Genomic DNA, 144179 nt, shown 5'->3' on the forward strand with positions numbered 1-144179 from the left:
CACAAAATGGATGCTACCAGCACAGACACTGGGCTGCCCTCCTGCTGCTGACTCAAACTCGCAGTGGAGGAAGCCCAACAATAGGCATCCTGTCACAGGGAGGTGCCACCACCTTCCAGACAGGATTTAGTGTATTGGGGTTGGGTGGGTGCACTTCTAGAGTGCTTTGAAATCCTGCACTGGGGGAGCAGTAGGCTCCTCTGTGCATATGCCAGCTCAAACTGGTTCAGGGGCTACCTGTCCCTGCTCTGGCATAAAACTGGACAAAGGGAAGTGGGTGTAACCACCCCCTACCCTCACCCTCCCAGAGGAGCGGTCCTAGAGCTAGTCCCTCCCCTATCTTCAGTATAAGATAGCAAACCTTGCCATTGCAAAACAGATAGCCCTGGACGATGCTCTACAAAGAAGAATCCTGGCCCTTCAACATTCCACTACCTTTGGAAAACAGAAGAATCTCCCTTGGAGTCAAGGAGTGACTCCCCTGCTTGGCAGGCACCAGAAACTCTAATCAACAGTTGCAAACTTTCCCACTCCTGCCAGAGTTCGAAGTCCCTGCAGCCCCAGAAGTAGATTTCCTTACTTCTCGAAGGCCATTGTGAGTCCCCAGCAAAGCTGAGGCAAGTGGACCCCACGAGTGATGAGGAACTACAATACATGGGAGCGGTACACTATTGTCAAATGCAACCCCTTCACGACATTCTATGATTTTGTGCTTTGGAACATTTGTGGCTCAAGCCTCCAGCAGATTGTGCAGCAAAAATCGGACATCTACCCCATCCTGAGTGACCGTGGGCTCCTGTGAAGCATTTCCTCAAGAGGCATCTTTGCAATCCCTTGCCCATTGACTTGTGGGTCCCCCGAAGACTTTCTTATCAACTGCACCAAGCCTGCCCTCCCTTATCCTCACTGGGTGAGTCCCTCAGACCTTGCTGGTCTGCACCATTGACTAAATTCACTTTCCACGAGACTTGCTGTTGCCAAGGCTTGTTGGCTCCAATCTGGTTGCAAACACTGCAGTCAGCTGCAGACTTTGTGGGACACTCCCAATCTAGCTGCTGGTCATCGGCGATCCTTCCTGGACCTTGTGAGCGGAGAGTCAAAACACCCTTGATCACCTGAAATCACCCGACTTCCGTGGGCAACCAGCTTCCTGGCCCCCGGTCACTGGCAAGTGACTGTGAACACTGTCCCTTCAATTTTCAGGTCATCTGCATCTCGAATCCACCCTTGGATTCCACCGGACACTTCTTCAGTTGACGCAAGCAGCAAGTCTTCTTTGGCCTCCATAGAAAACAGCAACGCGACCCGACACCAAAAGACACCTATGCACCCGGCTTCCCTGGGTGAGGTAACTCATGCACTCCAGTGCCCTGGTGTGTGTTCGCCCTCGAATTACTTACCTTGTAAGTGGCTTGCTTGTAGACTTCCTCGAAGTACCCTAAAACTTTAAAAATCAAACTCTGACTTGCTCCATTATAATCAATAGGGAACCCACGGCTGTGTTCACACACTGCATGCATCTCCCGTGGGTCTGTAACTTACCTGCTTTCAGTGCAGCAGTGAAGCCCCAGCGATTCTACAGGCCCTAGGCATTGTCATTTTGCAAGTCGACTTTCTTAATCCTCTTTTTTAGTATATGGTCTGGTACGCCCCTAGGGCCCCAGCCATATTTGTGCTTAACTTATTGTGAAATGTTGATATTTGAATGTGTTCCTGGCTTCTTATCTCATAATGAGATTAGTAGAGTGTGTCTAGAAATAAATACATATATATTTGATATATATACCTTTGTGGCGTCCTTTCATTTGGTAATTCAAGAGATTATAGGGTAAAACAAGCTGCTTTACATTCCTCTGAGACTTAGCCTGAAGGCTGCTCTCCACAGCTACCACTAGGATAGCTTTCTTTAAAAAGTTGTCTTAAACCTATCTAACATAGGAGTCGAATTGGACTGGTGCAAGGTGGCCACTATAACTAGTGACCAGCATATGCCAGGCCAACTTCTCACACCCTCTTTCTGCACCTCAATTGCCTCTTTCTGCACCTCTCTTGCTTCTTTCTGTACTTCTTTTGCTTCTTTCTGTACCTCCCTTGCTTCTTTCCGAATCCCTCTTGCCTCTTTCTGCAATTCTATTGCCTCTTTCTGGACCCCTGTTGCTTCTTTCTGTACTTCTCCTGCTTCGTTCTGTATCTCTCTTCCTTCTTTCTATACCCCTCTTACCTCTTTTTGCACCTCTGTTGCTTCTTTCTACTCTTCTCTTGCTTGTTTCTACACACCTGTTTCCTCCGTCTGCACTCATCTTCCCTCTTCCTGTACCTCTAGTGCCTCTTTCTGCACCTCTCTTCCTTCTTTCTGCACTTCTCTTGCTTCTTTCTGTGCCTTTCTTGATTCTTTATACTCTTCTCAAGCTTCTTTCTACACACCTGTTGCTTCTTTCTGCACTCGTCTTCCCTCTTATTGGACCTCTACTGCCTCTTTCTGCACCTCTCTTCCTTCTTTCTGCACTTCTCTTGCTTCTTTATGTACCTTTCTTGTTTCTTTTTATACTCTTCTTCCATTTTTCTGCACCTCTGTTGCTCCTTTCTAAAATTCTCTTGCCTCTTTCTGAACCCCTCTTGCCTGTTTCTACACCTCACTGACTCTTTCTGCACCTCTCTTGATTCTTTCTGTATCTCTCTTGCCTCTTTCTGTACCCCCTTGCCTCTTACTGCACTGCTCTTGCTTCTTTCTACATCTCTGTTGCTTATTTCAGCAATTCTCTTGCCTCTTTCTGTACTTTTCTTACCTCTTTCTGCAACTCTTGTGCCTCTTTTTGCACCTCTCTTGATTTTTCTGCACCTCTTGTGCCTCTTTCTGTACCCCTCTTACCTCTTGTTCACCCCTCATCCCTCTTTCTGCATCTCCTTTGCTTCTTTCTGCACCATGTGCCTTCTTTCTGTACTTCTCCTGCCTGTTTATGTACCTCTCTTGCCTCTTTCTGTACCTCTCTTGCTTCTAGCTGCACCTCTCTTGCCTCTTTCCATATACCTCTTGCCTCTTATTGCACACCTCTTTCTGTACCTCTTTTGCTTCTTTCTGTACTTTTCTTGACTCTTTCTGAACCCATTTGTCTCTATCTACACCCCTGTTGATTCTTTTTGCACTGCTCTTGCTTCTTTCTGTACCTCTCTTTCAAATTTCTGCACCCCTGTTTCTTCTATCTGTACCCCTCTTCCCTCTTTTTTCACTACTTTTGCACCTGTCTGAAACCCTTTTTCCTCTTTATGTACCTCTTCTGCCTGTTTCTGTAGCTCTCTTAACTCTTTCTGTAGTTCTCTTTCCTCCTTATACACCTCTGTTGCTTCTTTCTGCACTTGTCCTGCCTTTTTCTGCAACCCTCTAGCCTCTTTCCCCACCTCTGTTGCTTCTTTCTGCACTTCACTTGCTTCTTTCTGTACCTGTTGCTTCATTCTGCACTTCTCCTACCTCTTTCTGCACCCCTCTTCTCTCTTTATGATCATCTCTTTCTTCTTTCTACTCTTCTCTTGCTTCTTTCTACACACCTGTTGCCTCTTTCTGCACCCGTTTTCCCTCTTTCTGCAACTCAATTGCCTCTTTCTGTACCTCTCTTTCTTCTTTCTGCACTTCTTTTGCTTCTTTCTGTACCTCTCTTGCTTCTTTCTGAATCCCTCTTGCCTCTTTCTGTACCTTTCTTCCTTCTTTGTGTACCTCTCTTGCCTCTTTCTGCAATTCTATTGCTTCCTTCTGGACCCCTGTTGCTTCTTTCTGCACTTCTCCTGCTTCTTTCTGTATCTATTTTGCTTCTTTCTTCCCCCCTCTTGCCTCTTTTTGCACCTCTGTTGCTTTTCCTACTCTTCTCTTGCTTCTTTCTGCATACCTGTTTCCTCTTTCTGCACTCATCTTCCCTCTTCCTGTACCTAAAGTGCCCCTTTCTGCACCTCTCTTCCTTCTTTCTGCACTTCTCTTGCTTCTTTCTGTGCCTTTCTTGATTCTCTTGCTTCTTTTTACAACTCTCTTGCATCTATCTGCACCTTTGTTGCTTCTTTCTACTCTTCTCCTGCTTCTTTCTACACACCTGTTGCCTCTTTCTGCACTCGTTTTCCCTCTTTCTGCACCTCGATTGCCTCTTTCTGTACCTCTCTTGCTTCTTTCTGCACTTCTTTTGCTTCTTTCTGTACCTCTCTTGCGTCTTTCTGAATCCCTCTTGCCTCTTTCTGCACCCTTCTTCCTTCTTTGTGCACCTCTCTTGACTCTTTCTGCAATTCTATTGCCTCCTTCTGGACCCCTGTTGCTTCTTTCTGCACTTCTCCTGCTTCTTTCTGTATCTCTCTTGCTTCTTTCTACACCTGTCTTGCCTCTTTTTGCACCTCTGTTGCTTCTTTCTACTCTTCTCAAGCCTCTTTCTGCACACCTGTTGCCTCTTTCTTCACTCATCTTTCCTCTTATTGCACCTCTATTGCCTCTTTCTGCACCTCTCTTCCTTCTTTCTGCACTTCTCTTGCTTCTTTCTGTACCTTTCTTGCTTCTTTTTATACCCTTCTTCCCTTTTTCTGCACCTCTGTTGCTCCTTTCTGAAATTCTCTTGCCCTTTTTCTGAACCCCTCTTGCCTGTTTTTACACCTCAATTGACTCTTTCTGCACCTCTCTTGACTCTTTCTGTATCTCTCTTGCCTCTTTCTGCACCCCTCTTGCCTGTTATTGCACTTCTCTTGCCTCTTTCTGCACTTTTCTTACCTGTTTCTGCAACTCTTGGGCCTCTTTTTGCACTTCTCTTTATCTGTCTGCACCTCTCTTGCCTCTTTCTGTATCCTTCTTGCCTCTTTGTTCATCCCTCATCCAGTACCTCTCTTGATTCTTTCTGTACCTCCCTTACCTCTTTTAGCACACCTCTTGCCTCTTTCTGCCTCCCACTTACCTCTTTCTGCACCCTTCTTCCTTCTTTGTGCACCTCTTAATTTTTTCTGCACCTCTCTTGTTTTTTTCTTCCGTTCTCTTACCTCTTTCTGCAACTCTTTTGCTTCTTTCTTTATTTCTCTTGACTCTTTCTGATCCCTCTTGCCTCTATCTACACCTCTGTTGGTTATTTTTGCACTGCTCTTGCTTCTTTCTGCACCTCTCTTTCAATTTTCTGCACCCCTGTTGCCTCTATCTGTACCCCTCTTCCCTCTTTCTGCACTTCTTTTGCATCTGCCTGAAACCCTTTTTCCTCTTTCGGCATATCTTGTGCCTGTTTCTGTAGCTCTCTTGACTCTTTCTGTAGTTCTCTTTCCTCCTTATGCACCTCTGTTGCTTCTTTCTGTATTTGTCCTGCCTCTTTCTGCACCCTTCTATGAGAAGTTGGCCTGATATATTCTGTCCACTAGTTATAGTGGGCACCCTGTATCAGTCCAAACAACCCCCTATTGGTTATAGGTTAAAGACAACCTTTATTGAAAGCTATCCTAGTGGTAGCTATGGAGAGCAGCCTTCAGGCTAAGTCTTGAAGGAATGTAAAGCAGCTTGTTTTACCTGTCTATAATCTCTCGAGTCACTAAATGAAAGATATCCACACCAGGTATATATATAAAATATATGTATTTATAGCTAAACACACCCTCCTAGTCTCTTTAAGAGACTAGAGGTCAAAACACATAAGTTACACTTCAATAATTACAGTAAAATAGCACAAATACACGTCAGGCCCTATGTGCGAACCAAACCATATACTAAAATAGTGGTATTAGAACCACGACTTAACTAGACACAAGGCCTAGAGCCTGTAGAATTGCTGAGACCCCAAGGAACCACCCAAGGTAGTGACACAGGGGACCCACGGGGGCCGTGTGCAGTGTGTGAACACACCCGCGAGCTCCCGTTAGCTTCTATGGGGAAAGTTGCGGTTAGATTTTTAAAGATAAGGGACACTTAGAAATGAGTCAGGACCAAACCCTTTTGGACTTAGGACATTCTAGGGCTAGCACCCACGGGAGCACCGGAGTACTCGTGTTACCTCACCCAGGGAAGCCGGGTGCATAGGTGTCTTTTGGTGTCGGGTTGCATCGTCGATTTCAATGGGAGGTGGCGAAGAAGTACTGCTGCCGTGAAGATGCGAAGTGTCCGAAGAGATCCAAGCCTGGATCCAAGATGAGAAGAACCTGAAAGCAAAGGGGACAGAGTCTGGGTCACTAGCCAGTGACCAGGAAGGCGATGGGCAGATGCCCACCGATGTCGGGTGATTTCAGGTGAAAGAGGTGAAGATTGACTCTTCAGCCACGAGGACCAGGAGGTGTTGAGGACAACCAGGAGTGGGATTCGAGCTGTCCCATAAAGGATGTTGAGTGCTGCAGCATCGGTGCCTGGATTGGATACAACAAGCCTTAGCAACAGCAACCCACGCAGAAACAAGAAAGATGCTTCGGTGCAGACTAGCAAGGTCTTTGGGACTCACCACTTGATAGGGAGTCAGGGCACGTCGAAAGCAACCAGGAAAGCCCAAGTAAATTTAACGTTACCCCCTCAGGGACCCACCAGTCAACGGACCAATGATTGTGAAGGGACCTCAAGACAAAACACAAAATGGCAGCCCACGGGTCACTCAGAATGACCAGCCTGACAATCTTCGGAAGATTCAGTGCTCTAGGTAGGGGCTATAAGTCCAAGCACAACTTCAAGAGATGTCGAAAAGTCAATGCACTTGCAGAAATGCACAGTGACCCTTAGTTCCGGTTCCACGCTACTCATGAGGGCTGCAGGTCTCAGCTTTGCAGGAGACTCGGGTCAGCCTCTGAGATGTCTGAAAATCTTATTCCTGGGCTGCAAATACTTCAGAGTCCAGCAGAAGCTTCAATAATGCAGACCAGCAAATTGCTTCGTTGGTGCCTGCCAAGCAGGGGAGTCACTCCTTGACCCCAAGGGGGATTTCTTCAGTTATCTGGTCTTGAGCAGAGCATCGAAGGACCAGGATTCAGCTTCAGAGTTTTGTCCAGGGTAATCTAAAGTATTAAGGACTGGGGTCCCATACTTATACTAAGGTAGGGGGTTGGACATACTCTGGGGACCCACCTAGGGGAGGGTTTGGAAAGAGGGGTGGCTACACCCATTTCCTTTGTCCAGTTTCATGCCAGAGCAGGGGCTGGAAGCCCCTGAACTGGTTTGATCTTGACTATGTACAGGGACACCAAATGTGCCCCCAGTGCAGGACTTCAAAGCACTCAGAGAGTGCTCCCACCCAGCCCCAACACACATGCACCTGTCTGGGAGGTGGTTACACCTCCCTGTGACAGGAAACCTATTGTCCAGGCCTCCCCTGCCGGAGTTTCGGTCAGCAGCAGGAGGCCAGACCCGTGTCTGTGGCTGCAGCATCCATTTTGTGATGCCAGGGCACAATTAAGTTTCTACCGGGTATACCAGTGCTGTCATGTCTCTCCCTCTAGAAGGGTGGGATCATACTCCCACACCAGTTACTGGTGTGGGGGTATGATTCCAAAGTGTTTGACACCAAACACAACATGTTTCTGTGCATCCAGTCCAAAGTTAGCATTTACCGTTTGGTTATAATGCACTTAAGAGTATATGGTCAGGCTGCACTACAAAAAACATCAGAGAAGGGTCTCTGAACGCTGCAGAGGAGCTCTGCTCATGCAGGGGCACCCTCTCACATAAAAACCAAGCACTCTGCCTTCAGGATTGATAAGGCTTGCCATAGGAGTGACTTATAGGTTTATATGTGTATATATATATATATATATATATATAAATATATATATATATATATATATATATATATATATATATATATATATATATATATATATATATATATATATATATATAGTGATATAGGTAACCTATATCACAGTAAGGGGTGCATGCACCACCTTACCTAGGCTGCAGTATCAGACCTGTAGTGTCATTTTGGGTGGCTTTCCAGGGGTGGCATAATACATGCTTCAGCCCCTGGTAGGCCTCTGGGGTACCGTTGCCCTGGGTACATAGTATACCATATACTAGGGACTCACAAGGGTACCCCAGAATCCAATCCGGAGCATACCTAAAGTACATGCAATCAATTTAGAGAGAAAGCAGCTAGGCTGGGGCCCTGAATAGCAGGGTCCCAGCTAGACTAAAGTAAAAAAACTGTGAAACACCAGCAAAAAGTGGGGTTAAACATGTGAAGCAGATCCTACTCTCCTACACTTTGTTGCTTCTTTCTGTACTTCTCTTGCCTCTTTCTGAACTTTTCTTGCCTGTTTCTGTACCTCATGTGCCTCTTTCTGCACCTCAGTTGTCTCTTTCTGCACCCCACTTGCCTCTTTCAGCACCCCTTTTGCCTCTTTCTGTACCCCTCATCCCTCTGTCTACATCTTGCTTGCCTCTTTCTGTACCCCTGTTCCCTCTTTCCGTACCTCTCCTGCCTGTTTCTGCACCTCTCTTGCCTCTTTCTACACATCTCTTGATTCTTTCTGCACTTCTCCTGCCTCTTTCTGCACACATCTCTTGCCTGTTTCTGCACACCTCATGCCTCTTTCTGCACCTCTATTGCTTCTTTCTGCACTTTTCTTGCTTCTTTCTCCACCTCTCTTCCTTCTTTCTGCATCCCTAGTGCCTCTATCTGCATCCATATTCCTTCTTTGTGCACCTCATTTGCCTCTTTCTGCATATCTCTTGCCTTTTTCTGCACCTCTCTTGCCTCTGTCTGAACTCCTGTTTCCACTTTCTGCACCTCTTGTGCCTGTTTCTGCAACTCTCTTGCCTCTTTCTTCAGTTCTCTTGCCTCCTTCTGTACCTCTGTTGCTTCTTTCTGCACTTTTCTTGCCTCTTTCTGCACCCCTCTAACCTCTTTCTGCACTCCTGTTGCTTCTTTCTGCACTTTGCTTGCTTCTTTCTATACATCTTTTGCTTCTTTCTTCACCCCCTTACATTTTTTACAGCCTTTACCCTCTTTCTTTATCTCTCTTGCCTCTTTCTGTACATCTCTTGCCTCTTTGTGCACACTTGTTGCTAATTTCTGCACTTCTCTTGCTTCTTTATGCACCTCTCTTGCTTCTTTCTGCACCCTTCATCCTTCTTTGTGCAGCTTTCTTGCCTCTTTCTGCACCTCTCTTGCCTGTTTCTGCACTTATCTTGGTTCTTTCTGTACCTTTCTTGCTTCTTTCTGCACCCTTCTTCCCTTTTTCTGCACCTCTGTTGCTTCTTTCCTCTTTTACTGCACCCCTCTTGCCTCTTTGAGATGTCATCAGTGATGTCACTAACCATGTCATGAGTGATGTAATATGTGACATCATCAGCAGTACATGTCGGGGTGAGAGTTAACTATAACAGCTGAATTTCTCTGGTTTTGGTCAAGTGAAATGTCAGCCTAACTTTAACGTCCTTCACACCTGCAGTTTATATGTATATTATCTCTCTCTCTCTCTTTCTCTCTCTCTCTCTCTCTCTCTCTCTGTACAAAAAAAAACCTTCAGTGATGCACCAGTGAAAATGTTTAAATTCCTTACTTGCTGTACGGAATATGTGGTGTATGTGTTGGAGTGCTCTTGTGGGTTGCAGTATGTGGGCAGTACCAAATTACAGGCCCACAAACGCATACTGCAGCACATGACCAACAGTGACCAAATGTATCCAACTGCAAGACACTTTAAAGAAGTACATTTTAATGACCTCAAGCACCTAACCTACTTTGTTATTGATTCCATTCACACGCCGTCACACGCCGAAACGCCGGCGAGACTCCACCCCAGCCTCGTCTCTCCGGTGTCTCTCAGGCTTCTTGCGGCTCCCAGATACAGGTCCCTGGTCCCTGGTCCGAATTCCAGCCGAACACGACGTTGACGAACTGACCTCGGGGGCAGGGAGGGAGCTGAGTGGAGCTTGCTTTAGGCGCTTTAGGCGCTTAGAGGTGCGGGCGTAGGTGAAGCCCTGGGGTCGCGGCCGTCTCTCTGCGGCTGGTGCGGATTGCTTCTCCTGGGGGGGAAGCCGCTTGCCATGCTCCTCACTCCTCCCTCAGTTGCTTCATTCTCTTAACTGGTTAACAACCCTGCTCTGGGAGCTCATTGTTGTTGCATTTTAAATCTTGAACTGTTCTAAGTCTGCATTGGAGTCTCTCTACCCCAGTGGATTGAGTCGTTCTGTTGACTGGACTTGGTGTTTCTTTGGAGTATTAACGTCGGTGGGACTGCGAGGACCAGCAGCCCCCGCTCATTCTCACTCTCAGCTGTGCCTCTTCCTGCCCGCCCGCCTGCCCGCCCGGACCAAGGGCGGGCCCGTTTAAGCTCGGAGGAGACCAGACCGGACCAGATCCGGCCAACCCTCTTTTATCTGCTTCCCCGGGACCCAATCTGTAAGTACTTTCTCTACAAGGATTATTTACCTACATTATCATGGCCCGGAGGGAGAGCAGAAGCACAGCGGTCAATGGAAACCCAACTGGGACTTTGGACAACTTTATCATTAGAGCTAACTCTGTAATAGATCTGGGGATCACGCTGATGGAGCGGCGGGTCTCACAAGATTTAGCCATCGCTAGAAGGTCATCCATGGGGTATATTGCTAATGCACGGACACCTGAACCCCATGGACAAACTAGCGGTAATGGTGCCCCTGTGATCTCTGAAACCATGTGTATTTCATCGGCTGCCCAAGATCTGGATTATACTACCTCGGGGGAGCAGTCCATGGTTTCGGATTTATTAGTGTCATCATCCCACATGCTACCTACGGTGGTTAGTCCTGCTAAGACTTTTAATACCAGGCAATTACGGGAGAGACGCCAAGGGGTGATTCCAAAGCGTAAACAAGGGCAGGTTTATGCCAATGGTGGTAAGAAAGGGAAGACGTCCAAAATATTGTATAATACCGAAGCCGCAGCCAATGTTAGGGAGCAGGCTGTTACTAACCCCCCGGATACCTTAGCCGCACCGGTAGAACATTTAACATGTACGTGAATTCAGGTGTGCAATACGTTTGTCATAAGTAGGACTGTTAGCACTCTAGTTGTTCTTTAGAACACTCTGGGAAGCTGCAGTAGAACACAAAACAATCAACTGACAGTCTCTGCCCTTGTTGGATGTACATGTTTTACTGAGAATGTCAGAATTCATTCTCACATGACTGAGAAAGATAATATGAATTTACAGAAAATATGCTCTCAGTTTAGCTTATAGATCACCTTTCAAACCTCTGTGGGAAAAGCATGAGAAAATAGTTTTCTCTCAAACATGATTCATGATATCACAGCAGAAGACTTTTTCACATGGTAAAATCACCTTAGAACACACCACAATTCCTAAAATGAGTATGGTACCCTCAACAAATGATTTATGATGTAACTAAAGTCTTAAAACCTTCTATTAACTGCATTGCTTTTTAATGAGGTGCTATCATGTATATTGGTCCCAAGATGGCTGTCAACACTTCTTGGATGAAGTACCATTATGCCAATGGTGGTAAGAAAGGGAAGACGTCCAAAATATTGTATAATACCGAAGCCGCAGCCAATGTTAGGGAGCAGGCTGTTACTAACCCCCCGGATACCTTAGCCGCACCGGTAGAACATTTAACATGTACGTGAGTGGTATCCCAGTGTGAGGGCAATAGTGTGGGGGTAAGGGCGATGATGGAGGACCCCATTTTGGTTAAAATGGGTGACTTATTTATACTCCTCCTTTGCCCAGTTGAAGATAGATTGATAAAGATTGAACTGCAGCTTAATAAGATTGAGCTTGTATCACTGGAAATTGTAGATTCCCTAAAAAAGGAAACCATGCCTAGGGATATTGTACCATCAAATGGCTTTCGGGGGGGGAATGTTGTCATAGAACCTATACCCTCTTCAATTCCTACCATAGTTTTACTGGCCCTAGTTGCTCCTTCACCTAAGATACCAGTGGTAGCAGCAACTAAGAACTCAAGGGAGTGCAAACCGGTTCAGCCCAAAGAGGGAGCCGGGGCTTTAATAGTTCAGGCCCATATGGGTGAAACAATCATTGACCTGCCCCCGGAAGCGAACCCATATTTGGTTGTTTTAACAGGGGTCCCTGAATTGAGTAAGCCAGGTCAAGAATCATTTATGGCCTTAAAGAATAAAGTTGCTGACTGGCTTAATAAATTCAGACCACTACCCCCGCACATTTCCAGTAAAATACTTATGGTACGGAGGGTGTCCAGGGTGGGACATTTGGCTAAGGATATTAGGGGTGACTGTGTCCTTGTTAATTTTAGGGACCCTAGGACTGTGGAGTATATTTGTAATTGTAAACATCATAGTCCAGGAGCTACCTTACAATCTCTCCCATTGTCCTATTTTTATCCCCCCAATCATTTCTCAACTTTTGCAGATGAGTGGACCCAAGTACAGCGAAGAGGGAAGGGAATGACCAATAGGGGTTGGCAAGTTCACCCCCCTGTTTTGAGTCAAATTCCTATTCAAAATAGGTTTAGCGGACTGGAGGCTGTTGATTGACAACAGGCGTATGGGGGAGTACCCTTGGGAACGTTTTCCCCCTCATGCTGTAGTGGAGTAGTTCACTGTGTATGTCTTGAATCGCCAAACGTAGTTTCAGCGATTCTGGGGGGTAATATAGAGAAAGGACGGGGTCCCGTTGTGGTAACTACCGAGAGGGCCGGGGGCACTATCAATATAGCGAGGGAGGAACCGGGGAGGGCAGAGTTGGGTTCCAAGAATCTAAGGTTTAATAAAGGTCAGGAGTACTCGCCATGTTCCATTGTCAGTTGGAACATCGCTGGTTTAGCTGCTAAAGGCGATAATCCGGGTTGGGCTGAGTTTATTAGCTCTCATGACATTATATACTTCCAAGAAACCTGGTGCAAGGAAAGTGTCAGCTATCCCGGCCATGTCTCATTTAATCTACCAGCCCTGGCCTCGTTATCCGGTAGACCGAAAGGAGGGCTCCTGGTTTTGGTTTCCGTTAACATCCCAATCGAAGTTAAAAGATACCTGATCGTTGGTGTCCATTCCCAGATCTTGTGGTTATCGGACAATCAGGGCTCTAATACTATTTTAATACATTTTTATAATAACGTCTTCGATAGCACGAGGCATAAAGCCGTGAATGATTTAGGGGCTGCCCTAGACGATTTAATTACAGGGGACAATATTGATTTACATTGTATTTGGGTAGGGGATTTTAATATACCCACTTGTCTTAAGAACACTCTGGGACATTCTGTCTTTGGGCTATACTTGGGCTACATCTGGGTGATATTTGGGCTACATTTGGGCTCTTTTGTCTCTGGGGGCCATCTTGGGAGATTTATTTGTTATGAAGTTTCCTAATTTCCTCATTTACTGCAGTCTCCTCAGTAGGAAATACTTTCAGTTTTTTACTTTGGTTCCATCAAGAAGACATTCAGATGTGTCACACATTTGCCATACATTCTGAATGTTAGCACTCTAGTTGCTCATTAGATCACTGTAGTAAAGCTACTGCTCACCAGGGAAGTCTGCTGCTGGTATTCAAAGTGCATGTTTCAGTCTGCATCTCAGAATTTTTTTATGAAATAGAAGAGGATTTGAGAACTCAAAATGTGCCCTAATTTTTCTTTCTGCAGCACTAATCATAATTTCTATGGCAAATTGAACCCCCTCATTTTGTTCCTTTGTAAGTTAAATGTTTTAAGTGTTACCACTTTATTCCAATCAAGATGGCTTCAGGTGTGCCATACTTTTGTCATAAGTAAGACTGTTCGCGCTCTAGTTGTTCGGTAGAACACTCTGGGACATTCTGTCATTGGGCTATACTTGGGCTACATCTGGGTGATATTTGTGCTACATTTGTGCTCTCTTGTCTCTTGTGGCCATTTTGGGAGACTTATTTTTTATGAAGCTTCCTAATTTCCTCATTTACTACAGTCTCCTCAGTAGGAAATACTTTCAGTTTTTTACTTTGATTCCATCAAGAAGGTATTCAGATGTGTCACACATTTGCCATAAATTCAGAATGTTAGCACTCTAGTTGCTTATTAGATCACTGTAGTAAAGCTACTGCTCACCAGGGAAGACTGCTGCTGGTATTGAAAGTGCATGTTTCAGTCTGCCTGTCACAATTTTTTAATGAAATAGAAGAGGATTTGAGAGCACACTCAAAATGTGCCCTAATTTTTCTTTCTGCAGCACTGATCATACTTTCTATGGCAAAATGAACCCTCTCATTTTGTTCCTTTTTAAATTAAATGTTTTAAGAGTTACCACTTTATTCCAATCAAGATGGCTTCAGGTGTGCAATACGTTTGTCATAAGTAGGACTGTTAGCACTCTAGTTGTTCTTTAGAACACTCTGGGAAGCTGCAGTAGAACACAAAACAATCAACTGACAGTCTCTGCCCTTGTTGGATGTACATGTTTTACTGAGAATGTCAGAATTCATTCTCACATGACTGAGAAAGATAATATGAATTTACAGAAAATATGCTCTCAGTTTAGCTTATAGATCACCTTTCAAACCTCTGTGGGAAAAGCATGAGAAAATAGTTTTCTCTCAAACATGATTCATGATATCACAGCAGAAGACTTTTTCACATGGTAAAATCACCTTAGAACACACCACAATTCCTAAAATGAGTATGGTACCCTCAACAAATGATTTATGATGTAACTAAAGTCTTAAAACCTTCTATTAACTGCATTGCTTTTTAATGAGGTGCTATCATGTATATTGGTCCCAAGATGGCTGTCAACACTTCTTGGATGAAGTACTGACAGCCAATCAGATCTCACGATGAGATGTGTGGTTAGGCTCCGCCCAGATATATCTATCTTTTTAACTCTAACTTTCTCAGGAACTACTGAACGGATTTACACCATTTAAGCAAAAGGCACAAGTCTGAACTGAGGACTACCTCTTTGCCAAATTTGGTGTATTTCCATTCAGCAGTTCGGGCTGTAGCTGCGTCAACAGGATAGGAGCGGACCGGAGCTGGCCAAAAGTTTGGAAAATTCACGATGATTCGTCAATTGGCGTCAACATTATTCCAAGTAGAATGTTGCAGATTTCCTCTGGTACATAGGTCCTAATTTAACTACCTACTGACGACTGCCAGTAGGTAATATATATATCCTACTGGCGGCCACCAGTAGGTATAGTTAGGACCTTGTTTCTATTCAAAAAGTGTTTTTTCTTTTGCCAATATCTTTGGCGCTGTTTGATGAATCTTCACAAAATGTTCAAAACTAATGGTTTACTCAGGTCAGCTCATGTTATTGAAAGTTTTTGGGTGATTCGTCAAGCGGGCGCCAAAAAAAAAGGGGGTCCCAAAACGTGTTTTCCCCATGTTAATTTCTATAGGAAATTTTGGAACAGGCTATAGCCCTAACTGCTGAATGGAATTTCACCAAATTTGGCAAAAAGGTAGCTTTTGGCTCAGAAAAAGCCCTTTTTCAAATAGTGTAAATCCGTTCGGTAGTTGCTGAAAAATAATTTTAAAAAATGTATATATCTGAGCACCGAGGAGTAGTCGCGACTCCTCCCGAGCACGAACTGACTTCTGATTGGCTGCCAACACTCCAAAGCAGAATGTGTTAGCAGCCATCTTGTGACTCTGTAACTGAGCCACAAGAAAAAGGGAAAACAAGTGAACAATGAAGAAAAGGGGGCAGGGTAGAAACACGGCCCAGGCCCAAAAAAAGCATGTTTTAAAAAATGATTTCAGCCGAATTCACGCTGGATGCGTGAATCCAGACAAAATTATAACAAAATAACAAGTGCTCTAAAGCCCTCGGGTGGGCCGGGACAATACTTAATAATGGTGTGGGGGCCTGTGGGAGAGGCTCCTGCCCCCCCCACACTGCCTCCACCTCCCCGGGGCATTCCTAATTATGTGCAGGGTACCTCGCGGGCCAACCCAAAGCCCCGGAGACAGCCGGCTCCCCGGGGCTCAAATATATCTCAAAAAGTGTGTGGGGGTCTCCTGCCCTTCACTGCCCGAGGACCACCACCTCCCCAGGGCATACACTAATTTAAATGTGGGGGTCCAAAGCAGACCCCCGGCTCCGGGAACAACCACCTCACCAGGGCTTTGAAAATGTAGGGAGGTGAGCCACGCAGCACCCCTCTTGGAGTCCTTGATGGCCCTGGGGACCACCACCCCCCAGGCCGGCTCCTGCAATGTCCCGGGGTGCCCACCCCGGGGACATTGCCATTTGCTTTGTTAAAGAAAGAGCAGAAAACCTGTTCTCGCTTCAGCAAAGCATAGCAGATTGCATGTTTGCAGCTCCCTTTGCAAAAGTGGCCCAGGAAAGGGGGGTCACGCAGACCTCCTTCCCTATAAATCTATTTGAAAAAAGGAGACCATGCACAATGAGATGGGGTTCCCGGGGCCAAAATCGGCCTATAAACATATATTAAAAAAAAGCCGGCATCTCGCTGGAGGCCCGACCCCTCCCTGCACCACTCTGCAAACGCGCCCCCTGCTGTGTTCTAAGTTGGGGATTTAAGTCCCCTTGAATACTGAGGGTCCCTGGGAGCCAACTAGCCCACAAGGTACCGCCAGTAAGTGCCACACAGCTGGATTGCAGAGAGGCGCCCCTTTTTACTCCACTCTGCAAATGCCTCTCTTGGCGCACTGCTGGTGAGGCGATGAGGTCCTCTTGTGTCCTGAGGACCTCAGGACTAAAGTGGACTTTCTCCCCAGTGCAGCAGTGCGTGTAAAAAGAGGGTATGACCTCAGACCACTCTCAGCAATCCCGGTGTGTGGCGCTTACTGGAGGTACTTGGTGGGCTTGTTGGCGAACCAGGTACCCTCAGTAATGAAGGGGACTTAATACCCCAACTTAGAATGCGCCAGGAGGCGCATTTGCAGAGTGCTGGGGAAAGGGGGTGTGGCCTTTGTCCACCTCTCAGCAATCCTACTGTGTGGGGCTTACTGGAGGTAAGAGGTAGGCTAATTGGCCCCTAGAGGACCCCCAGGAGTGAACGGGGCTTCAATCCCCATCCAAGAGCGCGCCAGGGAGCGCGTTTTCAGAGTGGTGGGCAAAGGGAGTGTGAACTATGAGAACTTAGCCATCCTGTTGTGTGGGACTTACTGGAGGTAATAGGAGGGGTAGGTGGCCCACAAGGATGTCCTTGGGGGCCAACTACCCCTCTTGTTACCTCCAGTAAGTCCTACACAGTCGGATTGCTAAGATGTCTTCAGAGGCCATGTACCCCTTTCTCCACCACTCTGCAAACACGCCTCCTGGCAGACCACGAGAAGGGGGATGAAGTCCAATTTACTCCTGAGGGACTTTGGGGGCCAAGAAGCCCTCCTGGTACCTCCTGTAAGTACTACGCTGCGGAATTCCTGAGCGCTGGTCAGAGGCCCAGCACCCTTTCTCCACCACTCTTCAAATGCAATTACTAGTTAAAGAAGTGTTTGCATAGTAATAGGTTTTACATTCACGAGTATTAGTGCTATTGGCATTGTAAATGTAAAAGTTTTTTACTAATGTTTTTTGGAGTGGAGTGGATGTACGTTGTGTGTAGTGGAATTATGTGGTATGTTGTGCAGTGAAATTATGTGGATAGAAAGTATGTGGTATTTTAGTGTATCGGAATTATATAGACTGGGATTATGTGTTATAGAGAGTAATCATGTGGTATGGTAGTCTGTGTTGTGGAGAGGTAACGTCAGGTTTAGTCTTCCTCGTTTCCATTGAAGCTCAACTATGAACTCAGTGAGACAAAAAAGAAGGAATCACTGAGGAGCACTTGTGGACCTAGTCAGAGGTATGAGTAGGGCAACTGGAATTATGCGACTGTTTGGCTGCACTGACTTTCGCACAGTTATACATTTTCTGCATTAGCCACATAATTCATCATCTGCTCCCTATTCTGCACATTTGAACAAAAAAAACCTTGTTTCTAGCTTTGAACGGCTCAAATGTTACCAAAAATACAGCGACAAGTGTTGCATCGTGGTGGAAACCCCTTTGCAAACATATAACCCACATTTGTAAAGCGCAAACATTCAGCCGTAAGGGTCTCTAGGCGCTGGGGGCCGTCGGGAAGATTAAGCAAGCTATTGCCCAGAGTCACATGGTGCTGGGCTAATCTGCTGCCGGACCCCAAGGATTGAACCATGATCCCCAGGTTCTGGAGTCAGTGGCCCTGGCCGCGGCACCACACCTCTTCCACTAGAATGGTCACCTGTTACTAATTGCTAAATGTGGGTGTTAAATTGGTACCATGGGTGTGCAAGCCACTCTTGCTTCCTTCTGCACCTCTCTTGCCTCTTTCTGCATTTCTGTAGCTTTTTTCTGTACATTTCTTTCTTTTTCTGCACTTCTCTTGCCTCTTTCTGCAAATCTCTTCTACTTTCTGCACCTCTCTTCCCTATTTCCGTACGTCTGTTGCCTCTTTCTGCACCTCATGTGCTTCTTTCTGTACCCCTCTTGCCTCTTTCTGCACCTTTCTTCTCTCTTTCTGCACCTCTCTTGCCTTTTTCCATACCCTCTTATGAATTTCTGCACCCTTTTGCCTCTTTCTGCACCTTTGTTCATTCTTTCTGCACATCTTTTGTTTCTTTCTGCACTTATCTTGCTTCTTTCTGCACCAAACATTCCTCTTTCTGCACCTCTATTGCCTCTTTCTAAAGTTCTGTTGCCTCCTTCTGCACTTCACTGGCCTCTGTCTGTAACTCTCTTGCTTCTTTCTGCACCCTTTGAGCCTCTTTCAGAACACCTCTGTTGCTTCTTTCTGCAGTTTTCTTCCTCTTTCTGCACCCTCCTGCCTCTTTCTGTGCCCTTCTTGCCTAGTTCTGCACCTCTCCTACCCCTTTCTGCACCCCTTTTGCCCTTTTCCACCTCTGTTGGTTCTTTCTGCACCTCCTTCGCTTTGTTCTGCACTTCACTTGCCTCTTTCTGTACCCAACTTGCCTCTTTCTGCACCTCTGTTGGTTCTTTTTTGCACTGCTCTGGCTTCTTCCTACACCTCTGTTCCAAATTAAAGTATCTCTCTTGCTTAAGTCTGCCCACCTGTTCCCTCTTTCTGCCCCCCTTTTGTCTGTTTCTTCAACTCTCTTGCCTCTTTCTGCAGTTCTCTTGCCTCCTTCTGTACCTCACCTGCCTCTTTTTGCACATCTGTTGGTTCTTTTCCACTGCTCCTGCTTCTTTATGCATCTCTCTTGCAAATTTCTGCACCCCACTTGCCTCTTTCCTGCAACCCTTTTACCTGTTTCTGCACCTCTCTTGCCTCTATCCGCACCTCTGTTCCCTCTTTCTATACCTCTTTTGCCTGTTTCTGCAACTCACTTGCCTGTTTCTGTAGTTCTCTTGTCTCCTTCTGCACCTCTGACGCTTCTTTCTGTACTTCTCTTGCCTCTTTCTGCACCCCTGTAGCTTCATGCTGTACTTTCCATGCTTCTTTCTGCCCCTGTCTTGCTTCTTTCTGCATTCCTGTTGTCTCTTCCCGCACTCATCTTCCCTCTTTCTGTACCTTTCTTGCCTGTTTCTGCATCTCACTTGCCTTTGTGCACGTTTCTTGCTTCTTACTACACCTCTGTGTAGGAGTATAGGATCTGCTTCACATGTTTACCCCCATTTCTTGCTGGTGTGTCACTGTTTTTCGACTTTAGTCTGGCTGGGACCCTGCTAATCAGGGCCCCAACCTAGCTTATTCCTCTCTAAATTGATTGCATGTACTTTAGGTACACTCCAGATTGGATTCTGGGGTACCCTTGTAAGTCCCTAGTATATGGTATACTATGTACCCAGGGCATTGGTACCCCAGAGGCCTACCAGGGACTGAAGCATGTATTATGCAACCCCTGGAAATCCGTGCAAAATTACACCACAGGCCTGCTACTGCAGCCTGGGTAAGGTGGTGCATGCACCTCTTACTGAGGTATAGGTTCACTATACCTCACCTATCACTGCGCATAGTAACCTATCAGTCCCCCTATGGCAGGCCTTATCAATCCTGAAGGCAGGGTGCTTAAAGAGACTTTGGCATTCAGGGATACAGGAGCAAGTGTCACAATGGTGACAAAAGATCTTGTGGATCCTAGGCAGATTATACTTGGTGAAATGTACCAATTGACCAATGCTAGCAATGTCAGAACAGACCATTTTCTGGCAGTTGTTAACTTCTCCTGGGGAGGGGTTACTGGCCTTAAGAAGTTTGTGGTAAGTGCAGACCTACCAGTACAGTGATTGTTTGGCAATGATCTAGAAACTTCAGCCTGGGCTGGAGTGGCGCTCAGGACACATGCAGAAATGTTAGGGAGCCCTGCTCATGCCTTTGCTGTGACTAGGTCACAGGCCAACATGTCTAACACTGGACAGGCCCTGGATTCTGGAATAATGGACCAGGTGCCTTCCAAGAGGAGGAGCAGTAGGGTTAAGGCAGTGCCTTACCACCTGACTCAGAATGCAGATCAGTCTCCTCAGGTAGATGATCTTGAGCCTGAAGAAAGAACTGACCAGGTTGAGTTATTGGGGACAGGGGGCCCTTCCAGGTCTGATCTGAGCCAGGAGCAGAAAATCTGCCCCTCTCTTGAACCCTTCAGAAAGCAGGCTGCTGATGAGGCTGCTGGGAATGCTAGTGGCACCCATGACATTTATTGGGATGATGGACTCCTTTACTCAGAGAGTAGAGACCCCAAGCCTGGTGCATCCAGGAGGTTGGTTATAGCTCTGAAGTTTAGGGGCTTCCTATTGACACTAGCCCATGATATTCCCCTAGCAGGACACCTGGGGCAGAACAAGACTTGGGACGGAATTCTCCCTCACTTTCACTGGCCCCACATATCTGAAGACACTAAGGAGTTTTGTTGCTCCGGTGTGACCAGCCAAGGCAGTGGCAAGGCAGGTGGAACCACAAAGGCCTCCCTGATACCACTACCTGTGGTGGGGGTTCCCTTTAAGAGGGTAGGGATCGACATTGTTGGTCCCATGGATCCTTAGACAGCATCTGGGCACAGGCTTATGCTGGTGGTTTTGGACCATGCCACCAGGTACCCAGAAGCCATTCTTCCCAGGACCACTACAGCCCCAGTGGTGGCAAGAGCTCTCTTAGGTGTATTCTCAAGAGTAGGCTTTCCTAAGGAGGTAGTATCTGACAGAGATGAAAATTTTATGTCAAGTTACTTAACTGCTATGTGGAAGGAGTGTGAAGTGAATTAGAAATTCCCCACACCTTATCACCCACAATGCAATTGTTTAGTTGAAAGATTCAACAAAACCTTAAATTGCATGATCAAAGATCTCCCAGAAAAGCTTAGGCGCAGATGGGACATCCTTTTGCCCTGCCTTTTGTTTGCCTACAGGGAGGTGCACAAAAGGGGGTTGGTTACAGCACCTTTTGAACTTTTGTTTGGCCATCCTGCTAGGGGTCCTTTGTGTCTAGTGACTGAGGGATGGGAGTTACCTCTCGAACTCCCTAAACAGGACGTAGTGGACTATGTACTTGGTCTCCACTCCAGGATGGCTGAGTACATGAAAAAGGCAACCAAAAACCTTGAGGCTAGACAGGAATTACAAAACGCCTGGCATGACCAAAAGGCTGTGCTGACTGTTTACCAGCCAGGGCAGAAAGTGTGGGTGTTGGAGCCTGTGGCCCCAGCAGCCCTCAGGACAAATGGAGTGTCCCCAATACAATTGTTGAACAGAAAGGGGAGGTAACTTACTTGGTAGACCTTGGAACCCCTACGAATCCCCACAGGGTACTTCATTTCAACAGAGTAAAACCATATGTTGACAGGGCAGACATGGGCTTACTCATGGCCACTGATGAAGGACAGGAGGAAGAGAGTGACCCACTCCCTGACCTGCTTTCTCAGAACCCTGATGATGGATCAGTTGATGGTATAGCCTTGGCAGGCAGCCTCACTGTCCAGCAGCAAACTGACTGAAGAAAGCTTCTCAGCCAGTACAGACACATGTTATCTCTGACTCCAAGTCACACCACCTGGTGCACTCATGAAGTGGACACTGGGGACAGTCTGTCTGTGAAGAATAAGATCTACAGGCAACCTGACCATGTCAGGGACTGTATAAGGACAGAAGTCCAAAAGCTGAACTCTGAGGCTGGCCAGGCAGATAACAATGATCTGGAAATGGAAAATCCAGTTCCCCTACACAGTGATGGAGAGGACCAAAATGGACCCCTCTTTGTCCCTCCAGGTAGAGTTGGTGGTGGGCCAAGAAGGTCAAGATCTCCCTCAGTGGAGTCTAACAATTCTAACTCATCTAAAGGACCTCAAACTCCTCTCATAGGAGCTAAACTTCTCAGGAGAGAAGGGAGAGACTCTTCAAGTATGAGGAAGCTCAGCTTGAAATCAGAAGAAAGCAGGTAGCACTAGATAAGGAGGCCCTAGAGCTCTACAGAGCTAGAAAAAAGTTGGGACTAGAGTCCCATGGTGGCAGCAACATCCCTAGAGATAGGGAGAGGTCTCATGACCATAGAAATCTGAATAAGATTGTCCCTCCCTACAAGAGTGGGGATGACATCCACAAATGGATAACTGCACTGGAAAGGGCCTGTAAAGTACAAAGGGTCCCCCAGGAGCAGTGGGCAGCAATCTTATGGCTCTCCTTTGCAGACAAAGGTAGAGATAAACTCCTCACTGTTAGAGAAGAGGAGTCAGATGATTAAAACAGTCTGAAGAGTGCCTTAATTGATGAGTTTGGCCTAACCACTGAGCAATACAGGTTAAAGTTCAGGGATACCCAAAAGGCACAGACTCAGGACTGGGTAGACTTTGTAGATTGTGCTACTAAGGCTCTGGAAGGTTGCTTACTTGGCAGTAAAGTGCATGACTATCAAGGATTGTACAATTTGATTATGAGGGAGCAGATCCTTAATAATTTTCAGAATCAGCTGTTGCTCCAGTACCTGGTAGACTCAGATATGACCACTCCCCAAGAATTGGAAAAGAAGGCAGACAAGTGGGTCAGAACCAGGGTGAGGCAGAAGGTACAGAACGAAAGTGGTGAACCCAAGAAGCAAGATCCTAAAAACTCTGATAAGGGTGGGGAGAAGGGTAAAGACTAGAAGTCTTCACAAGGCCCCCAAAAATCTTCTTCAGGTGCAGATTCACAGGCTAACAAGGGAAAAGGCCAAATGAAAACTTGGTGCAAAATCTGTAAACAGAGAACTCACCAAGTCCAAAGAATCTACTCCAGCCACCATTGCGCCTAAGGCAACTGTTCCCCCTAGTACAGCTACAATAGGTGGCGGCAATGTTCAGAATAAGGGCATAGTAGGGTTGACCCTGGGTTCTGAGATGGACTCTGGCCTAGTCAGAGTTCCAACTCAGGCTGTGTTAGTCTGTGATGGGGGCATGGATATGTCCCACTTTGTGAGTCCCAGTAATCTGGGCAAATACAGACAACAGCCTTTAATAAATGGAGTAGAGGCTTGGGCATTCAGGGACACAGGAGCAAGTATCACAATGGTGACACAAGATCTTGTGGTTCCTGGGCAGATTATACTTGGTGAAATGTACCAAGTGACCAATGCTAGCAATGTCAGAACAGGCCATTCTCTGGTAGTTGTTAACTTCTCCTTGGGAGGGGTAACTGGCCTTAAGAAGGTGGAGGTAAGTGCAGAGCTACCAGTACAGTGCTTGCTTGGCAATGATCTAGAGACTTCAGCTTGGGCTGAAGTGGAGCTCAGGACACATGCAGAAATGTTAGGGATCCCTGCTCATGTCTTTGCTGTGACTAGGTCACAAGCCAAAATGTCTAAATCTGGACAGGCCCTGGATCCTGGAATAATGGACCAGGTGCCTCCCAAGAGGAGGAGCCGTAGGGTTAAGACAGTGCCTTCCCTCCTGTGAAAGTTGGTCTGATATATGCTGTCCACTAGTTATATTGGGCACCCTGTATCAGTCCAAACAACCGCTTATGGTGATAGGTTAACGATAACCTTTATTGAAAGCTATCCTAGTGGTAGCTATGGAGAGCAGCTTTCAGGCTAAGTCTTGAAGGAATGTAAAGCAGCTTGCTTTACCAGTCTATAATCTCTTGAATGACCAAATGAAAGGACAACCACACCAGGTATATATTTAAAATATATGTATTTAAGATAAAACACACCCCTCTAGTCTCTTTATGAGGCTAGAGTCCAAAGTACTTTAGTTACAAGTCAGTATTCAACAGTAAAAGCACAAATACACGTTTGTGCCCTAGGGGCATATCAAACCATATACCAATAAAGTGGTATAAGAACCACGACTGAACTAGACACAAGGCCTAGAGCCTGTAGAAGTGCTTGGACCACAAGGAACCACCCAAGGTAGTGACACAGGGGACCCACGGGGGATGCGATCAGTGTGAGAACACAGCTGCGAATCGCTGTTAACTTCTATGGGAAAAGTTGCGGTTAGAAATTAAGAGTTTAAGGACACTAAGGGAATGACTGCAAGCAAACCATTTTGGACTTAGAGGTGTCTAGGGCCAACACCCACGGGAGCACTGGAGTACTCGAGTTACCTTACCCAGGGAATCCGGGAGCATAGGTGTCAAATGGTGTCAGGTCGCTGCGTCGTTTTCAATGGAAGCTGGCAAAGAAGTGCTGCTGCCGTGAGGAGGAGAAGTGTCCAAAGAGATCCAAGCCTGGATCAAGGATGGAAGGAACCTGAAAGCAGAGGGGACAGAGTCTGGGTCACTTACCATTGACCAGGGACACTATAGTCCAATGTCCACAGATGTCGGGTGCTTCAGGTGAGTTGACAGGTGTCTTGACTCTTCAGCCACAAGGTCCAGGAGGCATTGATGACAACCAGGAGCTGGATTCAAGCTGTGCCACAAAGTTTGTCAAATGCTGTGGTGTCAGCGATCAGAATGGAACCAACAAGCCTTGGCAACAGCAAGTCAAGTGGAAATAGAAGAAAGACGTCGGTGCAGACCAGCAAGGTCTGGGGGACTCACCCAGTGAGGGTAATTTAGGGCATGTCTGGAGCAACCAAGAAAACCCAAGCCAAAAAGGAGTTGTCTTCGTGGGGACCCACAAGCCAATGGGCTAGCGATCGCGAAGGAGCCTCAAGCAGTCGCACTGGAAACTGGCCCACGGGTTACTCGTGGAGTGGAGGCCAGATATCTTCAGTTCAGTAGGTGCCCAAGCCTGGGGCTACTCGGAACCTAAAGCACAACTTCGTGGATGACCAGGAAAATGATGTACCTGAAAAAGCTCATGGTGTCCAGGGGTCATGGTTCCACATCACCCACTATAACCATGGGCCTCAACTTTGCTGTGGACTCAGGGTCACCTCGGGGAAGTCTGAAAATCCACCTCTGGTGATGCAAAGACTTTGGCGTCTGGCGGGAGCTTCAGAGTTGCAGACCGGACAGTTGCTTCTTTGGTGCCTGCCAAGCAGGGAAGTCACTTCTTGACCCCAAGGGGGATTTCTTCAGTCTTCTAGCAAAAATAGAAAGTCGAAGGTCCAGGATATATGTTGTAAATTGAAACAACGATGTGATTAAGCATTTACTAAAGACATTAATTCCCCTGTTATAGATCGTGTTTTCTCTGTTATGTTGACCGAAGCTTGGACTCCATTTTGTATTGTCATGCTTCCACGTGTTCCCCACGAGAAGAGTCCAACCTCTGTGTTAGTTGCTCTTGTAATCTGCCCAGTAACAGTCTATAAATAGCTCCTTTGTCCATCTGGCGCATGCCCAGACTTGACCACATCTGTTATCAGTTAGCCTTGCTTGACCATGTTTTCGCGGGCTCAAGGAGTGCGTTAGCTCCGCCCACATATTGATTCAGTATCGAAAATGACCATAAATGGTAATGTTCTTCGTCTTCATGTTGTATCCACCCACTTATGAGCCCCTCTACTGTGTATAAAAGGGGACCATGTACGAAGGTTCTTTGTGCTACTCTATGCAATACTGAAGAGTGTTGTGTGGATTGTAGGACCACCCTTAAGGGTTAATAAATGCTGTCTTTGTACTTTGCAGTTTCCGTGCCAACTTCCTTATAGATTCCATTACAGGAGAGCGAACCCTTGTGTCCTGCGGGCCTAGCTGGGGCCAGTATTCATCAATTGGCGCCCGTCACGTGGGGCTCATCGGCGACTCGGATGCTCGAAGGACTGGTCGCGACGAAGGTGAGGAATTGGGCCGGGGACGTGATCACTGCCAGCGGCGTCTTAGCCCTGGCATCCCAAGGTTTTTCTTCCTTCCCTTCCGAGCTGACCGTCTGGGTGGCGCCGGTCCTCGACTGAGACCTCTTCTGTCGGTCTTGCCGTGAAAGCCGTTTGGGCGATTGTGGAGCTTGGCAGTTGGAATCTGGACTCTTGATTGGTAAGAACCGGTGTACGGTACTTGCTCCGAGTTTTTGAAGCCTGATCTGGCTATTTGAGCTTGATTTGTGATGACTAGTCATATTTTGAATTTGTCTTTGTGAATATATATATGCGTTGCAACACATATAGGCAGGTAATGTGGAGAGATTTCTCCGGAGCTGTGTAACTTTGAACGGCGCAACGATTAAGTGCCATTTTTCTATAATATTGCATATTTTGCATTATTTCTGAGCATGCCTGCTTTCAGCGCACTCCGTAAGTGGTGCTGCTGTTTCGGAAACCGGTTGAACCTCGAGGAATCTGCTCCAGCTCCCCCAGAGGGGACTCCTAATAGGGATATGTATGTGAAGCATGGTCTCTCTTCCATAATGTACAGCACAGTATGGAGGAAATATACAAAGAAGGATCCTGAGTTGCGATGGCCTTTGTATGGATCGTTTGATATACCTAAGATTGAGTATGTGGAACAGTGTATGTGTAAGCGGCGTGCTCGTCAGGATATGTTTGAGTGTGTGCGGTTGTGGGTGAAGGAGGTGCGTGAGCGAGAGAAGCGTGAGAAAGCGCTGTTTGATAAAGAACAACGGAAGAATGATCATGTGCGAGCACAGGAAGCGAAGCGACGGGAGGACAGAGAGCAGACGGACAGGCAAGAGAAGGAGCGTAGGCTACAAGTTTCGGGTCAATACGTTGTTCGGCAGCCACTTTATCCTGTCCTTAATAATTTTGATGATGATTTTTCTTTACTAGATCGCTCTCCGCCCCCTTATGTCGGCGCATCTGCTCCGAGGCCGCAAGATTCTGGCCCGGGTCCGGGTAAGGTAGATACGCGGTCCATGTTATCAGCCGAACAAATGGCTGCGCTTCGGCAAATTTCCTTCCGTGCACTTAACGGCAAGATATCCATAGAGGAATTATTTCATACTTGGGAGGCGTGGCAGGAGAGAGATAAAGTGTATTTTCTGGGTCATTTCGCGGATGAAGTGATTGATGCTTTCCGGAAACGTTCTGGTGTTTTTGAGCCCGACGAAGTATCATCGGATGCTAAAGCATTGCGTAATGGTGTTTTCTCTTTTTCTAAGGCTCCAGATACGGCTCGGCGGCTGTTCGCCTTGCGGGACGAGGTGCTGGTCTATAAAGAGAAAGCGCGCCAGCGAGCAGGGGAGGAGAAGCAGTCGGATTCGTGCACAACAGAGGGCCACTCATCCACCTCCCAGTCAGATAAGGATGACATAGTGCATGCTAAACCAATGCGAAAGGCGGCGCCTTTGTATGTTCCTCCTAAAGGAGCGGGGACTAGCTCGGACATTACCTCCGCCGATGCTAAGGGATATTTTGTGTATAATTGGGTTTACACTCCATGGCATAGGGCTGATGTTATGGCATTGAAGAATGCGCTGCCCGACCCCCGCAAGAATCCAGCGGCCTTCTATGAAGAAGTCGAGGGGGCCTTGAATTCTTGCGTTATGACTTTAGCTGATATAGATTTGTTCTTTGGGCTTATTCTACCACCAGATATGTGGCGATCTGTGCGAAAGGTAGATGATGTTGCCACTTTTAAGGCTCGATGGTCTGAATTGGAGGATGAGGATAGGGAGAGGAAGCCCGCGCAGAAACCGCCCCAGAATATTTTAGATCTCCCTTCTGCTATTGTGACTAAGTTGAAGACAATTATCCCCCCTAAAAAGATTGACTGGAATATGTTAGCTGCATGTAAACAGAAAGTTGATGAGTCAGTTGCGGACTTCTTTACGCGCTTTGAGGAGACGTTTCATGATTTTAGTGGGCAGTCGCTTACCGACGATACGGGACGCCACCTCTTTGCGGATAAATATGTAGCTAATCTGCTGCCGGCAGTTGCGGCCCGTCTAAAAGCGAGTGAAAGTTCTTGGTCCTCCGCTACACCGACGGCCCTCCTGACTATCGCCCAGTATTATGAGCGTCAGGAGCAAGAAGCAAAGGGCCAGGAGGAAAAGAAATCGAAAGATTTGAAAACAAAGGTGATGTTGGCGCAAGTCTATGGCCCGCCTCGGCGGGGTAGTAGTAGAGGTAGGGGAGGATCTTATGGTCCTCCCACGGGCCGGTCTGATTTGAATAGGAATCAATGTGCGTATTGTAAGCAATCGGGTCATTGGGCTAGGGACTGCCCGGTGTTGCATGCATCGCGCCAGGGGCATACCCACGGTGGCCCGCGAGGTAGAGGGGGTTTCTCGAACTTTCGAGGGAATTCTAACGAACAGGCTCGTTTTGAGTCTGCTGGGCAGCACCGAGATAGATCAAATGTTTTCGATCGCCAGCATCAGTGTCAAGCGTCAGGGATTGACCGGTCGGGGTACCATGACTCTCAGCATGCATAGGATAGCGTTGGATGGGGGTTAGAATCAGTTGAGGTGCCAGTCGATCAGAAGGGCCCTTATGTATCGGCTGAGGTTTTGGGCTCTACTGATCAGTTCCTAGTGGATACTGGAGCGACACGTAGTGCGCTATCTAAGCAATTGGTTCCGGGGGCTCCCCCATCCGGCTTAATGGTCACATCGGTAGGGTTTGACGGTACACTCTCCCGAAGCCCTCTTTCACAGCCCCTCATGTTTAAGGTTGATTCTTTTTCTGCACCCTGTCCGTTTCTGCTTGCCCCGTACACACCGGACAATATTATGGGTCTTGATATGTTAAAGCATTTTAGGGCTACTATCCGCTGCTCCCCTGCTGGTGTGCGGGTAATATTGAATGATAATTACCCCCGATCTGAACGGATGTGTACGATGTCAGAGGATGCGCTGTTAGCTACCCTCCCTCATGCTTTGTGGGCAACTTCGGATACTGATGTGGGACAAATGGTGATTCCGCCGGTCCACATTAGCGTCCAGGAGGGGGCGGTGTTACCACGCCTCCCACAGTACCGTATTTCCCAGGAGGGTGAGGAGGCTCTCATACAGATAGTGCAGGATTTGATAACGGTTGGGGTAGTCGAGGAAGTCCCCTACAACATTTGTAACAGTCCGATTCTTCCCATACTGAAAAAGGATACGGATGCCAGAGTTTATCGGTTTATAATTGATTTGAGAGAAGTGAACAAGATCATGATACCTCAATACCCAGTGGTTTCCGATATCACGACGTTGCTTACCTTGGTCCCGCCTACGGCGACCATGTTCTCAGTGATTGATTTGAAAAATGCCTTCTTTTCCATTCCCATTCACCCTGATAGCCGATATCTTTTTGGGTTTACATTGAATAATAGATCTTATCGTTTCTGTAGGATTCCCCAGGGCTATACAGAAAGCCCTAGCATTTACAGTCAGGCTTTGAAAAGACAATTGGATTCCTTTGTTCTGCTCGAGGGGGTCGCCCTCATTCAATATGTTGATGACATCTTACTGGCGGCTGACACCCTGGAGTTATGTGAAAAAAGTACGTTATCCTTACTTTCCTTTCTAGCGTCCCGCAATCATAAGGTATCTAGGAAGAAATTGCAATTCTGTAGACCAAAGGTGACTTATCTGGGTCACCTTTTGTCTAAGGAGGGACGTGCACTCACACCGGATCGTATCCAAGTAATTTTGGATACACCGAGACCATCCACACAGAAGGATGTGCGTGCATTTTTGGGCCTTGTTTCTTTTTGTAGACAGTGGATATTGGGGTTTTCGCACATAGCTAAGCCATTGTTAGCCCTCTTGACAAAGGACACGCCTATCCCAATCCCTTGGTCAGATGAGTGTGATACTGCTTTTCAGCAACTACGACAGGCCCTTTGTTCAGCACCAGTGTTAGGGACCCCTGATTATGCAAAACCCTTTTCGCTGTATGTGCATGAGAAAGATGGATGTGCATTGTCAGTTTTAGTGCAGATGCACGGCGATAAGCAGCGCCCATGTGCATATTTTTCGGCTGTACTTGATCCTGTCGCCCGAGCATTACCAGGGTGTTTTCGCTCGGTTGCGGCGACAGCTGTGTCAATACGCCAAAGCAAGGGAATTGTGTTATCTCATAAGCTGTTGGTATTAGTCCCCCATGCTGTCGATGCCCTGCTTAATCAAACAAAGACGCAGCATTTGACCAGTGCCCGTTTAACGGGATATGAGTTGACGCTTTTGGCTCCTCATATTACGTTGAAAAGGTGCGTAACGTTAAACCCGGCAACATTGTTGCCATACCCCGAAACCCAGCCTGAGGCGCAAAAGCGCATGATTGTATTCTCGTGACTGAGGAACAAACAAAGGGTCGTATTGATCTCCAGGATACGCCCTTTCCAGATGTAGATGGGGAACTGTGGGTGGATGGATCCTGTCTGAAGCTACCAGTTGGTACGACTTCAGCAGCATATGCAATTACCACATTACGAACGATAGTGGAGACAGCACGCATACCACAGAAATCAGCTCAAGCAGCGGAACTGATAGCATTAACACGAGCATGTGAGCTCAGTACAGGATTATGTGTGAATGTTTATACAGATAGCCGCTATGCCTTCGGAGTAGCGCATGACTTCGGCCTACTCTGGAAGGAGAGAGGGTTTTTAACGTCACATGGAGTACAGATAATGCATGGAGAGTTAGTTCATAATCTTTTAACTGCATTGACATACCCAAAGAAAATTGCCATCGTTAAGTGTAGCGCCCATAGGAAAGTGGTTGATAAAGTTGGAGAAGGGAATGCGTTAGCGGATCGAGTAGCACGGGAGACTGCGATGCAGCCCGGTACTACTGCCATGTATGTAGTGAAGTCACAGGTGGAGAGATGGCATGATGCGAAGGAGGAAGTGCGGGAAATGCAAAGGACCGCTTCTGACAAAGAGCGGGAACAATGGGCTAGCGAGGGAGAACTGGATGACGAGGGTTGCTGGAGAAATAAGCAGATGGATAGATGGAAATTACCCACGGCCTTTGTACAACCTATGGTTCAGATGGCACATGGGCTAGCACATGTTGGAGCTTCCGCAATTGTGAAATTGCTTACCCAAGTCTGGGAGCATCCAGAGATTGCTAGCACAGCAAAGAGGGTGGTGCAGACCTGTATGATCTGCCTGAGGTATAACCCAGGAAAAGGTACTCGAACTCCAGCAGGAGGATTTGTGACACCCACTGCACCCTTTGAGGTTCTGCAGATGGATTACATCCAGCTTGAGCGCTGTAATAATCTGAAGTATGTTCTAGTAGTGGTCTGCGCTTTCAGCAAATGGGTTGAAGCGTACCCTACGAAAGACAATACTGCAATGACTACTGCGAAGCTGCTGCTAAAGGAGTTTTTCCCCCGATATGGCGTTTGTAGACTTCTGTGGAGTGATAATGGCCCTCACTTTGTAGCGGATGTTATAAAGTATGTCTTGAAGGGTCTAGGCATCACTCAGAAGTTCCACGCCGTGTTTCACCCTCAGTCTGCAGGCCTAGTTGAGAAGTATAATGGTACACTGAAGCTTAAGATCGCCAAAATTCAAGCTTCGACGTCTTTGACTTGGCCAGACGCTCTGCCACTGGCGTTATTGTCAATTAGATCAGTACCGCACTCTCGAACTGGCCTTACGCCATATGAGATCGTCTTTGGACGCCCAATGAATATTTGGGGTCCACCAAGACCTAAGGCTGTGTATGATGTACCTTGTGTAATGATGAGCGATTATCTGGCACAGTTAACGGATAACTTGGTTTCTATCCATCAACAGGTCCGAGAGGCGCTCCCTGATCGGTCTACCGGCGAAGGACATGGTCTCCGGCCTGGTGACCATGTTATGGTGAAAGTCTTCGACAGAACGAACAGTTTGGAGCCGAGATGGGTGGGCCCTGAGCAGGTCCTCCTCGCAACGAGGACGGCTGTGCGAGTCTCCAACAGAAAGAATTGGATCCACTCCCTGCACTGTAGGAAGGTGCCGCCCGGATTGGTGGAACCTGCCGTGCTGACCGATCAACGAGACATTTTGGCTGCAGAGACAGGCCGTGCTGCGGAGCCAAACGCCACTGAGGAGCTCTTTCCGGACCACGCGACTCCTGGAGGAAGACGATATCATCTTCGACCACGGAAGTGAGTTTTCCAGTACCGGGACATACTGTCAGAACGGCCCTTGGGTTAGTGAAACGGAGAGCCGATGAGGCAAGGGGGGGGGATCAGCCCTGCATTAGTGTAGCGACACCCGTCTTGGCCCGCTGGTGAAGAAATCAACCGCTGCCCAAGGGGAAGAGTTCTGACAGACTTTTAGTTTCAGGAAGATATTGGGTTTTATTTTTACTTTGATATGGAGAAAAAGAAAATCCTTTGTGCATTAGGGTTCATGTTGACAGTAGCCATTGTTGGGATAACCACATGGTTCGTGGAGGATGTAACTCCCGCTCGGAAGATTCTTGTGTTGACAACTCCGGTGCCTGAGGAGCACTACTTTTATACATTACCGTATCAAGAGTTGAAGCATCGACAATCTTACTTGAATAACACATTCATCCAGATGCTGCATCATACCCACGTTGCTACGAATGCTACGAACTGTTGGATATGTGGGATGATGCCAGCTCATCAGAAGAAAGGAGGAACGCCATTTATACCACTTCCTTTCTCTCATAATGGCTCTTGTAGAGCATGGTATACTTTGCTTTTTGCCACTCGGAAACCGACAGTGGGACGATTGCTTTTCAGACTCAATAGAGAATGCCATCAAGACAAAAATGGGTATCCACAAGCGAATGGGACAATTTGGGAGTGGGAAGAGTACCGACCAGACAATGAATCCATTCCCTACATCTTCACGAACACAAGAGACACTGTGGGAAAAGATAAATTTGTGATTCAAGTAGCACAAGCTCAAGCGGACCTGTGTGTCCAGAGTGTGGGTTTCATCCCTGTTGGTGTCAGTGATTGCATTACTGTTTTGAATATTGATGGGTTGAACAATAGTACCTTCTTAGCCTCCCATAATACGTACTTTGTGTGTGGAAATAAAGGTTATTACCGTCTGCCGGCTGGGTGGTCTGGGGTATGCTATGTATCATTTCTATTACCTCCTGTATTCTTAGCTCCCGCATCTTACCATAAGGATTTGAAATTATTAAATAACGTGACTGTAAATAGGTATAAACGTACTCTATCAATTGACGATGTAGATCAGACTGACACCAGTCTGCAACAGTATATTGATTTTAACTTAGGACTGTTTTTCTTTGTTGGAGCCGCCCTGAACAGTAGGAAGATCCGAAGATTAACAAGAGTGGTAGAAGCTGTGACAAATCAGACTGCTGCTGCTCTTGGGAATCTTACGGAGGAATTGCAGATTACTAGAATTGTTGCATTGCAGAATCGTATGGTATTAGACGTTATGCTAGCTGACAGAGGAGGAGCATGTAAAATTATTGGAAGTAGCTGTTGTGTGTTTATCCCTGATCATACGCCATCAGTTTATAATGCCATCAATAAACTGCATAAAATTGCAGCTGAGATCCATACAGAAAACGGCACTTGGTCCTTTTCTGGATGGTTTTGGGCGTTAATTACTGCCTGGGGATGGAAGGTTCTAACTGGTCTCTGTATTATTGTAGCGGTTCTGTTCTCATGCTGTATTTGTATTCAATGTGGTCCCTTGCTCTGCTCATTATGTGTAACATTCTGTATCCCTGATAAGAAAGCTATTGCTGATGTTGCCCACCAAAAACGTTTAGCTAAAGAAGTTGAAGGAATGATGACAATTGACATACATGATGATTATCCTAACAAACCGGATGTCTTCAGTAAATGCTGAAAGGGTCGTCTGTTGTAAATTGAAACAACGATGTGATTAAGCATTTACTAAAGACATTAATTCCCCTGTTATAGATCGTGTTTTCTCTGTTATGTTGACCGAAGCTTGGACTCCATTTTGTATTGTCATGCTTCCACGTGTTCCCCACGAGAAGAGTCCAACCTCTGTGTTAGTTGCTCTTGTAATCTGCCCAGTAACAGTCTATAAATAGCTCCTTTGTCCATCTGGCGCATGCCCAGACTTGACCACATCTGTTATCAGTTAGCCTTGCTTGACCATGTTTTCGCGGGCTCAAGGAGTGCGTTAGCTCCGCCCACATATTGATTCAGTATCGAAAATGACCATAAATGGTAATGTTCTTCGTCTTCATGTTGTATCCACCCACTTATGAGCCCCTCTACTGTGTATAAAAGGGGACCATGTACGAAGGTTCTTTGTGCTACTCTATGCAATACTGAAGAGTGTTGTGTGGATTGTAGGACCACCCTTAAGGGTTAATAAATGCTGTCTTTGTACTTTGCAGTTTCCGTGCCAACTTCCTTATAGATTCCATTACAGGAGAGCGAACCCTTGTGTCCTGCGGGCCTAGCTGGGGCCAGTATTCATCATATATGTTGCAGAGTTTCATCCAGGGTAATCTAAAGTCTCAAGGACTGGGTTCCTATACTTATACTAAGATAGGAGGTTGGACATACTCTGGGTACCCACCTATGGGAGGGTTTGGAAAGAGGGGTGGTTACACCCATTTCCTTTGTCCAGTTTTGCAACAGAGCTGGGGCAGGTAGCCCCTGCAACAGGTTTGAACTGGATTATGCTCACGGACACCAAGTGTGCCCCCAGTGCAGGACTTCAAAGCGCCAGAGAGTGCTCCCGCCCAGCCCCAATACACATCTGCCTGTCTGTGGAGGTGGTTACACCTCCCTGTGACAGGAAACCTATTGTCCAGGCCTCCCCTGCCAGAGTTTCAGTCAGCAGCAGGAGGCCAGACCTGTGTCTTTGGCAGTGGCATCCATTTTGTGATGCCAGGGCTTTAGAAAGTCTTTACCGGGTAGACCAGTGTGTACATGTCTCCCCCTCTAGAAGGGTGGAATGCTACCCCCGCCACCATAACTGGTGAGGGGGTAGTATTCCAAAGTGTCTGACACCAAACACGACATGTTTCCCTGCAGCCAGTCCACAGTCAGCATTTACCGCAAGGTTATAATGCACTTAAGAGTATATGGTCAGGCTGCACCACAAACAGCATCAGAGGAGGTACTCCGAATGCTGCAGAGGGGCTCTGCTCATGCAGGGGCACCCTCTCACATAAAAACCATGCACTCTGCCTTCAGGATTGCCAAGGCCTGCCATAGGAATGACTTATAGGTTTTATATGTGTGTGCAATAGTAGTGATATAGGTAGCCTATACCATAGTAAGGGGTGCATGCACCACCTTACTCAGGCTGCAGTAGCAGACCTGGGGTGTCATTTTGGAGTGCTTCCCAGGGATGGCATAATACATGCTTCAGCCCCTGGTATGCCTCTGAGGTACCTATGACCTGGGTATATAGTATACCATATACTAGGGACTGATAAGGCATTCCAGAATCCAATTAGAAATGTACCTAATGTACATGGAAACCATTTTGGAGAGGTACCAGCTAGGCTGGAGTCCTGATTAGCAGGGCCACAGCCAGGCTAAGGTCGAAAAACAGTGAAACACCACCAAAAAGTGGGGGTACCCATTTGAAGCAGATCCTACTTTCCTGCACCTCTCTTGCCTCTTTCTGGACCTCTCTTGCCTCTTTTGTCACCTCTCTTGCTTAGTTCTGCACTTCTCTGGCATCCTTTTGCACCTCTGAGTTAGAGGTAGTTTTAATCCCCCTGCCCTAATATGTACTAGGGCCTTACTAGGGAGGTCATGCCAATCACTGGGGTACCCCAACCCATAGTGTACCCTAGTGTTGTAGGTGTTTTCTCTGTATTCTAAGTGTCTTTCAGCATAGCACTGGCTCCAGGCCTTGTTAGTCAGGGTCAGTTACCACCAGTATCAGTCAGCAAAAAGTTGGGGGCACAGGGCGACTTTGCAACAAGGCCTCTTTCTGTACCTCTGCTGGTTCTTTCTGCATATTTCTTGCTTCTTTCTGTACTTTTCTTTCTCTTTCTGCACTTCTGTTGCCTCTTTCTGCATTTCTCTTGCTTTTTTCTGCACCTTTCTTCCCTTTCTGCACATGTCCTACCTCTGTAGGCATAGTTAGAAATTAGAATTTTAAAAAACTTTGAAATTCACTGAAAACCCATAGGTTTCAGGGACAATATAGTTAGAAATTAGCATTTAAAAAACCTTTGAAATTCACTGAAAAAAACATAGGTTTCAGGGACGTTATAGTTAGAAATTAGCATTTAAAAAACCTTTGAAATTCACTGAAAAAAACATAGGTTTCAGGGACGTTATAGTTAGAAATTATCATTTAAAAAACCTTAGAAATTCACTGAAAAAAACACAGCTTTCAGGGACATAATAGTTAGTTGGACATTTCACTTGTACAAAACCAGAGAAATTCAGCTGTTATAGTAAGTTGAGTTAAGTATAACACGCGCCCCCGCAATGCACTGCTGATGACATCACATATTACTTCACTCATGACAAGATCAGTGACATCACTGATGACATCACTGATGACATCTCAAATGACATCAAAAGATATTTTTAGCATTGTGCTTATGAATAAAACTTCCTTTTTTACATAATAAACATCATTGAAAGTTGAAGTGTAGATTCTTTTAGTGACTGTTGTCGCCTGCCCTAAGCATTTCGGGACCCAACGTCCCTCCGTCAGGGGCCACTGAAACATTAAAGAAATAAACCAGATCTTACATGATATGTCAGGAAATGCTTCTGTCGTGGTCTAGGCTACAGAGAGTGCCACTAACCTGTAAGCCGGGTACAGCAGGAACGATGCTAGATAATCCCCTCCTCTAAGAGGTGACACCTGCGCGCAGATTGTCTTTTATGGCACAGATGGCACCCCTACTGGGGAAAGGGAAAAAAGGCACAAAGGAAACAAAAACAGTGTTGCCTCCAGCACTCAGACCGGCATGAAGATAATGGTGACGACCCTTCTCTTCTGGGTTCTGTCCCTATGCCCTGCAATGAAAACACAACATACATTCATTAGGATTTAATGCCATGCACTTCCTAGCCCCCTCCCCGTACTGTTACCTACGTTCGTTCACTTACACATATAGAGGCAGGGCGGATGCTTGGAGAAACAGGTGAGTCACAAAATAAAGAAACCTATTTAGGTTTAAGCACTGGCACTCAGTCTTGTATATATATATATATTCACTTAAAAAACCATAGGTTTCACAGATGTTATAGTTAGCTGGACATTTCCCTCGTAAAAAAACAATGAAATTCCTCCGTTATAGTTAGTGCAGGCAACTATAACTCACGCGACCGCAATCCTCTGCTGATGACGTCAGATATTACATCACTGTAATTAGACACCTATTTACCCATGTCTTCTTCCATTAATCTTTAGCTATACATATATTACAAATATTTATTTTTCAGAAAGACACATATGTCATCAGTGATGTAATATCTGACGTCATCAGCAGAGCATTGCGGTCGCGTGAGTTATAGTTGCCTGCACTAACTATAACGGGGAAATTTCATTGGTTTTTTACGAGGGAAATGTCCAGCTAACTATAACATGTGTGAAACCTATGGTTTTTTAAGTGAATTTGCAAGGTTTTTTAAATGCTAATTCCTAACTATAACGTGTGTGAAACCTATGGTTTTTTAAGTGAATTTGTACGTTTTTTAAATGCTAAGTTATGTATTTATTAATATTTTTTTTTTCAGGTTTTTCACCGTGCCCGTGCGCGCTCTGTGTGCGCTCGGTGCGCTTCGCGCACTGAAGTACTGGGTATTTTAGACCCAGCGGTGCAGGGGCACACACCCTATGACTTCGGGGTTTCACCCTGTTCCGGACCTACAGAAACACAGAGTCTTCTGGGTGAAGTCAAAGAATCGTTTATTGGCTGCAGACCAATGACAGGTATCCTAGAAGTACAACAGCGTGTATGTTCTTAGGAGACTGCTGAAAATCATAGGAACGGACTACATCTTAAATAGGCCTTTTTCGGCCTCAAGCATACATTCCTGAGTTTTATGAAACGGCAATATAACAGTGTACATTACAAAGAAAAGGCAGAGTCATGATGACCATCCCACATTCCAGTTCGGCCAACTCACAATGATTTACACAATAAGGTTGCGATCCCACGTTAGATGTAAGCAGACCCCCCAATAAACATGAGCATCTCCTGTTTTGGGAAACAAGTCATAAAGCAGGAACAAGCAGGTGTGGAAGAGATTAGCCGGGGGTTTGTGTAGGATGAGAAGGGTTTTATGATGGGTCGAGCCCTGATGCTAATCACAGGTGGATGGAGGAAGGGGAGCTCGTGAGACCAGTTTGACCCGGGGCAGCAGAGCCAGCTGCCCAGGTCACCGAGAAGTCACGAGAGAGCACATGTACTGAGAGGCCCGTATTTGCTCCATTATAGCCTATGTGAGGGCAATGACAAGATGGCCACTGCTTCCAAAATGGAACCCGCGTAGTGCAGCAAGATCACGTGTACGCAGTGCATTCAGGGCTAGAACGACGAGTAAAGCACTCGTACATGCCGCATTTACCATTTGCGGTTCGCTAATACCAAGATAGACAGGGGTAGGGCCTTGTCCCCCACGCGGTTCCGAAGATTAAAGTACGACAGACCCTCCTTTTGCCCTTACATAGGCAATTACTATACTCATCTTAATCCGAGTCTAGGTCAATGTCTGCAAAGTCATGGAGATGTTGCTGTAGCATCTTCCTATTACTTAGCTCGTCTCTCGATACAGGTTTCCTTACACATAAGGTAGCACAGAGGCCACACATCGCAGGAGCACACTGTATGCACAGACAGAACAGGAAAAGAATGGCTAAGATCATTCCAATGACCATCAGAACTTTCCAACCCCAGGCAGATATCAGTTCCCAGAACCATCCCATCAATGACCAATCTCCCTTATCCACGTGTATGGATTCAGATATTTTGTGGAGTTTGGAGATGGCTTGATACACTGTTGGAGCATTGTCTGGTATGAAAATGCAGCAACTGGATTGGATGACCTTGCATACCCCACCGCGGTCTGCAAGAATAACGTCTAGGACCATGCGGTTCTGTAAAGTCATAAGGCGGTCCGCTTGGAGCTCAGCCGTCAGATTACTAAGGGCACCAGCCGTTACATTTATAGTGGATTCAACCACACGTGTCAGTTGTCTTAGGTTCCTACTATTGACCATAGGTCCCCAAAACGGCAGGAAACCCAAGAAGAAGTCTCCTGCTTCCTGACCGGCAGTGTCATCCTTACTAATCACGCCTCTCACGACTCTCGTCTTGTGATAATCAGAGGCGGCAGTGAATGTAGGCGGTAGCAGATTCGCAATATAACATGTGCCCGAGAAATCAGGGGGCAACCATGTATATGCTCGGTCATTACAGATGAAATAGGTACCCTTGGCAGCTAGAAAGGCAGGGGAAAACTGTGACGGGAAAGTGTACGTTTCAGTACAGTCACTTCTACCCAGTTGAGCCCTAGGGTTCTGACCATTACCCTGTAAGCAGAACCGACCCATGTGGGGTACAACCCAGATTGGAGATGAGATTTGTCGCTGTCTTTCACCCAGACTAATACTATACCCCGTCGCGTTCCATCCTACATAAGGTCTCAGCTCTTTTTTAGGAATGGATGAGTATGCATCAATATCTCTACTCATATCGGCAACTCCTTTCATCAAAGCCTTATTATTGGTGATGGGTCTGATGGAACGCGGTTGGCGGGGGGAGTACGTCTCCAGAGCATAGAGAAACATGGTCTGGAATGCCCATGACGATCCATTTGAGCTATACGGTAGCACCAGGTAGGGAATACCCTTGTTAATGGTATGTGGCATTAACCCACAGACCCAGCAATTAGTCGTATTCACTACTAACTGGTGCTGGTGCAAGAGCTGGATAAACGAGTTATTTACGAACTCCGATCGTCTGGTCTGTTCGTGCTCAGGCAGGGGGTGAAAAGAGTGAGAGGAGGCAGTAGAAAGAGGGGTAGGCTGTTCGGTAGGTGCAATAGGCTTTTGAGCGGAGAAGAACACAAGTCCTACAATAAACATCATATTACTACACAGTATAAAAAGGCACAAAAGGACAAAACATTTACTTTTTACAATTCCACACATCCTGGCTTTAAAGCTCATTTCCTCGATCGGTCTCTCCATCTTAAAAAACTCCATCCTCTACTCGGGCCGCTCGCGGTGGGTGAGTTTCTTCTGCTGAGGAGTACGCCTGTCAGTCCAGGGAAGCGCCCTAGACCAACCAGAACCGTCGACCTAACGTCTTCGGCCTGTACCCGAAAGTCTTGACACCGCGACCCTGTGGCAGAACCCGGATGGTGGTTCGAAAAACAAAAAATCAAGAAAGTCTTTCAGATGGGAGAGTAAAAAATGTCAAAAAGGAAATAGTGAGGAAATCTTTATTTGTCCATGGGCCTAGGTCTCAAATTATAACGTAGACGGCCAGGTGCCGTTTGGTCTCGAAACAAAAGTTCAGGCTCAGTGGTGTCCAGTCGATTCGATGGTGGCACAGCTTCCTGTAGAATATTGTCACTCTCTTGGTCTGAAACTGTGTCTCTTAGGCGTGCATCACTGAATGGTGTGAAACGGAGTACAGTGTCTGTCTCAGAGTCGGCGATACCCTCTTTGACCCACTGGTCATATGGCAGAGGCAAGGGGACTACCTTGCAGTGAGTACCATGAATCCAGTGCTTCTTCCCTTTCACTCGCACTGCTGATCTTGTTGAAAGAAGAACAAGATGAGGGCCAAGCCAGCGGGGCTCGTCGTTGCTCTTGCGCTGGAAGTTCCGGACTAGCACCCACGTACCAGGGTTGATAGGGTGTCCAGGAGTTTCAGAAGCTTGAGGAAGAGTATCATGTACCTGTTGGTGCAAAACACGTAGTTTAACAGTCAAATCATACAGGTAATCGAGCAGCACTGGATGCTCTATCTCACTGAACTTCGTGGGCCTTGGCACACCCCATACATTAGCCGGGCGGCCAAAGACCACCTCGTAGGGACTAAGTCCCACTCGTGAGTGTATTGTCATTCTGGTGGACAGGAGTGCTAGAGGCAGGGCATCAGGCCATTTAAGACCAGTGCTCGTCTGAATTTTAGCCAATTTGAGCTTTAAGGCTCCATTGTAGCGCTCTACCAATCCAGCTGATTGGGGGTGATTTGCAGCGTGGAACTTCTGCTGGATGCCTAAACCTTCACACACATTCTTCATCACTTTACCCACGAACTCACTCCCATTATCACACCATACCACTCTCGGCATTCCAAACCTGGGGAAGAACTCTTTCACAAGGACTTTGGCTGTGGACAGGGCAGTGTTATCTTTTAGAGGATAAGCCTCTAACCATTTTGAGAAAGCACAAACAACCACTAGTACATATTTCAGGTTGTTGCACCTTTCCATGTGAATAAAGTCCAGCTGCAAAACTTCGAATGGACATGATGGGGGCGCAAAGTGACCGGCCGGAGTTGGGGTTCCCCTACCAGCGTTGTACTTCAAACATACCATACAATTCTTGACCACATTCTCTGCACACTTGGGAATCCCAGCATTCTGCCATACTGGAGCCAACAACTTGCATATACCTTTCGTACTGATGTGTGCCATTCCATGCGCCATAGTAACTACTGGAAGCACATACGCGTCAGGCAACAACCATCGCCTATGTTCTGTCAGATCAGTCCAGCAACCATTCTTATCCAACTTACCCATACTCTCTCTCCACTTGCTTAACTCTTCCTCTGTGGCTTCAGCTTGAAGCGACTTCAAACTCTCTATGGTGTTCTCACACATTCCCACATCATTAACCCATCTTGCGGGGCCTGCAACATACATTCTAGTCTTCACATTCTGTGCGGTTTTTCTTGCGGTCTCATCAGCAAACGCATTCCCACGACCAACATCATCTGTGACTTTCCTGTGCGCACTGCATTTCATGATCGCAACTTGCAACGGTAGGGTCAGTGACTCAAGGAGATCATTCACCAACTTGCCATTCTGAATTTTAGCTCCATGTGACGTCAGGAACCCACGCTCTTTCCACAAACGCCCAAAATTATGAGCCACGCCAAAGGCGTACTGGCTATCTGTGTATATATTCACTCTCATTCCTTCGGACAACACACATGCTCTCGTGAGGGCGATTAATTCTGCTGCTTGGGCCGAATTATGTGGCACTCGTGCAGTTTCCACAACCGTATGTAAAGTCGTGATAGCATATGCAGCAGTCGTGTCACCATTAGGGAGCTTAAAGCATGAACCATCTACCCACAAAGTACCATCACACTCAGTCAGGGGAGTATCTTTCAGATCCACTCTTCCTTTCGTTTCTTCTTCCGTTCTGAACAGACAGTCATGTTGCTCAATCTCATCTGAGTCTGCCGGAATTGGCAACAATGTAGCTGGATTCAGTGTATTGCATCGTTTTATGTGTATGTGATTCGCTAACAGTGTAAGTTCGTAACCCGATAGGCGTGCACTAGTCAAGTGTTGTGTCTTGGTTCTATTCAATAATGTGTCTACAGCATGTGGAACCATAACGATCAATGTGTTGTCCATTACCAGACCAGCAGATTGTCGGATAGACATCGCTGCAGCAGCTGTCGCTCTCAGACAGCTTGGCAATGCCCTCGCTACAGGGTCCAAGGTTGATGAAAAATATGCGCATGGGCGCGGTCTGTCGCCAAAGGACTGTGTTAACACTGACAACGCACAACCATCTTTCTCGTGAACATACAATGTAAAAGGTTTGCTGTAGTCAGGAGTACCCAACACAGGAGCCGAACACAATGCATTACGCAATTCCACAAAACTTTTCTGGCACTCTTCAGACCATGGGATAGGATTCGGTGTGTCTTTGCATGTTAAGGCTAACAAAGGTTTTGCCAGCAAGGAGAAACTAGGGATCCAATGCCTACAGTATGAGGTAATGCCCAAGAAAGCACGTACTTCTCTCTGTGTCTTTGGCACACTCAACTGTGCAATGGCTTGAATTCTCTCTGGGGTCAGTCTCCTTCCCTCCTTCGATAAGAGATGACCTAAGTAGGTCACTTCTTGTCGACAATATTGCAGCTTAGAGAAGGACACCTTGTGATGAAAAACGGATAAATGGTGCAACAATGATAATGTGGCTTCTTTACAGATCTCCTCAGTATCCGCGGCGATTAGTAAATCGTCCACATACTGAATCAGGATAGCGCCACTAGGTAAAACAAGTGCATCAAGCTGTGCTTTCAAAGCTTGACTATATATTGATGGATTTTCACAGTAGCCCTGGGGAGCGCGTTTGAAGCGGAAGCTTCGGCCTCCCAGACTAAACCCGAAAATGTCTCTGCTCTCCTCTGCAATTGGGATGCTAAAGAAAGCATTCTTTAAATCGATCACAGAAAACCATTCAGCAGAGGCTGGAATCATCGTTAACAAGGCAGTTATATCAGGGACAACTGGAAACTGTGGCACAACAATCTTATTAACCTCTCTGAGATCAATCACGAATCTGTAAACAGGAGGCTGTGAAGGGTCCGTTCGTTTTAAGACAGGTAAAATCGGGCTATTGCAAACGTTGCCTCTTGTTTCTTCAATCACACCCTTATCAATGAAGTCGTGGACAATGTCTAACAATGCTTTCTGGCCTTCATTAGAGATCTTGTACTGGGGAATACGTGGCAGTTTGACATTAGCCTTTAAAGTCACCACATATGGCGGTATCTCCAAGAGACCCACATCATTGGGACCAGTAGCCCAAAGGGCATCCGGAAGGGATGACAATTCAGGCGGCATTGTATTTTTGGACAAGTACATTGGGGAAATTACTTTCTTGCCTAATGTAAGTTGTACTCCCGAAGGAGAACAATACAATGTAGCATGCAATCTTTTCAACAAATCCAGTCCCAGCAAATTCTCACCACAACCTGTCGTCAGAATCAGAGGTGCTTTCAGCTCGCAAGGTCCAACAGAAAGTGATATGGGACTAGAAATCGGGTTCCTAACAGGGGCGCCAGAAAAACCTACGGAAACATTTATGTCGCCAGACAAAGGTGCGCCAGGGAGTTTGGAATGCATAATTGAACTCTTTGCAGCACCAGTGTCTAGCAGAAAAGGCTCCGTTACATTCGCTGTAGTCACCTCAACATACGGTCCACTCTGATCCACTGGCACTGAAACAACTCCCTCTCTCTGTCTATGGCTGTCCTAGTAATCAGCATGTTCTGCATCACCGTCCTCTGCATAATAATCATTAGTGTAATACTGGGCCGTATTACCAGTCGCGTTAGCTTGCTGATCAAAGCTATTAATGGTATTCTGAGGCGGCAGAGGACGCGCATTTTGGGGAACACTTCCACGCCCTCTACCTCTAGGAGCTTGCTGACCACCTCTACCTCTCGCGCCATACATATTACCATTCCGCTGCATTAATTTAGGGCAACTATATTTAAAATGACCTTCCTCTTTGCAGTATGAACATTGGTTGGGACCTACAGGGACACGCGGTTGATAATACCCATTCATTTGCTGATTGTTCTGAAATTGTTGGGGTTGGTGATAGACACCTTGGGGTTGCCTATAATTATTCTGACCTCCACGTGGCGGATAGGCCTGCTGCAAAAGGACCTTTGTCTTTAATTCCTTCGTTTTCTTCTCTGTTCTATCTTTCTCGTCTTTATCTCTGTTTTCATAATACTGTGCGGTAGCCTGTATTTGCGCTGAAGAGGAAACAGCCCAAGAACTCTCTGAATCTTTCAGCTTTTTACACAGGTCAGGGAGTAAATTCTGCACAAACTTATCCACAAACAACCGTTGGCCACCCTCAGTACTCATATCCTGCCCACTGTGATCAATGAACGTTTCCTCAAACCTAGTAAAGAAGTCTGACACTGTCTCATCCTTTTTCTGCTTGCATGCAGATAACTTGTCCCAATTTACGCGCATTGCTGGCATTAGTGTCTTCATATACGTGATGATTCTACCAGGGAGTTCAGCCACTAAAGGCTCAGGTTTCGCGCCACCAGTTTGTCTTGCATCGGCAGCAATAATGTTAGCCCATGTATCCCCTAGCTCTTGGTCATGATCCGCATTACGGATTGACCCCCATAGGGGCTGTGGAACAACATTACCAAACAACATGTCTATGTCAGCCAGATTCATAATACATGATCCTGCCGTTTGTGACAATTCTTTATAATAACCTGCCGGATTTTTACGGGGATCAGGTAAGGACTGTTTAAGCGCTAACACCTCAGAACGCTTCCATGGAACATGCACCCAAACACGCTGGAAATGTGCTGCCACAGCGGGGTTAGCACCGACAGCTGCAACCGCTTCCTTCCATACCGGGGGCACTTCTCTCATGGGGTATTGTCGCACTTTTTCCTTTCCCCCCACCGGGACATCCTGTTCGAACAATGACTGTTGACATCCATCATTCCTGAAGGACAGTACAACCGCAACTGCTTTATCTATATCGCGGTCTACAATCATACCAGCTCCAAAATCGGACCTTACTCTACACAATTCTCGTGGCCTCGGATTTCTACCACTATCCTCCAATTCCTCACAGAGAATTTCGCACATCTTCTCAAACACATATCTCTGCTTCGGGGCATCCCACTGATGGAAGACATTAACAATTGATTCCACATCATACAATGAAGGGAAAACGACCCATCTGCGCGCCATGCTGTCTATTACGTTCTTCTCATCAAGGGTAGGCAACTGACTACGCAATTGCTTACGCTGCAAACCAGGAGTCACACCAGACAACTCAAAGAGAGGCGACATTAATGAAGTAACCACATTAGCTAAACGCTGTCGCGCTGAAGGAGAAGCTGAGGCAGAAACAGGGGGGAAAACAGAGGGAAGAAAAGAGGACGTAGAAACAGGTACCGAAGTGGTGCAAGGAAAAGTGTTGGGAGAGGCCGCTGGTGAATTAGGCAAGGTTACAGGAAGCGCGGGGGCAGTTGGAAGCACAACTGGCGGCCCTTGAGAGGGCTGCGTTACATTAATAAGAGCCGGTTGTGCGGCAACTGGTGGTTGCGGCAAAGCCTGCAATACATTAACTGGAGGTGGCATATTCACAAGCTGAGGGGGCGCCATAGCATTTTGCGCATATGGGGGTGGCGAACTCAACAAGTTTGACATTAGGGGATCTTTCTCCTTGTCTTCGGACCCATTTTGCTTAGAGTGTGGTAAAGCCGGGTAACATTTGTCAATCCCTAACTTACGCTGCCTGTGCAATTGCTCGCTCATCTGCTCCTCCTCATTGTCTCTAAATTGTACAGCTGCTTGCATTACTGACATACCTTTCTCTCTTTTATTCTTTTTCGCTAGCTTAATTTCTTTCTGTTTGGCTTCCTTCCGCCATAAGCGGAAAGAGTCAAACATCGCCGGCCGGGCTTTCTTCTTAAACAATTTAATTTCCAAATTATCTAGAATATCGGTATTGAAACTACCATTTTGGGGCCATTTTAAAACACCGTCTTTCCTAGTGTAGTGGATCCACACTTCGTTATATGAAATAGGGCCTACGCCATGTTTTACATAGAGCTCATAAGTTGGAGTTCCAACCGGAGGAACCGGACATGATTCTTCCAGCCGGAAATCTTTTCCACAACCCAAACAGAATAATCTACCAAATATTCTAGAACCAGGCATCTTCGCTCACTAGTCTAGATCCAAACGTCAAAGGATTATCGATTACGATAGTCTCGTGAATACACGAGTCCTCTGGCTTTGGGGTTTGCAAACACCAAATCACCAATTACCAAATCAAACCAAACGATCCCGAGGGATACCAAAACAAATGGGAGACGCTCCACTTATACTTAACTGAATATTACTGATCGATGACGTCACCAGAAGACTCTCTCGATTGTTTCGCTCTCTCAAACTCGTCAAGGGTCCAAAACAGGTCGATTAATCAGGGCAGCAGTCCTTCGTAGCCGTCGGGACGCGGAGAACCTCGCAGAAAAGACTTTCGGACCACGTCGACATGCAGGGGTCGATGAAGTGGCGGCCTTCCTCCGGAATTTCCACACGAAGCTCCTCACGAACCTCTGGCTTGGACTGGTACCGCTGAAATCGGCCCGAGTTGGGCGCCAAACTGAAGTACTGGGTATTTTAGACCCAGCGGTGCAGGGGCACACACCCTATGACTTCGGGGTTTCACCCTGTTCCGGACCTACAGAAACACAGAGTCTTCTGGGTGAAGTCAAAGAATCGTTTATTGGCTGCAGACCAATGACAGGTATCCTAGAAGTACAACAGCGTGAATGTTCTCAGGAGACTGCTGAAAATCATAGGAACGGACTACATCTTAAATAGGCCTTTTTCGGCCTCAAGCATAAATTCCTGAGTTTTATGAAACGGCAATATAACAGTGTACATTACAAAGAAAAGGCAGAGTCATGATGACCATCCCACATTCCAGTTCGGCCAACTCACAATGATTTACACAATAAGGTTGCGATCCCACGTTAGATGGAAGCAGACCCCCCAATAAACATGAGCATCTCCTGTTTTGGGAAACAAGTCATAAAGCAGGAACAAGCAGGTGTGGAATTGATTAGCCGGGGGTTTGTGTAGGATGAGAAGGGTTTTATGATGGGTCGAGCCCTGATGCTAATCACAGGTGGATGGAGGAAGGGGAGCTCGTGAGACCAGTTTGACCCGGGGCAGCAGAGCCAGCTGCCCAGGTCACCGAGAAGTCACGAGAGAGCACATGTACTGAGAGGCCCGTATTTGCTCCATTATAGCCTATGTGAGGGCAATGACAAGATGGCCACTGCTTCCAAAATGGAACCCGCGTAGTGCAGCAAGATCACGTGTACGCAGTGCATTCAGGGCTAGAACGACGAGTAAAGCACTCGTACATGCCGCATTTACCATTTGCGGTTCGCTAATACCAAGATAGACAGGGGTAGGGCCTTGTCCCCCACGCGGTTCCGAAGATTAAAGTACGACAGCACCAAGCGCCCACGATGCGTTGTGCGTGCCGTGTGCGCACGGTGCGCGCACCCCGTGCTTTTTCGAAAAAAGAAAAAAAAATGTTTCACCCTTGGGGGTCCTTCAGTGACCCCCTGACAAAGGCTAGGGGGTCAGGAACTGTCCACCGTGCCCCCTTTTCACGTTCTCCACCTTTGTTTTTCACTGCCTCAGACTGCGAGAGACAAAATGGCGGCCGACACTTCCTGATTTCGACCGATTTGAATGTTTACTGACATCTAACAACCAATCAGAATTGCGCTCGCGCACGGCTGCGTGCGCGTACGGTATATTTACCGTACGCGCACAGTGCGCGCCTATAGATATGTATGTACTTTTAACTGCAATTTTCTCAGGAACTACTGAACAGATTGACTCCAGATATCCAAAAGACACATCCCTGACCGGAGGACTACCTCTCTGCCAAATTTCAAGTAATTCTGTTCAGCCATTCGGGCTGTACCTTGGACTAAAGGTCCCTAAGGAAAAATTAATGGGGAAAATGCATTTTGGGACCCCCCTTTTTTCTCAGCCCCCGCTTGACGAATCACCCCGAGACTTTCAGGGTAGGAGCGGAGCGGAGCGCCCCACCTATTTTGAAAATTTCACAAGGATTTGTCAACCGGCGCCAAAGTTATTCAAAATAGAATTTTCAGATTTCCTATGGAAACATGGTCCTAACTATAACTATCTACTGGCGACCGCCAGTAGATAATATATTGAAAAATGATGCTTATCCGTCCGTCGGTTGGCAGGCAGTTCTCTCACCACTGGAGGTAAGCACGCCAAAAAGGGCAGGGGAAGCGCCTTTCTGGCACTCCCTCGCGCAAGGTTCTGTGAAGCGATCCGAGTGAAGTTTAAAGAATGGTATCCAGCGCTATCATAAGCGCGCGATGGTACAAAACTGCCAGTTCCTGTCCCAGATTCAATCCACTCTGGATAAGAAGAACTTGTTTGGAACTGCGCCTTGTCTCAAGTGGTGGAAGACTCGGAGAGCAGACTCGGTGTCGTGCCGTTATGGCGTGAAGTAAAGCAATACTCAAAGCAAAGTTACAGCAGTCTCTTTCTAGGACATGGAGCCGATTATTGCTGTCAAAACAATCCGTGCGCGGCTACGATGCGCTCATGGACACTGACGACTCCTCCACCTACTTCCGCATCAGCGTCGAGGAGGCAGCGGAGTAGTGGGTAGGGCTTGGTGCATGCGCAGCTCTCTCTCTCTCTGGAAAGCCCGCGGATGGTTCTTGGTGTTTGCGAGCATCGCGGTGGCCCACGGTAAGGTCTAATGCGCAGCTCTGTCTCGCTGGAAAGCCCACGGATGGTTCTTGGTGTTTGCGAGCGTCGCGGTGGCCCGCGGTAAAGTCTATCGAATATTCCTCCGCAAGGAGGCAGGTTAGCTGGAATCCAACCACGGGAGTTGGACGACTTGACTTCTCAGTGGTTCTCGGGAACTCGAGTGACAAGCACGGATTCTCATGGGGGCGGGGCTTATATACGTAATGCGTATTTCCCCCAATGCATCCTGGGATATGTGGTTTCTAAGCCCCCAGTCACACAGCTCATCCCGTACCTGCTCTGCAGCGCCCCCTCAGCTGGGCCATGACAGTACCCCCTCTCCATGTCCATCGTCTCGGCGGACCTCCTGGCTTAGAAGGGTGTTGTGCATGGAAACGTCTCACAAGACTGGGACAATGTAGGTTGCTCTTTGGCTCCCATGACCTATCTTCCGGACCATAACCCTTCCAATCTACTAGGTAGTGTATTCGGCCTCGGCGTACCTTGGAATCTAAAATAGCCTGTACCTCAAATTCTTCCTCCCCTTCTATGTCTATGGCTGGGGGTCTAACGGGTAGGCGTGTGCTTGTTCGGCAAGGTTTCAGGAGGGACACATGAAACACCGGGTGGATATGCCAGGTGGGTGGCAATGTGAGTTTCATAGCCACAGGATTAACAATCTTGTTTATAGGATAAGGACCTATGTATTTGGGCTGCAGCCTACTGTTTCCCTTGAGTCGTAGGTTTTTTGTGCTTAACCAGACTTTATCACCTACATTGTATGTGGGTTCAGGGGAACGTCTCTTGTCTGCCTGTGTTTTGTCTCTTGCTTCTTCAAGATGTATTTTAGCTGTGTCTAACACGGTTTTGAGATGTGCGTGGTGTTCCTGAATTGAAGGGAGTCTTGAGATAATGGGATGCTCAAAGGGCAGCATGTTGGGATGGAAACCAAGGAGACAATAAAAGGGAGAGCATCCCAAGGACGAAAGGGTGGCGTTATTGTATGCAAACTCAGCAGTCCATAATAGTGTGCTCCATTTGTCGGCATGCATCAATGTGAAGCATCTGAGATATTGCTCCAAGGTTTGATTGAGCCTTTCTGTTTTTCCATCTGTTTGAGGATGATAGCTGGTGGATAACCGAGCATCCACTTTCATGATCCCACATAGTTCCTTCCAGAACCTGGAAGTGAATTGGGTCCCTCGATCCGTGATAATGACGGCTGGTACTCCATGCAACTTTATCACCTGTTGTAAGATGATCATGGCTGCTTCTGCGGCCGTGGGTAACTTGGGGAGTGCAATTAAGTGCCCCATTTTGGTCAGATGGTCTATGATTACCAGAATAGTATTGTTCTCACAACTAGGCGGCATTTCTACTATAAAGTCCATGGAAATTGTGTGCCAGGGAGCCGGGGGTGTAGGAATTGGTCTAAAGAGACCGCTGGGTCGTTGATGTGAGGCTTTTGCTTGGGTGCAGATGGCACAATCTGCTACACAGGTGGCGGTGTCTTGTCTTAGGTTTGCCCACCAAAAATATTGCAACAATGCTTGTTCTGTTTTCCGTCTCCCTACGTGACCGGCTAAGGTAGTGTCGTGGATCCAGTGTAACGCTTGTTGTTGCAAAGACCCACTGGGAACGTATAATTTATTGTCAAAAAACAGTAGTCCTTCTTTGACGGTTCGCTGTTGAGGCTCTTCCTGGACCCAGGCTATTGCGTCCATAGTGTTTACTTGTTGTTTTACTTCGGTAAGGAAGAGCTGGGTGGAGACCGATGCCATTGTTTTAGTAGGGCTGCCTTCTGCAAGATTATAGGAGGTTCTTCTTCCATCTCGGTAACTGAGGAACATTCAGGCACGGGTCTGGACAGCGCGTCAGCCTTTCCGTTTTGTGGTCCTGGTCGATATTTGATAATAAAATCGAAATCAGCAAAGAACAGCGACCATCGCAGCTGTCGGGGTGTTAAGGCCCTGGCACTCTTCAAGAACAGTAGGTTTCTATGGTCCGTATATATTTCAACGGTATGTCTAGCCCCTAGTAGATGGTGTATCCACTCCTCACATGCTCGTTTTATGGCCAACAGTTCTTTGTCGGTGGTGCTATAGTTTATCTCGCAGTTTGTTAATTTCTTCGAGAAGAAGGCAACAGGGTGGAGCTGCCCTGTGTCTGGGTGTCGCTGGGAAAGAATTCCTCCTAACTCGTAGTAGGATGCGTCCGTCTCTAGTATAAATGGCAAGGAGGCATTCGGATGTCTTAAGATAGGAGCTCTGGAAAAACACCTCTTGAGGTCTTGAAAGGCCTCTTCTACTGTCCACTTGAATGTCGCTCCTTTCTTTAGTAGATATGTCATCGGGTGGATGCGGGCAGAGAAGTTTTGTATGAACCTTCTATAGAAATTTGCAAACCCCAAGAAACTCTGTAGGGCTTTTACACTAGAAGGTGACTTCCACTCTTGGATGGCCTGCGTTTTCTTTGTATCCATACACACCCCGTCGGGGCCAATGACATACCCTAAGAATTCAACCTCGTGTGTGTGAAAAAAGCATTTCTCCAGCTTTGCGTAAAGCGAATAGCGCTGGAGCCTCTCCAATACAGCTGCCACGTGGTGTATGTGTTCTTCAAGGGAAGAAGAGCAGACCAGAATGTCATTGATGTATACGATGCAGGATACATCCAGTAGACCCCTTAATACCTCATCCATGAAGTATTGGAAGGCGGCGGGGGCCTTACAAAGACCGAAAGGCATCACTTGATATTCATACAAGCCAAACTTAGTTCTAAACGCCGTCTTCCACTCATCCCCCCGCCGCACTCTGACCAGGTGATATGCTCCACAGAGATCCACTTTCGTGAACACTTTGGCTCCTTTCAGTTGATCTAATAATACCGGGATGAGGGGAAGGGGATACCTGTTCTTTTTGGTAATTCGGTTTAGGGCTCGATAATCTATGCAGGCCCTCAATCCTCCCTCACGCTTCGGAATAAAAAATAGAGGAGATGACGCAGGCGAGTATGAATGCCTAATGAATCCATTGGCCAATAACGAACTGAGGTATTGCTGTAAGTAGGTCGTTTCAGCTTCTGTAAGGGCATAGATGCGGCTACACGGAATGCTGGCCCCCGGTTCCAAGTCAATAACGCAATTGTAGGCCCGGTGAGGAGGTAGTCTATTTGCTTCTTGTTCATTAAACACATCTTGATATGTCTGATATTCCGGAGGTAACGTTGAAGTACATCCCACGTTCTTGAGGCCACCTCCTCTGGCAAAAAACGCCGCTGGGTTTTCCTTCTTGGTGTACTTCTTGGTGTGCTCTTCCCTGTGGCTGAGAGCGCAGTGTTCCGTACAATAAGGAGAATTCAAAGTGATTGTACGAGCTGCCCCTTGGATGTGAGGGTCATGGAGGGTTAGCCAGGGCATCCCCAATATCAAGGTGAACTGAGGGGCATCTATCAGATTGAACTGGATGGATTCACTGTTGTTTTCTCCTACTGTCATCAGGAGAGGTTGCGTGTGGTATTCTACAGGCCCTGACATTAGTTCTGTGCCATCCACTGCCTTCACCATCTCTGGGATTGTCTTGTTTACATTCTGGATGCCCACTTCCTTTGCATAGGTTTGATCCATGAAGTTGCAGGTAGCACCGGAATCTAGTAAGGCGTGCACTGACACCAACCCGACATCAGTTGCGGTCAATTTCACGCACACGTTCATATGTGCAAACGTGCTTTGGAGTGTATTTACTATGGCCGGACAGACCTCTTTCTCCCATGGCCTCAAACAAGGGGTCTGGTTCTTGTCTGGGCACTCTAGTTTTCCGAAGCCTCAGACAAATATTCTGTGGCGTTCACCTACTGTGTTCCTTTCACATCTCTGTACGGAGCCCTGGTTCTGGCCTTACACTCTTTTATAAATTGCCCAGACTTCTCACAATATAGGCACAAGCGTTGCTTCCTCCGTCTTTCTCATTCTTCCTGATTTAACGGGCCCCGGATACCACTTATTTGCATGGGTTCTACCCCTTCAACCACAGGTGAAGGAGCGGTGCTTGTAGGTCGAGATCGCGGGGTAGTGTAGCGGGTTTCCATACGCGTTTTGTCCCCTCTCCTTTCTTGTATCGGTGATCCAATTGGACTGTGAGGTCAATGAGTTCATCGCAGGAGGTAGGGAGGTGCACCACCTGCACGAGGACATCTTTCAACTCGCCTCTTAAACCTTGGTAGTATAAAGAAGTGCATTTTTCTAGAGGCCAATCTGTTTCAGAGACCAGTCTATTAAACGTGGTGATGTACGTTAACAAATCCTGGTTCCCCTGTTTCAAAGTAATTCGTTCTCGGTCTAAGGAGAGGGAGTGAGCCTTCCGGTCGAACAACTTGCGCATTTCCTCGCAGAATGTGTCGAAATCGCGCAAGGCCGGGCTGTCCCGTTTGATGAGGGGGAAAGACCAACTGGCAGCGTCACCTCCCAAATAAGACATTGCGAAGGCAGTTTTGGTCTGGTCATCGGGAAATACGGCTGGTTTGCACATGAAATGCAGTTTACACTGCCCTAGAAAAATGCCAAATTTCTTCGGGTCCCCATAGAATCGCTCAGGAAAGGCTAAAGGTAAGTTTGCTGGCTGAATGACCTGTATTGTAGAATGTCCTACACTGCCTCCTCCGGCCTGAGGGGTATGTCCTGCACTGGTACTGCTAGTGTTTGGTGGGGGTAGCGTCCATTGTCTAATGTAATGCGCTCCTCTCTGTTCGCTGGAACCTGGGCGAGATAACCCAGCTAACTCACGTCGCATAGTGCTCATCTCGTTACGCAGTTCCAGCGAGTCACCCCGAAACGCATCTACTTCCATCCTTAGGGCAGTCAGTGTTTCTAACACCGACGTTAGTACGGTGTGAGTGTCCATCGTTCAGGCTGTATGGAACCGTAGGCTTGTCATTCTGTCGTGGTCTAGGCTACAGAGAGTGCCACTAACCTGGAAGCCGGGTACAGCAGGAACGATGCTAGATAATCCCCTCCCCTAAGAGGTGACACCTGCGCGCAGATTGTCTTTTACGGCACAGATGGCACCCCTACCGGGGAAAGGGAAAAAAGGGACAAAGGAAACAAAAACAGTGTTGCCTCCAGCACTCGGACCAGCATGAAGATAATGGTGACGACCCTTCTCTTCTGGGTTCTGTCCCTATGCCCTGCAATGAAAACACAAAATACGTTCATTAGGATTCAATGCCATGCACTTCCTAGCCCTCTCCCTGTACTGTTACCTACGTTCGTTCACTTACATGTATAGAGGCAGGGCGGATGCTTGGAGAAACAGGTGAGTCACAAAATAAAGAAACCTATTTAGGTTTAAGCACTGGCACTCAGTCTTGTATATAGATATTGAAAAATTATACTTATCCGTCCGTCGGTTGGCAGGCAGTTCTCTCACCACTGGAGGTAAGCACGCCAAAAAGGGCAGGGGAAGCGCCTGCCTGGCACTCCCTCGCGCAAGGTTCTGTGAAGCAATCCGAGTGAAGTTTAAAGAATGGTATCCAGCGCTATCATAAGCGAGCGATGGTACAAAACCGCCAGTTCCTGTCCCAGATTCAATCCACTCCGGATAAGAAGAACTTGTTTGGAACTGCGCCTTGTCTCAAGTGGTGGAAGACTCGGAGAGCAGACTCGGTGTCGTGCGCTATGGCGTGAAGTAAAGCAATACTCAAAGCAAAGTTACAGCAGTCTCTTTCTAGGACATAAAGACGATTATTGCTGTGAAAACAATCCTTGCGCCGCTACGACGCGCTCATGGACACTGATGACTCCTCCACCTACTTCCGCATCAGTGTCGAGGAGGCAGCGGAGTAGTGGGTAGGGCTTGGTGCATGCTCAGCTCTCTCTCTCTCTGGAAAGCCCGCGGAAGGTTCTTGGTGTTTGCGAGCGTCGCGGTGGCCCGCGATAAAGTCTATTGAATATTCCTCCGCAAGGAGGCAGGTTAGCTGGAATCCAACCACGGGAGTTGGACGACTTGACTTCTCAGTGGTTCTTGGGAACTCGAGTGACAAGCACGGATTCTCATGGGGGCGGGGCTTATATACGTAACGCGTATTCCCCCCAATGTATCCTGGGATATGTGGTTTCTAAGCCCCCAGTCACACAGCTCATCCCGTACCTGCTCTGCAGTGCCCCCTCTGCTGGGCCATGACAGCTACGTACAAAGTACATTATGAAGGTATAAAGAGGAAAACATTCCACCAACCACAACCTCCTCATCAGAGCTCCTGCGTGTCTTAACAACCATTATTCTAGTGAAATTCACGAATCGTGAAAACCAGATGGGCTGATTAACCACTATGCCTAAACCTCAATCAAATCACCCTGACAGTGATTCCTTAAGTCAATGACATTCAGGTGCAGACATGTAAAACATATTGACCGATTACTCATGTTGTAACGTGTATCTCAAGCGGAATACTGGTATTTTTAAATGGTCTCTTAATTACATCGAGTGTACCGACATGTTGCCACTGCAAAAATGTCTGAGTTTCTGGAAAAAACAAACCAACTAAGCAATGATTCTACCACCTCATTAGTGGTGTTAATATCAAATCACAATGAATTACCTTAACTAACTCGATACTCCGTTTCCAGATGCTTCTCTTTATGTTGCTCTCTGTATGAAAAATGAGTAACCATAAACATCTGAAAAATGGTATAGAATTAACCTCAGTAATGTGACGAGTATTTCAATGCTCCCTCGTACCTGAAAACTCAGGTTCACCAACATCATGCAACCGACACATACTCAACTCCTTATCACATCACACCTGATTTTAAGTTTTTTGCCTGAATATAAAAGAAGGACAATCAGAGCGTTGTTTGCCTGAATATCAATGATGGACTATCAACACAATATCGCCCAAAAATGGGGGCCATCTTAAAACAGCTTTCATCAGTTGCTAAAGCTAGTCACAGCAATAATGCGGTCACCACCACCAGTCTAGACCTGGAATAGTCTACGCAAAAATCTTATTATTATGGATGTGTATGTACATCGGACGGACTTTATCATTCTGAAACATCATTGCTTATTTGTATTCAATATGTCATTACACCCCAACATTGATGACAAACTCTAGTTTCCCTAATACCCATAAGCGTGTGTAGATGTATTGTTGTTCTTACTTCTGTGTGTGGATAATGGTTACCTTCTGACGTGACTATACAACCTGGATAACACTATGGGACAACAATTCTTGTTTCCCTACTTTCCTCAACCACATACAAATATATAGGTATTCACCGTCTTTGCGCCAACAATCATGAACTCCTTTTCTGAATATACAAACTGGTTGGAACTAGAAAAAAAAAACTCATGTTGAGTTTGTCATTAAGACCAAGTGGGGGGGTTTTAAATTATTTTATTTAAAAAGTCTCGCTTTGTAACAGAGTTTTATTTCGATCTTCACCTGCTTCAGTCTTTACTATTTCCAGGACTAAAAACCGCAACTGAGGGATGTTGTGGTGCTATTCATGCCAATGAATTTTTTAGATCAGAATTTTTGTTCTCTGTTCGTATGGTGCTTTTGTTCTAAGTGATTCTTATATTTACTTTACTTTCTGTTTTGCCTATGTATAAAAGGCCACTGGGGCATTTAATGCAGTATATCACATTTTTTAAACACACAATAAAATATAACATTTCCCACCTAAAAGATACAAAACAAAATACATTGTTGTGTGGCTGTAGATCGTTCTCTGTATCAGGTATTCAAAAATAGTAATCCAGCAAAAATGGGAAAAATATTATTCAAAAAGCCCAAAAATAAAAGCAAAAATAAATCCCATCTAATAAAGCTTCCTCAGAGCAATCCAAAGTAGCTATGAATCATAAAAACTATCAAAAAGTGTTCACAAAAGAGAAACGCTCCAGGAAACCCCCAAATAAGGTTAACAGAGTAGAATGAAATTGTTTAATATAAACCAAAATGTATTTCCTTAAAAAAAAAAAGGAAACTTCCAATGCCCATAGAATATTAACGTAGACAAAAACCTGTAAGGTACATAGGAAAAATCACCCTCCAAACACAGTACAATCCCAAAAATGCAATAAATGTATGTAGCATAACACAATGAAGCATAACATAATGAGACATTACTAAAATAGTGTACGAAAACCCCAAACTGCAAACTAGGGAAAAATACTACTATGAATACATTCAAATATAAACCAAAAATCAAGACTATAACTACCTTCTACACCTCACCCCCTAAACTCGATCTATCCTCAAAACCCTTAAAAGTCCTTAAAAATGACAGCAGCACCTTACAAATGAAAGGTAGCTGCAATAATTGGCCGCTAAATGACACAAAAGAAAAGACTATCGCCCCTTAAAAATGAAATAATGTAACAATGTTAAAAAAATTATTACAAATTTACAACATGTCAAACAATTTTGGACAAATTAAAAAAAAATGTAAAGTAGAAATTAAATATTATTATAAGATATATACCATATACTACAAATAAACAAATGTTTAACCATGTGTTAAACAATGGAAAAAAGTGGAAAATGTACAACATACAGTACTATTAAAATCTAATTTAAATGTGTTAATTAATAATACAAACATCAGTTAGATTGTTTTAATTATGTAATATAAGTGTATGTTTAAGTTGAAATATATGTTTTAACATATAAAAGTTTACATTAAATAAACTTTGAAACATAAATAAAATGAGAAAACACACATGTTACATTTCATTATTCTATTAAATAGGATAATTATAATTATTATTTGCCATTTGTAAAGCGTGCAGCTGCCCATCGGGTTTCCTGGAGCTAAGCATTACAGAGGCAAGCTAAAAAACCCTACTTTAAAAAAGCCATTTTTTTAGGAGTCTGCAGAGCTTCATCAGTGATGTACACTCCCTCATGTGCTGAGGCAAAGCATTCCACTGTTTCGGACCTGGATACGCGAATGAACGGCCACCCGCTCGTACCCTGTGTATTCTAGGTTTCCAGAATTGTCCCTTGCTAGCAGATCTCAAGTTTCAAGAAGGAATATACAAAGAAACCAGATCTTGTTTATATTTAGGGCCAAGCCCTGCCTTGGCTTTAAACATAAAGCATAGGGCTTTGAATTGTATTCGTTTTTCTATCAGTAACCAATGTATCTTACGCAGAATGGGGGATGCCATGGTCCTTCTTGAGGAGTGAGTAAGGAACCAAGTTGCAGCGGTTTGTACCACTTGAAGGCGGTTGATGGCTGCCTTATCCGCACCCAGGTACAAGACGTTACCACAGTCCAGTCTGGAAAGAATGAGCGCCTGAATAAGGGCCCTTACTGCTAAATGAGGAATGATCCAGCAGATTTTTTTCATCCAATTCATAACTGCAAAGTAGAATGAAGCAACTGCGGCTTCTTGGGGACGCATAGACAAGTCTTCATATAGCCAGAAGCCTAGGCTTTTTACTTTTGTAGAAGGGGCGGGGACAGAGCCTAAGGAGGACGGCCAGTGCTCTGGGCCCCAAAGCTGTGGATTCTCCCCATGATCAGGACCTCTGTTTTGTCTCACTTCAGTTTAAGCAGATTGCCATCCATTCAAGTGGCAATACTCTGGAGACTGTATTTGATTGATTTAGCATGGTGTTCCTGATGAGAGGTCAGTGATAAAGTAATTTGAGTGTCTACGGCACACGAGAAAGAGTAAGACCACAATTCACCACAACGTCTGCGAATGGACGCACATAAAGGTTGAATAATAAGGGGCTTAGTGCAGAACCTTGTGGAACTCCTGAAATGAAGGTATGAATCGGCCGAAAAGACCTGAAAATATCTATTTTTTTAAAACGAGGCTAGCCAATCAAAGGCGGTACACTTCGGGCCGATTGACCTCAGTCTATACAGTAGAATTGGGTGGGACACCGTATCAAAAGCTGCACTCAAGTCCAGCAATATCAAGGCTACTGTGTTACCCTCATCTAGCAGAATTTACTGCATACAAACATACAACCATTTTTAATTTTATTTCTAAAACATAACAGCAAAAATGAAATAACACAAACTATTTCTAATGAATATATATAAAATTAAACCAAAGGATTTCAGATTAAAATTAAAAAATTAAATAATCACAGTCCAAAATAAACTATTTTTAAAAAGTGTTGGATACTAAAGGGGAGATATTTACTATTCTCACTCTGAACTTAACCAATTTAGGGTGAGTGTTGAACACTAAAGAGGAGATACTTGCTCTTTCCACTTCAATCTAAACCAATTTGGGGAACGTTTTGGACATTAAAAGGGTGTCATTTAATATTCACACTCCAATCTATACCAATTTGGGGACGGTGTTGGACAATTAAAACACCTACTATTGCCATTCCAATTTATGCCAATTTAACAAAGGTGGTGAACAGTAAAGGGGTGAAAGATACTATTCCCACTCCAAGCTAAACCAATTTGGGGATCGTGTTGGACACTAAAGAATTGCCATTTACTATTCCCACTCCAATCTAAACCAATTTGGGGATAGTGTTGGACACTAAAGAAGCGCCATTTACTATTCCCACTCCAATTTAAACCAATTTGGGGAAAGTGTTAGACATTAAAAAGGTGTCATTTACTATGCCAACTCCAACCGTACCGATTTGGGGAAGGTGATGGACACTAAATGGGTAACAGTTACTATTCCCACTCCAATCTATAACAACTCGAAGAAGGTGCTGAACACTATGGTGGTGAAAAATACAATTCTAAGTCAAAAGTTATGGCTGACTGCGATGCAACCCAGGTTGGATACAAGAGGTGGATTGGGCCCGGTCTTGGCTTACCTTCAGACTTAGATTAAATTTCCCCCAAAAATCTTAAGACAGTAGAGTTCCAGCTTGACAGGGCAAGAGACTGTATCCAAGGACAATTCGCTGATGATGGTTAGCCACTGGATGAGGTCTTCGTGAATCTGTCAATGAGGGAATGAAAACCTTATAGTGTGAGAAGCTGGATTCTCGGGACAAGGAGGTTATCGTTGTCGATGTGGTCGTTGTCAAGCTCAATGAAGATTGCTACCTTCAGACTTAGAAGTTTTTCCTGGAGGTCAAATTCACCCAGTGGGATGAGGCTGCAGGCAGAATCCAAAGAGGGCTCCAGGAGATGAGATTATGTCAATGGGAGATCCAGCTAAAGATAATTTGCTGCTGCAGAGTAGAACATAGCAGGAGCTGCTAAAATTCAGTTCCACAGGCAATACACCTTCGTGAGATCAGCTTTCAGGTAAGCCCAGGTCTCCTGTCTATTCTCAGAGCAGTTTTTGCTGAAACATTTACAACGTCCCATTCTTTGGATTTTTTGTAGGATGAGGCCACTTTAACATCACAGCAAGAGTCTAGGACCTGGGGGGAGCTCCACTTGGGACCTAGGACTCCCTCCGTCAGGGACCAGCAGCAGCAGGCAGGTAAATTACAGTTTCTCTTGGACTTGCTGTATTCCTGTAGCTCACACAGCAGGTCAACCAGATAGTCATTGGAATCACTCTGGTGGTCCTGGGTTCATGAGGCAGGTCCACTCTTCCTTCGTCAGGCAGCAGGCCAGTCCTTCCAACAGCAGGGCAGCAGGTCAGTCCTTCCAGCAGCAGAGCAGCTGAGCATTCCTTCTTCTGAGTCTTCCACAGGTCCTGATGTGTCCTGGACAGTGAGTCTGTGGGTCCAATATTTATACCTGTGCCAGCCTTTGTGTGTGGGCGAATGGAAGTCCCGCCCCACCTCCAAACCGACAGGAATGTGAAAAGGCTGGTGTCAGATTACCTTGTGTGTGCTGGAGGCAAAGCCCATTGAAATGTAAGTAGGGCAGGGTACAGCTCTGCCACGAACCAGCCTGCCAGGAAAGCCAATCCTGCCCACATCCAGATCCCATTCTATCACTGTCAGGAATGAGTACACATACCCCAACGGCAGAGCCATTTGCAGTCATTTGACCCAGGATCCTGGCAGAAGGAACAAATAGTTAGACAAGAAAATGCCAACTCTCTAAAAATGGCCTTTTCAGGATTGTGACTTAAAATCCAACTGTACTAATAAAGAGGATTTCAAATGACAATTCATTTAAGTCTAAACAGCATATTTCTATCTGTTCCCAATCTAAAGATAGCACTTATTAAAAATAATAAGGTAAACATCAATCAATCAGGGTTTGGTTTGTAAAGTGCAGATACCCACCCTGATGGTCTCATGGCACTGGTGGGGGGAGGGGCGCAGCAGATCAGACTAAGGAGCGGATCCAGTTGAATGTCTTGTCTCAGATACCAGTGTCATGGAGTCTTGCACCTTCCTGCACAAAAACAGTCCTGGGAGGCCCCTTACTCTTTCTACGTGTGCTGCAAAATACGGCACACATGGAAAGACGAAAAATGAGGGGAAATAAAAATGTTTCACCTAGTTATGCCTGCTCAGGGAAAACGTTCAGTTTCAGCCCTGCCCAAGGTTTACATGATTTAGTAAGTCTGGGGCAGTGTCAAAATCCATGTTGTGTGGGAAAACCCACAGCAAACCCCATGGAATGCCTCCTTGACTCAGAGTAAGGCAATGCGGCAACTTGCACTGCTTTGTCTTACTTCATGTCTATGAGGCTATGCAAAGCCACACAGAGTGGCTTTGCATAGCCTCATAAATATGTATGTATGTAAACTTTATTGCGTGATTAGTAAAACCTTTGCAATCAGTAACATGGTAAAACACATATATAAAATAAGTAAAACAACACTTTTCTATAAAATTACAGTGATTTCCTATACTATAAAGAGAATCTAAAACTATCATGTATTACTGGCGATAAACATTCTTTATGTATCTTAGAAGACAGAAAATGTCAGCTTTGAAAACCGACCTCCTAAAAAATCCCGGTCCCAGTGCAGGTGTCTGTAAATTGTTTGTGAAATCTTGGCCGAGCTGGAATAAGAATTAAAATTGGTCATCGAAGAGGATATGAATCGATTACGACGAGCGTCCTGTAAATAGCTAACAGTCAGTGAGACTGAATTGGTGACAAATTTATTAGGGTGCTGCCTTAATTAGTTATGTTTTTACTGCGTTCATGAAGTGTACAAAGCTGCAAGCCAACCGGACATCTTTACCCACAAAGCAAGCCTTCACCGCTTGTCTACATGTTCGTATCGGGTTTTCATTCAGGCGCAGCTTTAAAAACTGTCTTCGTTCCAGATCTAAACTCTTGCCAACGCACAGTAAGTGTAACACATCCTCTTTGATCTCACCACACAGCCTGCAATGGTTTGTTGATATCATAGATATGATTGAGAGGCTTATGCCACTGGAGCAGCAAAAAAAAAGTTAAGCTCTGGTCGCGCAAGTCTCTCATCAACAAGCACCAGGACCTTGAACAACATCCCTGTAACTTCCAGAGCCAATGCTGCTCCAATACAGCAAAGAGTTGAGGAGACGCATCTTTAAAGAGCACTAAATCATGCCGTTGTAACAGTCCACAGACGAGCTTCCTCTCAGATGACTAGCAGCGTTAGACCTTGCATTTGACGCTCTACAGTGCTCTGCTACGTTTGTATAGGTTTGCTCCATACAAATACCACATGCATACATACACACTCATATGCCATACATTTAACCATTTATTTTCCACAGAGACAATACTTAAAAATAACCAAGGCAGAAATGTGCATTTGAACTTGTATTAGTTCTCCCTCTTTTGTTTAACTGGAAAATGAGTCTGGATCTGCCATTTGCCCTAAGAGAATGACACCTTTTCTTCACCTGACTTGTACTTAAATGTCCAGAAAGGTTTGTGCGCCCGCGTGGAATGCTTAATGCAAAGGACCCAGAACCAGAGGGAACACCATCACGATTGACGTCACCTTCCTATCTGGCATCTTTTAAGAAACGGTTAAAAACCTATTCGTTTTAGTTTCTCTCGTCTTTTTTATGTTGTAATATTATACTATCAGAACAATTTTTATCACTGGCCTTTTGGGATTTTCCTCCCAAACGATCTTGCGACTACTGCCCTGTGGGTGTTCTAGTGCCTTCCCCACCACACGTATGTGTCAATCAAAATGAAATGTTGGTAGCCCAAAGTCGAGTGTGATGGCCGGAAGAAAGTGCATCCAACACAGACCAGTTTCCCATTACGCCGAGTTTAAGGCAATAATAAGACGTGCAATGCCACTCACTGTTACAAAACTTTATCCCTGACCATTCGGATGCTGTGCCGACATTCACTAATGGGTGCGGTGTTTTTTATTTCTCAAAAGATTGACCACTAGGAATGGGTCAGTGCCGCGTGTGAGCTATACGAGGAGCAACTACCAGCACTATCTGAGGGCTGTTAGAAAACCGCCATACATGTTATCCTGGACTGTCAAAGCTCCCTTTTCCTCTGCTTGCACCTATATGTATCTGTTTACGTTTACAATTTAACTCAAATATGTGTTTCAATACAAAAACATATCCTCTTACATGTCCCTAAACCCAGCGTATGTCCTTCCTTCCCTTCCTAATGTGATAATTGGATGCGCTCTTACAACTCGCAGCACGAGGATGAAGTTAGTATATCTTGCAAGCCTGAACGAGTGAGCATCTTGTTAAATTATTGCGAGTTTTGGGATTATTGGGTTTCTATATATTATTAAAGACAGCCAATAATCATACCAGACGACTAAAATCCTACCCAGTGAAAACATACTGAAGAATAGAAAGGCTCAAATAGACACCAATGTCCAGTGTGTCCTGAATAATTTAGCAGCTGCATGGTCTGGCCATAGATCACAGGGGCCAAGGGCTGTCGAAAAGAGAAACTAGAAATGTGATTAAAGCACAGCATACGATTGCAGGACACTATACACGCCCTTCAAAAATGTTGGCATTATGCAGAATATCACAATCAAATATTTTTTTTATAATATTGAAACGCAGCATTTTTGTTCTTCTGCAATTGGCTATTATTGAAAAATTCTTGCTTGGCAGTGTACGAGTTTGGTTACAATCCTCTCAATAACGAACATTACATACATATTTCCACTCAGAGACGTTTTAAATGTATGTATGAGGACTAATTGTATATCTCCGAACTTGAAACTGTCTACGATAAAAGCATATGTTTTAAAATGCATGTTTTCGTTATTCATGAGAGTTCAGTCGATTTGTTCCTGGAATGTGGTGTTTTCAAATTAAAGCAATTCCTGGCTCCAAGAAAGGCGATTCAGCAGAGTTCACTTCAATGCACTGAGGCAAAGGCGCCGCGCGGGATCATATCCGCCTCATCCGCTAAATGCCCATGGGTTGTGCGGATAACATTCCGCGTGGCGCATTCCGCCTCCCGCTGTGACCTTTGCCGACTTCTAATCTTTTCCAGGATCTAGTTCACAATTGTCCAACTCCTCTTCATTATTTTTAAAATCCCTCATGGCTTCACCCTCCAGAACTGTGATGATGTTCTATATGCTCAGTGAAAGAGAAAAAAAATCCTCCATGACAGAATCACTGCCCCGTGAAGATAACCATGTTGTCAGACGCAGTTTCGAACAAGTGAAAAAGCAATTACATTTCGATTTTTCACGTCCTATACATTTGGTTCTTTTGTTAATTATGGCAAACACGGTAAAAGCAAGGGGGTTATACGGCCTAGGGGACATTTTCAGTATAACATTGTCCCTCGCAGGACTTCTCAACTTTTCAAGCTATTCTCAGAGTGGTCTCTATCGCAAGTGGAACAATTGCACCTAAACCGAACAAACCAATATATAAAATGATTCTATGGAGCTAGTAACAAAATAAAGTAGCACGTCATATTATTTTGTATTCGTATTTTTGCATTGTTGTTTTAATATAGCGCTTCCTCTTCCTGACGAGGCACAAGACGCGCTAAAGGACGGATTCCTCACAACACAACATGTCCAGTGTGATAGGAGCAGGATTTCTACACATTGAATTCGGCTGGTGCTTCTTGTCTCTTTCTGCAGACTGCTTCCTTGATTTATGTAAAAGTGAGTCGTTATTCGCACGAAAACTTTGTGTTCTAAGATTGTTATGCAACAAAAATCTCAACACCTAACAATCAGCAAAACATATTGAGAATCACAATAAAAATTTCACATGGTGCAGATGTGTCCCATGTTAAATATATAAAATACAAGTGCGCCTATTCATTTTCATAGTGCAAAGTATGCTCCTGAAGTTTCAGCATAATTGACAATTGTCTCTATTCCAGTAATAAACTTCCCAGTTAACTCCTCCAACTTACATTGAGTAATGGCTGTCTTTTGTGTCTGCTGCAGTAAGTCTGGTCCTCAAATTGCTGTTCCCAAGGTCCTGGACATTTGTCTGGTGTCAAAGTGCACTCCTCCTAACTTTCCCTGAAATGTGGTACTTAGACATGTTTAGGCTTCAAAAACCTCCAGAGTACCAGGACCAACCTGCCAAGCTGACCTGCCAAAAGTGTGTTGGCAATGGGCAGAAAATTCAGGTTGCTCCTTCTCAGAACTTTCCCACAGCAGCATATCTGATGCAGCCAGGCCGGCATTTTCGCTGGTGGCTCCTGATGCGAGAATAATTTTTTGCACCCCAAATCCCATGACCACCTCCTCGGATTCTCTCATGACCACCGGGCATAAGTGCCCCTCATCTCTCCTATCCTAAGTTATTTCTAAACACAGAGCCCCCTCTGAGTTTGGCGCCCCCTCCACAGGTCAGCGCCCAGTGCGGCCGCACCAGTCACACTGCCCTAAAGCTGGCCCTGGATTCAGTGGAACCTCATGAAAATGGTATCTTCTAGTGGTCTCTTCAGCTACAGCCTGCAGTTTTGTGCCACTGGATGAATCTTACTTCCACCCGGTGGCAGTTCCAAGGTAGAAATCTTTACCAGGTGAAGGCGTGTAAAGTATTTGGTCAGCAAAGGACCTTTTAAGGGAGCAAAATTCGACTTCTTTTGCTCAGAGCTTTCCAAAAGTCAACAGCTTCAGCAAGATCTCGTCCGGCGGCTAACCAATGACGCAGAGTCCTCTTTGGCCACAGCCTGCTGCAATGCCCCGCTAACAATTTTTGACTTTCACTGCAGAGAATAAAACTTCTGATCAGGTCGAACCTGGCTTTTATTTCTGACCAACGCTAAAGATGGCTAAACTTGCATCTAGGTGCCGGTCAAATGCAATCATCTGACGTCTATTGGCACCTTAATCTTTCTGGCACTATTTTCACAAGTACAATAAAAAAAAAAACATAGTTCTTGCTTTCCTAATTGGATGTTTGTTGCTTTGTGTCCTGTTATTTATTATAAGTTATTCTATTTGTCTTAATTAGTTTGGGATTTTTCTTGCATTCTCTTTTGACTTTATTACAGTTTTGGTACTGCATAAATATTTTACACGTAACCACTAAGTTAAACCTGTCTGCTGTATGCAATAGCCACCAGGGGGTTGAGCTCAAGATAATGTAGTGACTGTAAAGGTTCACTGTAACACATGTTGTGGTTTTTACTTTTGGTAGGTACTCATCCCCCTCAATTAATCCCTCACTTTCTTAATGTAATCAAATCAATACAAGAATGTTGGGGAAATATTTTAGCAAAGCTTAAAGGCCCTTTGTGAAGACCTGATGTGTTATGCACATAATGATTTACTGTGCTATGTTTAAAACATCAAGGATTAAATAGTTGAAGCCACTGTTTTTTTTTAGAATAGCTTATATACTGTCACAGCAGCACTCACATATATATTTTAACTGCGTTCAGGCAGGCTAACTATAGTCTACATTATAATGCTCCTCAGAGCAGACTGGCGGGTGCATCCTAACATGTGTGGTGGGACCGCCGCATTACTGGCAGGCGTTCCCTCTACCTCAACAATGGTGGGCGGACTCATGTCATCGTAATGAGCCCCAACGTAACTGGTTTTTCAAATTTGTATGTAATAATAATTTTAAACAGTAGTTATAAATAGATGTAAATTAATAATATCACTTAAACATTTTGGGGTCTATTCTGATCCAGGTCGGAAAGCTCACCGAGAGCTGTCCGTAGCCTTACCGTGCGACCGACCCGTACCCGGAGCCGGTCCGTCATGTTGATTGAGTAAGATGCGCATAACTGCCAAAAACCCAACCGACACGTAAGCTGTGACTCAAGCTCCCTTCTCTGTCCGAGCCGTAACTCCTAACGCTGAACTGAGTCGCCCGGAAGCAGTACCCATAGCAGTTTCCGCCATGACAAGTACGATGCTTTACTTCCTACGCGCCGCACAAGTCACCATGTACAGCACGTCACAGTATCCGGAAAAGAAGCATATCAGCTACGATTCGTGCCACAACTCAATCCATGGCTACGAGATGGACCAGCTTGCAGTGGGTACGAGACGGAGCAAAAAGCAGCGTGTACGAGACGAACACATCATGAATCCCATCGCGCAGGTCATACCAGTACTCTATATCTATGACCGGATCAGGAACAGACGCGGACAGCGCAGACGGTAAGTCAGACACCTACCACACAAACAAATGACACGTACCCGCAAAATGGCACACACACACGGGATCCACATCCTGGTCACTAAGAACAGGCCACCATGGGAGTTGTATGGCCAGCACCACTACCACCCCCACCCATAGGGTTCATGTTGACCATCACCAATGCCACCATCACCCATAGGGCTTATGTTGCCCATCACCACTGCCACCCCCACTCATAGGGGAACTGTTGCCCATCACTACTGCCACCCCAACCCATAGGGGAGCTGTTGCCCATCACCCCTGCTACCCCCACCCATAGGGCTTATGTTGCCCATCACCCCTGCCACCCCCACTCATAGGGGACCTGTTGCCCATCACCCGTGCCACCCCCACTCATAGGGGACCTGTTGCCCATCACTTCTGCCACCCTCACCCATAGGGGACCTGTTGCCCATCACTACTGCCACCCCACCCATAGGGGACCTGTTGTCCATTACCCCTGCCACCCGCACTCATTAGGGACCTGTTGCCCATCACTACTGCCACCCGCACCCATAGGGCTTATGTTGCCCATCACCCCTGCCACCCCCACTCATAGGGGACCTGTTGCCCATCACTACTGCCACCCCCACTCATAGGGGACCTGTTGCCCATCACCCCTGCCACCCCCACTCATAGGACTTATGTTGCCCATCACTCCTGCCACCCCCACTCATAGGGGACCTGTTGCCCATCACTCCTGCCACCCCACCCATAGGGAACCTGTTGCCCATCACCCCTGCCACCCCCACTCATAGGGGACCTGTTGCCCATCAACCCTGCCACCCCCACTCATAAGGGACCTGTTGCCCATCACAACTGCCACCATCACCCATAGGGGACCTGTTGCTCATCACCCCTGCCACTCCCACTCATAGGGGACCTGTTGCCCATCACTCCTGCCACCCTCACCCATTGGGGACCTGTTGCCCATCACTACTGTCACCCCCACCCATAGGGCTTATGTTGCCCATCACCCCTGCCACTCCCACTCCCACTCATATGGGACCTGTTGTCCATCACTACTACCAACCCTACCCATAGGGGACCTGTTGCCCATCACCCCTGCCACCCCCACCCATAGGGGACCTGTTGCCCATCACTCCTGCCACCCCCACCCATAGGGGACCTGTTGCCCAGCACTCCTTCCACCCCCACTCATATGGCATATGTTGCCATTCACTCCTGCCACCCCCACCCATAGGGGACCTGTTGTCCATTACTCCTGCCACCTCCACCCATAGGGGACCTGTTGCCCAGCACTCCTTCCACCCCCACTAATAGGGGACCTGTTGCCCAGCACTACTGACACCCCACCCATAGGGCTTATGTTGCACATCACCCCTGCTACCGCCACCCATAGGGGACCTGTTGCCCATCACCCCTGTCACCCCCACTCATAGGGGACCTGTTGCCCATCACCCCTACCACCCCCACTCATAGGGGACCTGTTGCCCATCACTCCTGCCACCCCCACCCATAGGGGACCTGTTGCCCAGCACTCCTGCCACCCCCACTCAAAGGGCTTATGTTGCTCATCACTCCTGCCACCCCCACCCATAGGGGACCTGTTGCCCATCACTCCTGCCACCCCCACCCATAGGGGACCTGTTGCCCAGCACTCCTTCCACCCCCTCTCATAGGGCTTATGTTGCCCATCACTCCTGCCACCCCCACCCATAGGGGACCTGTTGCCCATCACTCCTGCCACCTCCACCCATAGGGGACCTGTTGCCCAGCACTCCTGCCACCCCCACCCATAGGGGACCTGTTGCCCATCACCCCTGTCACCCCCACTCATAGGTGACCTGTTGCCCATCACTGCTGCTACCCCCACTCATAGGGACCTGTTGCCCAGCACTACTGACACCCCACCCATAGGGCTTATGTTGCCCATCACCCCTGCCACCCCCACCCATAGGGGACCTGTTGTCCATTACCCCTGCCACCCGCACTCATTAGGGGACCTGTTGCCCATCACTACTGCCACCCGCACCCATAGGGCTTATGTTGCCCATCACCCCTGCCACCCCCACTCATAGGGGACCTGTTGCCCATCACTACTGCCACCCCCACTCATAGGGGACCTGTTGCCCATCACCCCTGTCACCCCCACTCATAGGGGACCTGTTGCCCATCACTCCTGCCACCCCCACCCATAGGGCTTATGGTGCCCATCACCCGTGCCACTCCCACTCATATGGGACCTGTTGTCCATCACTACTACCACCCCCATCCATAGGGGACCTGTTGCCCCTCACCCCTGCCACCCCCTCTAATAGGGGACCTGTTGCCCATCACTCCTGCCACCCCCACTAATAGGGGACCTGTTGCCCAGCACTACTGACACCCCACCCATAGGGCTTATGTTGCCCATCACCCCTGCCACCCCCACCCATAGGGGACCTGTTGCCCATCACCCCTGTCACCCCCACTCATAGGGGACCTGTTGCCCATCACTCCTGCCACCCCCACTCATAGGGACCTGTTGCCCAGCACTACTGACACCCCCACCCATAGGGCTTATGTTGCCCATCACCCCTACCACCCCCACTCATAGGGGACCTGTTGCCTATCACTCCTGCCACCCCCACCCATAGGGGACCTGTTGCCCAGCACTCCTGCCACCCCCACTCATAGGTCTTATGTTGCCCATCACTCCAGCCACTCCCACCCATAGGGGACCTGTTGCCCATCACTCCTGCGACCCCCACCCATAGGGGCCTGTTGCCCAGCACTCCTGCCACCCCCACTCATAGGGCTTATGTTGCCCATCACTCCTGCCACCCCCACCCATAGGGGACCTGTTGCCCATCACTCCTGCCACCTCCACCCATAGGGGACCTGTTGCCCTGTACTTCTGTCACCCCCACTCATAGGGCTTATGTTGCCCATCACTCCTGCCACCCCCACCCATAGGGGACCTGTTGCCCATCACTCCTGCCACACCCACTCATAGGGATTATGTTGCCCATCACTCCTGCCACCCCCACCCTTAGGATGTGTGATGCACCACACATCCATCATACACCAACATTAGGTATGTCAGCAAAATACATCCCCCTAACATCATGACAACAGTGTGTAGTCTGTGACAAATGCCCACAACAGTGATTATGACTTTGAACATAGAATGTAACTACCATCACATGTGTGACCAAAAACTGAGTGTGGCCTACACAAGGCAAGCATCACTATAGCACTGTGTCAATGTAAAAATAACACCCCTCACTGTGTAGAACAAACTTTAAGTGTGTGGTTCCAAACTGCAGCAAATGTTGAGCATTGTGGTTATGGGGTTTAAAACCCCCCTCATCAAAGTGACCAAAAGGTAAGTGTCATCATGGTCAAAGCTGCAAATGCCAAACAGCATGTATGATTCCCGGTCCCAACACATAAAACACTTTTGGGGAAAAGTAGTGGTTGTGTCCCATACCCACAGAGATGTGGTGAGGCTAACAGTGCTGTGAAAACATAACATACTCTTGGCCATGTGCAGAAAAGCACCACACATTGGGGCTGACAATGCATACAGTGTACAATGAAACAAAAGCAGAAGTGACCATCACAAAGCATACATACATCTCGAAAATAGACACACAAATCAAAACTACCTGTGTAGACTGTAGGTGTCAGGTCACAAACTCCCATTCCATGCCAGCAATGGGACCCAACAACCAGGATGAATGTACAGAATGATGTGATATGACTCACAGGGACAGCAGGGTAAATCACAAAAACAACATCCAGAGAATGGCTCACAACAGCAATAACAATACACTGGTGCAGATGCACAAACACAAACAGGCAACCTCACACTGCACATCTGACACAACATGTGTCTGTGGTGTCTCAGTATCCCCAGGCAAATACACAACACATGAGGGGTCTGAACCACAGTGACACAGATGTGGACACAGTGCCATACAAAAGTAAAACATCATTGGGACCCCCTTAGTGGGCAATCAGGCATTGTGAAATGAGAGGGGGCACAACAGACACATGTGACACAAGCTGGAATGAAAACAAACTAACACAGCAAGAGACTGACACACAACAGCACTACCCCCAGGGACCAGATATTGGGGTGACACAAGCATGCATGACACCTCCACTGTGATTACAAAGGTAGATGTCATACAAACTGTGAAACCCAGACATGTGTCCTGTGCCACAAACGTACATCACATCTACACAAACACAAATCACAAAGCATGGCCCCTCATCCATGGACAAACGGGAGCTAGGGGCCCATCCATGCAAACATCTACACCAGTCCACCCTCAACACCACACACCCTGAACTGCATCAATGTGCATCTGTGAAGCCCACATGAACAGGTGACATTGCACATGCACCCATGACAAACACAGAATGTTGGGAGGAACTAAGGTGCACAGACCCATCACACAAGGACAGTTTACCACCCTGGTGAATGACAGACATACTGCACAGTATGCAGCACATGGCCAAGATGTCAAAGCTCACGTAACCTTCAGAATACCTGCCACAGTCCCAGGAACCACAAGGCACACATGCTGACACCTGCAAACATTGCAGCCCTGAACCTGACAAGTGAGAGCAGTCACACAAACATACACATGTCTCAATCACTGAAAGGTATCACCTAGGGACAACTACATGATATTGCGAACAAACAAGTGCCATAGGGACCCCTGACTGTGTCCCATCTGTGTCTGCCAACATCACCACCACTCAGAACTGACAAATCCCAATGATGAAACACCAATTAACAGTAGTGTGTCATGCACCCACACATCTGGTAGCCCATGGCAAAGTTGTGGGATGAACACAGTACCACTCAGCAAGCATAAACAACAGGAACATATCAAGGGAACACTGCCTGTGTATGAAAAGGGATGTGGATATACACACACATGCTCACACTACACACAACATGGGCCCAGGCTATGTCATGGAACAACACACTTACTTGAGGGGACTCATCTCCTGTGGAAGCTCAGCTGTGCCAAACATAGTCACAGCACGTCTCAGTCATGTCAGCAGAACACTTGGTCAGTCAGCCATCAGTTACCACACAATGAAGGCTCTGGTCACAACAGCCTGGGTACGGGAGTCTCCCTTAAGTCATCTGCACATACTCAACACATATGTCCAGCAAGTTGCACAGAGGATCCAGTTGCTCCTACACCAATGATGCCCACACCTGTAGGTCCAGTGGCGATGCACCCAGAGTCAGGGAAATAGACAAATTGGACAATGGGAAGCACATCATATGTGCATGTGTGCAAGCCACAGATGTGACCATGCAAATGAAATGTTCATAGAGATGTCCACACATTGTTGATCATGACACACCCAGTTAGCTGCAAAGGATGACATGGATACCGAACAGAATAGGATACTTATCTCATGGACCACATGGAGTACCTCACATCAGCACCTCAGTATTCAACATTGGAAATCCAGCATTACAGGTGCAAGGTCATGGTAAACATCATCAACCTAATGTACAGCTAAATCAAATTCACAAGGATAAAGAAAAAATCTTTATTCAACAGATGAAAATTTAAACGTCCGTTCAAAACAAAGGCCAATGGCCAGTCCATTATCAAATGACAAGGAGTGAACTTGAGTGACAACTGTCACACGTTGCTTGCCTGCACTGCTAAGGACAGGGGACATCCCCTTGGAGGGGCATACATGGGGGCAGGCCAGGCACCACAGGGAAAGGATCAGGGCGCAGCAGAAGGAGGAAGTGAAGGGGTGGTGGATGCAGGAGAGTCACTGGCAACTGCAGTGGAGCTGACTGAAGTGGTGGGTGCAGTCACAACTATGGGGCACAAGTCAGATGGGGTGGGTGCCGGCACAACTTCAGTGGGCAGGTCAGATGGAGTGGATTGGGTCCCCACTGCAGTGCCCAAGTCAGACGGGGTGGTCATGGACTCCACTGCAGTGCCTAACTCCATGGGAGTGGAAGGGGGTGCAGGTGAGGTCGGCAGGACAGAGGGGGGATGCGGTCCCCACATCAGTGGCACTAACTGTCTGACTGGGGGCGGAAGATCAAGTGGTAGGGGGGAGGGTCTTAGCATTTTGGGGATGGTGTATCTGTGGGTAGGGGGAACCCGGGCAGGGTGTGGCGGGGGAACCTCTGGAGTGGTGGCCTAGGGGATGGAGGACAGAGATTTCATTGTGGGGCTGCGTGGTGGGGGTAGGGTCTTGCTCTTCCGGCTCCATGGGGACTTGCGGGTGGGGGCCTCAGTCTGACTGCGCATGGGGGAGGGTGTCCGGGTGTGAGGGGCACTCCCCTCTGTGTGTGGGGACTTCCTCTTCCCCTTGTAAGTTGGATCTGCTGGGTCAGTGGGGAAGAGGCCAAGGTCACAGAGGAAGAGTTTCTGGGGAGATGGGGTTGCAGGTGAGGCAAGGGAATGGTGCTGGTAGGGAGAGGTATTGGAGGACTGCGGAGTGGTTGTGGATGACTGTGTGTGTGTCTGCAAACCATCCCCTGTGAGTGTGGTATCAGTCCCCTGCTTGCTTTTGTGCATGTATAGAACTTGGTTTGGGTGTTTGTGTGCTGCCCGTGCCTGTGGCTTTGTGAGAATGTGCAGGTGTGTGTGTGCTTGGGACAGGTACAGTGCTAGGAATCATGGGTGGCGTAGGGGTAGGAGGGGTGCGGGACTGTTGGTGGAGGGACACTGCTGCCATCAGGGAGGAGGCCACGGACTGATTGGTCCTCTGTAGAACAGACATGCCAGATGAAATGCCCTCCATGAACGACAACAGTTGCGCCAACAGACTGGTGTGTGCATGGAGGACAGTCAGCATTGGTGTCTACCCTACATGCATCTGTCTAAGTAAGTCCACAGACTCCTCCCTCAGGGCAGCAGGGGACACAGGGGCAGGGCGTGCGGTGCCTTGCTCAAAGGAGACATGCTCCCGAACACGGGAGCCTCCACAGACCTCTGGGATGGGTGCCGATGAGAGGGCGGTGATGATGGTGGTGGGGGCTGTGGTGGGGACAGCCTCACTAGCTTGTGTTTGGTGGCTGCTGACACCCGCCTCCACAAGGGAGTCATCCTCCGAGCTACTGCGGCCCTCAGCTGGGGTGGATGGTGCTGAGGACTCCTCGGTGTGGCTCCACTCGCCCTCCGTGCCACTGGGTCCCCCCGACTCCTCTCCTTCTGTCCCAGTCAGGCTCTGTGGCTCCTCCTGGTCCATGGAGATATCCCCTCCTGTGGCCATGGATGTATCTGGATAGAAATAGGAAGAAAGAGAACAACATCAGTAACCTGCACTGACTGCACACACCACAGTGAGTACATCACATCACAGGGCAAGGCCTGGCATCATCAGCTGAACACTGTCTCACCATCAACCATGGCACACATATCCCTCCTGGACTTGCACCCATATGGCTGTTGCATGTTGAAGTGAACATGTAGGAGTATTTTACTATACACACAGCACATCTCTTGCCACTGACTCAGTACAGGGTTACGGATGAAGGGATGGACAGAGACTCATTTCACATGCTTGTGATACATGCCAGCAACACACACTATGATGTTCTCATGTCCTGATAGTCAATGCCACACTGGGGGGCATGGAACACACTTGAACACAATGCAGGATCACTCATAGCAAGTTAAATGCGATGGCACTGGCATGCCTGGAAAGTCAGTGAACACTGTCCCCTGTCACAACAACTGTATGCACTGTGTCACAATCATAGCTCAGGGGTAAAGCAAACTTTGCAGCTGACAAGTGCACTTGCCCATCCCCTGCAAACAACATATCCAGGACCCAGAAGACCCCACATCATGCAAATCAGACATATGAGTCTCTGCGAACACAACTCCCTGTACATTAGCACATCACAGTCTGCTGTGCATGGAACCCAGCTACCTGAAGTGCACAGTTGCATACACCATTGTGCGCTGTCAAATGATCACACACCTATATGTGACACAGGTCTTGTCTCTCACAGTCACATCTCAGATGTCCTGCTGACCCTCAAACTCATGAACACCCCAGTTATACATAACAGGAAGCCACACCATAATGACACAGAGGTAGACACCTGAAGGCACATGTCACTAAGCACAACCTGTAAGTTGATACACAGGAGTGGGATTACAGAGTGTTTCTAAATGCCCTTGAGTAGGCATGACTACCCAGGTCTACGTGAAACAGTGTTTGGTCCTGGACAGTAGTCAGGTGGCTAAGCAAGTGTGACATACTTTTTATACATACTCCTGAGGCACACAAATTGGAGTCCCCTGCTGCATGGGTTTGTTTGAAATACCCCAGCCACATGTGGTGACGCAGACCAGCAATTGAAACACATATCAAGGGCACACACAGATCACATGTCAGATCTCAGGCTGTGGGAAAACAATTGACCCACCCATGAAACGCACAGCCAAGTCACGGGAACAGATGCTGTCCAGAAGCTGAAGCATAGCTGACTGCAGGGACACAGTGCCCTAGTGACACAAGCACCAGACTGTAGGGGCCACACCTGTGGAACAGATGAGGAGGGTGCATCACACAATTGAGGGACCTGAGTATTGGACTACAAGACCTACGTAAAGTGTGACCAGGCCAAAAGACTGCAATTAGCATGTCAGACATAGTACACAGATTAGGCATGGACTTACCACCTCCTTGCTGCTGTCTGGCCTTCAGCTGCCTACCCAGGTCCAGGAAGACCCCCGCCAGTATCCGGAGCATGTGAGATGTCAGGGTCCGGTGTCCGCCCCTCCTGCGAGGAGGTGACAGCTTCAGCTGGACTCTAGCGATCCTCCGGGTCCAGCCCGAAGGTCCTGCCACCTCTTCTGGCAATTGCGGATCCGGCGCTTGTAGACCCCCACCGAACGAACTGCTCGGGCGATGGTCAGCCATATCTCCTGCTTCTGGTGGGCATCAACGTGTGAGGAAGACAAAGTTAAAAGTCCATTAACACACATAACCCATATTTGTGCGGCACACATTTGGATATACATGTCATCATCACAAAGGGAAATGAATGACACAGGTAGTACACCCATGGAAAAGGACAAATAACCTGCATGTCTGACATGGTAACAATGCCTGGGAAGTTTAAGCTTGCACAAATACACTTTAGCTGCAGAACACCACTTTATTACATGTACCTACACACTTTGGGGGATGAAGTTACTCAGTGAGAATGCTTGCCACTGGTGTATGCACTGCTAGTACTGCTAGTCAGACAACATGCATAATTAGGAAGTCAGTGGACTGCACACTCACCTGCTCCCCTGGTTTCCCATACAGCTTGCTGTACTGTGGAAGGAGCCTGTCCAGCAGGGCCTGGTTCTCCTCCTCAGTGAAGGCTGGGGCCCTCTCCAGAGTACGTGCCATAGCAGGAGCCAGAGGATGCAGAGACAGCAGCAGTGGTAGTAGGGATGTGGTCCAGTAGCATGTAGTGCAGGCAAGTGAGCTCCCTGTGATCCAACCAGCCTTATATCTGTGCTATAAGGCAGACTCTGTTTCATGTGTCCCCAGTGATAGGTCCAACACAGTTGCATTCTATGAATCTGGCCAATCCATGGAAATGTACGACTTGTACACGTCTTCCGCATCGTTCAAATCTTCACCTTCATAAAACCCTACGAATTGCAACATTGTTGTAGGCATCCAACTGAATTCCCAACGCACAACTCGTACAAGTTTTGAATCCGCATCCGTCTCCATGACAGTCTAGAGCCAATGGGTGCACCCGGCTCGGTCAACTGGCTGTACAACGCGTATTTTGAAAATACACATGCACCCGTCTCCAAACGATTCAATGGCCAAGACGTACGCCTGTCTCGGAAAATGCCTGCCCGACACTCATGCATGAGAGTCACCCGCGTCGGAGCTCATTTCCGTCAATGGCAAAGCGTACGCACGGCTCGGTCATGAACCGTGCAATGTGTACGCATTCTCACCCGCGACGGAGCTCATTGCAGTCAATGGCAAAGTGCACGCACGGCTCGGTCATGAACCGTGCAATGCGTACGCATTGTCACCCGTGTCGGAGCTCATTGCAGTCAATGGCAAAGCGTACGCACGGCTCGGTCATGAACCGTGCAATGCATGCGCATTGTCACCTGCGTCGGAGGTCATTGGTGTGACTATTTGACGGCTACAACACACAATTACTTGCCAGGGTCACATGTGCACACCTACCACACTACAGCATTGGCCACACAGTGTCCCATGGCATGTAAAGCTGCATTCCTTGTGTGTTGGGGGGGCAACATTTGGTTTGTTGTGTGGCACTTTTGTTCAGCCACTCCCAGGCTGTGCACATGTTCATGTGGGCATAATCCTTTGTGTGTTGTGCACATTGCCACTGTGATGTGCAACTGTACAGTAATGGGCATGAGTCATGGACACAGTTGCAGGTTGGATATGTTTATGACATGTCACATACACCCTGAGTCTTGGGGGTGATGGCATGTACATCACAGTGAGACCTGTAGCCACAATTCTGATGTGCACCCACAGTCTGTGTGCATGTTGTGTCTCAGATGTGGATGATCAAATGTGCCCAATGGGAGACAGTCTCCACATCCATGTGGTATGTTCAGCAACCTTGATGGTGTGAGTGTGTCTAAGAGACGTACATGTAGGGCCTGCAGAGACAACAGTGGCCACTACCTGTGGGACTCACACTTGCCTTGTGGCATGTACGTGATACTCCATGTCATGCCAGTGTCCATGTGGCAATACAGGGACCCTGGGTATCTGCATGGGAAAGATCTGTGATGCCTGGGAGACATCAGGCCTCACTTGTCACTGTGGTGTGTGTTTGTAACGTCACAGCAGTACATAGGTAGGGTGACACAGCCCAATGATTGGCCATTGCACTACATGTGACTTATGTGGATATGTGGACTTGAGATGTGAGGTGATGTGCATGTAGGTGACATATGAGTCCATGTCCAACAGCACACACCTCAGTACATTGTGTAATGTCATGATGTATCATGTGATATTGAGCCTGGTCATGGCCACATGGGTGGATGAACCAACAATTTCCCTTTGTGCATCTCTGTTCTGCAGGGCACCAGCTGTCCATCGACCATTCCCAGACCTTGAAACCATGCAGGAACGCGACTGCATCCGATGGTACCACTTCACCAGGCCACTGATTGAGGAGTTGGCGGAGCAGTTGGCGCCACATCTGCTACCTGGCCGGACATACCCTACAGCACTGACCCCAGAGGTGAAGGTGATGGCAGCCCTGCACTTCTTTGCTACTGGTACCTTCCACTACACTGTGGCTACAGCAGGTGAGATGTTGCAAACTATGTTTAGCCGTGTGCCACGCGATGTCTTGGAGGGGATGTTGCATTTCCTTGACCTGTACATCTGGGGCCTGATGTAGGTGGCTAAATACTGGTCGGTAACCCCGAAATTCGGTAAATTTCAGGGCTACCGACCAGTATTTAGCCTTTCCTAATGTAGGTGATGATTCGGTATTTACAGATTTGGTATTTACCGAATCTGAATTTACCGAATCGGTATTTACTGAATCAGTAAATGCAATGTAGAAAGCACATAAAAGAGTGCTGATGTGCTTTAATAATTAGCTAATTACCGCCAACTTCAAGTGGTGGTAATTAACTAATTCCATTAAAAATTCACTTTTGAATTTTATTTTAAGTGCCATGTGGCACACATCCATGCCCTTAGGGCATGTATGTGCACCACATGTGCACACAGGCACATTTCAGGGGTTCAACAGGGTGTCCTTTGGACACCCTGGCACCTTTGAAATACCTCCCGGTATTACCGATTCGGTAATACCGAATCGCTAATACAGAATGGCTTTACATTAATTCCTATGGGCCTCCAAGCCATAGGAATTAATGGGTAGGTATTCCTTATTACCGAATCGGTATTACCGATTCGGAAATAAGGAATATTAAGAAATACCGATTTCTTAATACCGAATCGGTAAAATTTGGTATTAAGAAATCGGTATTTATGGATTATCTACATCTGGCCCCAAGTTCCCTAGCCCAGCTGAACTCCCTGAAATAAAGGATGCCTTTTATACACTGGGGAGGATGCCGAACGTCATCGGATCTATTGATGATACACATGTGACCCTGATACCACCACAGGCACATGAGCAGGCATACCGGAACAGAAAACATTTCCACTCGATCAGTGCTCTGGTGGTATGCCTTGCAGACATGTGTATCACACATGTGTGTGCACGGTTCCCCGGTTCTGCACACGATGCCTACATAATGAGGAGTAGTCGCATTGCAACGCTGATGTCACAGATGCCAGATCAGCGTGCCTGGCTTGTCGGTGTGTACTGACTGTTTACCATTGTGTGTGTTTGGCAATGTTGTATTCCGCACTCCTACAAAACTCTGCTAATTGTTCAATTGTTTGTGTGTAGGTGACTCCGGATACCCCAACATGCCGTGGTTGCTGACACCCCTCAGGAACCCTGTGACACCAGCCGAGATGCGCTACAATGAGGCACATGGTCGGAGCAGGAGGGTGATTGAGCGGACATTTGGCCTCCTGAAAAGCCGCTTTCGCTGCCTGGACAAGACCGGAGGGGCCCTCCCATATGAGCCTGCAAAGGTGTGCAAAATGATCCTTGCATACTGCATGCTGCCTGCTACACAACATGGCAGTGAGGAAGAAGGTGCCTCTCATCCAGGATGACGATGACCAACCTCCGCCAAATGTGGAGGATCCCGGCCTGGGCCATGATGCCAGTGATGATGAAGATGAGGGTGACGTACGCACACAGCTCATCAACAACTTCTTCACCTGAATGTGAGTTTACAGGGTTGTTATGTCAATGTATGGAGTTAGCCTGAAATGTGTCTGTGTCTTGTGTCTGTCCTCCCCAGGGTACTCTGGCTATTGTTTGGTCAACACTGACCCCCAACACCCAGAATCAAACCCCAGTGTGGGAGTAGTCAACTGCCATCAAGATGTGTGCCACACACCACTGGACTTCAATTCTCAGACACTCTGTGACCGTGTGTCCACCGTAACGTACAATTGCCTTGCAACTATTCTAGAATAAACATGTTGCTGATGTGTCATGAACCTGTGCTATGCTTTGTTAGGTGCGTTGTCTGTCTTCCCACATCTGAGTGACATTTGCTTACCTCACCTGTGGACTTGTTACCACTGTCTGTTGATAGGTGTTGTGTCTGTGCATACCTATGTGTTTCAGGTCAACAGCATTGTGTGGGATGCGTAACATGGCCATGGTCAGTAACCCTGGGCGTAGTTTGCGAAGTAGCGCTACGCGAAGCTACGCGAAGTGCACTTCGAACTACGCGAGCTACGCGTAGCTTCGCAAACTGCATAGTGCACTGTGCAAGATGCTGTTTGCACTGATTGCACAATTCCAGATGCTTGTCCACACTGTGCAATCATTGCAAACGTCATCTAGCACAGTGCAAGCTGTCGTTTTCTGCCGCTCGTTGCATCGTACTGCACGGGCCGTACAGCGCTGGTCCGTGTCGGTCGGCATCCGGTCCGGGTGGATGTCGGTCGGTACGTTTTGCGACCGGAATCGGAATCGGCCCCTTTGTCTTATTCTATTAAAGAAATACTACCCATGTTTAACTGTACAAGTTACTCATTCTAAAGTAGCCCCAGTGGCCTACCCCTTTCCTTTTGTAGCTGGCACACATTTGAGCAAAGAATTTAAATGTTTTTTTTTGTAATCCTGGGCGTAGTTCGCAAAGTAGCGCTACGCATAGCTACGCGAAGTGCACTTCGCGAGCTACGCGTAGCACTACGCGAACTGCGTAGTGCCCTATTCGCGATGATTGCACAGTGCCGGGTGCTTGTCCGCACTGTGCAATTATTGAAAATGGCATCTTGCACAGTGCGAGCTGTCGTTTTCTGCCTCTCTACGCGGACTGGTAGTTTCTCATCGGGAGCGGTCGCGAGCATACGCGACCACTCGCAATGAGAAACCTGACCTCCCCGCGTTGAGAAGCTCGCCGGGAGGTTTATTTTCCACGCTCACGATCGGCAACTTGATGTTGATGATCGCGAATGAGGAAAAAGTCTTGCCGGGATGTCATTTTGCTTGCTCGTGGTCGCCAACTTGACGTTGAGGACCGCGAGCAAGCAAAAAATGACTGCTGCACTACGCTATGCGTGTTTGCACTGCGCTACATGCAATTCACGTAGTGCAAAGTAGCGCAAACTTCGCAAACTACGCGAGAGTAGCGTAGTGCTTTGCCCAGGCTTAATGGTGAGTATCTGTTGTGTTGCCATGGTGGTGTGTCTCCCTCACATGTGTCACATCACCATGACTCACCTAACGGTGGTCACAATGTTGTAGTTTTTGGCATGCACTGTGTTGTTTAGCAGATCAACAACTCCATGACACATGACAATTTGGAATCACAACAGAGGCAAGTATGGTGTACTGGTGAGTTTATTTTCGAACATGTGTGAGGAAAGTGCACAGGATATTGGGTGCTGTACATTGGGTTTTGAATCCAAAGTTCACATTAGAGTGTGAAGTGTTGGTAGATTAAATGTCCAGAGTAAAGTCCACAGTCATCTGCTACATTGGACCAACATAAACCCTCCATGTCATGTGGGCAAGTTGTGTGCGATTGGACAAGGTGAACGGGTTGCGCACAAAGAACATTGTCCAGAAGAGGTTTAGAGGCCCTGGGGGATGTGCTGGGACATCTGCCTCTCACATGTCATTCATTGGATGAACCCTCTTCTTCTTCGGGGGGGAGTCCTCAGGTGCAGGCCTTTGCGGTGCAGGGGACTCTCTGCCAGAGTCCTCCTCCCTCCCTGTGGCACTGGTAGATGGTGTTGCAACAGATGTTGTGGTCACACAGGGAGGTGTGGACATGTTTGTGCTGATCTGGTGGAGGCATTGGAGTATGTCCTGATGCACCGCAGTAAGGGCATCCCACTTTGCCTGCATGCGAGCATGTTGGGCAGCCTGCTCCTGTTGTATGTCCTTGAGGATCCCCACTACCTGGCCAAATCCTCCGGTGCTATCCTGGTACGCATCTAAGATGCGTGTCAGTTGGGGGTCATCACGCAGTCCAGAGCCCTCTGCTAGGCGCGCCCTCTGCCTCCCACCCCTCCCAGCAACCCTATCCACATGGGCAGAACCAGCAGCGGCATGCACAGGTGACACTGGGACCCCTTGGGTGGTGTTGCTGGTGGTGTTGGCTGTAGCTTCCGGGGGGTCCTGTGTCCCTGTGCTGTGGGTGTTCTGTGGCTTTGGCCTGTCTGTGTTGGCGGGGGTGCCCTGTCGGTTTCCAGATGCTGGAGGCGTGGGTACAGGGGGTGCAGATGTTGATGCTGCTGGTGCTGCATGATGACTCACACCGAAGGTGCCAGGTTGTTCGTCGTTATCCGAAGAGGACAGAGACAGAGTCAAACCAGAGAACTCAGTGTCCACCAGAGTCTGGGACTGGGAATCCTCTTCATTTGGTGCTGTGTCCCCAGGACCACCTGTGTTTGGAAGAGACACACAATGTAAGTTATGTTTCTACGGGCATCAATGGTTCACAAACATGACATTTTCTACTGTAGGAACCAATGCCTGCCAGTACACTGCTTTTTTCCAGCTTGTCACGGACAGAGAGTGATATTGTTGTTGCACATTGCCCAGCCATGAAGAAACATTTCAATGTGCATGTCGAAGTGTGTGCATGCCCAGCCAGGGGATATGTTGTACTATTGGGGCATGTGTGTAAGCAGAGTTTGCTAGTCTTTGTGTGCCACATTGGTGTATTGGTACAACATGGTCACAGTCCGGTATGCCTGTGATCTCTTTGGTGGGAGTGTTTTCTTCCAGTGTTCCTAGTTCCCATCTCATTTCATACAAATGATGATGTCACCATCGTTAATGAGTCTGGTGCTGAGTTTTGTACGTGCATATGTGATTTGACTTGTCAATGTTCTCCATGGTGACATGTATTGGGCAAGGTAGCACTCTGGCTTTTCAATGTTCATGACAGTGAGGGCCAGTGGTGTACGTGGTGCAGTTTGGCTGCTGTGAGTAGCATGTCTCCTCCAATGCTGTCGAGGTTTGACCATGTGTCTACAGTGTCTATGTCAGTGAGTGGTGTGTTGAGTGAAGGATGCCTATGTTTCAGCACGATGTAGGAGTGGAATGCAGCTCACAACAGCACCGAGTGTGAATGAGACCATGCTATGGTGTCGGCTATATTGGTGTGTCCATTCCATTCACTGTCAGATGTCCCCTGTCAATGATGTATATGTGAGTTCCTGTGTGTTTTGTGCAATGTACCATATATATGGCTCTCCACATTTGTCATCTGCAAGACACACCTCCCCTGCCCGGCCAGGTGGCACCCCTGGACACTGCATCCCCAGACAATGATTTTGAACATATGGTTGCAATGGCTGTATGTGCGACTGGGTTTTGTTTGGTCAGTGCATATGTGTGATTGTCAGCCACATCATTTCTCAGGCCCAGTGTCAAACATCTTGACTGTCCCTTCCCACTCCCTGTGAGGCGAGCATGGTTCAGTGTGAGCTTGCTGGGCCATGTGGGTGGGTGGGGATTGTCTGTGACTGCAACTCCCATCATGCTCTTGGCTACACCCCACTTCCCAGCATGCCCATACTTCCTCCCTCTTGACTCTGCTTCCCTGTGAGGGGGTGTGACAGCAATGGTAAGATGGCTGACTGTGAAGTCCTGGTGTTTGTTGTTGCCCGGTTCCCAGCATGGCCTTGTGCTCCCCACAACAGAGCCCAATGTCAGACATCTTGGCAGTCCCTTCCCACTCCCTGTGAGGCGAGCATGGTTCAGTGTGTGCTTGCTGGGCCATGTGGGTGGGTGGGGATTGTCTGTGACTGCAACTCCCATCATGCTCTTGGCTATACCCCCTTCCCAGCATGCCCATAATTCCTCCCTCTTGACTCTGCTTCCCTGTGAGGGGGTGTGACAACAATGGCAAGATGGCTGACTGTAAAATCCTAGTGTTTGTTTGGCTACATGTCCAAAGAGAGCCCCTGTGCTTCACACAGCAGCACCCAGTACATGGTATCTTTTGCTGATATTTCACTGAGGTATGGGTCAATGCATTGTACCCGGTGAGTTGTGTGGAGTTTGTGTTGAGTGGGGTGTGTGTCTCCACATGATAAGTATGGTCAGAGCTCCTTCCCACCAGGGCCAGACATCCCACCATGAAACGTGTTTCCATTGGAGGGTGTGCAAGTTGTCTTTCAGGATGTCAGTCAGTGGAGTCCTGCTTCTGATTTGGACACAACCCCTACCAGGGCCTTGTGCTCCCCACAGCAGGACCCAGTGTCAGCCATCTTGTCAGTCATTTTCCACTCCCTGTGATGTGGGCATGTTTCAGAGAGGTCTTGATGGGCCAATTTTGAGGGGGAGCATTATCTGTGACTACAAACCCCATCATGCTTTTGGATACACTCACTTCACCTGCATCCCCACTATTCCTTCCTGTCAGTCAGCTGCGCTGTGAGGTAGTGTGTTTGTGATGGCAAACTGTCTGGCAGTGTTTATTCGGCTTTGTGCCACTGCCGTGCTCTATTTGTTTGTAGGTTGGTACATGTCATGACACAGTTCCAATTCACTATGAGATGGCAGGTATTGTGTTTGTCTGACTAGCATACACATCTTGGGATGATTATCTATTGGTTGCTGGGGCTTTGCTTGCAGTGCATGGTTTAACTGTCCCCCTGGTATGTCTGTTAGACCATTGACGCTCTCTGGTGGTAGGATGTCCTGCACCTTCTCTTCCCAGGCCCTGAAGTAGACAGGTTTGGCAGGAGGGCCACCGCCGGTGCACTGACTCAAGGTGTGATCCTTCTCAATGAGTTTCTTGACCCTCCTGCGCACGTCATACCACCTGTTCTGTATATCGTCCTTTGTGCACCTTGTTGGTGCTTGTGCGTTCACCTTGTCCACAATCCTCGCCCACATCTTGGTTTTCTGTGACATGGGGGTCCTTTTGACCAATGTACCCAACAAATGTGGCTCTACTCTGATGATCTCGTCTACCAGCACTTCTAACTCACTATCTGTGAACTTTGGATTCTTCTTTGGGGGCATGGTGATGGGTGGTGGTGGTGAGTGATGTATGTGTGAGGGTGCAAGTGAGGGTGGGTTAGTGTTGGTTTAGCTAGCTGTATGTGTGAGTGCTTTTGGTGAGGTGCTGATGGTGTGTGAGTTTTGTGATGGGTGAGTTGTGTGTGTGTCTGTGGTTGCTGTGTGATGGTGTTTGCTGCTGGCTGTGTCTCCTATTTGCAAAGGATCATGGTAGTGATTGATGTCCTTTATATAGGTGCAGTTGTGGGTGTGTCTTGTTCCCAGTTTTTTTTTGTGGATATTTATTGGCTTTGTCATTGCTTGTTTGTTCCTTTTTTTGTATTTTTTCCTTTGGGTTTTCTAGGCATGAAGGAGACGTTCTTCTGACCGAGACAGACGCTGATGTTGGCTCGTGCGGGCTTCTCCGCCTCGTTCACGCTGACTTTCTTCTGTGTTTCATATGCATTGGTTGCGGAGATCTCTAGTACTTGTGGGCCAGGTTTTCTGTGCATGTTGGTCACTCGGCTTGGGCTCCGTGTGAGTCGGTCTGGTTTTACACGCATTGCATCGTACTGTGCAGATCGGACTTCCTGGGTATGTGTCTGTCGGGTTCATTCCGGGTTTGTGTCGGTCGGTGAAACTCTCATCGGTTTTCCGGGCGGATCACTATATTCCCTACGGCTCGGTCGTTCGGCTTGTATTCTGTACGTGTCGGTTGTAATTCACACGCGTTGCATCGTACTGCACGGGTTGTACAGCGTGTCGGTCGGCATCCGGTCCGGGTTGATGTCGGTCGGTACGTTTTGCGTCCGGAATCAGCCCCTTTGTCTTATTCTATTAAAGAAATACTACCCATGTTTAACTGTACAAGTTACTCATTCTAAAGAAGCCCCAGTGGCCTACCCCTTTCCTTTTGTAGCTGGTACACATTTGAGCAAAGAATTTAAATATGGTATTTTTTGTAACCCTGGGCGTAGTTCGCAAAGTAGCGCTACGCGTAGCTACGCGAAGTGCACTTCGCACTACGCGAGCTACGCATAACACTACGCATAACACTACGCGAACTGCGTAGTACCCTGTTCGCGATGATTGCACAGTGCCGGGTGATCCTCCGCATTGTGCAATTATTGAAAATGGCATCTTGCACAGTGCGAGCTGTTGTTTTCTGCCTCTCGAGTAGATTTTTACTTGAGCAGCAGCTTTCTCACCGCGGACTGGTAGTTTCTCATCGTGAGCGGTCGCGAGCATACGCAACCACTCGCAATGAGAAACCTGACCTCCCGCGTTGAGAATCTCGCCGGGAGGTTTATTTTCCACGCTCGCGATCGGCAACTTGATGTTGCTGATCGCGAACGAGGAAACAGTCTCACCGGGATGTCATTTTGCTTGCTTGCGGTCGCCAACTTGATGTTGAGGACCACGAGCAAGCAAAAAATCATCGCTGCACTACGCTACGTGCAATTCGCGTAGTGTGAAGTTGCGTAAACTTCGCAAACTACACGAGCGTAGCGTAGTGCTTTGCCCAGGCTTAATTTTTTATCCATTACATTCTTAGAATCATCAGAGAGAAAATGATGAAAGTAAAATTGATTGTGACCAGATATACAACAGGTTGTTAAAAGTGGTAGCAAAAAGTCAGTGTGAAATTTACCACCACTTTTTAGGACGTGTATCTTAGTACAGCTAGCTCTGATTTTGAGATGCAACTTTTGTACTAACATTGATTTCAAATGTCAGTAATCGTTTTGGGATTTTGACAGGTTTTTATTTGAAACAAAGTAAATGCATTGTCACTCTTTTAGGGATAGGTCGTAGGAACTTGCAAAAAGAATTAGGGGTCATTACGATGGCGGACGGAAAAGCCCTCTGAGCGCTGTGATTGCGGAAAAAAACACCCACATGTTCCACGCAAAACCGGTGGTCACATTACAATGCAATGATTGAAAAATCTGACTGTGGCGGTCAGATTCCACAAAATCTGCCCGCAATGTCCGGAAAACCAGAAAATCTGACTGCGGCAGACAGAAATGCTGCGGAAAGCACTAAAAACGCTGATCCACAAGCAGAATGACCGCAAGTGAAATTATGATGAGATGGCGGAGCAAGCGGAACAATCAGGCTTTTCTGACCGCTACGGTCACACGAAAAGAAGAAAGGCAGAGCTGGCGGAACGATCATTGCGTTCAGACTGCTGCGGTCACGTGGAAAGAAGAATGGCGGTCGAATGGAACCACAGAACAAGGCCTACAAGTGTGGCTGATTGCTTTCCGCTGCCTTCAAAAACGTTTGACACACACCAATGACACACCCCAATGGCATAACAAAAATGCAAATCCCAGGTCAACATTTAGAACACACCTGACATTAATACCCCATTTGGACACACCCACATAGCTGAGTATAAACCCAACCCCTTCCCTGGCCACCGTACATGCAACCATCATAACCACCCACACCAACAACACCAACACACACCTCACACATCACCACCACCACCTTCCCACATGCACTTGTCACCCATTTGCACATCACACACCATGGCACATATAAAAAATGCTGAAATTCACAGACAATGAGTTGTCAGTGATGGTAGATGATATAATCAGAGTAGAACCACAATTGTTTGGAAGCATGGTCCAACAGACACCAGTAGTCTGAAAAAATCAAATGCGGGAAAGGATAGGTAAAAAAGTCAATAAAGTAGAGACCACCCTGCACACACTGCGTGACATCAAGAAGAGGTGGCATAACCTCAAGACCAGGGTGAAATACTGTGTCAACAGGAACCATGAGGCAGCTCAAAGGACTGGTGGTGGCCCTCCCATTCCACCACTAACATTCACTGAATGGGAGGAGAAGGTGCTTTCCATACTGCATCCAGAGAGTCTCAGAGGAATAACCGAGCTAGTGGAGACTGGTAAGTGCCTACAAATGTAGGGGAGAGGAGTTGGCCTAACGGCTAGGACGGTCAATCTCGAATCTGGGAAACTGGGTTCGAGTCTCGGCAATGACGCTGAACATCCTGTGATTCTGGGCAAATCACTTAATCTCCCCGTGCCCAACAAAAAAAACATTGAATGTGTCCTCATGTAATGCAACTGGTGTTATGTAAAGCGCTCTGATACCTGATTCAGGTCAAGTTTGCGCTATACAAAACTCTATTAAAAAAATGTATCCCATCACACTGCCATGTACTGTCTTGCACAACTATAAAGCTACACTTCCTAGACCTAAATGCACTTACGTACAAAACACTCTTACCAAAACATGTTTCACATATCTACCATTTTCTTCCTCTCTTTCAACTCAAAGGTAGCTAGCAATATTTCCATGGGGGCATGTGTACAGACAGCCAGCACTACAACTCTCACCAGGCACCCATGTCCCACAGCTGAGCAGGATGGAACATTCCCCCACCCAAGAGCCATGTGTAACCTATTCCCTTCCTCTGCTCCACTTCATAGGGAGGTAGCCTTCTTAACAGGGTGTGGGGGTTGTGTACAGGCAGCCAGCACTACAACTCCCACCAGGCACCATTGTCCCACAGCTGAGCAGGATGGAACACTCCCCCCACCCAGAACTATGTGGCAGCAATTCCATTGCTCTCCTCAACCTTACAGGTAGGTAGCCTTCTCATGCTCTCTTGTCTTACCCCTGAACAGGATGGAACACTCCCACCACCCAAGAACCATGTGTAGCCTATTCCCTTCCTCTGCTCTACTTCACAGGGAGGTAGCCTTCTTGACAGGGAGTGGGGTTTGTGTACAAGCAGCCAGCACTACAACTCTGAACAGGCACCCTTGTCCCACAGCTGAGCAGGAAGGAACATTCCCCCCACCCAGAGCAGTGGCATCCATTTCCCTCCACTGTGTTACCTAACAGGTAGGTAGTCAGTGCATGCACCCTGTCATCCTTCTCAAAATGCATGGAGCCATATGACAACCACATCCCTCACATGTCAGCCAACTCTGTATAGATCCAAATGTTACATCCAGTGTGCAGACAGCTAAGCGCATGTAACTGTCACAGAAATTACACTTTGACTCACCAAGTCACATGTGAAATAAATTCAGGGCCCAATCATGCAGAGCACAGAATGCAATGTGTAAGTGCCATGGTTTCAGAGCATGAAGGCTCATATGAACCCAAAACATGCACGGTCAATCTGTCAAACAAACAAAACTGCATGATATAAAAGAACATTTTAAATAATTAAATGGTCAAGTTTTTGCACAGCTGAAACAGGTCATCTGAAAAGTAAACCAAATTCACGCATAAACCAAAGTTGATGTGAACCAAGTTGGTAGAATATGACATGTCCTTGTAAACACACTATCTGTACATTTCGCATGGTTGTAATTTACATGTCACACTAATGACAAGTAATGCATGTACCTAAACATCATGTCATGATGCTGATAAACTTTCAGCAATACCAAGTGATTGCAATGTAAAATGCTTGGCGTATCAAATGTAACATCCAAAAGTCTGACACCAAGGTTGTGGAGCGCACTTAACTGACAATTTTACCTCTGTTCAACAGGAGATCCCCGAGCAACAGCTGCTGAAAATACCACCAGCCAGCAGAGCGATGCAGCGCGTGCAACGAAATTCGTTTTGCATTGTGGAGGGGTGTCCATGTGCATCAGTGCATGGTGAAGTTGTGGCTAATGCTTTTAATCAGTGAGTGAATTTTTGGCACATTGATATGTCATCAATGTCATTATTCAGCACAACGTAGGGATGTCATATGCCAGAGCCTAGGTATTGTCACACATTAGCTGTCCTAATGGAGGCCACTGACAACTTCATCTACAGAAAACATGATCATGCCTTGGATCAATGAAGGCCTGTCAGGCACTTGTGAAGATTTTGGCATGTAACATGTCACAACCCATGAAGGCCTTGCATTAAATTCCCATTCTCATGCTATTGTGCACTGTCTGTGTGACTACATTGTTGCATGGGTCTTATTTGCACTTCATTAACACGAACAATGTGTCCTTGTGACATAGCTGTAGCTTGAGTGTCAGAGACATCAACTGGAAGTGAAGAGCAGTGATCATCATGTTAGTGTGCATTTAGAAATGTGTGCTGTGCACATCAAATACATTCTTACATCTACACAGCTGACACCAATGTACAACTGTAGTTGTGCGTCGATGCCCAACACAGTGAATTTCAGGAGGTGATATTATTTGTAAATGGATATATTTGACTTTTGATCTGTGGTGTTCGGTGAAATATACTTCCAATGTGACTGAAACAACATGTTTGGATGTGTAGCTATCTTACTTACAGGCACGTAGGTGTGCCTACAGATAATTGTATGTGATGTTTACATGTAGACACATGCCCAGCTATTTAGCTGTGTCAACACAACATGGAGCATGACTATCAACTAAGCATGTTTCCATGCATCAACTGATGATTGCATAAATGTGGCATATGCTGAGAGTACATGGAGTAGTTAAACGTGGGAGTATCAGTCAAATGATTTGAGTTTGTATTGCATATGATGTTTGTGAGAATGGCACTATACTGAACCTATGTCTCTGTCTCTTGCAGCCTCTACTGAGGACAGGGAAGGACAGGGGCCCGACATGGTTGGGGTAGCTACTGGCACGACAGCTACACAGGAGTTCAGAGACACCGAGGGGACCAGCACCTCGGAGGGGGACAGGAGTGCCCTGGAGAATTCCTGTCCGGAAACACCAACCTCCACATCTTCCCAGTCCAGTGATGACTCCTCGATGTTGAGGGGGCACAGGAAGTTCAAGATCTGCATCTTCTTCCACCACACCTCATCCTGTGTCCATCCTCTCAGATGCTCCCCCAAGTGCTATCCATGCCCGCAGCCCTAAGAAGGGTTGAGTCTCCTCCCCCAGGCACCTCTGCCCCTGTCTCCCCTGCTGCCCTCAGTGTGGAGGCCATAGACATTTAGCGGCAACTGTGTGTGGGTTAGACTGCTCTCCTGAATTCCCTCCAGGATCATGGCAACAAGTTGTCACAGGTTGTTGCGTTCATGGAGGGCATTCATTCGGACGTGGGTGATCTACACCGAACTGTCCAGACTTTGTCCTTCACAGTGACAACAGCGATTCAGTAGTCCCAAGATCCCAGTCCAGCTCCTGTCCCTTCGGCAACCACCCTGCCAGTGCCCCCACCTGACCAGAGTACACACACACCAGAGCCCTCAGGCACCCAGTCATCAACACACAGCACACAACAGCAGCACTCAAAGCATACCAGACACCATACACCATCACCACAGCACACAAAGAGCATACTTGACCGCAAAACAAAAAGCCCATCACTGTACACTCAGGGACATAAGGCAATAAAAGCATGCATTGCATACCTCAGATTCCTCGCCCTCCAAGAACACTTCAATCCCCACACCTCATCCCACACAAGACACAAGACACACAAACACTTGCCCTGTCTGCAGTGAACCTGGTGCCTGCCACTACTAAGCCCAAACACTTTCCGAAGGCAGTTTCACTCCAAACTTTGACTCCTACCCACACCACGGTGAAGCATGGACAAGAGAGCAAAGTGGGCAGTGTACCTCCACAACAGGGGATGCAGGGAAAAAGGCAACCCCCACCCCTACCATGCCACCAGGTACAGCAAATCCCCAGGGGGACAGCCACTACCACCTGTTACACCTTCGGGGAAGAGGGAGGCTGTTTTGCCCACCTCACTTCTCACTCCTGGCAAGACACTTGTGGAATATCGTATCCCAAAAAATTGAGACCCATCCCTCAACATCCACCATCAGCCACTGAGCATCCACACAGCATGTATCCACCTCCCCGTGCCACCACTCCACCCTGTCCAAGCAGCCCTCAGGCTCCCACATCCAGGGATCCCTCTACCTCAGCCAGTTCTCTCCCTCCCAGGACCAGTCTTTCAACTGGCCCAGACAATCAGTCACCTCACAGTTCAACTTCAACCCAAAGATGAAGCCAAGTCCCCCTTCTCACACCATTTCTCCCTGAGTGGTACCTGGACTGCTCATTCAAAGCCCCTATCCTGTGGTGATTCCCATGGCAGTGGGCTGCGTTACCTATTTGTTGAGCAAGTTTTCATGCACACTTGTGCAGACTTGAAATTTGGACTGGTCAATGGTCTTGATGTTTTGCACTTTTGATGCCTATACAGAGTGTATGTAATAAAGACTGCTACTCATGTTCTGAGCTTTGTTGCTGCCCTTGCTAATGATGCAGTGCAATGTATGTGTATATGTTCATCTGTTACATGCTCTGTATGCCACATTCACATTGGCATATACTTGATTTTCTTTTGCAGAGGTTGCCAGAGGTAACAGCAACTTTTGTGCTTCTTGAGTCAGAAGCTTGAGGGTGCAATGATGGTTGTCCGTGATGATCTACTCTTGTACTAATTATTCTATTGTCAGGTCTCCAATTTTGTACACATGTCATATTTGGATGCTGTACCACAACAGCAGAGAATTCTATTCACATGATAACTTGCGGGGTGGACAGGGTCCGTCATGTATGTGGAATCTATCTTGATGTGTACACAGCAGTGTAGATGTGTAGTCATCTTGTGTAGGCCTGGCTTCATAGTCACATGGGTACATTAGAATTTGTGCACTTGAGTAGTCACACAGTGTGATTGTCCTGTTATTAGCTGAAGTGCTGATGTGTATGAGCCCCTGAACATTACACCTACACATGTATGATCGAGTTAATGAGTGCCTGTTTGTTTAATTTATTAGACACCTGCTTTAGTTTGTGGACACATGTAGGAGTTGTTTGTTGAGCAATGTGCAGTGTGTCGGTATGACCTTGAAGTCCTGGGGTACACCTACTTGTTGTCGCTGTCATTTATGAGTATGCAGAGTGTGTCACTACAACGTCTGTGTTGTGGTTTGATGATCAGCCATGGCTCTTGCTTACGTTTGTGCTCACTTTGCTGACCGGCTCAGACAAACTAATATTATAAGTGACTTTTCACATACATTGATATCATTTGACACTTTATTTTGACCACTATGTGGTATTAAGAGTCATACCAGCCCCAAGAAGAGCTTTTTATGCTACACATTGTGAGTTACTCCTCTAAGTGTTTTTGCTCTGTACACTCCTCACCTGTCCAATACTAATGAACACACCACTTCAGTCTAATATCTTCCCCTCAAGTTTCAAGTTTAAGTTTATTTAATTTTGTTCTCAACTGAGAACAATAAATATTTAAGGAATAAAATTATATTTAAAATAGTAAAATGTCATTCTAGTACAAAGTTAAAATAGATTTTAAAAATGTAAACATATTGTTACACACAAATTCATTGCCTTACAAAGAGAAATCAGGTCCTGAACCGAATTAATTTTACATTTTGTGCGAATTGGCTGTATAAACCTCATTCTAGCTTCTACAACAGTCAGATTTGGACAGACAAATAACACATGTTCCAAATCTTGCTCCCCGCCATTACCCAGATCACAGGAACTACTAGCTTTTTATTTGAAAACCACTTAAAGGTAAATGATTTTAGAGGAAGTATCCCAAGAAGGAGTAATATTATGGTTCACCTGACACCACGCTTTAAATTAAATTGAATATACTGCTGCACTTTCTTATATTCAATTGTTTCAGCGTATTGTTTATACAATTGCAATTTGGAGCAGTGTTGGATATCAAGATCGAAGCTTAACCTTGGTGTTAAATGTTTTGAAAAAAGCATCAAATAAGCGGGAGTCCAAGATTGCAACAGGTCAAAAGTAACATTTGATATTTTTAAAGCGATGGATACATTTCTGCTGAATACATAATTTGGGGAACCTTGCTTAAATGTCTACATTTTTAGTAAGGATCGCAGGGTTCCTTGGTCCGCATGGATGAGGTTATATGCCCATCTTAAGATATTAGTAATGCCTCTGGCATATACACTGACCAATAAAAGTTCGAGACGAATAACTTGTACCAGCACAGCTTGTGACATCTTAGTCAGTTTCCAGGGGACTTTCCCTTCTTTCAGTTCCAATTGTTTCCATTGGATTAATGGGATTTATTCAAGTGTATACGATAGTATTGGTGGAATCTTAGAGCTATATACTTGAAGAAGAGAAGAAAAGTGCCTTTGGCCAGTGGAGGAATATAATCGTAGGAGTGCCCCAACATGGACATCAACTTTACGGCCCAGGTTCTGCAGGTGAGGCAAGTTTTGCAAAAATTCCACTCCATGCCTTGCCAGCGTGTGACCCTCCACACCACTTCATAGTGTGACACTATACTGTGGGAGGATGATCTGTGTCCAGGACCAATGTGTCCCTCAGGACTGTTTCACAATTTGTTATGTGCTATTTTCTTCTACTTGATTTCAGTCATGGTTGATCAGGTACAGTGCAGATGATTTTCCAGCACAGTCATGTTACATTCATCTGTGTTTTCCAGAGTTGTGCAGCAGTAGGTGATAGCTAAAGTGTATATCTGTTTGCTGAGGCAATGCTACCTATCCTGAGTGTGATGTGCTCTGTGCACTGTGATGAATTGTGATGTTAAAGTTCATGGTGGAGCACTCAGATATGTGTGATTCTGGTTTTGGTGGTGTTCACACACTGATTACCGTGCATGCACTGCTGTCAGTGTATGTTGCATTGTCCTTGCCTGGTGTGATTCTCCCTGATGTCCAGCTGAGTTTGCTCTGTAATGTTTTTGTATGTGTATATATTGTGTATTTGTTGTGTAGGGATGCAGTCTTTGGCCTGTGTTGGCTCTTTTTACTGACAGGTCCATGTGTGCGTAATGTTTTTTTTGCATGCCATTGTGTGTGAGGAGTTATTAGAATACATCCAGATGTGTGGTGAATTTGTAGTGTGCATTTCTTGTGTGAATGTCACATGCTGCAATGTGGGGTCTTGTTCATTAGCTTGTTTTGAGTGCACGATTGTGCTATGGCCTCCTATATTTGTACAGTCACTTGTCAGGATTGTGCATGTGCATGCTTGTGCTACAGATTGACACCATGCTGACTCATGGAGTGTCTATGTCTATGTTTGCAGATTTGGCCTATTGCACACAGCTAGTGGTTATGATTGGCATTTGTTCATGTATTTTTTGATTGGTTTGGATGATGGTGCAGTTGGCCAGAGTAGGAATGTTATCTCTTCCGGTGCTGTCTAGGATCACATTGCGTATCCACTGTTTGGCTGCACATGGCTGAGCTTTTTGGACTTCTTTTGATGTGGTTTGTGATACATGTGTTAGGCAATTAGTTTGTGATCAGCTTTGGTTCAGACATCCCTCAGTGGGATTCTGACATTTGTGGATACACACCAGGGTGTGGCATTGGTTATCAGGAAACTCACAGGACCTTATTTACAACTGTATCTGTGCTTCTCACAGGTGTAGAGTAGTGGAGGTGAGAGATGGGTAGATGAGTGGTATGTGTGAAGGTCATAATTGTGTTTGACAGTCAGGGAGTGACACCGTGAGCCATGAGTGTTGTGCTTGTGGCATACACATATCAAGATAGTTGACATAGATGAGGGGATGGTCACTGTATGGCTTATGACAGTTCATATCATCCTGGGACAATGCAATGCTTGCATTGCTGTATCACAGGAATATTGCACAGATGTTACTTTCGTTCAATTTCAATCACTGTGCCACCCATATATGATTTGATGGCCTAAATGTAGCGTGATATGTGGTACCTCTTGCATGCCATGCACAACTGGTACATGTAATTTCTCCATGTTTTTCCTGCACTGTGCACTCCACTTTAGGCTAGTTTAGTTATTATCATACCGTGCTGCTGACGTATGGTATGTGTATGAGGCTAAGTTTAAGTATGTGGGCTGTCTGAAGGACTTGACATGCAGTGTGAACAGTTCCAAGGCTGTTAATCTGCACAGTGACTCTTCATTTCTTGAATTAGTCACTTTAATTCACATGAGTGGAAGGCAGGTGTGAGAAGGAGGAGGGTTGTCATGAGTCTCAGGTCAGAGTTTCCTGCTGTCAAGATAGACTCTTCCTGACACTTTGGCATTCATTCACTACTTTGTAGTTGGTGCTCCCTTTGTTGAGGGGGAATAATGGTGTGTAGGGGTTCTGTGAGTTGGCAGTGTAATCAGTGTTGTTGATGTACTGGACATACTCACATGGTGTCATTTATTGCAGAAGACTACTTGTGAGTCAAATACACAGTGGTGCTTACTTTGAGTTTGCTGTTTGAGTCAGGAATGTCTTACTGTGTTGCATGGTATGGGCTGTCATTGTGTGATATGGTCTGCCATTGTATGGGATGGGCCTATCAATGTCTGCTTGGGGGCTGTGGTGATATGTGATTGTGCGGGAGTGGTGTCTAATATGATGTGTTATCTACCTGGGCTCACTGACTCATTCCAACACCTTGTTGGACTACTGTGAAATACACATACACACCCTGCTTGCTCTGCCCTCCTCTGTTCCACATTGTATTTCGACTGACCCTTATTTGTGTGCAATGATGACTATTGTCAATTTGGAGGGACACTTGCCTCAACCCACACTCATGTTTAGGCCTGGGTGGTGAACTTTGCTCTGTTCGCTGAGTTTGCGGAGTTTTCTGCATTCCGCGGAGCTCACAGAGTGCAGAAAACCCTGCTTTGCGATGTGCAGCGTAGTTTTTTCCCTGCTTGCGATCGTGAACGGTAAGTTTGCAATCGCGGACGGTAAGTTTGCGAGCGCAAGCTGCCGCTCGGGTAGAACTTCTACCAGAGCGGCAGGAATACTAGCACAAATTGCAGTTCGCACTGCACTCCGCCACTCGCGGAACTTCGCACAGTTTTATGTAACTTCGCGGAGTTTCGCTTAGCAAAACTTCGCGAACTATGCCCAGGCCTACTCATGTTCCTATATAATTGGTGATGATCCAAATGAGATGTCACTATAGACAGTGTCCCTGAACATACCTTCTTGCTGAGGATGTGTTGTGCTGAGTGGTGCTTCTTTTATGATACATGTGGTGTGGATATTGTGATGTTGGTGTTGCTTGCCTGGGACAATGTGCTGGACTCCTATAACATTGTGGGCAGGTTTTACCGCAGCTTCACCACTGCAGTGACATGACCGGCACGACTGGGCTAGTTGCAATCATTTCTATGGGGATGGGTGACCCTGATGCAGAGGTGTCAATTTGTGACGTGAAAGACATGTGTACTTAAACATTGGTATATGTACCACCAGGGTGTCTGATGTAGACAGGACACGTATTTCAGCATGACAGTCGTGTGTTGTCGTTGTACAGGGGTTGTATGCAGGGATCTGTTATTGACTTACCTGCCATGTTGACCGTGACGGCATCTTATCTGCTGCTAGTGGATCAGGTACAGCAGCGGAAGGGCTTGTAGAGCGGGATCCATGGTGGCCAGGTATGTATGGAGGTATCTCGGACCCAAATTTCTATCTCTGCAGTTGTGCTTCCACCATCTCTGAGTGTCTGGTTTCTCCGCTGCGTTCTGATGGGCTGGTTGAGGCATTGTGATTTGTCCTGCAGTCAGAACATCATTCCGCACAGCGGTCTTTCTCTATTGGCTCCCTCTGGCACAGTTGCGGAACGAAAAATCTGGTGAATCCCAAAACTCCGCGATGGATGGGAAAAGTACTATCTTTGCCCATTGTAATATGGCGGTCGCGAGGACCGCCGCAGGAGTAACTAAATGGATGTTTTTTGCCACTGCCAGCACTATGGAGGTGCCTACGACCACCATCGTAATCAACCCCTTAGTGTTTTGAAATAAAAAAAATTTGCGCATTTTTAAAGGATTGCTTATTGGGTTTTGGAACATAGAGGCCCATTAGGATGTAGGGCGGATCGCCACTGCCCGCATGGCGGAGGCGATCCGCCCTACATCCTTCCCCACCTGCCACCCATTTACCCCCCTCCATATTAGTATGGGGGGGTACAAGTCGACCGGGTGGAAAAGGGTTTAATATGGTGGCGGTGTCTGCTAGACACCACCATCCATATTAGCATGGGGGCCGAAACATGCCTTTCCGTGGTGGCAAGGCATGCGGATTTCTCTTCCAGGGGCCACTTGCGGGCCCCCAGGGTTTTGGGGGGTGCCCATCAAGGACATGGTGGCAGGCACCTCGCGACAATGCACGCAGTGCGTTCCCAGCATGGTGGCGGGCATTGCTGTGAGCACCGTCCGCCACAATGCTGGGAATGGAGGATGCCACCGCCACGGTGGCGGTGGCATCCTAATCGCTGGTGCAGGACCGCCACAAGACTGGCGGGCGGTCCCAGCACCTCTAGGGTTCCGTCCGTCCGCCATCCTAGTGGGCCTCTTAGTATTGTTTTTATCGAGAGAGGATTGCAACAATGGATTTGTGAATGGTGATTGATTTTGGATTTGGAATTCGAACAAAATAGGATTGCATCGCTGGATTTTTGATGTGTTTTTTTGCCAAACTATATTTCTTTTTCAAGATTTTTCTTTTTGGGTGAGTTTTTTATAGGTGTGCACAGAGATTTTTACAGTTTGTTAATTAACTGCAAAAATATGTTTTTGCAGAACTGTGCTCTTTTTTTAAATTTTCATTCGGGACATGGATTTGAACAAGGATTATGGAATATATGCAATAGTTTAAGTGACTACAAAGGACTCTTTGTGAAAATCAGAATTGAACGTAAGTCCAAGAGTTGAAAAAAGAAGACATTAGAAGGTAAGAAAACCTGACTTTTGATTATAATTTAAGTATTTTTAGAAAAATGCTAATTGAATTAGGGGGAATTTTGGGTCAAAACAGGCGAGTAAGGAGTTATAGGGGATAGTGTAGATTAGAAATGGAGGATGCGTGTAAAATTATCTAGGTAGTCTGAAGCCACCATCAACGAAAATTGTTAAATTGCTCGGACATCTCTTTTGTTCTTTTTTAAATTCGTTCTTTCAGACTACCAGTTAACGATTGCGACATTTTTATTTTTTGGAAACTTTGCTCCTTCCTCAAAATTTCCAAGAAATGATAGAAGTTAGGATGTGGTTTCCCAATTGATTTATTAAAGGAGTTGTGCCATCCCTCTATACAATTGTTTGGTTTTGCTCTTCCCTCTAAGCAGATGGTTTCCTCCTGCAACCTGACCTGCTTAGATGGCCAATCCATGTGTCTTCAAAGTAATTTAGTAGGGGTGCCAATTTGTCTTCATTTAGTAAAGTATTCAGATTCTGTAATAGATGAGTAGTATTTGTCTACACTGTCAGGTGGAACAAAACAGTGCTGTTAATTTTTTTAATTTAATTGTAGTTTGCTGTCTGATATATAATCCTCAACTATGGATGTTTTTTGCATTTTACACCAATATGCCTGTGAAAAGTTAAAAAAACATCCTTGAATTTGGGTAACAGTGTACATTTTGGTTATTGTTTTAATCATTGGTAATTCAAAAACAATTAACACTTTTCTAGTACTTTTGTTCATTGGTTTAGCTTTTATAACTGATACAAATACAGTGTATGTTGAGAATTGTTTATCAGGGAGTAAACTGTACACTAAGGGTACAACTGTATGATTAATATAGACATGAATACTGTACATTGGGGTGAATGGATGGGGTGTGGATTTAAACGTCCCATCCATCATCCAAATATCACTAATCTCAAGCTTAAAAAAATTAAGGGGTGTGCTAAAGGTTAGTATTCTTTTAAGAGGGTTTTGGTTGTCAGGTAAAATAAATGGTTCATTAGTAACTGTTATAGAAAGTTAAGGAGGAATGTTAATGTCAGAAAAGGTTTGGGGTGTTGCTTTTAGAGGGTTACTTGCCTGTTTTTTAGGCTGAATAAATCGGCGTACGTTGGGTATTGTGGGCATACTACTTGCAACATGAGATGGAATGTGTTGGGATACCTCCCTCAAAACTGAGCCACAGGATTCATTGGAGGTGGATGCAATAGCTTTTATTTCATTGATGTTTTCTCATACCTCAATCTCCATTGCAGAGGTAGAGTGGTTATGCCCTGTGGTTCTCAAAACAGAGTCACCAAGTGTAACCGCTCTGCCTGTGCAATGGGATGAGTAATTTTGCACACACCTCCAATGACACCAGGGCTCAGTTAGTCTCCCCTTACAATAAACATACCCACTATGATTTAGCAGAAGGTTTCCTCTACTGGATTTCATGTATTTCGCCTCATTATTTGTAAAGAATTGAAAAAGAAATAAAAATGTTAAATTGTTTGGAAGTGTTTTTGATTTCCTATATTTTTTAAAGACTGTTAGTTGACATTTAATGCACAATTTTTCGCAGCTTGAATATTAGGCACTATGAATCTTGATTTTGTTGTTTTACAATGCCGATTTTGTTTTTCAATGTTTTTGATCTCAATTATTTACCTAGAAATGAATAATCGTTGGGTTGTTATATAGAATATTTATTTGTATAGCTTACCTTTTTTATTGTTCTTTTTTGATGCTTCTGAAATTCTTGATTCCTGTGGTGGTTGCTCTCTGTTCTGATGCAGTTTTTCAAAATTGTCAGTATTGTTGGTTTGTTTGTTCCGTAAAAAAAATATTGTTTAAGGATTATTTTGTTTTTTTTTAAAAATATTTTCGATTACCCTGCAAAATAAAAGATTAGTGCTTTGTAATGGATATGCAGTTTAAAGTTTGGCTTGCTTTTTTGGGGACATTTTGGTTTTATTTGTCTGATTTTTTGTTGAGCTCTTAAAACTTTATTTATACAAATTTATGGCTGATTATTACCTTGGAAAGTTGGTTTTCTTCTGAGAGGCTGTTTTTATTTTGTAGCTTGATGTTTTCAAATTTGAATGTTCTGGTTTATGAAAAGTCTGTAAACCAAAAAATGTTTGACAATGTTACATATGTTTGAAGACAGTTTTTTTTTTAAACATAAATTTCATTGTTCATTTGGCAAGTTACTTAAACTTTGCTGCATATTGCTTGTGCTCTTATATATAAAAAAGTAGATTTTTATTACCTTGATTTCTTTTTTATTTATTTAAGACAATTAATTATTATCTTTTGTTTCTGATGGAGGGTGTGTCCTCTTCTCCTGGTGTTGTTTAATGTTTTTTCTGAGGAGAAAATTAAATGATTTATAAATGTTTTAGAATATTTTTTGCAAATAGTGCATATGACCATGGTATTTTGACATTTTTTAAAATTATGACTTTTTATTGGAGATCTACAACTTTGCATTCATTTGTAACTAATATTTCGCCTGAGGTAAACACGTCAGAGTAGGAATAGTAAATGTGCCCCCATCTCCATCCAGAACTTTCCCTGAGGCAAACACAGGTCGAAGTTGGAATAGTAATTTTGCCCCCACCACCATCCAGCACTTTTCCTAAGGCATACACTGCTAGGAGTTGGACTAGTAAATTTGCCCCACCACCATCCAGAACTTTCACTATGACAAACACTGCTTGGAGTTGGAATAGTAAATTTGCCTCCATCGCCATTGTGTCAGGAAGTGGGACCGCCCACCTACAAGGCGGCGGTCCCACCGGTGGTATTAGGATGCCACCGCCACCGTGGCGGTCGCATCTACCATCTTTAACATTGTTAACAATGTTAAAGATGCACTGTTTACATTTCCCTGCACTACGTGACAAGCACCACGTGGTGGCTGCCACTTAGTGCAGGGACATGTAGGAGACCCCCCAGTAAACCCCCCACCCCAGAGGGGCCTGGGCGGTAAATTCCGTTCCGCTCGTGGAATTTGCGGAATTTGGGTAACGCTAAATTGCTCAAAATTCTGCATTCTGCGGCTTCGCGGAATTTTGTGCTTGTTCACGTTCTCAAAATGCGTATTTGCAAGATATTTTCCTCCGAGCATGCAAACAGCGTTTGCGAACAGGAAAAAAGCATTTCGAACAAGCAATTCCGCGTGATCGTGAAATTTCTGCGTGTTCGCGAAGATTTTTTACCGTTTCGTGTTTCCTACCGCCCCTACAGTGAATGGCGGTTCCTCCACCATACACCGTTTGGCAGGGATGCAGCATTGTAATTTGGCAGACAGTGCCTGCTAGGCATCGCCACCATTTTACGGATGCTGCCCGCTCCGCCAGGCAATCGAACCGATTTCCTGTTGTGGATCCGTTGCGGGCGGTCTTTGGGACTGCCACGGTCGCGGTCGGATTTCCCCCACCATCCTAATTTGGCTGGGGAAAATGGTGGTCTGATGGCACAAGGCCCGCCACCGCACGGCTGGCAGTGGCGGGCCTTCCGCCATCGTAATCAGCCCCTTAGTTTGCTATTTCCACCATCCAGCACTTTCCTTGAGGCAAACACAGCTTGCAGTAGGAATTTTTAATTTTTACCAACCACCATCCAGCACTTTTCCTAAGGCATACACTGCTAGGAGTTGGACTAGTAAATTTGCCCCACCACCATCCAGAACTTTCACTATGACAAACACTGCTTGGAGTTGGAATAGTAAATTTGCCTCTATCGCCATTGTGTCAGGGAGTGGGACCGCCCACCTACAAGGTGGCGGTCCCACTGGTGGTATTAGGATGCCACCGCCACCGTGGTGGTCGCATCTACCATCTTTAACATTGTTAACAATGTTAAAGATGCACTGTTTACATTTCCCTGCACTACGTGACAAGCACCACGTGGTGGCTGCCACTTAGTGCAGGGACATGTAGGAGACCCCCCAGTAAACCCCCCACCCCAGAGGGGCCTGGGCGGTAAATTCCGTTCCGCTCGTGGAATTTGCGGAATTTGGGTAACGCTAAATTGCTCAAAATTCTGCATTCTGCGGCTTCGCGGAATTTTGTGCTTGTTCGTGTTCTCAAAATACGTATCTGCGAGATATTTTCCTCCGAGCATGCAAACAGCGTTTGCGAACAGGAAAAAAGCATTTCGAACAAGCAATTCCGCGTGATCGTGAAATTTCTGCGTGTTCGCGAAGATTTTTTACTGTTTCGTGTTTCCTACCACCCCTACAGTGAATGGCGGTTCCTCCACCATACACCGTTTGGCAGGGATGCAGCATTGTAATTTGGCAGACAGTGCCTGCTAGGCATCGCCACCATTTTACGGCTGCTGGCCGCTCCGCCAGGCAATCGAACCGATTTCCTGTTGTGGATCCGTTGCGGGCGGTCTTTGGGCCTGCCACGGTCGCGGTCGGATTTCCCCCACCATCCTAATTTGGCTGGGGAAAATGGTGGTCTGATGGCGCAAGGCCCGCCACCGCACGGCTGGCAGTGGCGGGCCTTCCGCCATCGTAATCAGCCCCTTAGTTTGCTATTTCCACCATCCAGCACTTTCCTTGAGGCAAACACAGCTTGCAGTAGGAATTTTAAATTTTTACCCACCACCATCCAGCACTTTCCCTGAGGCAAACATAGGTTGGAGTAGGAATAGTAAATTTGTACCCTACGCCCAACATACACTTTCCCGGAGGACAACACGGCTCGGAGTAGAAATAGTAAATTTGCCTCCCTCCCCATCTTATACTTTCACTCAAATACAGGTCAAAGTTGGAAACGTAAATTGTTTTTTTCGACCAACCCACATTTTGCCAGAGCCAAACTCAGCTCAGTGTATTGTTATTACATTTTACCTCACCACCAACACACTCTTTACTTTTGGTAATCACAGGTCTGATGTGGAATGGTATATTTTTAGAGGAAAGTACAACTGTTTTTTGTTTCACATTTAATTAAATGCTGTTCTTTTTTCGAATAATAATGTTTAGCGTTGTATATATTTTTTATTATTAAAACGTTTAATTATATTTTTTTCTTTTTAAATAATTCTTTATTTTTACTAACAGAGTTTGTGAATTTTTTGACTGTGATGTATCTGGTTAAAATATCTTGCTATTTTTCAAAATCAGCACATGCTGTAAAACATTAAAATTATTTTTCTGGTTTATATACTAATATTGTGATTTAAACATACTTAAATTGTACAATTACTTCAGACTGTAGATGGCACTATTTTTGTTATTCAAAGTTCAACAGTTGGCTGCCTTGAAAAAAGGGTGTGGTCACTGTGCAAGTCAGTTTACCACTGTTTTCAAAATGATGGTCAGCTGCTTTTATATGTTTTTTTTAATGCTGAACGATAATTTAACAGAAAATATGTTTTGGGCACAGATTTTTTGCGTGATTTAGAAGCTGACAAGAGCTATTATTATTTTGATAGTGTTATAAATGTCCGTTATATATTTTTTTTGGGTAATGTCCGCCATTTTTGCGAGTTGTGGGTTAAGGGGCATTCATATAAATAGTTGGAGGACTTACATTTTTGTATTGTTGGAAATGGCTTAATAATTGTACTTACGCTTATTTGGGGGTCGATTCCGATCCTGTATTTTTTTTTCCATACGACTCGTATCTGTAATTATTTCCATACGAATCGCACAAGTCCCGTCCGACCCGTGAAGTACGATTCGTACGGGAAAAAGTACGATTCATACGGGAAAAATACAAACGGATCGGCCCGATCCGTACGAATCAGATCGGGAAAAGTTGTACGAGACGGACCCGGACACTTTTCCGTACGAATCCTAAAAATACAGTCCGACCATACAAGTACGATCCGGACCGACTTTCCGATTTACGATTCGTACGGAAAACGTCCCGTACACGGGGAATGACTTTACCCGCTACGAAGTGAACTTTGTACGACTCGTATCCCAGGAAAAGTTGTTCCCGGGGTGAGAGTCGTACAGGGGTACGAGTAGTACATACAGGGGTATGAGTCGTACAGGGTTACGAGTAGTACAGGGGTACGAATCATACAGGGGTACGAATCATACAGGGGTACGAGTAGTACAGGGGTACGAGTAGTACATACAGGGGTACGAGTCGTACAGGGGTACGAGTAGTACAGGGGTACAAGTAGTACATACAGGGGTACGAGTTGTACAGGGGTACGAGTAGTACAGGGGTACGAGTAGTACAGGGGTACAAGTAGTACATACAGGGGTACGAGTTGTACAGTGGTACGAGTCGTACAGGCCCCCCATGCATATGTACGTACCTTACAACAACATCGCATATGTACCCACCGTACATACGCAATGTTGGGGTATGCACTGTACATACACAACGCATGGGGGTGTATGCCTGTACTACTCGTACCCCTGTACTATACTACTCGTACCCCTGTACTACTCGTACCCATGTACTACTCATACCCCTGTATGTACTACTTGTACTCCTGTACTACTCGCACCCCTGTACTACTCGTACCCCTGTACTATACTACTCGTACCCCTGTACTACTCGTACCCCTGTATGTACTACGTGTACCCATGTACTGCTCGTACCTCTGTACTACTCATACCCCTGTATGTACTACTCGTACCCCTGTACGACTCACACCCCTGGGAACGTGTTGGAGTACGCGGAGAACGTCGTGTACCCGGGCTCCATATGCAGGACTCTGCTTTTATGGCTGTTTTTAGCTCCCATAAGAAAAGAGCCGTACGAAGTGCCGTAGGGACGAATTGTACTTGTTGGGCTGGAAACCGCTGCTTAAATATGTCCAGACATCGCGTACAGGCTGTTCCGGATCAGAATCATTGTTTTTTTTTACCGTACGGTCTTTTGTCCGATTCGTACGGAAAGAGGCTTTCTGTACGAATCGTACTTCCTAGGTTGTAAGGAAAGTTTACCGGGTACGAGTCGTACGGAGAAAACGCTCCATACAAAGATCCGTACAGCCTTTTTCCAGGATTGGAATCGGCCCCTTGGTTGTTAAAAAAAATATATGATTCTTTTTTAGGTATTCCTTTAAACTTTTTATATGAATAAGCAGGTATTAATTCTTTTTGGGACATAAGAAAATACAAGGGTATTAATTTTAATAAATGAGTATTTATTTTAAATACCCGTGCAATAATACACTTCCCCATCCAAAACCCCTATTTCTCTTGCATCCCGTTAGAGGGGTTAGTTTTAATTTTTATTTAAAAAAGGGAAATGTTAAGTGAATTCAAAGAATATTATGGGGAAAGTACACAAGTATTAATTTTAATACCTGGGTATTAAAACACTTCCCCGCCCAAAATCCCTATTTTCCTTTTATACATTCCCAGGGCTTAGTTATACTTTTAATAAAAAATATTTGAAAAAAATGATTTAAAAAAGCGTTGTAATGGTATGCATAGTAATACGATGCATTGTAGTGGTTTGAGTTGTAATGGAAATTTTATTGCATTCATATGATTTTGCTATGTAATGGTATGCTTTGTAAAATCATGCGATATAATGGCAGCTGTGTTGTAAAATCCGCGTTGTAAAAGCATACGTTGTAATGGTTTGCTTTGTAACATCATATATTCGAAGATGTGGGGGTAGCCTGGATTTCACCTTACATCTTACCCTCGCACCAGGTATACAAATTTAGCCTCCTGAACCATTTCTTCTGTATACTCCTGGACCAGTGGAAGACGTCATAAGTACTGCCTTGTATTCCAGGGGACTGCCCTGCTACTTGAGGACTGTCTTGTATTTCAGAGGACTGCCCTCCTGCTACTAGAGGAGTACCCTGTTGCTAGAAGCCTGCATTGATCTTCAGAGGACTACCCTGCTGCTTCCGGCATACCTTGCAGCTTGAAGGAGAAATGACCATCTACTTGAACCAGGGACTACCAGAGTGACATCAAGGGCTAGTTGACTGGCCTTCAGTGTGAGCTACAGGTACAGAACAAGGTCCGGAGACCATGAATCCTTAACCTGTCCTCTGCTGGAGGGAATCGTACCCCCCCAAGTCATGCTAAAGGTACTGCTACTGTCTAAGCCTAAAAGTTGGGACTTTAAAACATTTTCACCAAAAAGAACCGACAGAAGACTAGGACTTACCTGACAGCCAGTCTTCCCAAGGTGCGTCACCAGTCAGCCTGACTTTGTGGTATCTCCTGCTACTTTCTTCTCCGCAATAGAAAACCCTGTTCAGTGGACCTCTGAGTGACAGTATGTGGACTCGTGGAGCTCTCTTCAGTGGTGGCTTGCAGTTTCTTCCTACTGAAGGTTTTTGACTTCCAGAAAGTTGTCACCGGATGGTTTAAATCTTCACCGTCTTGACGACGACTGGATCTCCATCAACAAAGATAGGCTCCTTGGCATGGAAATCTGGTTTCTCCTCCTCAGAGCTTTAGCCCGTCATTTTCACAGCTTCACCAAGACCTTTTCTAATGCTTCCCAGTGACAATGACTCTTATCTGAAGGTATTGCCTGCTTCCTTGCCCTGCTGAACTCTACCTTCTCCTGAAATATTTTACAGAAATTATTCTAAGTCCACAGATAAGCCGATACTGGGTCCAAACCACCTCTTGCATCCAAACCATGTTTCATAATGGTCAGCCTTATCTTTGGACTTTGCTCCGGTCTCTTTTAATAATATACCCATGTTGAACCTTTGATCTTTTGGGAGCTTTTTATTTTTACTAAAAACTTTTAAAAATCATAACCCTACTTCTACTGATTGGATTTAATTCGTTTTTGTGTCCTTTTATTTATTAAATGTGCTCTATGTTTCCAAAATTGGAGTAGGATTTTTCCCTCTACTACTGTTTGTGTGCTGCATAAATACTTAACACAATGTCTCTAATTTAAACATGAATGCATTTGTGCCAAGCTACAAGAGGGTTCAGCACAGTTTAATTTAGATACGTTAGTGGCTCACCCAGACATGGATTGTGGTTATTGCTTAAGAGGGGTTCACACCCCCCTCAACCAAAAAAACAAATTCGGACAGCTGCAAAATCAACATTATGTACACTTCTGTGGAAATACTGGTCACTTAAAGTGCTTTAAGCCATTGATTGGTCCCAAGGAGAAGTGACTGGCCCAAGGCCAGAAAGCATAATTTGCTTTGCCATTATGGGTCCCTTATAGTGCTTTAAGCCATTAATTGATCCCTAGGGTAAGTGATTGATCCACAGCCAGAAAACATATTTTGCTGTGCCAGATTTAGTGGATGACACCATGATCCTGAGGAAAGCTGCACCCCATATACCATAATGACACATATCCTAATGCCAACCCTTAGTGAAATTCCAGGTTGAAATGAAAGAAATGTTATCGCTCATTTTAGGGTATTGAAGTACATTCCAATTCATATTGAAACTTAGATAACACAAGTGTCCAAAAGCATTACTTTACATATAGTGCTGAATGTATACATAGAAAACATAATTTAAATAGTGCTATGTTGAGATGTGTGGCTGGATGCAGGAGAACATGGAGACATCAGCCTGAGATTTCCACAGTGAATGTAGGCCTGAAGCAACAAAGGACACCAAGATGCAGCAAAGCACAAAAGGCAAAAGAGGGTCCTGTGTTCATATATCAGAATAGCACTTGTTTAGCCTGTAAAGTGGGCCCCCGGAGGTTTCTCCCTTGAGAACTGGCACAGTGACACAAAGCATGGGCATTAGTGGGAGGTGCAGAGCAGCACAGAGAGAGCCAGGTAGCATCTTTGCAACAAGGAATGCATCTGCTGTGGTTTGCAGCATCCAGGGTGGCGGACACTACTGGTGTACATTGCAGGTGAGCAGCTTGGTCCAACGCAATCCCTGCCTACCGTGGATCATTAAAGGCCTTCACCGGTTAACAAAAGAGTCATGCATGGGCTGAATGAGGAACAGCTATGGTCCCTAGGAGAAGAGTGGAGGGGCAGTGTAGCTGTGCTGATCCTAATGGTAGGCAGCTGAGCAGCAGTGCTACAGGGTGGCAATCTTGGAATGGTCTTGTGTCTTTTACCAGTATCATTGAGATTCTCACAGCATGAGCGAGAAGGAACATGCATCCCCTCTTTCTACCTTGCATTTCCGCCTTCTGGCCCATCTTTCTCATTATCTCTTCAAGCCTAGGCTCTAGTTCACAAAGGGACTGTTCTCTTGTGACCATTTTGGATCAGGTCGCCTCCTCTGGTATCCTTAGTGAAGGTAAATGTCAAAAGGCAGCCCATTAAATCACAGACCCACTGATCTATAATCCAATTCTATTTGGAGAAAGTTGCTGTGCCATAAATAAGTCACCAATCAAGGTAACATAGTGCCCCAGGACAAGCAGGTCCCCCCAATGATCTAGGACGTTCCACATAACACAGGTTTAAGATCAAATCTTCCAGGCAGTTGACATTTTTTGAAATCATGGCCACAAAGGAGAAGAGTAACACATTGAAGGATGTCATGGTGGCCTAACCACAGACATCAACAGTGGTGTCCGACACCTCATTTGTCACGCTGCTGAAGGACCTGGCAGGGATAAATTATCTCTAGGAACCTTTACTGTCACTGTCTCCACCATCTCCACTGAAGTACAATCTTTCAGAGGAGACATTACCAACTTCCAATCCAAGATGTATGCCCTGGATCGAAGAATGTTGGATATGGAACCATGTGGGACAGTATGCCTGACTGGGGCCCAGAGATCTGGGAGCTTCACTGGAGAAACATAAACTTGAATGATAGGAGCCACAGGAACAATGTGCAGGTTTCCAGGATTACAAAGACAGTGGATGCAGACATCATGGAGGAGGACAAGGTGCTGCTGGCAATAGAATATTTACAGACCAGGAAAGAACCAGGGGAGGATGGCTCCATGGTAGAATTTCTATAAAATCATCAAATCCCTGATAGCCCCTGTACTGTGCAGGCTGTTTCAAGAAGCACTCATTGTGGGCAGCCTCCCTCAAGACTCTGCAAATGATAGGATTCTCTTAATCCCCAAACCAGATCGAGATCCTCCAAAATGCATCAACTATAGGTTGGTCTCCCCAATCAATCTGGATACTAAGGGGGTCATTAAGATGGCAGAAGGGCCACCACCGCCAGCAGTGTGGTGGTAGGCCTTCCGCCATCGGAAAACAATTTCCCCCGCCACATTACGATGGCAGGGGGAATCCGACTACAACCGTGGCAGGCGCAAAGTCCGCCAGCCACGGATCCACCACAGGCAATTGTTACGATTGCCTGGCGGAGCGGTCAGCATCAGTAAAATGATGGTGGTGCTTAGCAGGCACTGTCCACCAGATTAGGATGCTGGTCGCAGCCAGCCTTTCCGTGGTGGGTATGCGGCATTGAAAGGCTGGCAGGGATTGGGTTTGGGGGCCCGTTGCGGGCCCCCCTTGTGTTGGGGGAGGCAGCTGTGCACTCATTTCCCTGCACTGAGTGGCATCTACGGAGCCCATACTCTGTACTGATCATGGACAAGGTTTGAAGTTCACAGTTTTCCACAATATCGTCTATCGTGGAAGTGCCAAACCGGTCCCATGTCCCAAAATCCTTTCATTTTCTCAGTTCGTGAAACCATCCCTCCATCCAGAGCAGCGTACTTTTTGTAACCCATCTTGCCCAACTCACTGCCTTTGTAGCTCTATCCCACACCTCCAAGGTGACCCGCATCGTAGGCAAAAGTGTGGATTGCTCTCTGACATCGTAGAGGTAGTGTAGCTGTTTATTGGGCCCCATCAACTCCCTTTCCAACCTGTATGTGGGATGATCCCATGCTCTGTGGAGCCATTGCTTAACAGAGGTTAAATGTGTGGATCAATAGTATGCCTCGATGTCTGGCAATGCTATGACACTGTTGTAGGGGTTACACTTTAGAATTCTTGGAGCTATCTTCGGGTGACGTTCCTGCCACCGTAGAGACCGGATGTCACCCTCCAGCCCGGTAAACATCAACCGGGGGAGCGCATGGTACATGTTCTAGAGAGTGTATAGTACTTGCAGCAGAATTATAATTTTAAAGATAGCTGCCCTCCCCAACAGGGTGAGGGGAAGGTCTCTCCACCTCTCAACATTCTGCTTAAAGTTGTTTACGGTACAGGGAAGACCTGGCTTGACAGTTCGGGCTGGACTGTTACCATGAGACTAATTTGCATATGGCTGGGTCTGAACTGTGGTGGGGAAGTGAGGTAAAGAATGATGATGGATTCAACCCAGATCAGTGACTTGAAGTGAGTGTCATCAAAGTTTCAGAGTGCCTCCCATACTCCTCTATCATGTCGAACAAAGCAGGAGTAGTGATACCTGGATTTGTGACGTAGAGAAGGACGTAGTCCGCATAAAGGGAGACATTCTCTTCCTGCTCATCAGTGGGGGTAATTCAGACTCATCGTATTTGTGGCTGACAATGAATAGTGCAGGCAAGTGACTGTAGGAACAGGAAGAGGGGGCACTCATGCCTCGTACCCCGACCAATGGGAAAGGCCGATGAGGACACCCCATTCCCTCTTACTGTGGCAAGGATTGCTCTGTATAGTAGAGCCTTCTAACTTCAGGACTTAGGCCCCACACTAAATTTGGTTAGCATATGACCAAGGAATGGCTAGTGCACCATGTCAAATGCTTTTTCCACCTCTCATGATAAAAATCGGTGCGGAGCATGGCGATCTCTGACCCTCATCATGTATCAGAGTGGTTATATGCTTTAGGAATCATGTCGTTAGAATCGTGGCCAATATCTCCACTTCAGTGTTCAATTGGGAAATGGGGCGATAGGAGTCACAAATGCTACAGGGCTTGCTATCTTTGTGTATCATTACAATTGTAGTGACTGCAAATCTAAGGGTAAGATTCTTTCTTTCTGCACATCTTGATAGAGGCACAGTAGATGGGGCCCCAACAAATCTATGCACCTCCTATTTAGCTCTGCCAGTACCCATTGGGACCGCGGGCTTTGCCTTGTCTGAACGTGGACACTGCTGCTTGTATTTCAGTTAATGTCACGTCGGCTTCCAAGTCTGCTGCTGCCTCTCTGCTCACCACCATGGTCGGGATGACCATCAGGTATATTGCTATCTTCACGTTGTCACTTAAAGGACGTGCTTCGTAAAAGTTCCTATAATATTCAGCAAACACTGGGGCAATCTGGATATTTGTGGCATGGGTTGTACTCATAGAGTCTACTACACGATCGAACCTGTGCCTCCTTTTTGCTAAGCCAGGCCAATTGCTTCCCCGCCTTGTCCCCGACCTCATAGAGCTGATGTAACATTGCCAATCTCTATTTTCTGGCATTGTCCATGGCCAGGTTTCTGTATTCTTAGTGCAAAGAATCATTCATGGGCCAGTATATTGTAACGTAGTTCCTCCAGCAGTTCAATCATATTCTTTTTCTCACACACAATTCAATTTTGGGATTTATAGGTCTTATAGGTCTTATAGGTCTCCTACAGCATTACCCTATATGAGAATGAGGTCTCATTTTCAACAAAATAGATTTCTGTATGCGCCATTATGCCCCTCAGCCCAGAGGTCCCAATGTGCCCAGGCACTGTTCCTGGCGACGGTCACGGCCCGGGTCATTAACCGCACCAATAGCAGGGAATGATCCAATAAACCGTTTGCAAGGTAATCTACTTGACCCATGTCCTTGATTTCATCTGTAGGTACGAAAACATAGTCTAAACTGGAGTATACGTTGTGCACACCTGAGTGGTAGGGGTATTGTCAAATGTGGAGATGGCAGTACCACCAGAGGTCAGTAAGCCCGAGTTTACAGGCAAATCGTGCGAGCAGAGTAGCACCCCCTGGGTCCCCACCCATCCCTGAGCGGTCAAGTGAAAGATTCATACCATTATTGAAATCACCTCCCACCACATGAAGGAAGGAAAGGGTCTCAAGCAGGATGGCTACATCCTTGCCCAGTGTGGTTGTCTGACGTCTCAGTGGTGCACACACACAAACTAATGTTACCGCCTATCTTCCTCACTGTCCTGTGACACCGACATATCTGCTAATGTGATCTAACCAATGGTGTGTCACCCAGTGGAATAGCCCGCGTGAGCAAGCACGGTATAGGCTGTTCGGCCCGGGAATCTACTGTGGGTACCCGGTCAATGTGTCTCCTAGAGCATTACCATGTCTGGGTGGATTCTCTTAATATACTGTGTCACTAAGCCTCTTTTGACTTTGTGCCCCATACCATTGACGTTCCACATCAACACCATAAGGGTCGGCCCTATGTCAGATATATCTTCGGCCATGAGGCGTGGTCTATCATCAATTGACCTGTATATGTCAAACTCATGGTGCATTCCTACACCCTTTGGGGTCTATGTCTCAGTGTAGCTCATGTGTCTAACAAATAACAATACAATGACCACAACCATAACTCAATTTCCCCTCAACGAAACCCCCTCTCCATGCCCCACAACCTCCTCTCAGCATCATACCACCTCTTCCAGGAGAAACAGTAGCATGCCGGAGAAGATGGAGAGGTCTGTCATCCACCCCCTAAGGAACTAGTTATCACCCAACAATATAGTTCCTACAAACGATTAAACCAATTAACAATGTTCACAAGTATTTCCTCTTAACCATTTGAAAGGGTGGGTGTGCAGAGCATTACGTTCAGGAGGCGGCCCCGCACCAGTGTTGATGTTTTTGTTTCCGAATCATTTGCGTCTGGATCCATTTGTTCGTAGCAATTTTGAGCCAGTCTCAATGGCATTAATTTTGTCAGCCAAAAGATGTATGTTCTCAGACCCAGAGGACAGCCCGGTCTCCTCATGGTCCGGATAGGCCTCCAAGGAGTTGGTTCTAGCCGTGGTCTCTGTCAGTTCTTGATCCTGGTCATTTTCCGTTTCAGCAATGCGTCTCTTGCCCCGGGCAGCTGCTCTCAGGGTGTAGGGAGTTCTGCCACCAGCACGACCCAGGCTCCAGTTCCTTCCATGTTTCCTTCACACCGGACGGGGTGTGTGGCCACTAAGCCCTTCACTGGTTGGTGCACCGAATCAGGTGTCTTTTGGGGGTATAGAATCGGCATCTCCTCCACCAGGCCCATGCTTCCTCTGGGATCTAAAAATACTGTTCTTTTCCAGAGTAAATAACTTTTAATTTCACAGGAAAAAGAAGCAAATACAGTATTTAGAGGACTCTGAGCTTCGTTTTACAGAGTCAAAAGTGCGTCCCTGATGTTGGACCTCTCCGCTGTAGTCCAAGAACAGCATTATTTTTGCATCTGTGTGCCTGACTTTGTCCTTTTGACTCACTTCTCACAGTATCATATCTCTGTCCAGGAATTTGAGGAACCTTGCTAGTATCGATCTAGGAGGCGCTCCAGGAGGTGGCCTCACACATAGTGCCCGGTGCGCTCATTCTATGACAAAGCATGCAGAGAAATGTTCAGAAGGGATGATGTCTTTTAGCCTGGTCACTAGAAACAAGGGCATATTGGCTCCCTCCACCCCCTCAAGAAATCCAATAAAATAGAGATAGTTTCTCTGTGCTCTATTTCTGCATCTTCCAGATGCTACAAGACATCCACATTAGTGGTGCAGAGGTCCCTCATTCCTGTGTTCTCCACCTCTGAGTCTCATGTTTCCACCTCCGTCACCCTATCCAAAACCTTATGGAGGTCTTGTTGTAAAAGTCCAACTTCATACCTCCCTTATTTCATTTTCGAATGACTCGATCTTAGCCGCGCAGGCCGCCTCACCCACACAGCTGAAGTGGCACACTATTAGCAAGGAGGTGCAGGTTGGGGGGAGGGCGCAGTGCACTATACCATGATCTCCTGGGCTGCGGCACCCTCTGGTCGGGCAAGCATGGCTTCTCTTCTTTGGCAGTCGCAAAGGGCAGTTCAGGCTTGATCCTCACTGTATCAAGGCCACTCTCTAAGAACATCTACACTACAAAGGTACGTTGGCCCCAGCGGGCTGGCAGCTGAGAATTATCCTGCAGTTCTGCCTCAGAGGCAAGTGATGGGCCTCTGGCTCTGTAGGTCTGTTCTGGAACCTCCCCATGTCACAACTGGCCCTCATGGCTGCACCTTGTCCCACTCACTAGCCCCCAGCAACATTCGCTCTCAGCCACGTAGCCCCTCCCACCCACGTGGTTAAAGCAGCACTCTATTAGCAAGGGAGTGAGGGGATGGTAGGGTGCAGGGCACTGTACCATGATCTCTTGGGCCATGGCACCCCTCGACTAAGCCGACACTCCTCCTCTTCTTTGGCAGTCACGAAGAGTGGTCCTCCAGCAGCGTTCCCCTCAGGCAAGCCATCTTGTTGTACGCCAGCTGGGGAGGTTCTAACCAGGTGAGTATCATCCCGACAAGCAAACCAGCCCACGTCTCTTAGGGGCTTCAATTTCCATTTGAAGCAGCATCATTTTTTCTGATTAGTTGGTCCTGTGGGAGCACACCATGGATTCACAAAAGGCATTTAGTAGTATTAAAGTTAGGAGTCCCAACTTTACTACTACTAAATGCCTTCTGTGTATACCAAAAGTAGTACATTTAGGATTGTATCCCAGTTTAGCAGTTGTAAAGTTAGGAGTCCTAACTTTACTACTACATTAATGCCTTCTGTGAATACCAAAAGTAGTACATTTAGGATTTTATCTCAGTTTAGTAGCAGTAAAGTTAGGAGTCCTAACTTTACTACTACTAAATGCCTTCTGTGAATACCAAAAGTAGTAAGTTTAGGATTTTATCTCAGTTTTGTTCTGTGAATCGGCCCCAAATTTGATAATGCTTATATATAAATGCAGATGAGAAGTATTTTTAGGTTGCCTGTGAAATGCATATTTCATCTGCATAATCTTCATAAATACATCTTTCCACTCTGCAAAGCTTTAACATTGTTTTGTCCACTGGGGTTATGCAGCATGGAGGACGAAATAATGGAGCAAGGCTTTCTGTGTCATGAAGCAAAAATGCAAATAGTGTGGAAACATTTCTGGCAGCTTTTATATACATTTTTTGTGAAATCTGCAAATGTTGAAATGATGAAGCAATTTGTGTGGTTGATGCCGTACATTCATAACTATGCTGTGAATGCTGTAGCCCCCAGAACTGCATAGATTATTGCCTATCATCATAGCTCACTGTTTTATCAACAATGTAGTCATGAAAGGTAAGCCTTAATATTTTAATCAGTGTCCGTTGTAAGCTACAATTTGAAAAAAACAGCTTTTCAAGATACATACCTCAAAATAAATATGCAATATAAAAAAACATAATGGGTAAAGTGATATGGTTCTATATTTCTTGTTGATGCTCTTGTGACATATTACAAAACTTTTGTCTTTCGGATTCAGGGTTTATGACGTTACAAGTACAAATCATTATCAATATTGGACCATATTGCCCGCTGAAGTCTTTTTATTTATAGCACAATGCTCCTGATATGATATAGTGTCTTGATTTAAAGCACAACTCACTCCCAGAGGAGTATCTTGGCACTGTGCTTATGCAGCCCGCAAATTTGTGTTTCATTTGTTCGGGATTGGGGATGAACAAGATGAGAAATGGAGTGCCATCTGCATATGACTCAATCTCCACCCAGCATGCACTCATGATTTGGACTAGCATCACTAAATAGATATTGAAGAGAGTTGGACTTAGGCATGAGCCCTGGGGAACTCCCTACTTAACTTCCCTCAGTCTTGATTTGAAAGGCCCATGGCAGACATGTTGCATGCAGCTTTCAAGGAAGTCCCTGAGCCAAAATGTTCCTTTTCATGAAGACAGACCTCCTGGAGTCTGAGCTTCAGGTTGAAATGGAGACCATGTCAAAGGCCGCTGTCATCCAGTAACACTAACATGACTGGCGTTCCAGCATCTAGAGACATTCTGATGTTATCAGTAAAGGCCCACAATGCGGTCTCCACACTGTGTAGCTCTATGAAACCTGATTGAGAGGGATCTAAGATCTTATGCTCTTCAAGAAAAGATAGGAGTTTTGTGTTGTTTCTTTCTAGAGATTTTTATGAGTAAAGGTAATAGTGAAATTGGTCAAAGGTCACTGAGGAAATCAGGGTCTGCTGAGGGCTTTGTAAGAAGAGGAGATACTTGGGTGCACTTCCATTTCTTTGGCACTTTGGCTGTGCCCACTGAGAGATTGTATATGTTCCTAACTACTGGTGTCAGACAGTTCGCTAAGCTGGCCGTAGTCTTGGGAAGATTTAAGTCCTGGTGAGAGCCAGATTTAGTGAAAGCAAGCATCTCTTACACCTGATCCACAGAGCAGAATTCAAAATCTCTCAAACTAGCCATGGCATATGTATACAGATAATTTAAATCAGGTTTTCTTTCCAGATGTTCCAGACTGGCTAAGAAGTTCTTATGAATTGTATTAATCTTGGCTTCAAAAAAGTCAGCCAGATCATCACAAAGGACTTGAAAGCCACAGTAGTGGAGGCATAGGCACATGGTTACATAAATCTGTTTAATGATTTATATAATTCTTTAGTGGAGTTGGCCATATTGGCAAGTGATTAAGTTCAATGCGCTTTTTGAGCTGCCTTTATAATATTATGATAGGTTCCTAGCCTGGTCCGTTATTCTCATTTATCCTGAGGGGACTTGGTAAGATGCCATCTGTTTTCAAAACATTTGCAAAATGATTTTTCCTGACGTAGGGTGTCAAAGTACTGTGAAGTACTCTCCTAGGGAAGACAGCATGGATTTTTAAGAGGGGCTATTTGATTGAGTGAGGTAGTTAGTGAATCATGATTTGCAGACAAAGCTATATCCACTTCCATGTAGGAATCAAGAGAGGGAACCTTAAAGACATCATTAAAAGTATAGGGAGTAACTGTTTTCCAAAGGCATCAGGACCTGTTTACCTCTTTTTAGGTTTGACTGGGGCAGTCCCACATGGGATGTTCACATGCCATTTCAGTCAAATTTGTAAAAATAAGGTCCAGCATATATCCTGCTCTATGTGTGGGGCCTGATACTATTTGCATAAGCCCAAGTATCTCCAGGTCTACTAGGAGTTTGAACACACCAGGGTAATCAGAGAGTTTGTCTTGGAAGTTAAAATCACCCAACAACAAAAACATGCTCAAGGTTAGAATGTGGGGCACAATATAATTAGTGCCTGACTGAAATCTTTGGTAGCGCCAGGAGGGTGGTAGATCAGGTCTTCTCTCCAAATGTCTGTAGCAGAAAGTATTATTTAAAAAATGCATGTCTCTAGCCATTCTGAGCTCAACGTATCGACCAGCTCAACCTTTAGAAAGCCATGAAAAGTAATAGCAATGCTCCTCCCTAGGCACTCTATCCTATCTGATTTGACCAGTGAATACTGCTCTGGTATGACTGATGAGAAAACGAGGGACAGCAGAGTTGCTGAGCCAGGTCTCCTTGAGGAAGCATAGTTTGGGATTGAGTGAAGTAATAGGATCCCATATCTCAATGGCGTGCTTGGCCATAGAGCTAATATTGTAATTTAGGCCATCCATATATCCAGTTTAGGTTACCTGGAATGGGTAGAGTGGGTAGAGGATAGTCCCAGGGACCCAGCAGTTTGAATGATGGTGGCAATAATATTTCATTTCCTGGAGCTATTCATGTAGTAGAAAACTCTTGCTACAGCATAGTGGGGAGTAAAAAGCCTTAGCACAATCCAACTGAATCTGTTTGAGTTCGATAGAGGAGTTCTTTCTCACCATGTTATTGGCCATGTCTCCAGAGTCAAGAGGTAGAACACGCACAACAAGGATAATCAGGTGGTAGAGGTTTGTTAAAAATATAAGCGTGTCCCTTGCCTGAGCAGCACTGCACATCTACACCCTGCAGTTGCCTTTATGTGGCTTCCTGAAAGGGAGCCATGCACCTAGACCGTCGACCTGCCCAAAACGGAGGTGGTCTAGCGGCTTTTTGGAAGTGTAAACTCCCCAAGACTGAGTTCTCTCCTCAACAAAAGCGACCAAGCCACAGCGAAACGGAGAGCAAGGGAAAGGAAGTCAAACAATGTGAGGTGTGACTAAAAGTGATGTTAAAAATGGGGAACAACACACAACAAACGGATAATCAGGTGACAGAGGTTTGTTACAAATATGAGTACCCCTTGCCTGTGCAGCGCTGATGGGACACATCTGTATATCTTGCCTGCAAAGTGTGTGCTCTCCATGGGATAGCCTTAGCATCTTGTTGCAGTACACTGGGGATGGAAACAATGGCTACTCCACAAATTATTCCATGAATCCTGCTGGTCACTCTTTCACTCCTCAGGTACTCAGAGCAGGTTTCAGGCACCAGGGCCCAGATCTACTAAGAATTTGCAACAGGTTTGTGTCACTTTCTGTAGGATCTTGTCCAGAGTGGGCATCTTGGCTTTCTTGGAGACAGAAGTCCTTCTTCTTTTTGTGCACATGCAGCACTTAACAGCAGGGTAACCACTTGACATTTAAACAGCAGCTCCAGTCTGTTTGTGCCAGCAGGAGTCAGAAGTCATTGGGTTTTCTTTTCACTAGCTTTCTCTCAGTGTCTTTTGTCTGAAGGATATTTTCTTCTAGGGCCTAGGTAAGTTCTGAGAAGGTGATAGCAAGATTCCAAACGTATCCAGTACATTAGCAAGTGTTTTGAGAATTCACTACACCCAATCTCGGCACTTTCTCATAAAGCTCCCTCCACCTTTTTAGTTCTTCCTCTCAGTTTACTGCAGTTCTTACCAGAAAACCTCAACCAAAGTATCCTACACCTTTCCCAGATGTAGGAGCCTGGTCATTTCTTCCACATAAGGGGTCCTCCTTCCTATCAGTGTAGATTTGAATTCCTACTAGGACACAAGCTGAGAGTTTAAGGCAACTCTCGGTCTCAATGGTTGCAGTTCCTGGCAGACCTATGTTGATTTCCACTGTAAAGGTAGAGCTGTGAACGCTACTCTTTGTGCTCCCAACTATTCCTGCCTCCTCCTGCTAGCCTAATCCTTGTTAAGGTTGCACCCATAACAAAACTCCTACCTTCTTACTGCCAGAAGCCAAGCAAGTGTCTTTCAGGAGGAGTGTTGTTAATAATAAGAAATGGTTGTGCATTTCATCTTTGGAGCAGAATTGTGAGGCAACCCAGTTCTAAAACAGTTTACTGTAAGGCAGAAAAAGTATTCTTATATAATATTACTTATTCACCAAAATGATTAAATATCTACTTTCGCCATTGAATTAGATATTTGTAACCTTTGTGAAAAGATCATTATTGACTGTTCTAGAATTTTACAAAGCTAAAACAGAATAAGAACATTGTAATCTAAACTAGGACTTTTCATGCAAAATGCAGCTTTACCTACACAATGTGTTGTAACTATTCATTGTGGCATACTTTCCACTGTACTTTTCACTGTTGTTCATAGTTTTATATATTAAGAACCCACCACTGTGGGCTTACAAGACACATTTAGGGGTGACTTTCGAAATATAGAAAGTGGGATTTTCTACATGGCTCAGGCACTTTTAATTGCAATGAGACACTGCAGTCCTTTTAAGCTGCTGTCCAGACAGAGCAAAATGGTGCTCTCTGGAGCCATACATTTGTCATAGATTTGGATAGTGTAACTAAATGCTGCTGGACATCATTTAATTTACATGCTACTGGTACAATTTCTATAATAATGTAAAATGCAGTACAGTGTTAAGAACAGAGTGAAAATGTACTACTGCTCTGAATGGTAGTCTCACAGTGCACTGAACCCTAATACCAATACGTAGGGTGTTATAACAAAGTTCTACTATCAGAGTTCTAAGGTAGAAGTACTTCATTTACAGTTGATTCAGACCCATGTCTAGTACTTAATCTAAGCTGGTGGTTCCAGTGCTCAGCACTGGCACTTAATTGTCAACACCGGTTTAGGAAAGCGCCTCTTTTGATATGGTTAGCCCCCTCTTTTTGCTTGATGCCTGATGTGATGTTGAACTGTACGTGCACTGGGTCCCTGCTAACAAGGTTCCCAGGGCAAGATCACTTACCCAAAACTGTACCACGATTGGCACAACTTTAAGCAACCCCTGTAAGTCTCTAATAAATAGCACCTCTGGTACCTATGGTATGAATGCTGAAAAGGGTTCCCTGGGACTGCAGCACAAATTGTGCCACCCCAAGGACCCCTCACCAAGACTATGCAAACTGCTATTGCAGACTGTGGGTCTTGGTGCAGAGTCAACATGGCACACAGATCTGTGTACCATGCCCTCATACACTCTATGAGGTGTAAGTAAGTCACCCCTACTGCAGGTCTTACAGCCCTAAGACAGGGTGCCCTATATCCCATGTGTGGATATATCTGCAGGAGCTGATATGAATCTGCAATACCTGAGTCATTCTTAGGTATTATAAATGCACAGGGAAGTTTTACAAAGTACATGGGCTGGATACTTGTCATTACGAGTTTTCTAGCTACATTACGGTTTCACTGTAGCCTAAAGTGTTTAATACCAAACATCATATCTTAATAAATCCTCACTGATGTCAGTGTTGGCTGGATTAATGAAAATAAACAGGAGATCTTTTAGAGGGTCCCTTGAAAACCTACCAAGCACTGGTGTTTTCTCTGACTAGTCATAGCCAGCCTGACACTCCCAGACATGTTTCTGACCTCATTGGATAAAAGTCTGCGCTCTCAGAGGCCTGAAACAAACCCTGCTTTGGGTGGAGGTGCTTCACACCTCCTCCAGGCTCTAATGGTCTTCCAGAGCGGTAAGCTTCAAAGGTGGTGCCACCTTTGAAATAAAACCCAGGTGTTTCCAGATAGTGGGGGCTGCCAAAATCCCTGTCCTGCTTCACATTTGGGGGGGAGGACAGGCAGGAAAAGTAGTTAGATGAGATGGATTGCCCGCATTCATCCAACATGACACCTAAGGTGTGGCAGGTAATGTAGACACTACTTTTGAAACTCCACCATCTTGAGATAGTGGGAAAATAACATATCAGGGCTAGGGTAGTGCCACTTCCCACAGGAAGTGGTCACTTAGAGGAAGTAGACACCATAAAGTTAGGTAGCCCATTGGCATCTACCTGTCTCCTCCTTCAACAGCCCTAAATGTAGCATTTAGGTAGTATCTCTAGACCTTGACCTTCAGATTAAATGTACATAAAGAAGAAATGGACCAAAAAGACATGCTACCTGAGAACTGAAGCCCTGTGCAGAGAATTTGGTGCCAATCCTGCCTGCTGCCTTCAGCACACAGCTATCATGGTCTGCTGCCTCGATTTGTCACTCTGAGGACTCCAACAGCCATGGAGAACATTCAGTCTTTGACAAATTGCCAACAAAACCTCCCTTGGAGCAGAGGCTCAGCTTCACGGTAACAGAAGGCACCCAACCACAGACTCCAGACTTACTGACTTGATGTTCCCTGGCGGCTCTGTAACAGCACCTGGACCAAAAGTGGTACACAAGCTCTGAAGAGTCAGATCTGACCCTCCACCAGGTTTAGGGACCCCAGGACCTACATGAGCCATGCCGCCCAATACCTAGTTTATCGGACCTCCAGCAGCCTGTGCCAAGATGAAGAGACTTCACTGGACTTCATTTGCCCAGGAAGCAAGCACCCTTCAAGGGATGTTGAGACCCCTGAGATCCATGCCGTGAGCTGCCCAGACATCCCAAAATTGACTCTCCAAGTTCCCTGCTCCTGACCGTGAAGACATCTTGATGAATGCTGCCTGACTGATCTATGTGCTCTGCACCCGGCCCATTCCAGCTGTGCTCCTATGGTCCTGATGCCCTTCTAACCTGATCCCTTGAGTGGGCTTCATCTAACTTACCTCTAAGTCCCTTTGTGAAGTGTGTTTTCAAGTGGTCCCTCTCCCGTAGCGCACCAGCTACAATCAACCTCAGCACCCTGCTCCCGGCTGAATCCGAGACACTCCTGAGAATCCACAGGTGGAACATTGGACCTGGCCTTGCTAGCCACCAAAATCTACGAGTTGAATCTCGTACGATTTTACATGCATTTGTGTCTTTTTCCCCATTGATTTCAATGGTGCATAATTGTGCACAAATGTAATTGATTATGCAAACTCTAAAAATTTATAACTTTAAATGTACTTATTGTATATATTGTCCATACCATTGTACATCCCATGTTACACCCTACACAGTGTTCTATTTATTAGTTTAGCAGCTATAAATTAGAATATTTAGACATATGAATTGAGGAGGAAAATTGGGTGTTATTTCTTTTGTGAATTCAGAAAGACACCTATGTTAGTGGGATTTCAGGATTTCAGTGGCTTTTCTCTTTCTGCTGTGATTATTTTACTTAGATGATTAATGTTTTAGATAACTCATTAATTATGCCATCTGAATCTTACCCTGTATTGGTTGTGAGTCTTTTGATCAAATCTTCATTTTTATTCAGTTTTATGACTTTCCTGTAAGAGTGATCTCCGATAGTGCATCAAAGCTTGTGATGCAATTTTGGAAGGAATTGTTTGGAACATTATGTATGGTTGGACCTACCAACATATTCTCATAATAAAACACAAGCCACTCAGCCAGACAATGAAGAAATACATATTAAATATTTATCATTGCGAGATTATTGAGAGAAGAATTAGAATTTAATGATATATGTGGTTTCCATCCAATCATTTTTACCTTTTCCAGATATACAACATCGGCAGGTGTGAAAGCTATATGGATGATGACACTGAGATTAGGACATATAAAGCATACTGTAGGTCAGGAACCTGATTACAAACTAGAAATACTGATCCACGTAATTGCAAGTAACAATTGTACCCCGTAGAATTGATATTAGTTCACATCAAATACGTGCACATGCTTAATTTGCATCTATTACCAATTTTAATACAAGTGAAAATGGCGCATGCTCTAATTCTGAAGGTGATAATACTTTGCATACTCCAAAAGCAGAAAATTGCATTTTGGGGACTGGGTTTCTCATTAGAGTGAGATGAAAGGTCAAGGGAAAACGTTGATCGAGGACTAGGTACTTACCTCAAGGGGACCCGATACAGTTCATATTGATCCAACAAACTCCCCCAGTCAAGGAGGCAACCACTTTGTGATCACTTTGCTCTATGGAGCGGTCCAGGCTCAGACAAGAGTCAGCTTCCTTCAACCTCAGGCACCTGGAGACACCAACCCCCACAATGACCTTGTTGTGTATTCAGCAGGCAACGGAAGATCAACTTTTATGAACAGGAACTAGAGATCCTGTCCTAATGGTAGTGAGGTGCCTTGATATTTTACTCCCAACTTAAGAGTAAGATGGGATATCTGAATGAGGTATTTATGTTTCTTAGAAGTAAAGCTGGCAGTCATACCTCCTCAGAAAATATTCATCCTGTTACCTCTCCTGTGTGCAGGTAGCATCAAACATCTAAAAATGTGCCATGTACCAGTCCATAAACTAGCCCCAGACATCTACAAAAACTCTGTGCATATTCTATCTTTATGATTAAGAATAACAGAGGAAGTGTTGTTGTGGTAAGTCATAAGCTGCAGTGTTCCTTTTTGCCATCACATACACATACATGCATGTGGAGGAAGTGTCAAATCGCCTATGCTAGGGTGGTACTCCCGGGAGAATAAAATAGAACAATTATCTCCACCATAGGGAGTGTAAAGGGCATTTTAATTTAATGGAGGAATTTCCACCAAAGAACTTTCGACAAGGGATTTTGCAGTTTCAATATAAATCAAAGGCTAATCAGTTGCCATCTAACTCTAAGGCCTCGCACAAATGAATCCAAGAAAAGAAAATGCACACACAACACAGAATCAGGTTCAAAATTCGGTTGGCACTGAAATCAAGGTTTTTCGGAGCAAACGAAATGAGGCCAAAAGAAATGTATGCGATCCAATGTGTTTCCAACTCTGTACTGCCTTCTTTCGCTTACCAAAGTTGATTTCTATCACCGAATGTCAAATTTTTCAGAATTAAAAGTGATATGCACTAGGAAGAGTGATGCTGCTGTTGAGAAAATGTGCGTGACTTCTGGTATACAATTAATACTGATGTGCGGCAATACAATATATCAATAGGCATCAGAAACATATCTTGACAAACCACTAAATCTCAGTATGACGTTAACTAGCAGTGACTACAGGTTATATTGAGCATGGATTTAATATTGTGCATGACTGTCTAAAAAAAAGTACATTGAATACCATGCCCGCACCACGTTCTTTTTTCCACTGATCTTAAAAATGTCAAAATTACATAAAGCCCTTATTAAATTGGGGCATTTCTGCTGCGGCTGTGTTCTTAACATCTGCAGTGTGTATGAGAATGTTAGACTTTTAAAACACAAAATGAGCAGGTGATAAAACTCTCCCTCCGTAAACATATCAGTTTTTATTAACTACATTCTCTCTGGAGGATTTATATTGTACATGGAAAATACTAAATTACAAATAATAAAAGTCAATTCCACGTATTTTCTGCATGGAATACTCTGCCCGAGGGAGCAATAACACATAAACCAGTAAAAATGGCAGAGAACATGATTAGCAGCAGCTGATGCAAAATTTGCAATGAAATAAAATAAATCACAATGAAACTTTTCACTTGACAGTTTATTGAGTTCTACAACGTTTGTTGCTGATGCATCTTTTTTATAAAGTAGAGAACTTCCCTAATTAAAACGGAATATATAAGGAATATATGCCTTCTGTATGTATCAAATGCCTGGTATTCAATCTGGCCCATTTATCATAAATTGTTAAAAAAAAAAAAAACTCGGTTCAAAGAAGCTTTAGTTTACCCAAACAATAGGTTTGCCTAAACGTGTTTAGCTACAACTTGTTTGCTTATTCACAATCAAAATTGAGTTTCTCCTGCAATGTGAAAATAACCACAGAAAATGCTTTGCAATTAAAAAGATTCAGAGTTTTTCTTCTGTGAGCTTTCTCATGCACAACTTAGTAATGCATCATTTGCATATGTTTAGGGGTATTAAAATAAAATAGATTACAATTACTTCTGATTCATTTGTTAATTCTTTAGTAAACTCAGTTTTAACATACATGGTAACACACCTCACATTTACTTGTGAATTCAAAATAGAGCAGTGATCCTCATTTACACCCAGTTCTATTGTATGTACATTAAGTGTTCCCTGAAGAATAGAAAGGAAACAAAGTAAAGCAAAAGGAGGGTGTGGAGTAGGTGCAATGGATCATAGATGTGTTTTAGTAGAGCTCCAGGGAGTTTACCCATCTTGAACGTGCTATGATGGATTCACACACACACACGCTACCAACAAACAGACTTCCTGACAGGACGTGCCAGGCTGTTCACCACCAATTACTTGCCTTTTTTGTTTTGTTTAATACATGCTTTATTGAATGTAATACAAATGTACAGAATTATCCTTTTGTTCATCATAATAATCCAGATAAAGAGATAAAACCAAAGGAAAGAAATACCTACAAAAAGCAATACTTTATCCAATAAGCTTATTGATAATGTCACAATTCTGCACTTATAAGATTGCTTGTTTTATATTTTTATAATAAAGAGAAGATAACAGAAAAAGAAGAAAACAGAAAAGAAAGAAAAGAGAAAAAGAATGAAAAGAAACAAATAAAAGAAAAAATGAGGAAGAAGATAGAAAGAGGAAGAAGGAAAGGAGGAAGAAGAAAAGGAAAAATAGAAATAAAAAATAATTTTTTTAAATAAATATCTGCATATTTATCACATAATACACTGTATATTATATATTATCCTATATTCCTACAGCAACTTCATGTCTTATACAAAGACAATGGTAAATAACTATATATAATATTGATATTGAAAAGGGAAAGGAAAAACAGTTACAGGGGTTGGAAAACCATTGTAGAATATTTGGAGAGTTTATGGTTCTTACTTGAGTATCCAACCAGCGGAGACCAAAAGAGTATTAATTATCTGTAATCTAGATGTAGCTGATGCTGCATCAGGTCTATGGTGAGAACAGAGGATATTCCACCAACCAGCAACATTAACATTTTTGGCATCCCTCCATTTGGATGTTACGACTTGAAAAGCAATGGCAAGCAATAAGTCCAAATATTCACCTAATTTAGAGAATGCCGGCCAGGCATGCAAGGAGCATTCCAAAAGGATACACTGAATATCAAACAGGAAATCAATAGAACAAATATCAGAAATTCTTCTGCATACCTGTATCCAAAAGGTTGCAATTGGTGGACATTGAAAAAATAAATGTAAATATGTTCCAGGAAGGGCGTTGCAAGACCAACACACCTCCGAAACAGATGAATTGTATTTATACACAGAGATTGGGGACATATAAAGCCTATTATAAAAATAATAAAGAGTTTTTGTAGTGCTGGCATTGCATGAGGTATGATGTATCTTATTCCAGATTGAGCCCCATATCTTTAAAGAGAATGAGTGTTGAAGATCAGATTCCCACATTATTTTAGTTTTAGTCTTGGAGCAGATTGGGGCACTGTAATGTAAATTCTTATATATATATATATATATATATATATATACATATATATATATATATCTATACCTTGATTTATAAACCCTCCAATGAATAATTACCCTGTAAATAACAGTAAAAATTGATTTCTTTCGTGTTAAAATATAACTATGCATTTTAATGCACTGCAACTCCCATAATGCCACATTAAGGCCATATGGGCGTATATATAGTGCAACAGAGAAAGGACTCACTGACCGTGAGCAAGGCCGTGAAGGCTGAAACGCGTTGGTTGAGCTGTGAATAAACACACTTTTGAATTTCCCTTCCTGAGTGCCGAGTCAATGGTTTTGAGAGGTGTTTTGTGGCCAAGATCCGGCCCGTACGCAGAGCACCCATTGCGAGTGTGCACCAGAGTCTAAGATCACTTTGCTGGAAATATTGGATTTGATCTGGGAGCACCCGAGAGTACGCGCTTTCACGCTGAGAGGAAGAAACTCACCTTGGAGGTTGAGCGCCGTAGGACGGGGCCGTAGGACGCCGCCCGCACAGGAGTCTCCTCGGAGGTGAGTGACATTTGCCTTTACAAACAAGCGTTTCTCTCGAAGCGGCAATTGTTTGAAGTAGGACGAAATATACCAAGTTCGTACACAATACGGCTGGAGATTCCTCACAAACTGGCGGGAAAGGGAGACCATAGTAAAAATACGTAATCATTCGTAAAGCACAGCTCAAAGTGTTTTTGAACTGAAATACAAGATAATGGAGGCTCGGAAAGGCAAGCGAGCAATAACAGCGGCAACATTGTTTCAAGTTACCGAGGGAACAGAAGAGACAAACGTTAGAGAAGCGATTTCGCCAGCCGACCTAACGATCAAACAGCAATTTAACAAAATGGAAAAATTATATAAAAAGGAGATTAATAAAAGTTGGGAGATACTTGCCCTTGAGAATTACATTGAAGTTAAAAGAGTCCCAAGAGGGCTACGTATTTCCACGATGCCTACACACCCAGATACAAAAATCGAATTGTTGGAAGAATGGGCAGAAAACAACGCCCAGTGTTCTTCGAACATGATGAGAATCCTGATTAAACATGCAAATATTGATTTAATAGAATTAACAAAACAACTAGAAGAAATGGAGGCAATAACACAGACTCACTCGAATCAAGAAGAAGTTACGAAATTACGCAAAGACATGGAAGTAAGGCTAGAAAAATATGAAATAGAAATTCAAGAACGGAAAAAACGGAAATTCACAAGAGATGAACAAGACTACCGATATGGAAGAATTCTAACCTTTGCAAAGCGGTTTGAAACCTTAAAGAGGAACTATCCTGTACAGACCTCTAAAACAAATGACAGCACCACTGCAAGTGAATCGGATCTTAGTGAAGGGGAACAAAATAGTGGAAAAATACCAGGACCAAAAACCAACTTTTTAGAGGAGATGCGCCTAATGCATGTAGACCAAACCCTGTCACGAGGAAGAGGCCGTGGAAGGAACTCGAATCGAGGACGAGGAAGGGGAGAAAATGCCTTACAAGCACTAGAAAAACCCGACGCGCAAAGCGGAAGAAAACAGTACCCGCTACGCAATCGGAAATGAATAATGTCAATCTGATCATTAACCTTTCAAAACATATACTTACACCAGAAGAAGAGTCTGCATTGAATAAAGGGCTATCCTTTTGCCCAGAAAGCCACTTTGATCACACACAAGTAAGAATCGACCTATATAAATACATTCGTAAACTTAAACTTGCCAAAGTCCATGCTAATCGAACTTCTAAAGAAACCAAGAGTGCACAAATGCAAATTGATGATCTTGCCCCAAACTTAGAATCAATGCTCAGCATCGATCAAGTATCTGACCTGAAAAATATCTTCGATCTTCTATATGACTTGAATGAAAACGACATGACAGAAGAACAAGTCCTGGAACATCTCTCAATAGAAACGGATAAAAGAGTAGACAGCGGATTAAGAAGGAAATCGAAATACTGCCCTGTTCTGCCACCTGGGAATCGCTTTGACCAATTCAGCGAGGCAGTAATTGAAGAACTTGAAAAAATTTCGAACACTAGAAATGGAAACCAAAGAGAAAATCTGAGCAAAAAAGAACGGGAAGCAATTAAAAACTTGATGAAAGACAAAAACTTAACGATAAAGCCTGCGGATAAAGGTGGAAACACTGTACTCTTAAATACTGAAGATTATCTAAAGGAAGCTTACAGACAGCTAAATGATACTTCTAATTATAACAGAATTACCACCAATCCAATGAATAAAATGGTATGTGATTTGAGTGAAATATTGCTAAAATGGCATAATGAGAATTTGATCAGTGAGGATGAATTAAAATTCCTGACAAACGAGTTCCCGGTAATTCCAACTATATATTTCTTGCCAAAAAATCATAAGACCCTCAACCACCCACCCGGCAGGCCTATCGTATCCTCATGCGATTCATTGTATGAAAACATCTCAGAATATGTAGATCGTTTCCTTGCCCCAATAGCTCGGAGTATGAGCTCCTACATTAGAGACACTGGAGATTTATTACGTATTTTAAATGGCATCTCTTGGAACAGTCAATTTCTTTTGATTTCTATAGATGTAGTATCACTCTATACATCAATACGACATGAAGTGGGACTGAAAGCATGCAGCTATTTTCTGAAATAAAGAAAAATCACAGAAATGAAACATACACAAATGCTACTTGCCATGATCGAAATGTGCCTTACGAATAACATCTTTTGTTTTAATAAAGAACTTTTTAGACGGATGTGTGGAACAGCAATGGGCATTTCTTTCTCTGTGAACTATGCCAACATCACTATGGGGTGGTGGGAGAAGATAATGGCTTGGGACTCGGATAACCAAGATGAGTTGGATAAGATCATATTATGGGTCCGTTATATAGACGACTTGTTCTTAATATGGAATGGAACTGATGATGAGTTTCAGAAATACTACAATAAACTGAATAACAATGAAGTCGGTCTATCTTTCACGTACAACATGAGTAGGTCAGAGATTTCGTTTCTTGACACCTTGATATATATAAAAAATGACCAGATCCACTCAACACTTTACAGGAAAGAAACAGCCACCAACAGTATCCTGCATGGAACCAGTTTCCACCCTAAACCCCTAATAGACAGTTTTCCCTACGGGAAGTTCATGTGTTTAAAACGTAATTGTTCACAACCAGAAGACGCTGAAGAGAAAATTCAAGAATCTATGGAAAGATTGAAACAGAGAGGCTACACAGAGTCAATTCTGAAGAAAAATAAAAAGAGAATTGACCATAAGACCAGAGCGGACACTTTAATACCCAAACCCAAACATGCACATAATGACGAGGAACAAGCCCCGAGGTTTATCACCACTTATAGTAAAGAGAGCGGCATTATTATGAGCAAAATCAGAAAACATTGGCATCTGATTACAAAAGATCCAGACATAGGAAAATTGATCGGGTCAAAGCAAACTGTAACATACAGAAAAACTAAATCTCTAAAAGATATGCTCGTCAGTAGCCACTTCGTACAAAAAGAAGAAACTAACTGGTTAGCAGAACAACGAAATCGGTTTACTAAATGTAATTCGTGTAAGGCGTGCAAAATTGGCAAAAATGTAAGAAACTTCATTGAACCTAATGGAAATATAATAACACTAAATAAAAGAATAACTTGAAGCACGAAATTCGTAAACTATGTCATCGAATGTACCTGCGGTCAAAAATATGTTGGCAGCACCATTTGCCCATTGAAAAAACGTATCCTCGAGCACATCCGAGCAGTTAAGAACAAAGATGTCTCATACGCAACTGCTAAACATATGATCTTATGCCAAAATGGAAACTGACGAGCAATGTGCTACTATGGTATTGACACCATCATACCAAATGAACGAGGCGGAAACAGAACTAGGAAGTTGCGCCAACTGGAATCTCGTTATATTATTAGACTGAAAACTAAGGCACCAAGAGGAATGAATAATGACGAGGAACTGTATGTGCATTTGGAATGAAAAAACATACATAGACCGAACAGGACATGGATGAACTAATTGATTTCTTAAATTCAGATTAAGATTAAAATTAAAATCTCCTTCTTTTTTTTTTTTCTTCCCCTTTTTGTTGTATTTTTCTATTTACGTTTATTTTATTCCCTATTTTCTTTCTCTCTCTCTCTCTCTTTTTTTGCTCCCTCTGTTGATGTACTATACAAAAATACAAATATGAGACAATTGCCATAATATATCTGTCACTAATATCAATGAATACTCGTGTACTAGACGTAGGAGAATGATATATTCATGAATGTGACATTACATAAGAGAATAATGAATTTTTTTGGTACTATACCTTGATTTATAAACCCTCCAATGAATAATTACCCTGTAAATAACAGTAAAAATTGATTTCTTTCGTGTTAAAATATAACTATGCATTTTAATGCACTACAACTCCCATAATGCCACATTAAGGCCATATGGGCGTATATATAGTGCAACAGAGAAAGGACTCACTGACCGTGAGCAAGGCCGTGAAGGCTGAAACGCGTTGGTTGAGCTGTGAATAAACACACTTTTGAATTTCCCTTCCTGAGTGCCGCGTCAATGGTTTTGAGAGGTGTTTTGTGGCCAGGATTCCGGCCCGTACGCAGAGCACCCGCTGCGAGTGTGCACCAGAGTCTAGGATCACTTTGCTGGAAATATATATATATATATATATATATATATATATATATATATATATATATATATATTCACTGAAAAAACCATAGGTTTCACACACGTTATAGTTAGGAATTAGCATTTAAAAAATCTTGCAAATTCAGTGAAAAAACCATAGGTTTCACACACGTTATAGTTAGCTGGACATTTTACTCGTAAAAAACCATTGAAATTCCCCCGTTATAGTTAGTGCAGGCAACTATAACTCACGCGACCGCAATCCTCTGCTGATGCTAATACTGTATTTAGACACTTATTTGCCCATGTCTTCTTCCATTAAATTTTAGCTATACATATATTACAAATATTTTTTTTTCATAAAGACACATATATCATCAGCAGAGGATTGCGGTCGCGTGAGTTATAGTTGCCTGCACTAACTATAACGGGGGAATTTCAATGGTTTTTTACGAGTAAAATGTCCAGCTAACTATAACGTGTGTGAAACCTATGGTTTTTTCACCAAAATTGCAAGGCTTTTTTAAATGCTAATTCCTAACTATAACGTGTGTGAAACCTATGGTATTTTCAGTGAATTTGTATGGTTTTTTAAATGCTAAGTTACTTTACGCCGTTCGTGGCGTGCGCGCCCACTTAACGCAGTTCGTTCCGTGCGCGCACGGTGCACTTTGCGCACCGTGTGCGCACAGTGAGCACGCGGTGTGCTTCACGCACCGCGCGCCCACTTTACGCAGTTAGTGCCGTGCACGCACGGTGGGCACGGGGTGCGCTACGTGCACCGCGTGCCCACGTTTGGCTGGATGGGCATGTACGCACGATGCGCTTCGCGCACCGTCCACACACGGAGGACATATTATGCGCTTCGTTGAGAGAGGTAATCTATTAATGTATCCATTGGAAATTATGCCATGCACAAATGCAGCCCTACGGGCACCTTTTGCACACGGGGGGGGACAATGTGGATAATTTTTTTTTTGTAATTAATTTTTACCGTACGCGTACAGTAAGCGTAATCGGCTTTTTTTCGAAAAAAAATATAATTGAATTTTTTGCCTTGGGGGTTCTTGTGGGACACCTTAATCAAGGCTAGGTGGTTAGGAGCTGTCTAACATGCCGCTTTACATGTTTTCAACCTTTGTTTTTCCTCCCCCCCTCAGAGTGCGAGAGAGAAAATGGCGGGCGCCGCTTCCTGGTTTCGACCGATTCGAATGTTTACTAAGATCTAACAGCCAATCAGAATCGCGCTCGCGCACGGCACCGTACGTGTACGGTAAGCTTACCGTAAGCGCACGGTAAGCGCACCGTAAGCTGCCACAGAGATATATATTGATTTAAATGCTATTTTCTCAGGAACTACTGAACAGATTTACACCAGACCTACAAAAGGCACTTCCTTGACCTGTAGACTACCTCTCTGCCAAATTTCAAGTAACTCTGTTCAGCCGTTCGGGCTGTAGCTGTGTCTAAAGGTCCTATGGAAAAATGCATGGGAAAAACGCGTTTTGGGACCCCCCTTTTTTCTCAGCCCCCACTTGACGAATCCCCCTGAGACTTTCAGGGTAGGAGCGGAGCGTAGCGCCCCATTAGTTTTGAAAATTTCCCGAGGATTCGTCGACCGGCGCCAAAGTTATTCCAAATAGAATGTTGCGGTTTTCCTATGGAAACAGGGTCCTAACTATAACTACCTACTGGCGACCGCCAGTAGGTAATATATATATATATATATATATATATATATATATATATATATATATATATTATCTACCGGCGGTCGCCAGTAGATAGTTATAGTTAGGACCGTGTTTCCATAGGAAATCTCAAAATTCTATTTTAAATAACTTTGGCGCCGGTTGACGAATCTTTGCGAAATTTTCAAAACTTATGGGGCGCTCTGCTCAGCTCCTACCCTGAAAGTCTCGGGGGGATTTGTCAAGCGGGGGCCGAGAAAAAAGGGGGGTCCCAAAACATGTTTTCCCCATGCATTTTCCCATAGGACCTTTAGTCGAAGGTACAGCCCGAACGGCTGAACAGAATTACTTGAAATTTGGCAGAGAGGTAGTCCTCAGGTCAGGGATGTGCCTTTTGCATATATGGAGTCAATCTGTTCAGTAGTTCCTGAGAAAATTGCAGTAAAAAGCACATACATATCTATAGCCGCGCACCGTGCGCGCACCCTAACGTGCGCGAGCGTAATTCTGATTGGTTGTTACATGTCAGTCAACGTTCGAATCGGTCGAAATCAGGAAGTGTCGGCCGCCATTTTGTTTGTTTTCAGTGCGAGAGTGGAAAAGGAAGGTGGCGAATGTGAAAAGGGGGCAGGGTAGAGAGTTCCTGACCCCCTAGCCTCATAAAGAGACTAGAGGGGTGTGTTTTATCTTAAATACATATATTTTAAATATATACCTGGTGTGGTTGTCCTTTCATTTGATCATTCAAGAAATTATAGACTGGTAAAACAAGCTGCTTTACATTCCTTCAAGACTTAGCCAGAAGGCTGCTCTCCATACCTATCACTAGGATAGTTTTCAATAAAGGGTGTCTTTAACCTATTCACCATAAGGGGTTGTTTGGACTGATACAAGGTGGCCACTATAATTAGTGGACAGCAGATATCAGGCCAACTTCTCACAGTTAACACATCCAGAAACCCTGCAAATTCAATCTACTCGTCCATGCCTACAAAGCCATCCACAATGCAGGAGCAGCCTACTTCAATGACACACTCCAACTTAACTAACCCCCCAGACGTCTGCAATACACATCTCTTCACCTCACATGAGTTCCACCCAATCACAGAACCAGACCGGAGGTCACGCTTTCTCGTTCATTGCAGCCAAAAACTGGAATGAACTCCCTTTACACATCAGAACTACCACTCCACACGACTTCTGTAAAAAGCTGAAGAACTGGATGTTAAACTGGGAACACCTCAAGACATATGCTCCTGCTCTGGCACCTGGACACCCAAGTGAGAAGCTGAACCATGCAAATCAACATAACCTAACCTAAAATAACATAACAAAGTTACTTGAAGAGATTAGACTCTGAAGAGAAACCCCCATCTGAGCATATGTAGATCAAGCAAAGAGCCAGAGGGGAAAAGGAGCAGGAAAGCAAGAGAAGGAGATTCAGGTGCTAATCGTCTCCTTTGGATTTTCAGAAAGGGAACAGCAAGGCCGGCAGGACTGCGGAGACTTGACACTGAGCACGTAAACAATGTAAAAAAACATCACAGCAATGGAGGAATACAATTGCAAACTGTATATATACATGGGTTTTACTGCAGCCCTATCAGCTGTGATGAGCAAAATGTCAATAAAGAAACAGTTGCTAAGCACCAGTACCCTGTGGAATCTGTCAATGTAAGATGGTAGAGTTCAAACTATTCAAAGTAACAAACCTGCCTAACTGCACAACATGACGAAAAAGAACAGCGGTAAACCAAGAAAGTGCAGAGAACTAAAACTCTGACAAACTGTCGCAACTGGAAGCCATACTGCTATACTTTGCCTTACCAGGCAGTTACAGCATATTAGCATGGGGCTTATGAATACCTCTGCCTAACGACCTTGGTGGATTTAAGCTGAAAGTGAGCAAGCTTCGAGGAAAATGATCAACTTCTCCTACCAAGTTTCCACTTACCCACTCCTTTCATTCAGGAAACTATAAACCTTCTTCATTTCACCTTTGCAGATGCTCTTGGGACTTGCAGTCCTACTTATTTTAGCTTTTTTCCCTGATTCAGAATTGCTCGTGTCAAGAAGACTCTCTTTCTGAACCATTCATGGTTCCCTATTTCCTAGTCCTTAAATTTGGTTGAAGTAAAGGTGATTTGGTTGAGTTGCTCCAAACAATAATAAATGCAGGGATCCGTTTTCCAGACATGTGAAACATTGATCGCATCCCATTCTTTCTCTAGTTCTTCTAGACTGTGCCACATCATTATGCACACCTCATGTCAAATCCAAAGACTTACAGGCAGCTCCTCGTTGCAGTAACACTGACCAGTAAATAGAAATAGTAGTTAGAAACCCCCAATATGGCAGTAAGATGTTGGGAGCTTACAGAACTTAAAGTATTCATAGGCATTGTGAACATGAATGCCTCCAAAATTTCTGTGAAAATACAATCCGTTAGGTAGGAATTGATACGTTTAATACATACTTGGAAATAATGTAACAACGATTAGTTCAGTGCTAAACTTGCTTGGAGCACTGGCATCTATCAACTGCACAAGGAGATAGTGGACCTAGAAGAACATAGGAGATTAGAGAACTTAAGATTTTCAAGAGTGGCTGGAAAAATGATGCAGTATCTTTTGTCACCAATGTCCAAATCCCAGACTCATAATATTTGACCCGCTCTTGGCATTCCAGAGGGTAGACAATGTCCTCTGCAGAACTCTATGTGACCAGAATGCCAGATGGCAGATTATAACATGGTTTGGTAGGAACCAGCATACTGGCCAAGTCATGTCAGCAACCAGAAAAAAATGATCTCTGACAGTTTTGCTGGCTGCTGGAGCAAAATCACCGAAGACCAACTACATGCAAACCTCGCTCTCAGCCCACCCACCGAACCCTCCAACACCGACGACACTGCCCACAGCCTCAAACGCTGGATCGAGGACTGTGCCAACACCCTCGCCCTGCTGAAGAAACCCCTCCACAGAGACACCAGCAAGAGGGCCAGCTGGTTCACCCCAGAACTCCTAGCCTCCAAGCAAGCCTGCAGGAAACTAGAGAAGAAATGGCACAGCAAACAAACTCCGGAGAACCGCGCAGCACACAAGGACTCCATCTGCAACCGCCACCACCTCATCAGGGCTGCCAAGAGAACCTCGTTCAAAGACTGCCTCGACAACAACGCACACAATAGCAAGGAGATCTTCAACATCGTGAAGGAACTCACCAACCCCTGGTCCAACACCAACGACATCCCGCTGTCGCAAGCCCTGTGCGACTCCCTCGCCACCTTCTTCCACCGCAGGATAGCAGACATCCACGACAGCTTCAACACCCAGACAGCCCCAACAGACAGCAACACAACAGACCCTCCACACACCATCGACCATGACCCCCTGCTAGCCTGGGCCAGCGTGAGCATCGATGACACCATCAAGACCATGAGCACAATCCACTCCGGCTCATCGTCAGATCCCTTCCCGCACCACGTCTTCAACAAAGCAAGCAGCTCCATCGCACCCCACCTGCTCAACATCATCAATCTCTCCCTCGAGACCGCGACCTTCCCAGTGAGCTGGAAACACGCTGGGATAAACGCCCTACTGAAAAAACCCAAGGCAGACCCAAGAGACCTCAAGAACTTCCGGGACATCTCTCTGCTCCCCTTCCCGGCCAAGGTCATTGAGAAAATCGTCAACAGACAGCTAACCCGATACCTCGAAGAAAACAGAATCCTGGACCCTTCCCAGTCAGGGTTCCCCAGCAACCACAGCACCAAGACTGCCCTCATCACTGCCACCGACGACATCAGGATCCTGCTTGACAACGGCGAGACTGCAGCACTCATCCTCCTAGACCTCTCCGCCGCCTTCGACACTGTCTGCCACCTCACACTATGCGCACGCCTCCACGCCGCAGGGATCCGAGACAAGGTTCTGGAATGGACCACCTCCTTCCTCTCCGGCAGAACCCAGAGCATCCACCTCCCCCCATTCCGGTCCAAAGCCTCCGAGATCATCTGCAGCGTTCCCCAAGGATCCTCCCTCAGCCCGACACTGATCAACATTTACATGCCCCTGCTCGCACACATCGCCCGACAGCACGACCTCAACATAACCTCCTATGCCGACGACACTCAACTGATCCTCTCCCTTACCAAGGACCCCATCACCGCCAAAGCCAACCTCCACAAAGGAATGAAGGCCGTCACTGACTGGATGAAGACCAGCCGTCTGAAGCTGAACTTGGATGAAACAGAGGTCCTCATCCTCGGCACCAACCCTTCAGCCTGGGATGACTCCTGGTGGCCGACGGTACTGGGAGCAGCCCCGACACCCACTGACCACGCACGCAACCTGGGAATCATCCTCGACTCAACGCTCTCAATGACCAAGCAGGTCAACGCCGTCTCCTCCTACTGCTTCAACACCCTCCGCATGCTCCGCAAGATCTACAGATGGATCCCGACAGACACAAGAAAGACAGTCACCCAGGCCCTCATCAGCAGCAGACTCGACTATGAAAACGCTCTCTCCGCTGGATCCCTGACCAAACTCATCAAACGACTACAATGCATCCAAAACACCTCGGCACGACTGATCCTCGACATACCATGCCACGGCCACATCACCCCCCACCTGAGGGACCTGCACTGGCTCCCCATCAGCATGAGGACATCCTTCAAGCTCCTCATCAACACACACAAGGCACTCCACAAGACCGGCCCAGCCTACCTCAACAGACAGCTCTCCTTCTACATCCCCAACTGCCAGCTATGCTCCGCCGACCTCTCACTAGCCACCGTCCCGCGCATTCGAAGAACAACCACCGGCGGGAGATCCTTCTCCCACCTCGCCACCAAGACAAGGAACACCCTCCCACTGAGCCTACGACAGACCCAAGACCTGCTGACCTTCAGGAGGATGCTCAAGACCTGGCTGTTCGATCAGTAGCAGCCCCCTCCAGCGCCTTGAGACACTCCTGGGTATGTAGTGCGCTTTACAAATGACTGATTGATTGATTGAGTTTTCAGACAATAAGAGCTGCATACCGGCAGATTTTTGCTTTGAGACAAAAATGAAAATTAAATAGTTCTTACCCTTAAGGCCCTTAAGACCAAAGCTGCAAAAGCGGGGCATTTACTCTGGCATCCTGAACCTGTAAAGACAGAATAACATGACCCAAATGTACTAGAATGCTTCCTCACCAACCTGGACCCCAAGGAGTTGGATGTCTCACATTACATGCCTCCTGTGTACCCAGTGAAGCTGATAGAAACTGAGACATTGGCGTGAGTCAGAAAGTGTAAGGTGGCTGGAAACTGCAATTTTAAGAACTAGATCCTATTGTTCTAGTGACCAATCTCTGCAACAACATTTGAAGACACATTTTGTTGGACAGGTATCCCTTCAAGTATCTTTGTGGAGATCAGTCCTCTAGTGAGGAACCATGGAGGAATCCCCTCGGGAAGAGGAGAGGCTCCCTTCCTTCAGACACAGACAGTATTTGTTTGCTCACATTCCCACTGATAAACTTCGGAGTGAGGTTTGCATTAAAGGTTTGGTCACATGAACTTTTGATGTGATAACTCTATTCTTGATGAAGGGTTGGGCGATTATGGCTGGGGCCAATTAGCCCCTCCTGGTTACATGTAGGTCTTGGAGCTTGCATATATATCAGTTTACAGGAAAACTTTTTGTTACCTTTATCTGTCCTAAAATGGTTAGATTTTCAATCATTTTACAAAGATGGCAGGTGGAGCTCAACTAGAGGTAGGCAGTTGGCTTTCCCACTTAAAGTTTGCTTATCTACTAATCAAATAGAGCCACATTTTGGGTCAATATTGCTGCTTAGCATCTGACATATTATCCCTCTCTCAGTCCACTTCATAGTTTTTTCTAATTCTTAATGGTTATAGATATACGCCCAAAAAATCTCAAACACATACTTCTCAATTACAATACTTTGAGTTGAAATAGGGCCCTGTTGTTGGTCTCGGAGACCCATAGTTCAGTTTCACTTCTGCAGCCTTTCCTGACTCTTCGTCCCAATTCTTGTGTACATCCTCTTCTAACACTACAAATATGCACCGGCTGTACTCTTTATCTCTGGTCAGGTGGACTTAGATATGTCCAATCTCTGTTCAGAGGTATTATGGCCATGTCCTCCCAGGGAAGTAAAGACATTATTGTTGTAACCTTAAATGTGAAAAGGGGATATACACTTTGATAAAAAGAAAGGAGGCGCATAACTGCTTGAGGAGGTAATACACAGACATCTCTCAGCTACAGGAGAAATGATTGTTACGAGAAGATGAAGCATTGTTGGGTAGGTAAGATAGTATTTGTGTGCAAATCACAGCACCCAACTCTAGATCAGAAGACTTTGAAGACCCTAGATGAAGGGTGGGTTAAAGAATATAATACAAGATAGCATTTCAACTGTGAGATCCCTCTATGTTGCTGTGGAAAATAGGAGTGAATTCCTTTCAAGATTATTCTTTGCATTTGGAAAGGCGATGATCATACGTCATGACTGGAATCTAGCAATTGACAATTGGTCTAGATAAATCAGGGTACCTCGACCTTGTTAATACCAGGGCATGCACTCCTTGAAATACTTGATGAAACACCATGTTCTCATTGAATCATAGGGAATAACACTTCCTCGAGAGAAAGATTACAACTTTATCACCTGTGTTTAAGGTACTCGCTCTCACATTGATTTTATCCTCTCTTTGGCCACCTTACTGAATAAGATATTGTTGACCATAATAGTGTCTGCTACTGTGTGACCGTAATAGTGTCTAATTCAGCTTATAATTCGTTCTCAACAATTACAATTGTGAGAGGCCTCAAAAAGCAAAATATGACTTTAATATCCGAGGGGCGTGGCTAGCCGCCTAAGATGGCGGACATGTCTTGGTGAGGCTAGGGAACCTCGGGGGGGGTGGAATCCGTCTAAAATGCCCAAAACTGACCTGCACTTGACATAGACATCGCTGTGTGTCGGTGAGAAGAACCGGTGCAAATAAGAACTCAGTCCGATCCCTGAGATCAGCGGCAGCCCGGAGCTCTGGGAGACAGCCGTCGGCAGCGGCCAACCCGCAAGGTGCTGATGAGACCGGGAGGTCGATTTCTGCGTAGGCCTACAGAGACGCGGCACTCTGGATACTCCAGGATGGTTCAGAGGGCCCTCGGCTCGGCAGCCCCGCACCACCTTCCAAACGCGGTGGCGTCTGGATTAACCCCTACTCTGATGACGGAGCTCCTGAGGAGGCCCTGCGTGGCTCCGCGATACAAGCAGCCGGTGAGTGCGATGGTTCGGGCCAGGGCCTAGATCAACATAGGCGGGCCTCCTCACCCCTGCGCTGCGGAGTTCCGCGCACATACCCAACTCTGAATCTGCACCCTGCGGGGAGTGGGGGCCACCATGCGAAGACCCAACCAAGAACGCCGGCATCTCTTCTCCTCAACCCCCCTCCTCCCCCCTTCCCCACTCACAGAGACTTCATTCCAGCAGTCATGAGACCGGAGGAGACTCTAATCACCTGAACCCACCCAGTTACAGTCCACACGCCCGTCAGCCATTACGACTGGACAGATAGCACGGCACTAAGGCACTCACTGGCACACAGCCTGATCAGGACTGGAGAGATACCCGGTGCCATAGTGCAGCACGGACCGAAGGACAGGACGGTGGGGACACGAGGCCCACCCCCCTAGCACAGTGCTAGCACAGTTGGGACTTGGGGGCCTGGGGAGGGCTGCTCTGGTTTTATGATGGATTGGTGCGGACCCGATCTAGGTCCAACAGTTATATCCCCCCTTTTTAGGATGCAAGCTTGCTGCCCACTGTGCACGCCCACCTCAATTCCTTGCTATCTCTCCTAGTGCAGTAACCCAACCATTGTCACTTCCACCATACCACAAGAGGGGACTAGTACCTCACTCACTTCATGAGGCTCACCCTGGGCAGACGGCTCCACGAGGACGATGTACACTGGTGAGTGGGCGACACTCCCCTCCGAACTAAGTGAGCACCATGGGGAGAGTCAAAGGGAAAACAATGGATGGTCACCCTAGTGTCAGTGGACACACTACTGTGCCGGAGACTTCTAGTAGGCCCCCTTCGCCTGGGTCCCTGTCCTCTGAGGCTATGGAGAGTACCCCCGACAAACTAGACCTAATCCTGAAAGAAATTCGCGAATCTAGGTCAGTACTCGAACAACAAATTGGAACTCTAACATCTGGCTTTACATTGCTCAAAGCAGATCATAGAAAGCTGGCAGGGACTGTCCAGGAGCATGATAGAACCCTCAAAGATCTCGCGCCCCAAATCACTGCAAACGCCACACAAATACAACACCTCCAACAACAAGTCTCTAGCATTCAAGATCGGGTGGAAGATGCAGAGGGCCGCAATAGACTCAGCAATATACGTGTAATTGGTCCTCCTGAGCGCAACGAAGGGGCCAAAGCGGCGGGTTTTATCGAAGAATGGTAGCTCACAACGGTCTCTCACCATACTTTTGTGTAGAAAGAGCTCATTGGATACCAACAGGAGCACCGAGGCTGGGGGCACCCCCACGACCACTAATTGTTAAAATATTGAACTATATGGACCGTGATGTCCTCTTACAAAAGGCAAGGAAAAAACACTGATTCAGTACGAAAATCATAGTGTCTCGTTGTACCCAGACTACACAATTTTAGTACGACAACGATCCTCTTATCAAGCCATCAAGAAAAAACTGCGGGCGGCTCAACTCAAATATGCCTTGCTGTTCCCAGACCAACTCAAGATAATCCATGACAGAAAAACCTACTTCTTCGACAGCCCTGATGATGCAGAGGAGTGGCTGGAAGTCATGAATCTTGACTTAAGCCAGAGCGGCCAGTCAGAGTCGATGACTCAGGTTCCCAGCAAACCACAGAGACATGTGCACCACCGGACACATAAAAGCACCCAGGGTAAAGTCAACACTGGCCCGACTCCAGAACAGCAGCAAAAGGATAGAGAGGGCGCCCTGGCCATAGCTGGATCGTTTAGAGATACCAATACTAAGATTCCTACTGACTCTGAGGACAGCACCCTGCGTTCGGATTCCCAGCACATTCTTACCCTGTTCCCCTCTGTTACAGCTCAGTCCGTAGACGAATTAGTGGACAACTGAAGCTATGCACCGATAGTTGGTGAGCACGCTCACTCGAAGGGCTTGGTGGGCAGGGTGCACCCACGATATGAGAAATACCACTGACCTACTAGTCAAAAGTGTATCCTTTTTGCCACAATGAATTAGCAAATGTTAAACTGCCCAGAACTGAGTAGATATGTCACTTGCTTCCACAATCTACACATGGTATATATTCACTCTGGTGCATATGTATGAAACTCCCGTTTTGCGAATCTCAAATTGCGATATTTTGCGATTTGCAGTTTGAGATTCGCAAATCGGTATGTAAAAAAAAAATCGCAAATGTTTAGCGATTTCTTAATAATCGCAAAAAAGTCCCAGAAACATAATTTGCGATTTCTTAATTGCGAAATTTGCAAATTAAGAAATCGCAAAAACGGGAATCTGCAATACAGGTGCAGCCTGATGACATCACAAACAGGAAGTGGGAGTGATTTCCTGCACCTGCTTACATGAGCCACACCCAGAGGCTGTTTGGAGAGTGTGAGGAGGCATCCCAGGAGAGAACAAACCCCAATGGAGTCCAACAAACAACATGAGGGCAAGGAGGCAGAGAAGAGGAAAAGAAAGCACAAGTTTTCTGACAAGGAGCAGGAGGTCCTCATAGAGGAGAT

Source organism: Triturus cristatus, chromosome 5_2, assembly GCF_964204655.1.
Source record: "Triturus cristatus chromosome 5_2, aTriCri1.1, whole genome shotgun sequence".
In the NCBI taxonomy this organism is placed as follows: domain Eukaryota; kingdom Metazoa; phylum Chordata; class Amphibia; order Caudata; family Salamandridae; genus Triturus; species Triturus cristatus.